Source organism: Esox lucius, chromosome 4 (assembly GCF_011004845.1).
Source record: "Esox lucius isolate fEsoLuc1 chromosome 4, fEsoLuc1.pri, whole genome shotgun sequence".
NCBI lineage: Eukaryota > Metazoa > Chordata > Actinopteri > Esociformes > Esocidae > Esox > Esox lucius.
The window spans coordinates 30,436,358-30,546,983 of record NC_047572.1 but is presented as its reverse complement, the minus strand read 5'-3'; the positions used below and the strand labels follow the sequence as shown (position 1 = coordinate 30,546,983).

The window sequence follows — 110,626 nt, the reverse complement described above, 5'->3', positions numbered from 1 at the left end:
CGTGTAGAAATTAAAAATGCTTTTAAATGGATGCGGGTGTGTGTGTACGTGTGTGTGAATAGGAAGTTTCCTTCAATGTAAAAAATGGCTTGGGTTGGGAGGGGTCAGAGGCCGCGAAAGCCCTTGTCTAGTTAGCTGTCATTGATATGAGAAAGTACATGATTCACGTTAGTCAGGGTGTGAGGACACACACACACACACACACACACACACGTCTTCCCCCTGGGACAGCCTGTGCGGCTGCTGTTCCGTGTCTCTGAAAGTGGGAAAGCAAGAGGGAGGTGAAACGTGTAACGAAATGATGCTATAAGTGTTAAAAAACAAAAGAATAATATGCTGAAGATTTCCTCTGTCTCCCGGCCTCTTAATCTTAATCTTTCCTCCCACCATTTATTTCTCCATCTCTCTCTTACACTTTCAGGTGGTCTTCAACAATAAAAATCAGGTTCAGCTGACCCCCCCCACCCCACAACCAAAAATAAACAGCTCAATATCCAAAACAGTATGTAAGTTCAGCAATTTAACAAATGTTATCCCAGATATTTTGAGCAAATAAAGAATATATTCCTGTAAACACCCTTTATTGCCTTTAACCTCCCACTCTCTCTCTCCTTCGCTCTTTGACACACATACACACATACACACATACACACATATACACACACACATACATTGCATGTTAGGGCTGTGAGGACTGAATTAGTGTCGGTGTGTTTTAGATAACTGTCTTTGTGTTTGTGTGGACACCAGAGCATCTACTCTGGTCAAGGGGTTTAAACCCACGCTCGGATCTTGAGCATAGAGATGGAGAAAAACAAATGAAAGGCAGAAGGAAATAGGATGAAAAAGGGATGGAAAGAGGGATGGAGGAAAGAGGGAAAGAAAGATGATAGAGATAAGGAAATAGGGAAGTAATGCGGAGAGAAGGAAAGAGGAATGAAAAAGAGGAGGAAGAAAAAATGAAGATGGGCGATTAAAGGAAGGAGTGTAGAATGGAAGGAGAGAGAGAGAGAGAAAATAAAGGGATTGATAGTGAAAGAAAGAATGATGGAAAGATGGATGGAAAGAGATGGAATTTGGAACGGAAGGAAGAGAGAATGAAAAAGGGAAGGAGGAGAGCGATTGACCCCTCAGATTCTTTGCTCAGCCCCATCGCTGACTCTACGGGTGAGACCGACAGACAGACAGATAACTGATGAGCAATAGAAAGAGAGAGAGAGAGAGAGAAAGTGGTGGCGTAGGGTTAATGCAGTACAGATTCCCTATTGACAGGAGTTAGAAGCACCCAGAGAGGGAGGGAGAGGGGGAGGGAGGGAGGGAGGGAGGGAGGGAGGGGGGGAGGGAGGGGGGGAATGATATAAAATGAGTTGGTCACGCTTTGAACAGTTACACATGCTGTTTACATTTTTCCCAAATTAACATGGCCCCTCTCTTCACCAAACTCTCCCTCTCTCTCTCTCTCTCTCTCTCCTTCAAGTCCCTTTGCTCCCTCTCTTCCTCTCTGCGTTTCTCTCTATCTCTCTCTCTTAATGTCTGTCTCCCCCTCTCTCCTTCAGGAGCCCCCATCCCCCTTTTGCTCCCTCCCTCTGTCCTTCCCTGATTTTCTAAAGCAGAGACAGACCGGAGAAATGTAATGGAAGTCTCTTGTATGTTTTTTTTGTATTTATTTTTTAGGGGTAAGCCAGGGGTGGGGAGCTGGGCAAATGCGAGGGGAGGTCAATTAGAAACTAAAGTCTGATAGAAGTGAGGGAAGAATGAAAGGAGTTAGATGGAGGGGAAGAGGAGCACTAATTAGAGAAAGGAAGAGAGGAAGCCAATTAGGTAAAGAAGGAAGGAGAACCACCATTGAAAGTGATACGTTGGGGTTCAAGGAGGGAAAGAAAGAGACAAGGAGAAAGCTAATATTGGTAGTTAACAAAGAATGATGGGTAGAATAAAGAAAGTAGGAAAGAATTAAAGACAGATTTTTCTAGGAAGGAGCAAGACCACGATTGAAAGAGAGAAATACAATCAAAAAAGTTTTGTTTTGTCGTAAACATCAAATTATTAACTTTTATGTTTTCTGCCTCTTTTTGTTTCCCCTTTGTTGATCTGTCATTGATGTTCTTTGGCAACCAGGGTTCCATTCCAATCCAATTAATTCATATTACAACAAGACTTCCGAGGAGGTTTAATAGATGACGAGTGTGTGTTGGTGTGTGTGTGTTGGTGTGTGTGTGTTGGCGTGTATGTTGATGTGTGTGTGTTGGTGTGTGTGTGTGTTGGTGTGTGTGTGTGTGTGTTTGTGTTGGTGTGTTGGTGTGTGTGTGTGTGTGTGTATTGGTGTGTGTGGTGTATGAGGGTATGGGTTGACTGTGTTTACATCGATAGGTGCATTGGTGCTTGTAGATCTTGCATGGATGCATGCATGTGTGTTTGTGTGTCTGATTGTGTGTGTGTGTTGAGTTAGTAAAGGAATGCGCGTTTGATTGAGTACAGACTGCACATAAATCTGTGTTCTAACTGTACACAGACACACAACATTGCCCCTGACCCTAGCTCTCCCCCCGCCCCACCGCCTCCCCCTCCCCCCGCCTCCCCTCACTGCAGCCTATACACATGTAACTGTCCAGCCAGCCAGAGTACCAGTGTGTGTGTGTGTGTGTGTGTGTGTGTGTGTGTGTGTGTGTGTGTGTGAAGGTCTGCGTGAGTCCATTTGCATGCTTGCACAAAACTCAGTAATTCTATGGTGAAACAAAACTTTCCTCAGGTATTACCTCTGGATTTCAGGAAGGATCAACTATAGTAGAATGTAATAAAAAAAGAATACAACAGAACACAGATTGTGCAAGTTCGAATTGTAATACAACAGACCAGAATGTAATAGAATAGAATAAAACACTCCTCTTGTAAGAGATTGGAATAGAATGTAGAATAAAAAAGTTTGTGTTGTAACGTAACAGAACAGAATGTGGAATATTGAAAGTTCTGTTGTAACATAACAGAACAGAATGTGGAATATTGAAGGTTCTGTTGTAACATAACAGAACAAAATGTGGAATATAGAAGGTTGTGTTGTAACGTAGCAGAACAGAATGTATGTAATATTGAAGGTTCTGTTGTAACGTAACAGAACAGAATGTGGAATATTGAAGGTTGTGTTGTAATGTAACAAAACAAAATGTGGAATACAGAAGGTTGTGTTGTAATGTAACAGAACAGAATGTGGAATATTGAAGGTTCTGTTCTAACGTAACAGAACAGAAGGTGGAATACTGAAGCTGGCGTTGAAACGTAACAGAACAGAATGTGGACTATAGAAGGTTCTGTTGAATACGTCTCTGGTATCTATAATCAGCCTTAACAGGGAGCCCTGCTTGGCCATGCCTTTGTCCCTGCTGGCTACGTCTGGTATAGATTAGCCATAACAAATACCCTAACCAGCAAGAAGTGGATGGCCTTCCAACCAATCCATCTGATGTCATCATGCATATGCCGATGGCAAGACCCCTGTAGTCAGTCAGAATATGTATCTCAACCCCAAGACTACGGAACCCTGTGCCCTGGCGTTAAACTTTGAACCCTAACCTTGAGCTCGACCGACCACAGACTTCAAACATAAGCAAAGCCTCAAACCATAAACTTCATATCAAGCCCCATAAACTCTGTCTTACAGCTGCTAACAATAAGATTGTGCAAAGGTTTGAGTTTGAATCTGAGATCAGCCGATACATCGAGATAGATAAATCAAACATGAGTCAGAGGATGAAGAACTCTGCAAACACACACACACACACCCATACGCACACAGGTCACGGGGAAGCCCCAATGTTGCTGTAATATGATGGTCCTTGTGAGAATGTTTTGGCGTCACTTTGGCCTTGTCCAGAGTGGGTCTAGATATTTCTATTGTCAGGTCAACTATGACTCAGCTCCCAGCACAGACTGGGACTGAGGGCTTTGGTTTGTAGCCTAACCATTATTATCTAAAGTAAAGGTTTCTCTCCCTATAGAAGACGGGTGTGCACCAAAACGCCACTCTTCCAGCCGGCATAATGTTTTGCATTAAAAACATTCAACGCTGAGTGTTCCAGCTGTGCATTTGGAGCTTAGTGGGGGAAAGTAGCTAGATGAGGTATTTTCTATAAAAAAAAAGACTTTCGTCAGAGTTGGTCTTGCTCTCCGGAGTTGAAGTCAAGAGGAGTGCAAACACAGGGTTTAAGGTGTTCACCGAAATCTGGTTTTACCTGTGATGTAATATCCCTATGTTGTAAGGTGTTCAGCGGTTGAGTTTAGTGTTGAGTTCTGTTCCTATGTTCCGTCAGATGTTGGGGTTTTGTGATTGAAATGAGAGGACATGTTTCACTGTGACTGTAAACCTGATTTAAATGAAATGCGCCGAGGTGCGTCAGTGCCAGTGAAATTCATAGTGATGACTTTATGGAGTTTGTTCCACGGTGGAAAAAAGGTGTTGACTCTTTTAGGTCCTGACATGTTTGGTTAGTTCTGAGAGGACAGAGATGTCCACATAAACGCTTGTGAGTTTTTCAAGAGCTCCACTTAAGTCTCCTGCTCCCTGGGGGCAGAAATGATTGTGGGAGGAAAGACGAAGAGATAGAGTAAGACCACTAATCAAGGTAATAAGCTGCTGTTATTTTTCCCCCGGGGCGAAAGACCAATGACAAGACTTCTGAAGACAAGTTGAAAGAGAGAAGCGAAAAAGGGAAAACCAAGAAGACGTTCTACAAATAGACGGACAGAGGGACAGATACTGTAGAAAGAGCGGAAATGAGAAATGTTGAGGGATAATGCCGGATTGAGAAAGTCAGTGGAAGGGGGAGATGAGAAAGTGGGAGAAGGAGAGAGATTGAGGGATTAATTGGATGGACAGAGAGAGGAGAGGGTGGAAGAATGGACTGGGGCATCAGAGAGGGGGTCATGACCTGCTCATAACTTCTTGCCAAACTGTTGAACAGCGGCATGTTTAAGAGCCATAATTACAGAGGACCATACCGTGCTGTCTGTCTGCCTTGGAAGACAGAGAGAGAGAGAGAGAGAGAGAGACAGACGGAGAGGAAGACAGACAAAAAGAGGCTGAAAGAGAGAAACAGAGAGAGAAAGGAGAGAAGAGAACAGGAGACAGAGTAAGGAAGACAAAGAAAACAGGGAATGTGAATTCGGGAGAGGAAATAGAAGTGAAAAAGAAAGAGAGATATATGAGGAAAAAGACTGACTGACAGACAGACAGGAAGATAGATAGTGAAAGTGAGTTCTCCGTGTTCTCCCTGTCTCTGGGTGAGTGAGAGGTGGGGATGCGGAATCAGAGATCTCTACCACTGTCACAATCATTTGGCCACCATTTTCCCAGTGTGAAACTGGAAAAGAGGGTCTCCAAAGAGTCTGCATATTAACCCCCCCCCCGGACACCTTCAAGACACACACATATGACACACACTTTCTAACATACGCACAGCTAACCTTAAAAATACGCACACACACCAGTGTATACACACTGATGTATAACATTTCAAATAGAAACAACACATAATCACATACATATGGCTGTGGATGCAAATTCAACAGCACTCACTAACATAAACACTGTTACAACAACAATCCAAACACAAGCAAATGAAGGCAAAGAAGAGACAAAGGCATTCATTCACTATGAACTGACACTCTCACAAATACACATAGGCACTATAAACACAATGTTGATGATAATGAAATAAGCCACATGCTTACATAACTCTGCATTGATTTGAGTTCCTGTGTGTGTGCGCGTGTGTGTGTGTGTTTGTGTATGTGTGTGTTGACGAACAGTGGGACCATTCGTCTGACTGTTTGAAGATTTGAGTCAAGTTTTATTTGAGCCCAGAGAAAACATTAGAGGGCCAGCACCTCTAAAATTAGACTGAAAGGGAAAAGCTTTATTGGCAGTTAAATAACTTAGATTCGCCAATATATAAACAGACAAGAGTATCACCATAGAGACCGAGATATAAACAGGATTATTGTTAAAATTCTCCTAAATATTGTGACGGTGCTCTTATCGAAGTTGGGTTTGGACGTCATGGCAACAAGGTAATGTTGAGGGTGCTGATAAAGATCATGCTCCTAAAAGATGTTCTGTGAATGGACGTTCCACTGTGTCATCCTTCTATCAGGGTTAATAGTGAATTACAACATTCTGTTAATTTAGAATTAATACAATCAATTACTGTTGTTTGTGGATAAGCACATTTTATTACTGTTGATTGTGGATAACAACATTCTATTACTTTTAATAGTGAACTAAATACTTCTATTACAGTTAATAGTGGAATACAGCATTTTGATACTGTTGATAGTGAATGAAACAATAAATTACTGTTGATAGCGAACTAAAACAACTCCTTGTGCGGTACTGAAATTCTCCTCTGTTTTCTCCTCCAGTCCATCAAATGCTGCTCACATTGCTATTGGTCGTAGCTGTGGCAACAGGGCAGGGCCCGGACCCCTCCCTGAGTCTGGCCAATGAGAGGACTTCGATTGAGAGGACCTACGAGTTGACCATTTACCTGGAGCACCAGTTAAGGGAGATAAAGCGCACCTATGTAAGGAGCATGCCCTACCATACTGTGTTCAAGCACTTTGATATTTGAGCACGTCAGTGCTTGCTTTCACAAATGCTTGAATTCATCTCATCACTGAGAAGCCTGGTGCCATGGGCTTCTTCTGCTCCGGTCAGCCTCCTGGTGTTTTGCCACCGGGAGTTTGCTGAAGCAGAAACAGTCTGGCCACCATGCTCGTGTTTGAGCACAACCAAGCTGTGTCTGATTGCACATGTAGGATTAACAATTCCTTCTCTCCCTCCCACTCCTCCCACTCCTCCCACACCTCCCACTCCTCCCACACCTCCCACTCCTCCCACTCCTCCCACACCTCCCACTCCTCCCACTCCTCCCACTCCCTCTTTCCCAACACACTGCTGACGGCCTCCCCCGCTGTCCCACCCCCACCTCCCAACTCCAGCTCTCCTACCTGGGCCCCCCGTTCAGCGACCCGGATTTCTCTCCCCCGCGGCCCAACAGCACGGCCCTGACTCTGCCCAGCGCGGCCACCCGTCTGGAGCTGTGGCGGGGCCTGGAGAACCGCGCTAGGCTGGCCCAGAACCAGAGGGCCTACTTTGTCCTGCTGGGGGCGGTCAGGGAGCTGGCCCGCTCCACCCTCTGCCCCTACCTCCAGACCTCCCTGCTCCACTTCTCCACTGGGCTGGACGGTCTGCTGGGGTCCATATCAGGCCTCATGAGCACGCTGGGGTACGCCCAGTCCCCAGCAGGGGTGGAGGCGCAGTACCTGCCGAGGGACATCGGAGGAGCCAGAGGAGCAGCAGGACGCAGGCCAGTGTCCATGATCAGTCACGGCCCCCATGAAGCCGAGACAGGAGCGGGGCCAAGGAGCCATGAAGATCAGAGGGGTGCCCCGATAGCCAGGGGGGGAAAAGAGGAGAACCCCAGGAGAGAGATGACAGAGAGAAAGAGGGACAGAGAGAAGGACAGAGAGAGGGGGAGGGACGGACGGAGAGCGGAGGCAGCTGGGGTTGCGGTTAGGAGTGTGGGGTTCAGACAGGAGGAGAGGGGGGAGCGTGGGAGGAAAGGGCGGAAGAGAGGTGTGGAGGATTGGGAGGAGGTCAGCGATGACAGAGAGGAGGAGGAGTTGGAGAGAGAGGAAGGCAGGGAGAGATGGGGACGGAGGAGAAGGCTGCTAAGCGTTTCAGAGGAAGGGGAGATGCCAGACCAGCAGTCCTCCCACCCACAACAAAACCTCCTCGACGACAACAACAAACTGTTCAGCTACACCTTCCACTACCACCCCCAACCACCGGGTGGGGCCGGAGAAGGCGTGACCGAGGAGGAGCAATACTTCATCAGAGAGTCCTCCTCCATCCTCTCCTCCTCTGCGTCTCTCCATCCCCCGCGGCGCTCCTCCCGCTCCTTATTTGCCCCCACCCTCCACCCACCCCTCTCCCTCTTCTACCCATTCGAGGCAGGGGAGGGGCACACTCTGTTGTCGGAACCTGTGCCCCTGTCCCTGAGGAGGGGCCCCCCCCTGCTGCCCCCCCCTCCCCTGCCCCCCTTCCTGCCACCCCTGTCCTCCTCCCCTCTGCTGGCCGTGCGGCCGGCTCTCAACGACTTCTCCAGGAAGGTGGAGGGTTTCTGGGTACTGAGGGAACTGCAGAGCTGGCTGTGGCGCTCCGCCAAGGACTTCACCCGCCTCAAGAAGAGACTCAGAGTCTGACAGGCGGAGAGAGGAGACGCACACACACACACTCACACACACACACTCACACACACTCACACACACTCAGCCAATGACTTCACCCGACAAAAGAAGACTGTGAGTCTGAACGACTGAGAGAAGACACACACTCACACACACTCACACACACTCTGCCAAGGACTTCAGCCGCCTTCAGAAGAGACTCAGAGTCTGACAGACTGTGACACACACACACACACACACACTCACACACTCACACACACACAGCCTAAACATGCACAAACTGAGACACACTGACGCCCAGAGAGCAAGCACACACACACACACACACACATTGAACAAGTGTCTCTTGGAAAATAGATTTTATCTCAATGAGACAACCTGTATAAATAAAGGTTACATACAATTTTAAAACACACACACATCTTGACAGTTTTGGAATACCTACCTTGTACTGAACCGTGTAAGAGGGGCTTTCTGGGAGGACATCAGCCAGGGCCAAGTGGCTCACTCGGGATAGAAAAGGACCAATTGTCTTCTTCTCTCAGCCTGGACAATATCTGCACTGTCACCAGTGACATGACATCATAATGCACATGCCATTGATCTGCCATTGGTACTGATTTACTGGACAGAACGGCTCACATCCTGGACATTAAGGTGGTGGTCAAGCAGATGGACAGCCACATCATTGACGAGAGCTGATTCAGCATTAGAGACTCAGTGAATCACCATTCATCTGAACCCTGGGAGGAAAACCTTTATGAATGGAGAGAAACAGAGACAAAGAGAAGAAGAGGAAGAAGAGGACATGGCAGGACGAAGAGGGGTTGAAAGAGCGGGGGGTCTGAGTCAAGGTCTGCTGACCACTAGCGACATGGCGGGGGAGCGGGGGGAGGTTGCTGAGAAATTAGAAATGTGCCAACACCCACTGTATCCCCGAATGGACACCCAACACACACAAACACTCACGCATTTCCAGGCGTGGAAGTCATTTGTGTGGCCGCCTATTTCTGAGTTCCTCACATTTACAGACCTCACAAAGCACCCCCCCCCCAATCCCAGAATGGTGTGTTTCAAAATGCCCCTTCGATCTGGGACATCACAGCTCAGCGTCCTGGTTCAAGTGTTTATGTATGTGTGAAGTCTGCGATGAGACTTCTTGATCTGTAGTATTTATTGAGTGTTACGTTTTATTTATTTTCTGAATAATACTTTTCTGTCGTGTCGCAGGGGGATGGAAAATAAAACTTTTTACCGAGACAAGTGTTAATGTGGTCATTTGGGAGAAGGGCTTTGGAAGTCCTCGGAGCGTGTCGTTGCGGAGGACGTTCCACGGGTCCCCTTTCCCAACACAAAGAGCCTCCTACGTCCGTTAAAAACAAAAGGAGGCGAACGAAGGCGTCTCGTTTGTCGGTCTTGAGAAAATTTACGATCTCCCTTTTTCTTTCATCCCTTCCCCTCATCATAACTCCCTCCTCCCTCTCTTTTTTCCATCCCATTATCTCACGCATCTCGTCTTCCCAGAAGCCTCTGTCCAACCTGCCCAGCACCAGACCAGTATTAGCAGCGTACACACAGGTACTAACATACACACTCACACACTCACACACTCACACACACACTTCCTCCCCCACTCTCTCCCTCTCTCTCATGCTCTAATTCTCACTCTCTCTCCTCCCTCTTTCTTTCTATCCATTTCTCTGCCGCTCTCTCAACCTCCTTCTCTTTTTTTGTCTCTCACTTCCTCTTTTTCCCTCAGGCTAGAAATTAAGGGATCAATGGAGATTGGCCTCTTTTCACCTCGGAGCTGCACACCTGCACTGAGCATAACTACCTCAACTATACACACACACACACACACCTGCACTGAGCATAACTACCTCAACTATACACACACACACACACACCTGCACTGTGCATAACTTCTTCCCAACCCCCAACACACACAGCCATACACATACAGACACACATACACTAATGTTTGTTTTTTCTATCCTTGTGGAGACTAGACAATTGATTCCCGGCTCTTCTTTTACCCTGATCCTAACCTTAACCTAACACTAACCTAACCTTTGTCTAAATCTAACTAGACCCCACAGTAACCAAAATGTAACCTAACCATAACATCTAAGCCTAACCACTAATCCCTAAAACTAAAACTAACTGTGTGTGTGATCATATGTCAATATGTTGACAAATGGTCTCAAACACACACACACACACACACACACACACACACACACACACACACCCACACCCACACCCACACCCACACCCACACACACACACTGACACAGCAACTGTATGAGTGGGTCTGGGTAAAAGGGTTAACTCTAAGGCAGCACTCAAACACACACATACACACACCCACAAACATACACACTCAAATATACACACACACACCCACACAAATATACACACTCAAATATACACACACACACCCACACACACACACACAAATATACACACTCAAATATACACACACACACACCCACACACACACACACATATACACACACACCCACACACACACACAAATATACACACACACACACGTGGCACTGTGTGTTTTTGACATTTGTTAAGAGACATTAGTGGGGCCAGTGGTCAACAAAGACTGCTTTGTGCCAGCGTCTGTGTGTGTGTGTATCTGCCAGTAAGCGTGTGTGTGCTTGACCCTTTGTGGGCTGTGTGTGCAGGATGTGTGTGAATCATTTCATGGTGTCATGATAGGATATGAACGTTCACAGTCATGCCAGTTCCAACCCCCCCCCACCCCCCCCGCCCCCAACACACTCACACAGTCTCAATGTTTATTTCCACCGGCGTTTCTATGTCGACCAGTGATGAAACCGGTGACAGTGTGGTCAGCCCTGCTAACCCCCCCGTCCAGACGAAGGACCGGTCCTATGGAGAAGCTGATGGACGGGTCCACTAGTTGGGAACTTTTATTTGCTCTGTGAGAGGCAACACTCGCTGTCTCTCTGTTTTTCTTTCTCTTCTTCGGTCTGTAGAGGCACAGATGCTCCTCAGCTCTCTCAGATCTCTGTCTCTCTCAGTCTCCCGGTCTCTCTCTTTCCCTGTCACTGTCTCACAAACTCTTTTCCATATGTCTCCCCGAATTCTTCACTTCTTCAGCCTAGCCATTTGTCTGTCTGTCTGTCTGACTACCTAGTGATCTGTCTGTCTGCCTACTTAGTGATCTGGCTGTCTGACTACTTGGGTATTTGTCGGTCTGTCTGACTGACAACAAGTTGATCTGGTAGTCTGTCTGTCTGATTATATAGTGATCTTGATCTGGTTGTCTGTCTTTCTAACTGACTGACAACAAGGTGATCTGGCAGTCTGTCTGATTACATCGTGATCTGGTTGTCTGTTGGTCTGACTGACAACATCGTGATCTGGTAGTCTGTCGGTCTGACTGACAACATGGTGATCTGGTAGTCTGTCGGTCTGACTGACATCATGGTGATCTGGTAGTCTGTTGGTCTGACTGACAACATGGAGATCTTGTTGTATGTCTGATTACATAGTGATCAGGTTGTCTGTCGGTCTGACTACCTGAGGATCTGTCTGTCTGACTACCTGTCTGTCTGATTACATGGTCATCTGTCTGTTTTCCTGTTATGTTGAAATCAGATGCTGAAACTCTCTCACCCCCGCATCCTCTCGCTCTTCCTCTGTTGATCTTTAGCTCCCTCTCTCTCCCTTTTCTCTCCTCTCTGTTCTGCTCACCTGCAGCACATAAAAATTCCTCTTTTCTTTCTCCAGAGAATGCTTGAGTTGCCCAGGGATTTACTACATTCCTACTAGCTTTCGTTCTCCCTCTCTCTCACTTTTGCTCTCTGTCTCTCAGTCTCTCTCACTTGCTCGGTCGTCCTCTCTCTCTGTTTTGGCACAGCTACATAGCATTGCTTTGGCTTCTCCTCCCTTCTTTCTTTTTAACACTTTTATCTCCTGTTAAACTCTGTCTCTCTCCATCCTCTATTCTCTCACACACTCCTCCTACCCCACCCCTCCTTACTGTTGGTCTACCCCACCTCTTTCGGGCCTAACCCTTCCTGTAACTTCATGACACCTACCAGCTCCGCCCTCCCCCAATGCCATGCGATGGAACGTTCCGCCTCTGCTGATTAGCTGGAGGGCGTAGGGTTGGGCTGAACCTCGTAACCGCTAGTCGGGGGGGGGAGTGCCCAGAGGGGTTGGGATGAGCCTGATTTATGAGTTAATCAATTCATCCACCGTGTGACCGTGTAACCACAGACCTGAGCTGTCTTTCATTCCGTCCGTTCACAGCGAAAACAGGCTGCCGTCGTCGTACGTGTTGCAGGCCTTCTGAGCGTTGCCTGCACAGAAAGAGATTAGCAGGGTGCTTTTGGGAAGTCTTGAAGGTGTTTTGAAAAAGGTGTTTGAAAGGTGTGTGTGTTTGTGCGTCGGTGAAAGAGAGAGAACAGAACCCAATTACAGAGGGGATGTTTGATGGCACCTCAAACAATGTCTGACTTGTACGTTGGCAGCCAATTGGATGAAGCAATAAAAAACAAGAGAGGGAGAGAGAGAGAGAGGGAGACAAAAAGAGGGAAATCAAGAGCAATATATATAAATGCATACAAGATATCTGAATAGCTTTGCTTTCTGTGCCCACGTGTCGTTGGGTAAATCCAACATTAGTGATTCCGACTCCGAATCACTCTGAACTCAGACTGATTTTGTCCCGTTTAAGAGTCCTTCTTCTCAACAGCGCCCTCTAATAAAGTGATATGATTGATGTTTTCCATCGGAGTGTGAGTTCTGCGGCCTTATAAGGAGTTCTGGTGTGGCGGAGGGTCAACGAAGCGTTTTACATGTTGGCGTGTCATCGTCTGTGTTTCGTGTTGACGTGTCATGGTTTGTTAAGAGTCTGTATGGCTGGTTAGAAGCAGCTGCCCACCCGCCGCTCAGAGCCTCTGCCGGTACAGGGCACACTCTGCTCTCATCGTCCCCCTCCCTCTATCCTTGACAGTGGGAAAGGTAAATAGAAAAGCTTTTAGTGTTGAAGAAAGGCACAAAAGACCAGAGATTACAGAAGAGTCACAGAAGTTCCTCACCTCCCACTCTGACGGACCCGTGCAAACACACACACGTAACACGCACACACATGTACAGATGTACATATGTGTTACCATGGCACGCACGCACACGCACGCATGCACATGCATGCACACACACGCATGCAATCACACGCACACACAAACAGATTTAGACATTAGCTCTGCTTACACCTGGTTTTAACATGAATCCTTTGTCCTCGACTTTTCTGATTATGCTGATTTTTCACATGATCCGGACAAAGGACGCAAGGCAATGGATGGTATGAATGTATCAAGCCACACTTGACAAGACCATACAGAGAGATGGGTGAGCTTAAATATTATATCTCATACAGTTCAAGTAACCATGAAAAAACTCTCTAACTGGCCAGTGATCCGTCACTACTTCTACTACTGACGATACGTTTCCATGGTAACACATTACTACTACTACTGACATACGTTTCCATGGTAACACATTAATACTACTATTGAGGATACGTTTCCATGGTAACACATTACTACTACTACTACTGACGATACATTTCCATGGTGACACATTACTACTACTATTACTACTACTACTACTACTGACGATACGTTTCCATGGTGACAAATTACTACTACTTTTACTACTACTACTACTACTACTACTACTGATGGTACGTTTTCACGGCAATACAATGCTGTTTTGATCTTCAAATTTTATTTATCCTTCTCTTTAGGTTTAGAACCACTTCCACTCATTTAGACACAAATAGACGGAGAAATAAATTATTCAGTGTGTGACTGTGGTTAGTTGGCGTTCAAAGGAAGTGATGTCCCGCGACAGTGTTCATTCCTCAACAGAGGCCTTAGGAGGTTGTTATAATGAGGAGCTTTAGAGCTTTGGTTTGCGCAAATCAAAAAAACATCATTGCCACTTTTTACAATCACATCAAAGTGGTGACAGCTGTGACTGGTTTCCTTCTACGTTTGGGGACCATACTAGCAGTTTGAAAAATAAGATACACCATTTTTTCATTGACGTCAGCAAAGTTTATTAGGGAAGGCACAATCGCTTTATTTTCTCACCACTTTTGTTTCACATTCAATAGGACCAAACTGTCTGACAGCTGAAAGATTCAACTGTTTTACCATGATGCAGTAAACGTGGACGAAGCACCACATTCATTCTTCTTTTATCTTTGTATATTAACCATCATCTAAATAATGACAGAGAAATAATGGTGATTTTCACTGAGAGGGTTCTCTGATCAGTCATTAGTCCATTCTCTCTCTGACTTGCCTATGATTCACAGAGCTCAAAGGCCAGGACTCAACCAATCTGTCTTCTGACCCAGAAACATTAAGTCAAACAGACGAGTTGAGTAAAGAAGGAGGACAGAGAGAAACATAACAAGGAAACGACAAGAGGAAAAATTAAGTAGATGAGAGTAGAAAAGGATGAGAAGGCTAATGTTGAAGAAGGGACAAGGCCACACCTCTCTTTTCTACAGTGCTCTAAACTAAACAGAGGCTTTTCATTATCTTCAACTTAATGCTAGATGTTCCATCATCCTGAAATAAGTATTTTTAATCAGCCATTACAAACCTCAACTAACTCTAGCCACTGCTACCTAAAAGTCTCTGGAAGTAATCAAATCATAAAATCACTGATGTTACTCAAAAGTGATTTGACCATGAGAAATGAAAGCTGCTGCTGATTAAAAAGACTTCTTTCAGACTTTATTTATAAGATCCAGAAAGTTCTGTCTTCATCAGGTTTCACGGAGAAGTCAAGTTGGCAAGGACACACGCAACGTGTCAGACTGACAGTGGTCTTGTTTGTTCTGCATCGCCTGGTACGCTGAACGCTCCGAGTTAAGGAACACTGTCTGTCCTGCCAGTCTCCTTGCACCACGTATGAGTAGGTTTGCCTTTGGAATGTCTGTTCAAATATCCGCAGGGTTTTTACTGCGGCTGTTTAATATCAGATGATAGGAACAGAAAGGTGACGCAAAAAAAAAAACATTTCAGGTCAATCAAATCCAATCTCTGGATGCCCCGGAGGGGTGCAGCGGTCTAAGTCACCAAGTCTTGCAGTATGTAACCGCGTGATTGTAGACAGGTGTTCGAATCCCGGGTCACGGCATGTTGACAAAGCCCGGGGGTCTGAAAAAGGGTGGAGGAAGACGGCTCAGTTTGGTTTCTTCAGGCATGCGTGTACCAGTGAGAACATCCTGTTTGAGTTAGCTAACACACCCCGATTAGTTACGTTGATTCTTAGCTACAGGTGGCTGAGGTTTATAATGGCGGTTCAAAGAACACCGAAGCATTGCGGCGGGAAGTAGAAGTTCTGGGAATGCCGCCCCTGACCAAGTCTCGGCACCCCCGGATGACACTGCGAAACAAAATAAATGTCTCTCCGCCAGCGAGTCCACCGGTTGGTGAGCGTGACGCTGTCACTTTCGGCTGACCCGGACGCGTCGCCGGCGCGTTCGATATCCGTTCCGTTCCGCCACCAGATCAAAATGTCTTCTCAAGGCCATGCGCGGTCTGAATTACAGTTTCTGGTGGCCCAGACTACATTGTGAAGAAGCGTCTGAACACCAAGAAGGAAAAACATTTAAATTCTCCTTTAACCTGTCTTGGATGTTTAATGAAGCCGTCCTTATAAAGGCACTGCATCACGTTATCATGCATCTCTTCCTCTCTAAGCACTGTTTAAGCCTCTTCACCCTCTCGCCTTCCTCTGGTTGTCTCTTCTAATCTCCCTCTTCTTCTGTACATCTCCCAAACTCGCTCACTCCCTTCAACTCTCCCCACAATACCCCTCTCCCTTCATCTGTGCCCCACAGGCCTCATTACCCTCTTCTCATTGGTCCTCATTATCCTCTTCTCATTAGTCTACATTACCCTCTTCTCATTAGTCCACATTACCCTCTTATCATTGGTTCATCTCTGCCACAAAAGGCAGAAACAGAATATGGGCAGTAAAGAGAACAGCACTTCAGATCAGACTCAACCCCCTCCTCCACCCCTCAACTTCTCCACCTCCTCCACCCCTCAACTTCTACACCTCCTCCACCCCTCTACTTCTACACCTCCTCCACCCCTCAACTTCTACACCTCCTCCACCCCTCTACTTCTACACCTCCTCCACCCCTCAACTTCTACCACCTCCTCCACGCCTCAACTTCTACACCTCCTCCACCCCTCAACTTCTACACCTCCTCCACCCCTCAACTTCTACACCTCCTCCACCCCTCAACTTCTACACCTCCTCCACCCCTCTACTTCTACCACCTCCTCCACGCCTCTACATCTACACCACCTCCACCCCTCTACATCTACACCTCCTCCACCCCTCAACTTCTACACCTCCTCCACCCCTCAACTTCTACACCTCCTCCACCTCCTCCACCCCTCAACTTCTACACCTCCTCCACCCCTCAACTTCTACACCTCCTCCACCTCCTCCACCCCTCAACTGCTACACCTCCTCCACGCCTCTACATCTACACCTCCTCCACCCCTCTACTTCTACCACCTCCTCCACCCCTCTACTTCTACCACCTCCTCCACCCCTCTACTTTTATAACACCTCCACTCCCCTACTTTTAGGCCACCTCCATCCCTCTACATCTACACTCACTCCATCCCCCACTTTTTCTCCCTCCTCCACCCCCTTCTCCACCCCCTCCTCCACCCCCTCCTCCAACTCTTCACTTTAACACCCCCTCCCCGCCACTTTTATATCCACTAGCCCTCAACAGACCTTTGTTTTGATCTTTCCGTCACAACTCTCCATCCACAGTTACTGTTACATTAAGCCTTCCATCATTCCAATCTCACTTTTTTTCCCCTTTACTTCCCTTCTCTCTTGCCTTCCGTCTTTCTCCCCTCTCTCCCCCCATTCTCTCTCTCTCCCCCCATTCCCCCAATTCTCTCTCTCTCTCTCTCTCTCATTGCACTCTCTTTCCTTTTATCCCAGGCCCATTCATCATCTGCTGCCACCGGCTGTAACGGGGCTGTTGTGTAATTATTTAATATTTATGTGAATATTCCCATCCCACATTGGCTCTTGGACTCCAAGACGCGTAGGGTGCCTGTCGTCAGGAGTTGATGTTATAACTCAACCCAGAGTTAGGCTATAAATGGACCATTCCAGTGTTAGAATGGCCCATAGGGCACACCGGTAGTGTTTGTTATGAATGGCCCGTAGGGCACAGTGGTCTGATTTTTTATGAATGGCACGTAGGGCACACCAGTAGTATTTGTTATGAATGGCACGTAGGGCACAGTGGCGGTACTTCTTATGAATGGCCCGTAGGGCACATTGGGAGTATTTTAAGTTGTCACTATTGAGAGTAGTAATGGTTCCATGAAGGGACCGTGTTGAATGCGCTAACTGGGTATTTTTGGCAAGCTAACAACCAGCAGGACAGTAACATCTGTTAAGTTTCCCTAAACTGTATATTGGACAGGTTAACTGGAATCCCCCCCCCCCCAAAAAAAAACCAACTCCTGGTGATCCTCTGCTGCCCCTCAGTGGTGACAGTGTGTCACTGCAGGCTGTTTCTCTCCGTTGGCAGTGTTGTAACCTGTGTCTAACCTGTAATGTTTGCCCGGCTAATTTCACAACCTGTGTATGGTTTATAGTTAATAGGAAACGTGACCTATGGCCCCTTTTAAAATTGGTATTAAGGGATGATGTGAGTAGAACAAGGTATCGTGTGACTCTCACAAGCCTTTCCGCTAACTCAGAGCCTCTGCACAGGGGAAAATGAAGACCACATTGACTATGTGTGTGTGTTGATTGCTGTCGGGACTCTATTAAGTAGAAACAGATTTAAGAATGATAATTAGGTCTAATAGGAAGGAATTTCCCCGACTTTGTCTAAAAGCAGCCGCATCACAGAACTGGTTTTGAACAGGGTCGGGGTCAATTAGAAACACACACGCGTGTGCGTGTGCACACACACACATTCACGCACACACACACACACACACACAAACAAACACAAAGAGTATGACTGTTTTTTACAAAGGAAAGTGGCTGGCGAGGCTGGCAGCTCAGTGATCCGATGGACCGCAAGCCGAGACGAGACCCCGACCTCCCGCCGGAGAATGCTCGAGTTACATCTGCTTTTAAACACCGAATCTGGGATCAGGTTACTGTGGCGGGCTGGCAGGTGACGCTCTCATTGGATCCCTGACGCCTTACTCAATGTTGCGAAGGACTACGGTTCAGATTGGATGTTCGGTGCCACAAACGGACGATAGCATGAGTAACAGCCATTATTCTGAATAGACACATGCGGGTGCAGTCAGTCAGCTTAAACCCTGGTCTTCTTCCCTCCTTGTGCTTCGAGCGCACGGTGCCTCAGCCGTACCCAACACGCAATTTCACCAGTTAAACGGGAAACAAACGAATATCAGGAGCCGCATTCAGACATACATTCAGGAGGCCTGTTTCTTTCATTATTTCTACCTGAGGATTCCTCCTCATTTGCACCAACCCGTGAGACGAACGTAAAAAAGAAAGAAATATCTCACATACCTGGCAACATCGGAGGACATGGTCAACCGACCGAGGCCCCAAATACATTTTCTGGGTCATGGAAGGCCTTCATGAAGAAGCTGGTCACGGGGCAGCCTGATGTCCGGGGTACCAGCCCAGCGGGCAAGGGCGGAGGACCAACCAGGAGCCGGGCAGTCGGATAAACGAGGGGTCCCCCGCCCACGTATTTCCGGTCCCTCCTGGACTCCGGACATGGTGGGTGTTGACTCCGGTACAGGCAGACTGGGATGGGTACAGCCTAGAGGAGTGCTGTCGGGTTTACTGTCATTCCTGCTTCCAATTAACCACAGGTCCTGGCAACCCCACACACCTGGCAACCCTACACACCTGGCAACCCCACACACCTGGCTCTCATCACTCCCTAATCACCTCCATTCATATGTTTCTCGGTTTGCTCGGCAGGCAGTATTGTTTGAATGTGTGTAGTGCTGACTTTTGCCAGCCCCACACTGAGCCTTTCGCCCGTATTCGTGTGTCTCGCCTTTCTTTGTCATTAAACAAACGTCTCTGCACCTGCGTCACGCCTCCAGCCTTATTCCAATGATCGTTGCGACTCACGCCAGCAGCCGGTCTGCCAATCACGTTAGTGTTGTTATGCTGCGCCATGTGGTTTCTTAGTAAAACTTGGGGTTTCCTTATCTTCATAGGGCTACGATGTTTCAGCAATGGGCGACTGGGCAACTTCTAAAATGTTTTTGCCTAAACCTATTCCTAACCCAAAACCAAATTGTAACTTTTATCCAACAACTCTTGAGCTATTACATTTATCCTGTTTAACCACAGTTTGAGTGCTCTTTCATTCAGTAAAACCTGTCATTACAGGAGAAATATGCACACACACACACACTCACCATTATTTTCAAAGATCTTTTAAGCGAGTAATCAAACATGACAACTGGATTCTTATTGTTGTTTAATTCTGTTTCATTAAGCAAAATATGTTCAAGTAGGCAAGAATACCTGCAGGCAGAAATAATAAATCATCTTGTCACCCTGCCCTTCATATTTGGTTGATTTGGCAGTATTGTAACACGTTCAGTTCTCACTAAGAGATAGAGGACTCACCACTACAATTTTTTTCACATAGATTTATGGGCAATTTCAAGTCCACCTTTTGAAAATAATACAACTGGATCCACTTCAAAAGTAATTTCAAACTCATCCACAACTAAAAATGGCAAACAGACAACATTGTGCTTGAATCTGAAGGATTAAGCCTTCATTTGAATTTCTGCAATACATTTTTACAAAATAGTTTTCTTGAATTGTTTTCATACTCCCCAGTGGGGACAAAAACCATGTTAAGCTTGGCCTTCCAATAATAAAATGTTGGTGTAGCTCAGGAGCATTTACTGACTGGAGGAAGTTAGAAAAATGTAGGTTATTCATTATCATCCACAAGATCACTGAATCAGTGAGTTTACATGAGGAAAAAAAGATATCAAAATGAATTATTAAAAAAAAGGAATTATATATATTTTTTAAACCGCAACACAGCTCTCCACTAAAAATGATTTGTGCTTAGTCTGCCTCTACCAACCTAATCACCTCGCTTTCCAAGTGCTTATGACTGTCACGCCCCCCCCCTCCTGGCGGGTTCGGTCCGCCCCTGCCGCTACGAGACTGAACTGGACCCCTGCAAGTTCAGTTTTGAAGAAAAGGTTGAAGACATCTGCACCACGGGTCCATGGTCAGATAATGTAGTGCCTTGTTAAAATACATCATCAACTTCATGATGCTTTTTACAGTTCATAAAGCGTTATCTATGTATACTTTAAGGGAAGTGTTGGGAAGAAAATGTTTTATCAATGCAATATTCCATGTAAGGTAATCTGATTCCGGATCTGTGTTTAACGGCAGCGATAACTCAAGTTCTGTCTCACCTCAACAGGTGAGAGGCCACGTCTCTGCACGCGGTCCACCCGGTCAGCAAGCTGCTTCGCCAACACATTCTTACCATTCAGCGCGTAAGCCGCTGATTGGCAAACTGGGAACGCACACACCACACCAATGCAACACTCCTCCCCCTGCAGTTGTCGGCCAGGCAACGGCCAGGTTTCTCCGCAGGGTAGCCAAACGACTTCTGTGCAATTAAAGAAGTTTCTTTCTCCTCTGTTGCTCTAAATGATGGCCATGATTATTGTAATTTAGATGGAAGTTGGAATGTAAAAACACGGTGCATAGAGAAAGGGTCTGGGTGTTATGGAACGTATTGAAATGTAGCCTACAGTTAATAGGGCGAGACGCGTGTGGGGAATGAAATCCAGGCCTCGGTGATGGGAGAGGAACATGTCTTGCCTAACGTTAGGGTTTAATTTGTGACTGATCATGTATGCATTTTACTCGGTGTTTTTACCCAGACATAATACCATTACTGGTGTGATTGCTGCAGATATAGCGCATGTGTTAGATGTAGGCTACTCCCTAGCATTACGTGTCCAAGTTAAAACATCTCACTTTCACAAGCGTCTGCACTTGTGAGAGCGCCATACTAGCTAAATATTGTTTGTCATTGAGCTTATACTCCTTCCAGGGCTGTGATTTGGCCATTGCGCTGCGCACCTTGCAGTGCCACCTCAGATTCGTTGCTAGTGTGAATCTGAAAATGAATTTACGAAGGCCTTTTATTGAAATGGTATTTACGTTTTTTTTTTAAACTTAACAATTATTGTAGTCAAAAATGGCTCTTTGTGTGTGTATTAAAGCCTCCACTACCTTGAACCTCTACTTTCTATTTGATTCATTCGGCTTGATCTACCACACACATTTCAATTATCAACACCAAACAAACACGGTCAAACCGAGTGTTAGTGATCTGTACGCATAAACACTTCTCTGTAACACTTTGTAAATGCGTCACATTGTTTGGAATTAGATCGTAAACACCAGACTTTTTAGTAGCTCTTTTTTAACACCTGAACACATTTAAATGGAGCAAGATGTTTAGGGTCTGAATACCGCAGGGCCATACATGTACTTGTGAACTTTGGAAAAGGTTAAGAGTTCATCTGCTAATTAACATGCTTGACAAATATAAAACAGTGAAATAGAAAACTACATTGTAGCTCTCACCAGATAACCTAACACACATTTGCCCTATGCTAAAATCACCCTCTGTGATTATTTCCTGTAACAAATTTGTCATTAAAGAGCTAAACGTTTTCCAGGGAAACCAAACCACTTGACCCCAGGACAGTGGGGTACATTACGTCTCATTTGAATATTTCCGTGCATGGCTTTCCAGTCATGTGGGAGATGCAAAAACAAAAAGTCATGGTTCTGCATTTGGTCATTAGGGGTTTAATTACAGCCTAGTTGTCCTCCTTGGATCTAACTGGGGACAACTGTGTCAGTAACAGGTGCATTTACTGACTGGAGGAAGTTAAAAAGAATGTAGGTTATTCATTATCATCCACAAGATCACTGAATCAGTGAGTTTACATGAGGAAAAAAATATATCAAAATAAATTATAAAAAAAAAAAGGAATTATATATATTTTTAAAACCGCAACACAGCTCTCCCCTTAAATCCTTTCTGCTTAGTCTGCCTCTGCCAACCTAATCACCTCGCTTTCCAAGTGCTTATGACTCTCACGGCCCCTCCTCCTGGCGGGTTCGGTCCGCCCCTGCCGCTCCAAGACTGAACGGACCCCTGCAAGTTCACAGAAGTGGGCTTCAGGCAGCTGAGATGGAAAAAAAGACTGACCTTCTGAATGAGCTTGCGTCCTTCTCATCGCTCCCCACTGACTGTTGCTGGAACCACGTTCAATTACTCAAAATCCAACCCCGGGGAAGTATTTTCCACCTGCTCCTCGCCCCTTTTTTCCCTCCACTTCTCCCCTTGACATCTTTCTGCTCGGCCGACGACTTTGTCAACCGGTTTCAAAATAGCCCACATCCACAGCCGTACCTCATTCACTCAGCCTGGCGGGCCCACTGGCCACTCGCACGCTGAACTTGGCTGCTACCCCCTCTTACCAGATGATATCCTGCAGCTAGCGATGGCAAGCTGCCCAGCGTTATGCCCTCTTGACCCTATCCCCTTCTCCTGCATAGGCGCTCTGCATTTCAGCTTCTAGCTGCACGGGATGCAATTAAAATAAACCTAAATTAGACACTAATATAGTAATGGCCTGCATACTTGTCAGTGAAGTGTTTCAAATGTTTTGCAATGCAAAACGACGACAATCGAGGAATGACAGGGAGTGAGAGTGTTACATTTATTGATTAATTTTTTTACACAGTGGAAAAACACACATAAGTGAAATCTACTAAATAAATGGGGACAGAGCCACCTTAAAAAAATACACACCTCCTTTCTGTAGCATGTCTGTTGCTACAGCAACAGACACCGTTTTGAACATGCAGGTATGTCGGCCTCAGGGGCAGATCTTCCTTCAGGACATGATGAACAGGTCAAATGTCCAATAAAGCTTCATCATATCCCCTTACTCACACTTACAGGATACATATCCGCTAAAAGAAACATTTGGGGAAAAAACGGGTGTTCGTTACAAATATAATTTTTTTAATGTCATATACCACAGAACCAAGTGCAACTTTATTAGCGAGGACTAGCATCCGTGCTGGTCATACCAGAGGTCGGCACGGGAGTGTATTTGAGCCAGTGTAGCCTAATTTACTTGCAGCAGATGTTAGGTGTGATGTGAGCGATCAATGGAAATGGAAAGAAAGCATCCAAGAGAGCAACCAACGTATTGTTATTTGTCATCTCTAGCTGTCTTTACTGCATCCAACTGACATGAGATTAAGCTAGCTGGCTAGCTAATGCTGAGCCAATTGGGAATTGAAAGAGGCAGCTGCTTAGATTGCTCGACCACCCCGTGCCACAAATACCCTATGCCACAAAAAACATCTGGCAACAGAATACACAAAATCTTTGCAAACTTCACATGCAATTATATATAACGGCTGGTGAGCATGTAAGTTAATGGGATATGGGAACAGTTTACAGTTGGAGTTATACAAGGCTTGATGTGGTGTGCGTAGTCTTGTTAGACTCTGTGAGACAGATGTCTGGTTGTTGAGGGGCCACAGCATGGGATGGAAACTGTTCATGTTGCAGGATTTCCTTGGTCATGATGGAAACTTGTTTTCATTTTTTTAGAGAGTGGGTTAGAGAGGGTCCCTGGTTATATTTTTTTTATCTTTTGGTTATTTTCAAAACATTTTCTTTGTGGTGTCAGTACTATAACGAAATATTGGAAAGTTCCTCTCTAGTGTCAACAAGGAGAATATCAAAAACAATGTTTATGAACTCCAGATTGCGTTAGCAACTAACAATACAACAATTAAATTGCTAAAAATATTGTTTTGGAATTATTGTTTTTACAGCCTATCCTGCTTCTAGTAAGCTAGAACAATAACCAAGGAAACACGCGTTTATGTACGTTTCCTATTGCATTGTCGCAGGACAGGCCGACCTTCTACTGTATGTTTAGCCTAAAGGAGAGAATACGGCTAAATAGCTTGGTCATTTAACTAGTTATACAATGTGTTAATCGGAATCCCCAATTTTATAACATATCATATGGAATCACTATAAGCAGAACCCTATAACCTTTTTTGGTTTTCTAACCTTAACTACGTTAAATAGGCCTATGTATAATATGTTACGTCCTCCCCCAAGATTACATTGCTGTAGCGCAGTAATGTGGAGTTTGCGATCTGTTCTTTCCGTTTTTGAGCCCTTGTTCGTTTTCCCGAGTGACTGCTTCATTTCAGTCGTTCGTTTGACCTACTAGTGGTAATTACTTCATAATTAGTTCATTAATTAGAAAGAAATCGTCTGTTGAAATACTATTTTAACCAGCAGGTGTCACCCATGTCACAGGACAGAGGTGTGGAGAGTCGTCTTTGAAGATATAGTAGTTCTTGTCATTGGTAGCCAGAGAAGGTGGGGGTACAGTTAAAGAGGTGTAGATCAAGACGATACCTGACGACTTCAGCTGCTACTGTGCTGACACCACCTCCGTGTTGTCTCTGTCCTTGTCCATCTGGTCATGCTTCCTACCCGGACTAAGTTTAAATAGACCCCTGGACTCAGCCCACATGCTTTTATTAATTATTACAATTTGTACTCTTAATATGTTCACCCGGCACAGCCAGAAGAAGACTGGTCACCCCTCTGAGCCTGGGTCCTCTCTAGGTTTCTTCCAAAATGTCAGCCTTCTTAGGAAGTTTTTCCTAGCCACTGAAATTCAACACTACTGTTATTTGCTCCTTGGGGTTTAAGGCCGGGTGTTTTGCAAAAGCACTCTGTGACAACTGCTGATGTATAAAGGGCTTTATGAATACAATGATTGATTGAGTGTAGGCTTTTAGTGCTGTTATGTGAAAGGTCATTAAACTCATTCTAAAAGGTATATTGGACATGGGGTTCATATTTTCATTCATGGGGCATTCATGTAGAAGCGTATTCATCGCTGTCATCCAACTTTCTTGTAATTTTACAGTAGCTGCAGGTAACCAAGACCCAGTAGTCGAAACGGGCAGATAAAGCAAAGTCGGTGAAGCTAAACTATGACCAAGCGACAAAGGAAGTTCAAGGCGCAATGAAGTCTACGCACAGTTGGAGTGCGTTGATGTTTAGGAAGTCGGAGAGAGAGGAAGCGGGACTAAGTTGCGGAGTCACTTAATTCAGAGAGGGAGGGGAGTAGGCTATAAGGGGAGACAAAAAATGTTTTCAGTAAATACTCATGACCAACCCAGTACTCTGGAGTGTTTTGCTTTTAGAAGGGTATAGGGCTCGTGAATAAGTCATAGAAACGAGTTTTCTACAACACGATAAACTTTTTCCAAACATCCTGCGTTTTTTGAAGAAAAACAACTGAAGTAAGTGTATTTTATTGGAAACATTAACATATTTTTGTTGACTTTTATATACGAAGGACGCGAAAAGTTTAGAAAATGTTGGCCAGAAATACAGACAAAGCACTAACCGGCCTCATTTCACAAACACACGTGGCACGGAAATTGTAATTCATTACATTTTGGTGTAGCTGAAGAATGAATGGCCTTTTAGTTCACTTTCAAGCGTATATAGAACAGTATGTGATTGTTAATGTGTTATTACAATGTTAACAACCAAGGTATGCTATGATATTTCCTTGTTGTTTCTGTGTTTGAAATAGGATTAACAATTGTTCAATTAGCAAACTAAGCTAGAATCCTGTTAGCTAAGCGAGCTAATGTTAACAAGGTTAGCTATCAATTTACCGTACTTATTTTGAAAGTGACCGCGACTGACTTAATTCGCATGCCGGCTAATATTCTGACGTTGAAACATGCTAGCATACTAGCTTGTGTTGAATACCTTGGTTATTGAGTCACAAATGTCGTACAATTTAAACGAATACAATGTATATATGCTACACATTGCTGTTCCCCTTAAATTGTTCTAAATGCAATACATACATTTAGCAAGAATTTACTTTATTTGCCCCCTAAATACTCAAAAACGCCCCACCAGAATCAGAAACACGAGGAAAGTATGAGCTCATGTCCACAGAGACAGCTGTTTGAGCGAGCGGCCACTTACTGGCCCCGGGTTTGCGTTTTTGGACACTGACGGAGGGGCATTAGACGTCTCGTGATGTGAGTCGTTGATTGAATGGTAATTTAATAGTGGACAAAATACTTTCCCCGATGTGTAGTCCTTTTGCCCAAACCGTGGAGGTTAGTGAACACATCAGACAAGGTCATATTCCGAATAATCCCTCCAGGCGTAGCGTAACCAACAGCCAAGTTCACTCAGGTAACAAGTTACAGTAAAGAAAGTCATGGCTTCACTTGCCTACAGTTTCAGCTCATTAACTTCACAAAAGGGACACCTCGGTAGGTGGTTCAAGTAGGACATGACCCCACAAGAACGGGGGGCCCCAAGTCATGTGGCTTTTCTTTCATGGGGTGGGGGCTGGCGGACACCAGACTAAGTCCTTGAATGCCCTGTTACTTTAAGTTTCCAGTTGAATACCCCTCGTCTGCGTCTGATTGAGTCAACTTTCTAACGTCTCCTGGAGCATTTAAAAAAAACGGTATCATTAAAACCGTGCCACGGTGCTCTGTAATGGGACACGGCAGGGCATTCTCACATTCCCAAAACGACCTACACGGCTTCGCCCATAGAACACGCGCTGCGTGATCCGTCTGTACCTACCTGCTGTGGCTAGGCTAGAGCTCTACGCAACACAGGTACAGTTGCTGCTTCATTTGGGTTTATTCCCTTTTTTTTCTCCTGCACACACACATTACACACTTCACTGGGTAGTGGCAGGGACTGTTAGGTGTGTGCTAACCGTAATGGACGTCGTTTCGTCACGCCCCAGCTTGTTCACAAGCCCATGTTGTGTGAATCCTTCTCGCGGCTTCGTGCTAATTCTCTTGTCGTTGTCCAAGGAAGCCCAAAACAAGCAACTTGGCGATGCAAACGAAGCCCCCAAAAGCAATGCCATTTTTGCACACACACTTAAGTGTACTATTCAAGTGTGAGAGCCGGCTGCACAATACGTTAAAGATAGAATTACATTTCAAACAAGCATTTCTTTCACCAGATTAACACATTAACACATATATTCATAATGTTTGTGAACACAATGGAAATGTATGTTTGCAAACAAGTTAATTAATTGCCACTCAACTAATTTGGGGATGGGATGCTAGATAGACAGCACATAGGGACGTTACAGCTTTTATTAAAAAAAATTAAAAAACAACCCTCGACAGACAATATTTCCGAGAGACTTTCTGAAAAAAAAGCCCCACATCGCTTATAATAAGCGGACTGCATGACCCACTCAAGACCGAGGAGATTGATTACATCACGTGGGGGGAGAAAAGACGCGGGAGTTTCTTTTGTTAATGTGGGCGATTGACGTAGTTGGGGAATGGACCCGGATGAACGACACGGACTTGACTCAGTTTGCACTCCGTGTTACGTTTCCAGAAGTCCTATCACACACACTACCGCTGTGGTACACACTGTTCACACACACACCCACACGCGCCTCGTATAATCTGAAATAGCACAGAGATTAGCTTTGCCAGACCCCTTTCTCTTCAGTCCACTAATTATGTGTGTAGAGGGGATTCTTTGGGAGTGGAATTCCTCTAGATCCCAGAATTCGGAAACTTGGATGATGTATAGGATCGTTGTTGTGGAGGTGGTGTGATGGTCCCGGACAATCCAACTGATTCACAGACTCTTACCAACTCCAAATATCAGAATGTGGTTTAGGACTGGAAAAAGTGTCCAATGAGTGTAAAAATAAAAAATAAATCCAGTGTTATATACTGGTTTTCTTTTATCTTAGTTTGACACAAAAAGGGGGGGGGAAATCCTCAGCAGCATAAATATGACTGTTATTTGGATTGAAATTATTTGACATTTTAGTAGGGGTTTGTAAGTTTTTCATTTAAAATGACACGCCTCAGAATTCTTCTAAAAGTTTACATTTCTTGCTGTGCAGGTCAATTCTTGCATCAAAAGGACGACCAAATTAAGATGCCGCATCTGTAGGTTGTTGAACATCTGTAGAGGAGAAACTCATCTTTAGAGGAGTAACTCATCTTTAGAGGAGTAACTCATAGCTATAGAGGAGTAACTCTCAGCTCTAGAGGAGTAACTCACAGCTCTAGAGGAGTAACTCAGCTCTAGAGGAGTAACCCACAGCTCTAGAGGAGTAACCCACAGCTCTAGAGGAGTAACCCACAGCTCTAGAGGAGTAACTCATAGCTTTAGAGGACACAGAGAGTCATTTGGATAATTGTACTTCCCACATGGGGTGTCGGTTACGAGGCAAATCCCCCTCTTCAGATCCTTTTCTGGCACAAAAGAGTGTGCTGGACTGTGCCTAATCGCATTACACACAAAGTCCCAAACACCCGCGCACACTTTTTCCTTCTGGCTCGCAGCATGCTCTCAGTAAAACACATGCCCTCTCTTTCCTTCTGGCATAAAGACCCCCCCCCCCCCACACACACACACACAGACAGAACCTTATAAAGTACATTGAATGGGAGTCCTGTTATGTCTGGCCTCTCCAGTCTTCTGACCCAGATGTCCCTCTCTCTTTCCGGTTTCCAGCACCTTCTTAATTCTCTTCCTTTATTGTACTTTAACCGCTGGCTTGTTTTTGTTTGTTTTTATTACAAATATGAACATGACCGCAAATTGTGTTGGCTGTGTTGGTCGTTTCAAAGGCTGAGGTCGCCTGTTTACTTTGTCCTTATCCTGTGTGTGTTTGGGAGAGTTTGACAGTTGTTTTGTACTGATTTGAATGATCTGTGCTGTTTATTCTGGACGCAGGACAGGAGATTCGGTGGTTGACAGTGTTTGACCTTCTTTGGTCCGAGCTAGTGTCACAACATTTTGTCTTTGGATTTGTTGTTTAGATGATATGCAGTTGGATATTTTAATTTCACGTTGCGGTGTTCCTCAGGACTAATCATTTCTGTGTTTGAGGAAAAACAGTGTGCCGCATTCTGAAAAACACGTGTAGACCATGCCTTTTACCATTTCACGTTCTGCATTTTTTGTATTTAAATAGAAATTGTAAAATCGCCCCAGACTTCTCATCCATCCTTCAAAACACACACTCTCTGTCTGTAGCAGTACCACGAGGGAAAGTGCAGCGTGGGTTGGCTGAAAAGCTGTCACATGTGCCAGTCAGAGACGGCCCCAATCTGATCCGTTCTGCTATTGGAACTCTTTCTGGTTCCACAGACACAACTCACAGGTGTCTGTGTCCTTGTGTTAGTGAGTTACTGGCCTATATAGTTGAAAACACATCCACAGGCCGTTAACCACGCTAATTATACAGAATTTAAATTAACACGGGTGGGAATGCTGGTCCGTTACCGTGTTTCTGTAATCTGAATGAAGTGCCGGGACACGCTCCTCTCTTACTATCTCTGCATTCTTCTGCTCTTGCTTCCTCCTTTTTCTCCCTCCCGATCCCCTTGTCCATTTCTCTCTCCCTCCCTCCCTCCCTCTATCCCTCCTTCTCCCACAGAGCAGCCATGGCGCCCTCTCTCCTCCAGGCCTACAGGAGGCGCTGGTGGATGGCAGTGACGGCGGTGTTGGAAAACCTGCTGTGTTCTGCCGTGTTGCTGGGATGGGGCTCCCTGCTCATCATGCTGAAGGGGGAGGGATTCTACTCGCACATCTGCTCAGGTAGGATGCACACACACACACACACACACACACACACACACACTCAGAGACTAGAGGAGGAAGACACTCTTTGCCAGCATGTGCCGTAATGTGGTCCGACCTCTCCATCTCGCCCCTGCAGAGAACGACACCACTGCCCACATGCATTCGCTGGGCAACCTGTCTTCCTGGGAGAGTGGTGAGTGGGTCAGCTGTGTAGAGCAGGAGGAGATGCTCAACCTGGGCTTCACCATTGGCTCGTTCCTCCTCAGCGCCGCCACCCTGCCCCTGGGCATCCTCATGGACAAGTATGGCCCACGCCCCCTACGCCTCCTGGGCAGGTAATGATGTTTCCGTTAACCGCTGTCAGCCGGAGGCCACTCGGGGCCGGTCCCATCTGGAAGTAGAGCTGTTAGAATGTCTAGCAAAGTGGGCGTCAGTCAGGCTGAGGTGTCTCTGTCGGACTGCTCACATGAAGAGGAGCATCAGGAACGGGTTAAACCAGATCACATGCCCGGGAATGTCAGAGAGGTGATGGCCCTTTCGTTTTTTGGCCATTGTCAGTGCGGGCGTGGCCACGTGTGTCTGAGTCACAGGGTTCGGGTGGAGGTGGTTTGGGGTGTGGTGTAGGTAGGCGTAGTAAGGGGTCTTGGGGAAAAAGACAATGAGACAGTGAAACCGGCGATCAGAGACGCGTGGGTACAGGGATACCAGACATTCTGGGGGAAAGAGAGCAACATGGCCAACAGAGAGAGATGTTTGACTAGTGTCTCGCTGACAGACTGCTCAAACGCCGGCAGGCTGACCATGTAGTGAAATGCATGCCGCCTTCTTTCTAAGTCTGAAAGGTACGTGAAGGGAAACGCGGCAACCGAGCGACGGACACGGTTGTTGGTAACTGATTTTTTTTCGCCTGAGAAAGTCTGGGTGGAGCAGGAATGGGGTGGCTTTAACTGGTCTGTCATCCACAACTCCGGGGCAATAACTGAATATTCATTGTTTTCTTTCAAAAAGCATAGATGGCTACAAAAGTTAATACAAAAAAGTATAATAATATGTTTTATTCATGTCCTGAATATATTATAGTTATTAAGCCACAAACAATACTGGAACAATTTACGGATTTCTGTCATTCTCTTTTCCACTCACCTCCTCTCTGGTCTTCTTTCTTCCTTTCTTATCCTCTCTTTTCACCTGTCAACATCGTCCTTGCTGTGTCTTGCTATTGACACAGCTTTTATTTGCTAAAACATGTATTCAGCTGTTCTGAAAGTCCAACTAAAAATGACAATTTATTTTCCTGCAGCTTTTGTTTTGGTTTTTCCTGTGCCATGATGTCAGTGTCAGCATATCATCCTCATCGTGAGTAACAAACATTATCCCCAGTTATCACACACACACACACAAACACACACATGCCCGCGCGCAAACACATGCGCGCTCACACAAACGCACGCACACACACACGCAAACACACTTTAAAAACACGAACACACGCAAAAACACAAACATACAAACACACACAGGTATTGAAGTTAACGGACGTGCTAACTGTGTGTAGAAGAACACTTTCAACCGTTTCTACAGTTTTCAACATATTTTTTCATATTTTAGCGGAAAAAACCTTCTTGGCGACCCCCACTTGGTGACCCCCATAGGCAAACAGGACGTTCCTAAACTCTTTTTTCATAAACGAAATCCACAAAATAAAATCCCGTAAGCGCCATAATGTAAGGCTCAAAAGGTCCGTTCTGAACAGATGATCGCAATCCTCTGTTTGAGCGGGAGTTATTTGGAGGTAGAAGCTCAGTGAAATGCAAAGTTTGTAGGGAACCAACTTGTTTATTATTATTCCGTGTGTTCTCCTTCCCCCGGCATGCTGTCTCTCCTGTGTGTTCTCCTTCCCCCAGCATGCTGTCTCTCCCATGTGTTCTCCTTCCCCCAGCATGCTGTCTCTCCCGTGTGTTCTCCTTCCCCTGGCATGCTGTCTCTCCTGTGTGTTCTCCTTCCCCCAGCATGCTGTCTCTCCCGTGTGTTCTCCTTCCCCTGGCATGCTGTCTCTCCCATGTGTTCTCCTTCCCCCAGCATGCTGTCTCTCCCGTGTGTTCTCCTTCCCCTGGCATGCTGTCTCTCCTGTGTGTTCTCCTTCCCCCAGCATGCTGTCTCTCCCATGTGTTCTCCTTCCCCCAGCATGCTGTCTCTCCCGTGTGTTCTCCTTCCCCTGGCATGCTGTCTCTCCCGTGTGTTCTCCTTCCCCTGGCATGTTGTCTCTCCCATGTGTTCTCCTTCCCCCAGCATGCTGTCTCTCCCGTGTGTTCTCCTTCCCCCAGCATGCTGTCTCTCCCATGTGTTCTCCTTCCCCCAGCATGCTGTCTCTCCCGTGTGTTCTCCTTCCCCTGGCATGTTGTCTCTCCCGTGTGTTCTCCTTCCCCCAGCATGCTGTCTCTCCTGTGTGTTCTCCTTCCCCCGGCATGCTGTCTCTCCCGTGTGTTCTCCTTCCCCCAGCATGCTGTCTCTCCCGTGTGTTCTCCTGGCCCCGGCATGCCTGGCCCCAATTTAAACTGGATTTGAACTTCTTAAGGGTTCTTCTGCACATCCAGTTCTGGTCCAGCTTTATGGGCTGAGACAACAGCATAATTAACAACAACAGGTGCAGTCAATTGTGTTCTGCCATACTCACCGACCACACAAACACACACATATACACACACGCACATATACACACGCATATATACACACACCCACATACACACACGCACATATACACACACACACACAGACTCATGCAAAGGACACCAATCGTGTCTTTTCTATAGCATTTTAAAAGTGTTTAATCCTTGCCATCCTCTTTGCTCCCCAGAACTCTCAGCTCTTATTTTCCTGGCCCTCTCCTTCAACGGCTTTGGGGGAATTTGCTTGACCTTCACTTCCCTCACGGTGAGACACACACAGTCTTCTGTATTCTATCGCTGTGGAAAAAGAAAAAAAGCCATGTTACATAACCTTGACCTCTGTGACCTGATATTTATGCCTAAACTTAATCTACCCTAATGCCTAATCCTAAACCTAACCGGTAATGCCGAAATTTTAAAAGTAACACCAATTCTGATACTAACCCCAATTGTAAGTTTGACCTTAGCCCCTAAACTGGAAATTGTCCTGGCGAGGATGGTGAAAAGACTAATAAGAGAATATCCTTTATGTTTTACTGTCCTTGTGAGGACTTCTGGACCTGAAACGAGAACACAGACAGGCGGTCGTGACACCTCTATTTTGTCTCTTCGGGTTGATCTGTTAGCGATGGACAGTGTTTACCGAACCCCTGATCCAAAGCAGCGGAAAACACACTGTTGCCCTTCTAGACCAAACCCTTATTAGGAGATGTCAGCTCTGCGTATCACTGAAAAAACAACATCACGATGCCATTCCATATGGGTCTGTTTGTGTGATGTGTTTTCGCTGTGGAGATGAATGACAGTTTGACATCGTGGTTGAGTAACGTGGGGACAGTCAAGGCCAAAGCTTCCTGGAAGGTATTTGTCCTCGTGTCAGTCTGTTGTGGTCATCTGATATGGGACACCTTGTTTGTGTTTAACAGAGGCAACTCGTGTGTGTGTGTGTGTGTGTGTGTGACTGAGTTGCACATGCTTTTTTCCGGATGGAAACGTAGCCACTTGTGCCTCCACCAATGACAAGCCTTGACTCGTCACACACCCTCCTTTCAGCACCACCCATCCACCTTTACCCAAAACACACAAAGGGCACAGTAGAACCTCCTCTACACCCCTAGCCCAGCTCTGCCCTCCCCTTCCCTGGGTCCTGGTTCAGCTTGATTCATGTCAGCTGAGAATATTCAACAACAAACACAGAACCACCTCATGTGTGTGGTTTCTCATGTGGGTTTTCACACATTGAGGGGATTATGTGGGAGATTCTGGAGCTGTGTCTGAGACAGTTTTCAGCCGCCATCGACAAAACACCAAGTGATGGAATTTCTTGTGGAAGTATAGTGAAGAGTAGTGTTTCATCCCTCCACCAGAGTCCAGACCCTTGGAGAATCTATGATGAGGAGCTGCTCTGTCTGTTAGCTCTGGGTAGTGCATTAACTTGTGTGGGTCTTTGGTTTGTCTATATGTTCGGTATCCTCTAGATCAGTGGTTCCCAACCAGGGGTACTAGGACCCCTGGGGGTACTTGGCCTCTCCACAGGGGGTACTTAAACACTCATGACACCATAGACTTACTAGTGAAATTAACATGAGGGGGTACTTCAGGGGTACTGAAAGCAGTGCAAAAACATTTTGGGGGTACAGTAACTGAAAAAGGTTGGGAGACACTGCTCTAGATAACCTTAATTAGACCCACAGAGGTCTAGTCAGCCTCTGTGGACCTCAGCTGTGTCCTGTTACCCCTTGACCTTATACCTATGTGATGCAGTCCCTACCATTACACTCTCATAGTAACAGTCTCATAGTAACACTCTCATAGTAACACTCTCCTAGTAACAGTCTCATAGTAACAGTCTCATAGTAACACTCCCATAGTAACAGTCTCATAGTAACACTCTCATAGTAACACTCTCATAGTAACACTCCCATAGTAACAGTCTCATAGTAACACTCTCATAGTAACAGTCTCATAGTATTCACACACTGTTCCAGTCACGCTCACAAATACATGCTTCATGTCTCACGGTGACACTCATCTAACCCCAGTTTGACCTTCTCTCTCAAATGATCAACCTGGAAAGTTAGTCTCAAACCCTGATGAATCCTGGGGTGTTCACACAAACAAACACACCTGCACACAAACACACAAACAAACAAACACACACATACACACAAACACACACACACACACACACAAACACACACACACCCCCCAGAAAGGACCAGAAAACTAAAAACATCCATGTTTCCCAACCGTAACCTAATATTTCTGCGTTATCAGGGCGTTTTCTTTCTTCATGTTTTACTATCCTTGTGAGGAATTCTGATCCTAAATCGATATCTCAAACCACACAGCCACAGCCACTGTGAACGGCAGTCATTGGTCTCCGTGTAGCCCAGGGTCTCTGTTGCCTGAGCAGCCTGGGCTGTACCAGCATGGACTGGGTTTGACAGTGTTGTTGTTGTTCCGTTTGACGTCATCAGCGGGGGGGGGCACAAAGCCCTTCTCCGGGAGCGATTATAGGACCGACAACGGCCACCTGCTCTTGTGGTTTTAATGTCCCCCATGACAGAGGTCACTGCAGTTGTTTTGGTTGTAGAAACCCCCCATTCTGTCCTGACGACCTTTTGTTTTACCAGTAGAGCCCGGGGATATAGCCATTCTGTCCTCTTATCCAATCAGTTTAAACTTTACAGCGGGACCCGCAGTTGGTTTGTCGCCACACATTCTCAGCAGAGCCGCTACGTTGAAGGTCACGACACAGAGCTTGAGGATTTAAGGATTGGATTTATTCACTGACATTTTTTCTCCGCGGTTCGGTGATGTCCAGTACCTGATTTAGGCTACAGACGATGTCGAGATATGAGTCTCGGCGAGGACATTTGTTCTGGCTCTTATCACGCTGGTCGCTCAGCCATGACTTCTACATAGATTGTGCTCACAGGGGGCCAAAGACGCCAACAAGGTGTCGCTAACAACCTAATTAACTCCCAGAAACCCAACTAATCCCAGAAACCCAGCTAACCCCCGAACCCCAAAAAATCCCCTGAGAACCATTATTTTGAAGGGAATCCTGGGCTAACCAACAAAAAGAAGGGACATTGTTTTTAAGGGCTTCAAGGGCACACACTGCTTGCTGTCGTGTCAAACTTCACATCATTATTTCAAATGCTTTCAACTTGGTCCGCCAGTCTTGCTCAAAGCTTTTGTTGCCCGATCATTGGGGTTGTAACTGTGTGGCTGTGGAACCTGGTGAAGACAGCAACCCTCCGCTCAATTTAGACCCACCCCTCCCCACACACCCAACCACATTCCAGTCACACACTGTTACCAGGCTCCGTGTGCCAGCATTTTCAACCTCTGATTAGGTTTTCTTTTCTTTTTTTGAATAATCCCATCAGACAGTCCCATCAGACTTTGTCACATTGCAGATCTGATTGGTCAGGTGGGCAGTTAATTACTGAAAGATCACAATTGGTCTGCCTGTATGAACGCAGCAACCAGAGTAGCCTGGCCAGGATCAGAGAGCACAGAAACTAATGATAATGATAATTAGTAAACCTCAGTTGGGTGTCTTTCTCTACTTCCTCTGCTATAACTAGATGTTTTTGGTCAGGAAACTCTTGAGGCGTAATTTCAGAGGTCAGGGGCTCTGAAGTGGCCGAGCTAGCAAGTGATTATTGCTCAGCTGTTGCGATTTACGGTCCCCCATGGCGAACGCCATAGAACTCTTCTTCCTCTGACTTGAGACAGACAGACAGACAGACAGGTTGTAGACAGATGACAGAACCTCCTGGTCCTATTGAAGGGTGTCAGGGAGAGGGGGGGAGCTAGAGGGAGAGCTAGGGGGAGAGGGGAAGGGATTGCCAGTCTTCCGTGGTTTAGTGCTTCCTCCTGTGAGCCCTGGAGAGAGAGGAGAGGCCTACAGCTGTGGAGTTTCTTTCTTCTGGAAGCTTAATGAACGCCTTGTCTCACTCTCTCCTTCTGCCTGTTTTCTCAGCGTTTCAGTCAGACACATCTGTTTTCTCACTCCTGTTTCAGTCTTCACACACGTTTTGTTTGAATATTTAATTTTCAGCAGAGATGGATGAGGGAGTATTGTATTGTAATAATATTTTTTCTACGTAGCCACTGATAGCTAATTCCTGCCTCAGTATTTGTTTTTAGTAGCAGGTAACTGTGTGCGCAATTATTAGGCAAATCTTATTCCTCAAGATTTATTATATTGTTGAAGAAACACAGTGTTCTCAGTCAATCCAAAATATAACTGAACCTCAAACCTGAATGTTTAACAAAGGATTTTTTTTTGTTGATCTTTCTCATACATATGTGTGCACAATTATTAGGCAACAGTTAGTGTGCAGAATTATTAGGCAACTAAATTACAAAAATAATTTCTCCAATTAACTTTTTAGAGTAAGTGCTACAAATAAGTAACACAAAATGAAAATTAAGTAACATTTTAGGCCTTTCAAAAATATTCAGTGACCGATATAGCCACCCTTCTTTTCAATAACTGCCATGAGCCTTCCATCCATGGAGTCTGTCAATTTCTTGATCTTATTTGCCACACAACCTTTGAGTGTCTGGTGGTCACGCCTCAATAGTTTAACTATTTCAAGAGTGTTGCAGCCGCCTGAGAGGCATTTTACAATTTATGACTTTTCAGTGTCAGTTAAATCTCTTTTTTGGCCCATTTTACCTGAGGTCATGAAGCTTCCTAATAATTATGCACACCTTGATATAAGGTGTTATTCACTGTTGCCACACCCTCCCTCATTACGCAAATACATTTTACCTGAAAATGATTCAATCCAATGAGCATTCAGGTTAATATGGTTTGGAGTTGGAAAATGTGCATAGAAATAATGGTACAATCTGGAATACTCACTTGCTTAATAATTGTGCACGCAGTGTAGTGAGCAATATGGTTGGCGCACGGAATCAATACCGGACTGCTAAACACAGAGAATCACAATAATATGGAATCGCAACACGTATCATATCCCACTGAGGTATTGGGATAATATCCCATCGTCAGGTTCTTGGCAGTTCCCAGCCCAAATTCCCAGTTATTCCCGTGTACCTAATGGCATGATGTCTGTCAGTGAAACCAGCTGGGTCGTCCTTCTGTTTACTCATGGTTCCCCTAACCCTGGGGGCCAATCAGGGAAGAGACAGACACACGTGCTTGAAGGGCCTGACTTCAACGTGTTCTATGGGTTCCTGTCACAGAACCGGTGGGAATATTGCCTCCTCCATGCACACGCACACACACACACACACACACACAAGTTCTCCTTATTCTCATTGCTGTGCTACTAATGGTCCAAACAGTGGATGAAACCAGAGTAAAATAACTACTTTGATAATTCTAAGAGACTCTTTCCTCGGTGTGAATTTCTCCACTCTCGCATTCCAAGAATCTGTCAAATATCATCCGGGTGTTAGATGTTGTCTGTGCCAGGATGTGAAATATGTACCTTCAAAGAAGCCAACAACGAGGACTGGTGTTTCAAATATGTTTTACCCAGCGCAGTGTCAAGTCAGAGCACGTTTCGGATTTTACTTTGTGCTCGTCGGCCTCCTGTTATCTCTTATAACCGTAGAGCAGCATTGACCCAGCCGGCAGTTTTAGGACGAGAGCAGATTTTATTTATTATGTTCCCCCCTGATATCTGTTTGAGTCATTTCAGTTTTTTTGTAGTTGTGAAAACCATTTGGAAGTGTGTGGAAGCCTTTGAGAACCGTTTTGGCGCCTTGTGGTGTTTGCGCCGGGAGAACATCCCAAATCAGTAAGGCCCCAGAGGGTGGGTACCGTCCTCAGAGAACCACCATTGTGATGTCTAAGACGTAAATGTTCTGGCCGGGTTTGGTTGGGCGCCGTGGGGAATTGTGGGAATGTTTGTTGTTAGCTGGATGGTTTAAGAACCAGCCAACCGCATCACGTTTGGCTTTCAGTCCATGTGAATACTGACACTCTAGAAAGGAAACCTTTGTCAACAGCACGGCTGCCTTCATCCCACTGCTGTCTAGCCTCAGAAGCAGTGTTGGAGGACCAGTAGGGGGCACTCTTCCCTCTGGCCTAAAGAGATAATCCCAGGACAATGAAGGGGACATTGCCCTAGGGTGGTGTCTTTCTGATGGGATCTTAAGTGGCTGTCACGACTGTGTTCCCAAAAAAAAAAAGAGTTTAAATGACTGATATATTATATTTTTTGAAGTCGCCTTTTCATTAAAAAAGGGGCATCTCAGTGACACTTCCTCAGTCAAAGGTGGCTCTGGAGGCACTGCGGAGTTTGTATTTTATTCAACACTCTGGTGCCCCCTGCTGGTGAGCTTGTGCTACTAATACCTTCACATCGTCAGTCTCCCCAATGGTTCATGAATGTCTTGACCATCTCGATCCTCAGCTTCCCAACATGTTCGGCAGTCTGAGCTCCACCGTCATGTCCCTGATGATCGGCTCCTACGCCTCCTCCGCCGTCACTTTCCCGGGAGTCAAGGTAACCACAGCGATCGCAACAGAGATGGATGCGCTTGTATAACCACTGACCCGTTTGTATAAACACTTGACTGCGTTTGTTATGTGAAGAAATCCATTACAAAACTGTCTGTCCCCCCCCCCCCCAGTTGATTTATGACGCGGGCGTGTCGTTCCGGGTGATCATGTGGGTATGGGCGGGTGTGGCCAGCCTCGTCTTCCTCAACTGCTTTGTCAACTGGCCAGCGGAGACTTTCCCCTCAGTGGACCAGGTGGACTACAGGTTGGTACGACACGAGAACAATGTTTCCACGACGTCGGACTGCACCGCCGCTCTGCCTGTGTCGTCACCACACTTCTGCACAGTTCCAGGAGGACACAGCCGGATCAGACTGATGGGCGACAGTTAACGGTTACCATGGTAACATTTAGCGTAGGGACAGCCAACGATAACAGCAGTCCTCTTTTCTCCCTGCTCTGTCTGTTCAACAGCAAGAAGTTAGCGCTGACGGCTGTGTCCGGGGAGCAGAAGGGTGTGGGAGAGAGGCTGAGTCAGAAGAATGGAGACCTGGAAGACGACCTGAAACACTCCATTGAGAAACTCCCAGCAGACCCTAAGAGTAAGAGCACACACCTACATGACATCACGCCTGAAATGACAACCTCAGTTCTCACATACATGACATCACACCTGAAATGACAACCTCCGTTCTCACATACATGACATCACACCTGAAATGACAACCTCCGTTCTCACATACATGACATCACACCTGAAATGACAACCTCAGTTTTCACATACATGACATCACACCTGAAATGACAACCTCAGTTTTCACATACATGACATCACACCTGAAAAGACAACCTCGGTTTTCACATACATGACATCACACCTGAAATGACAACCTCAGTTTTCACATACATGACATCACACCTGAAATGACAACCTCAGTTCTCACATACATGACATCACACCTGAAATGACAACCTCAGTTTTCACATACATGACATCACACCTGAAATGACAACCTCAGTTCTCACATACATGACGTCACACCTGAAATGACAACCTCAGTTTTCACATACATGAAATCACACCTGAAATTACAACCTCAGTTCTCACATACATGACGTCACACCTGAAATGACAACCTCAGTTTTCACATACATGACAACACACCTGAAAACAGAACCATACAACCAATATATTCTCTCACCTACTTTCTATTCCACTTTATTCCTTTCTCCCTCTATTTCTCCCTGATTCTCAGATTCCGTCCCGTTCCGTAAATCTGTGTTTTCGCCTATCTTCCTGTGGAGTCTGATCACCATGGGGATAACTCAGCTTAGGATTATTTTCTTTATGGGGGCCATGAACAAGATGCTGGAGTACCTCGTCACTCATGGCAACCCTCAGTGTGAGTAACTGACCACCCAGACCAGCTTGCTGTGGACTGACTGACACATCATTTTGGTTTGCCCCCTTTGGGTCCTAACACAGTTGTCCTCTTCTGTCCTCAGCTACTGAAGAGGCAAAAGATAAAGGTGAGTAATATCCCCTGGTGTGTGTGTGTGTGTGTATATGTGTGTGTGTGTGTGTGTGTGTGTGTGTGTATGTGAGATCCAGGCAAATACACGTGGGTCCCAGGCAAACAGGTCCCAGCAAGTTTTCTTTTTGCCTGTCCATACTGGGAAAAAGGCTGTTTCCATATCAGTGGTTAGGTTTAATTAAGTTTTAGGATTGGGGTTGCTTTTACATTTGGGCAATAGATGTTAGGTTAGGTGTTACAGTTAGGTTAAGTATAGGCATTAAGGTTGGTTAAGATTCAGGTTATGTTAAGATTAGGGTTAGGAGATAAGGACCATGGATTTCTGGACCCTACAAGGATAGGAAAATCTGTGTCTAAATCTGTGTTCTTGTGTCCTCTCCAGTGAGTGTCTACTCGTCCATCTTCGGCACCCTGCAGCTGCTTTGTCTGGTGACCTGCCCTCTGATTGGCTACATTATGGACTGGAGAATGAAGGAGTGTGTGGACGACACCAGCAAAGATGCAGAGATGGAGAAGAGGTGCGTGTGGGATTAACCTGAGAGGGTTCAAGCAGAAGGAAAAACCGAGTGAGAGTGAGGTCGTTGTCTTTCTCTGACTGTCCCGGTCCAATCCCACACAGACCTGCAGCCGGGCCGAGCCGGAACAAGAAGATCCAGAAAATCACCAATGCCATGAGGGCGTTCACATTCACCAACCTGCTACTGGTGGTCTTTGGAATCTGCTGTTTGATAGATAGCCTGCCCCTCCAGGTAGACAGACACACACACACTAACACACACACACACTAACACACACACAAACACAAACACACACACACACACACACTAACACACACACACTAACACAAACACACACACTAACACAAACACACACAGACACACACTAACACACACACTAACACAAACACACACTAACACACACAGACACACACTAATACACCCTCACACACACACACACTAGCACGCCCATCATCCGTGTCTGTATTCATCAGATCCTGACCTTCATCCTCCACACCATGGTCAGAGGGTTCATCCACTCCTGCTGTGGGGGCCTTTATGCTGCCGTGTAAGTTCATCATCATCATCATCATCATCATCATTATAATCATCTTGTGACGCAGACATTGAGTTGAGAAATAATTGCCCTGTCCTCTCTGTCTCTCTCTCTCTCTCTGTCTCTCTCTCTGTCTCTCTCTCAGGTACCCCTCTAACCACTTCGGTACTCTGACTGGTCTGCAGTCGATGATCAGTGCAGTGATCGCCCTGCTCCAGCAGCCCCTCTTCATCGCCATGTTGGGACCCCTGAAAGGAAATCCCTACTTGGTGAGTTTCACACGTGCGCACACACGTACGCATGCGCGGGCACACACACACACACACAAGTTTGTATGGCTATCTTCATGGGGACCAGAAAATAGGGTTGGGGTTAACCCTAACCCTGCTCTAATCTTAACCCTAAACCTAAACCTAATCTAACCCTAACCATAACCTCAATAAACTTTTGGCTCATGGGGACCGGCAGAAGGTCCCCATTAGTCATATTCTTTCCGGTTCTACTATACTCATGTGGACATTTGGTCTCCATGAGTATAGTTAGACCTAAAAAAACACACACTCACACACACACAATTGTACAGTGCAGTTGCCCATGCACGATGTCATAACCCCTCACTAGTCTCTGCCTCCCCTCAGATCAACTTGGCTCTGATCATTGTCTCATTGGCTGGCTTCCTGTTGCCTGGATACCTGTTCCACCATTGCAGACACCTAATCCAGGAGATAAAGACTCAGGAGAAGAATACCACTGGCCAAGAGACAGAGGCCCTCAACCACTCAGAGCCCAACGGAATCAAACCCCAAAGCAATGGTCACAGCATCCAGGAAGCATAGGAAGTGGTTCTGGAGTAGAGCTAAGGATCATGGGAACTGTAGGAAGTCCCTGGTATCTCCCAAAGAACAACCACCAGAATATCGTCAAGTTTTTTTTTTAGAGCATTGTTAGAATTTGCTGTTTTCGTTTACTTTATTTTCCAAAGCTACAGAATTTCACACCCTTAACCACACATTTGTCATAACTTGAAGTAAGACATTAGGTAATAGAGTAGCTTTAACTGTAATGTCTTTATAAGAATTAGTCTGCATTATTCTATGCAATTATTTCAAAGTGTATTTATTTGGGTTCAGTTCAAAATATCAAAATGACTTGTTAAAAAGCCCCAATCAGACCCCTCCCTCATGTTGCAAGGGGTGTTAGACCATAACATTTATGGAATGAATGACATTTCAGTCTTATTATTGTCAATGACAGAAAAGAACATACACAATTCCAAAGAATGACATTCAAGTCATTTTGATTGTGAAGCTTCTTTTAAACCTAAAGATAACAAGTCATGATGTGTGTCTTTTGACATAACTCTAGGTATCAGTCTGAAAAATAATGAAAATGAAAGTGTGAAAAACATAGTTATTAGGTTTTAGGTCAGGGTCATGCCAATCACCCGATTGAGGAGAGTTTGCTGGCATGTGTATTGCTGTCATATTTTTCAGAGAATATTTCTCTTGTTGCATACATACAGACAGACGGAAAGACAGATATAGACATGCAGACAGACTGACAGACAGACACACATGTTGTTTTGATCTTGCATGTTCACACACAAGACTGTAGAGAAACTAACTTCCTCTTTGATTTCCTGAATATCTCTACAATCAAGGACCATTTGTGTGGTTGTGATTTTTGTGTGAGCAGGGCTGTCTTTCCATTGGTCAGTTTGTCATCCACTATACGCCAAATATTGAGATATTCTACACCTGGATTGTTTAATAATAATTTAGCCATTCAGTCGTCCTCCATCGAACTCTCACCTTTATGGATACGGTAATTTTTTTATAAGAAAAACATGAAATTGTGTGAAACTTGACTTGAGACAGATTTTCAGTTGTTAACACATAAAGGGGGCCTGGTGTGTCAGATTTTTGTGAAGCCTTGTGCAAAGGAATTAACTTTGTGTGTTTGTAAAACATTCATATTTAAGTTTTTTTACTTTTTTCCTGTGTGTTTGTCCAAAAGAAGCTGTGTTATTAGTGTTAGCTGATGTATTCCTTGTAGTGTCATGATTGACATTTTAATTGTGAATTTCCAATTTAAGATTTTGCTGTGCTTTCCTCTAGCGGGTTAGAACTAATCCTATTCAAGGGATCAGGAGTTTTTACCTCAAGACGACCCGACCAGGGGGAGCTCAGCACACTACCAATGCAAAAGGTCCTGGCCTAGTAGACAGTTTTTGTATATATAACCCTGTAGTTTTTTTCTCATATGCAAATGCTTCTGGTGTAATTATCTGTACATACCTTCAACGTCCCAAAGAGATGTGTACTGTGTTAAACATTTGATAATCTGAACATAAGAAATTGTCTGCTCCGTTTCTACCATGCAGCTGTTAACGATGTGAATCAATTCTGTACACTTAAGATGTTGTTTTGCATAATGTAAGTGCCTTACCAGACCTCATCGCCGTAGAATTGAATGTAGAGCTACAGCGACAGACAGTATCAAACCTAACTTGGGAAACCAAAGCCATGTTGAGAATGTGGGAGCCTGTTTTAGTCGTTCTGTTTGTGTATGGCAAAGCTGCATTAAGCACACAGGTCATTTGTGGAGTGCCTTACCTTAGCAGCATTTGATGAAATGCATTGAACACCCTCCCCACCGCGCTGCTGTTACATAGCTTTGATGTGTTTGAGTGTTATTATTTTTTCACTTGGGGAATATAGTTCGCTTCAATTCAGCAAAAATAAATACATGGTAAACTACTGTGACTGTGTTGATTGATGTAAGGCCTATTGACACTCAGCCAACTCGTACTTCACATTCTTGTAGCCGTGTCATGAATTGAAAGGGCTTCCAAATCCTGCCTGTTCATTAGCCAAGGGGGTCCCGTGGAAGGCGTTGCAATTGGCCAGCGCCATCCAGCTTTTTGGGATTAGTTTTCCGATATGGTTGCCTGGCCTTGTGGGACGCTTGGGTGCCTGTGTGAAGAATGTGGTTTTTACTGTGTTGCAGTCTTGACTTCCTGGTTTGAGTGAGCAGCATGATAAAAACCAGAACGGGGATGGTTTGGAAGAAGCCTTTGAATATAACAGGGTAAAACTATTGAGAAAAAATTTATATTTTACACTGCATTATTTTCATTTTCTGTTTTATAGTTGATCTCCTATATCCATATTTTCATTTTATTGATGTAAACTTCAGCTTTGACATGGGTCACACCAAAAAGTCTGCACAGAGACATTCAGAACTATTCTGATGTAATGCATTGGACACGATGCGTTGTATTCATTAATCACCAGTTGCCAAAGACACTGCAGTGTTCTCTGTAGCAAAACCAATGATGAAAAAATGGGAAGTACTTCCCTTTCAAATGTTGAGCAGGTGTCCTTTTCGCTAGTCCCACGTCTCCAGGACGAGTGACAGGATGTAGGCCTTGTGCATAAGACGTAAAAGCACAAACAGGCAATCTCTTGTCCAGGTAACGTACAACTAGCGTAGCCGTGGACCAGCGTATAAATCCGAAAATAGGTTAAACAGAAACGAGAAAGAAAAGGAGCATGGACAATGATAACCAAAGTTTATTGGATCCTAATGTGTTCAGAAAATATTGACACCAAATGAAAAGGGAGCTTTCATAATATACAATCACTCAGAACATCACAGTAGCCTTCTGTCTCGCTGGACAAACAATTCACCTCCACCTTTCACACCACACACCCACATTTGTCTGGCACTTTCGCTCACACATGCGTAATCTGCAAACACACTCACGAAAATGTTCTGACTGAAAACACACACACACACACACACACACACACACACACACACGTCCCCGTCTGGTTCATCTGAGACTGTTGCTGTTGGGCTGAGAACCAGGCAGTCCAGGATGGTCCGGGCTGTGACGGTTCTGCAAACAGAGACAGAAACAGCGTAAAAAGCCCTGACCCGCAGCCATCAGCTTCACATGGGACTGACCTGTCCTACTCCGGAAGCACATCAGCTGACATTCTAGTTGCAAAGTGCCCGTTTAAGGCAACCTGGAGATGCACGTATTTTCTAATTTCGGCCCGACAACACGCAGCGATGCAATTCGCTATGATCAGATGACGATTAACATATTTTTCATATTTTTGGCCCAGAAACATGCATAGTTGGTCCAGGGAGAGTTCCAGGCAGGGACGGTGCTGGAGGATTGTCTGAAAAGCTGCTGCCCAGGGCGGGCTTCATACACCTTTGGTTACAGGCCTACTCGGGTGGCGGAAGGGTCAGGACAGTAACTCACCTTCTTCTTTTTCTTATCTTTCTTCTTCTTCTTGCGGTCAGGGTCGTCATCCCTCTTTTTCTTCTTTTTCTTGGGGTCAGAGTCTGACGGGGTCTCTGTGGACAGAGGAAGCGTTTCAAGCGGCCGTAGGAGGGCGGGGTGTGTGTCGGCCTGGAAGAACGTGTGTTACCTTGGGGAATGGGGTCCTGGGGGCGGTGATGTTTATGCTTGTGTTTGCTTTTCTTCTTCGGAGGCTGTATGTGCATAAGTCGGTACTGCTCCGGTAACTGGGAAACAAAAACAGAGTATATTTACATCTTCACAACATCAACAGCACAGAAACACACGAGGCCTTAACGTTGACCATTAAAGGACCCTAGAAACTTGGGTTCCGTTTTAAAGTAACGTGTTTACCGGTCCAGTGTGCAGTCTGAAGCCGGTGAGGCTGGCTCCAGTTAGAGGGCTAAAGGAGTTACCACACACGGGAGGCTTCTCTATCAGCGAGCGTAAGGAACTGCCGTCTTGGGCCCCGGGACAGTCGATCATGCCTGCAGACCCAGGAGGGACGGGGGACACAGACACAAGGATGTAAGTGGAGACGAGTCCACAGAATGCACACAGCACACGCGCCAACTCTAAACACCTCATCATCAACCACCACACACACGCATGCACAGCAATGTTAAACTCACCTGGTAACTCTGGCAGAAAATTGCTGAGCTTTTCCTTAACCTTCTTGCCGCAGAACTTGTTGTAGGCATGTTCCAAGTTGTAGTGTGTGATGAGGTTGGTGTTGCCCGTCAGCTCATTGCCCACTGTGGTGAAAATACAGGACCCAGTTAACACCCACTGTGGTGAAAATACAGGACCCAGGTAACACCCACTGTGGTGAATATACAGGACCCAGGTAACACCCACTGTGGTGAATATACAGGACCCAGGTAACACCCACTGTGGTGAATATACAGGACCCAGGTAACACCCACTGTGGTGAATATACAGGACCCAGGTAACACCCACTGTGGTGAATATACAGGACCCAGGTAACACCCACTGTGGTGAATATACAGGACCCAGGTAACACCCACTGTGGTGAATATACAGGACCCAGGTAATACCCACTGTGGTGAAAATACAGGACCCAGGTAATACCCACTGTGGTGAAAATACAGGACCCAGGTAATACCCACTGTGGTGAATATACAGGACCCAGGTAATACCCACTGTGGTGAATATACAGGACCCAGGTAATACCCACTGTGGTGAAAATACAGGACCCAGGTAATACCCACTGTGGTGAATATACAGGACCCAGGTAATACCCACTGTGGTGAATATACAGGACCCAGGTAACACCCACTGTGGTGAATATACAGGACCCAGGTAATACCCACTGTGGTGAATATACAGGACCCAGGTAATACCCACTGTGGTGAAAATACAGGACCCAGGTAATACCCACTGTGGTGAAAATACAGGACCCAGGTAATACCCACTGTGGTGAATATACAGGACCCAGGTAATACCCACTGTGGTGAATATACAGGACCCAGGTAATACCCACTGTGGTGAAAATACAGGACCCAGGTAATACCCACTGTGGTGAATATACAGGACCCAGGTAATACCCACTGTGGTGAATATACAGGACCCAGGTAATACCCACTGTGGTGAATATACAGGACCCAGGTAATACCCACTGTGGTGAAAATACAGGACCCAGTTAATTCCCACTCTCATGAAAAAAGTCCCAGCAAGTATAAACAAACTCAATACAACCGCCCTGCTAATCAATAGTGGAAATGTGCGTCTGTCCGTTCAGTGCCTTTGGAAAGTTTTCAGACTATACTTTCACTACATTTTGCTTGATTTTTAGACCTAGTTTATAATTGAACAATCTATACACAAACCCCATGATGGCAAAGTAATTTTAGTTATATGTGACAGGTATCATTTTAAATTGAAGTGACCAGCGTTCAGCGTACACGCATAAGCAAAAGTAACGCTTTTTAATGAGTCAATTTATTTCTACGACTTCAACAGTTCACTCATTATCCATACCCTGCTCTATACCGCACCACAACAACATCTGGTTAAAACTAAACAAAATCACCAATATAGTGCAGTTCGAGTTGCGGGTTTGAATGTAAAAAGGTTGTCAGTCACACATAATTGTACAACTCGTGTGCGTAACAGGACAAACACTTCCAATCGCCAGTTCCCACGCATTGGACCTTTGGTACAACATCTAGAGAAACCGCAAACGCCTACAGGGGGCTCGAGATTTACTAGCTGAAGTAATGTTGTGCTAACAAGCGTACGTTACCATAGCATAAGGCGGTTAGCTTAGCTAACAGGCTACGACTAACTGTATCGACAGAATAAACCTACAGGGCAGGCAGGAAATAACGTACAAATCTCCAGACAGTAGTAAAATATATACGTTATGCACACAACTAATGTGTAACTTTACCTGGTAGTTCTCGCAATAAATAAAAAGGTTCATTCATGGCTCCGGGCTTGCGTAGAGCAGGCCCCTCATCCCCGTGCTGAGGTGGCATCTGAGCCGCCATCGGGACTTGGTTTGGAGGCAGAGGCGGCTTTCCCGGTCCAAATCCCAGAGACGATGATCCGGGAGGTCCCTGAGCTTCATTTTGCCCATACAGAGTTGAAAACATTTCCGTCATATCTACTGCGAGTGATACATTTAAATAACAAGTATATCAATGTACTTTATTGGTGTGTACACATGTAGCTAAACACCTAGCCAACCAACGAAGATCATCTGACCACAACAAGTCTGTCGACAGTTTTTGTGGCTTATTTTCCATAAGTAAAGTACCGTAACACTAGGAGTAAATTGGAAAGTAAAATTATACAACAAATCGGTCAAATGCCACTACGAAACAAACGTTAATGTGCATAGATCATTCTCAATGAAAGAAATACTGTTGTTTTATTTATTTAAACACAAAAACAGAGCACAAGGCCGACAGTTTACATATTTCTGGCTAAGGCTATTGCTCAAACGTCAAATGTTGCAGGAGGGCAGAGGGAGGAAGAGAGAATCTGGAACTCGTTGAAAGATGCCTGTGCAGAAACCTGGAGGTTAAGGAACAGATACATAAACAGTAAAGAAATAAAAATCATAACAGCTAAAATATGGCCTTAACTAGTTAGTTAGTAAGTATAAAGATGTCTTGCTTTCAAAGTCATTAATTACATTTAAGTAATTTAGCAGACTCTTCTCCATATTGACTTTAAGTTGCTGGGCCATCATGCAATGGGCCTCTTCTGGCCAGAAACCAGGCCTTCATTTACCAGTGAGTCAGAGCATAATGTCAAAACACAGCGCCTTGGGAAATTATTCAACTTTTCAAAATTAAAATTGATTTAATATACATTTTTACATCTACTCAAACATACTCTGTAAAGTCAAGAGGGAAAAATGTGTTATGTATTATAAACTGTAAAACAGTATATAATCTGACAAACACATCGGGCAGCTATTACTGCTGTGAATCTTGGTCAAGTCTTTAGGTAGCTTGCATACCTGAATAGCAAAATATTTGACCATCATAAAAACAGTCCCCCAAAAAAACTCCTTAGTCAAACTCCTTGTTGAAGACAAACATACCCCTAACCAGATGCAGCCAATACTTCCAAATATTAAACGGCAATCAGTGATGTGTTGTTTTGGATTTGGCCCAAGCATAATGCTTTGCATTCAGGACAAAAAGTTAATTTAGGTGCAGTATTACTTCAGTTCCTTCTTTAGATGTCCCATATATCGGTCTTGAATAAATCTGAAGCTAATGTGCATTCTAGACAATCAGCAACAAGTGTTCCACAATACGCTGGTATAATTGTGTGTAACTAAGTATTGTTTGTCTTTGTCAATTAGAATTGGTTCTCATTTAGCTTATCTGGTTAAATAAAGGAGACTTACAATTTTTAAGATGTTAGATGTTTGATCAATTCATCCTTCAGTTTGTTAAGATTCTTTGTGGTATTCATTATTGACAAGAGGGTAGGAGTGTCTAGCTAGACATGTATGTACAGTAAAGGGCAACAGAGAGGTAGGGGGCACACATTCCACCATGGCATGTGGGCATGAGTGGTTCAGTTTGAAACTGGTCAAGTAAATTGTATTTTCAGTAGCACAACTGGTGTACATGTTGTCAATGATGTGTTTTCTGAGGTAGAGAAGGAGAACCCAACTACAGCCAAGCCTGAGGCCATATAGGAGTAGGGCTCATCCTAGGGGTGTAACGATCCATCTACTACATCGATGTATCGATTTATATTCCTATGATCCAACTACATCGATCTGTGCTCAGCAAGTTGGCCTTCCGGACGACATATATCGATCTAACATCGTTTTAAAATGTAATCAATCGATTGTATCGATACTAGGAAATAACCCATTGGATTTAAGCACGTCAGATTTTATATGAATGTTTTTTCTTAGCACTTTTAATGATAAAGGGCGATAAACGTTACTCGATTCAGTCTGCCTATCCGTGACATCATCGCCCCGGGCCAGCAGCAGCGCAAAGACAACAAAACATAGCATGGCAGATGAGAAGCCGACGAGCGAGAAATTATCAAGCCACCATTGCGGTCCAGTGTGTGGAAACATTTTGGCTTTTGCAAAGACGGGGATGTTCTAAATAAGTCGCTCGCTGTTTGTAGGATATGTAAAGGTCAAGTAAAGTAAAAATCACGACAAATCTCTCTAACCACCTACTAAGGCGCCATGGGATTTCACACAACACCGGTTGCACTTTATTCAAATAAAATGTGAATGCATTTGCCATTAATTGTTGTTTACTTGTTTGTTTATATCCATAATTAATTGATACCTGATTCCCTTACAAGAAACCACCGGAATCTAGGAAACTTCACCTGCACTGTCCAGTATCCAGGTATTTATTTCAGTCACACTGGTTGAATTTTTGGCTAAAAAGTTACTGAATCGATTTCAAGTCACTGAATCGTTTCGGAACGTATCGTTCTAAATGAACCAATATCGGCCTTGAATCGTATCGACAACCACGAATCGAATCGTTACACCCCTAGATCATCCGTACACCTTCTCCAATTATTTTGTAAAGAAAATTTCATTTCACAGATAATATTACCATATATCCCATTCAATCTTGAAATGCTCACATAAATACTGAGTTATGTAAGTTAAACTGTCTGAGTATGAGCAATCTGGTTTGTTTGCATGCTAATTCTGCTTACAGGTTAGCAACATATGGTCCATGGTGTTTACCATTGTGAAATAGCCTACTGAGAATGCCAGCTGTGGGGTTGCTGCTCTTACTAATTTATAATAACAACAACAAGTACATCACTGATTTTGCCTGTATGTGATAAACAGTGGACAAAACATTGCCTGTTATGAAATGAGCACTACAGAGAGAAGCATTCCGGATGATCTCATCATGGCTTACCATAAACGCCTGCATTTAGCTTTCAACGGGTGGCTTCGACAACGGTATTCTATAAAAATGAAAGCCATCTTTTTTGCATTCCTGTTCTGACATCCAAAGGCATAACATTACCCTTTTTCCCCCTTTAGTCCGAGGATCTAAGGGAGGGACCAAAGCCGCTAATCTAGAAGGTGATAGGAGTCGCACTCACCTTCCACTCGTCCACAGTCGTGGCGATGTGCTGTTCTGTCCGACGGATTCCCTCTCTACCCGCCTGCACCCTCTCAGCCAGCGCAGTATTTTCTTCTCGAATTTTCCTTAGCTCCCTTTTCAGGTACGCCTCCTGCTTCATGTAGTACGACATCACAAAACTACACAGATCCTGCTCAGGAACCCCGCTTGGACGCCTGGGGGTACATCAGGAAGATTAGGATAAACGGAAGTGCCCATAGACACTTGGCTGAAGTTTGATTTTACCCGGTGAACACAGGTTAAATGGATTGAATGGGATACGGGACAATCAGAAAAAAGCAAAATAAAACAGACTAACCAAGCAGCGTCCTGGCTGTTACTGGCAGCTTCTAACTGATCCAGCTTATCCAATTTGCACTGAAGGTCTCCCTCTTCGATCAGTTTGGTGATGTCGTCCTGTATAGGTGCGGCACACACGTTAACAGACTAACACCTCCTTTAAAGTGTAACTAAAGCATAGAAGAGAGGGGCCAACCTGGATACTCCTCTGTAGGTGTTCTATGAACTGCTTGTGTATTTTCTCTGTCTCCTGTGGGTTCTTCTTATACAAGGGATGAAAAATTTGGGAAGCTCTATGAAAGCTAAAGAACGAATAAGGAAAGGTTGGTTTTCCAAAAATTCAACAGCTCAACTTGATATGGCCAAATGTGGGGGTAATTAAGTACTTACCGGGCGTCGGACATAAACTTCAGTAAACTCTTCTCAATTACTGTGTTGAACAGCAGTAACCTGTTCCCCCTGGGTTCGGATTCGCCAGACAAATTTGAGTGTTTTTCACGACCCGACGACTGAGACGAAACATCTGTTGCATTGTTAATCTGATCCTGTACGTTATCTCCTCTAGTTATATCAACATTGCTGCGCATTTGCTTGTCTTGGGTTTCAACGGTTTCCGCCATGTTTTACTTTGTATATGTTTTACATTACCCGCCAAAGTGCCTCTGCTTCTACGGAACGCGAACAGACACATACGTTTTTGTGCTTCGACCAGTATACGCATGCGCAGGCAAGTGTCGTGTGTCACGCTCATTCACGTTGAGCAATCTTTGGCTAAGCGTTCGTTTTGAGCCAGAGAAATCCAGACCTTGGGTTGGGTGTCGCTGCTTCAGCTGTCACAGCGTATCCCCTTCTCCGGGAGGATGTCAATTTCATTCCTCGCGTCTTCTCTCCTCGACCTCCTTTCTCAAAGCCAATTGGATTAGAAGGTTAGAAGTCCCGCCTCTCAGACAATCTCATCCAATGGATTTTCAGAAGGACGCGAGGAATCAAAATACGAGGAATAAAGTCAAATACATTGACACTCTCCCCCACTCTTTTCACTGTTGCGTGCAGTTGGAACATGGGGTTGATCACCGGAGTAATTGCTTTCTTTTACCACTTGCCTCAAATATACAAATGGATCTTCAAGCCTTATTACATTATTTCTATATTGATGTCCACGGCTTTCCTCATAATTCGGAAGTGTCCGGGACTTTGCGAAAACTTGAACACAGAGCGTGAGGACGGGAACCCATGCGACTTTGACTGGGTCAGTATTGGTGTGGAGTTGCAGCGCTTGTTGCGCTGTCTTTGTGGAGATTGTTGCCGTGTAAACGTCAACAACAATTTGTATCTAATGTTGCGTGGCCAATGTCTTACAGAGAGAAGTGGAGATTCTAATGTTTCTCAGTGCGATTGTCATGATGAAGAACAGACGAGCCAGTGAGTGCCGAATGAAACACACACATTTGTTTATCCACACTAACCCCAATGTTAGTTTCACTCTTGAACTGACCTCAAAGCAGGAAATAGTATATTTCTTCATGGCTAAAAAAATACCTTGTCAGGTTCTACAATCTATGTGGTGACATCTGGTCCCCTCATTAACCATTACACACGCGCAGGTTTGGCCTGGATTGTTCTCACTGAACATTTATCCTTTATTGACAGTGTAAGCAGTACACACCTCAGAACACGCAAGCTGCAATTTAATTTGAGCCAAATTCTGGTTAATGGTTGGCTCTTTGCAAAAGAGTTTGTTTTGTACACACCAGAAAACAGTTGTAGGGGGGTCGAATGTGTCTGCTTAGGCTCAGCTGCCGTTGGCCACTCCTCTAAACTGCCTTACTATAGCTCTCTCTACTCCCAGTCACCCTGGAACAGCATGCGGGGAACCTGTTCATGTTCAGTAAAGTGGCCAACGTCATCCTCTTCTTCAGGCTGGACATCCGGCTCGGGATCCTCTACTTCGCTCTAATAACCGGTGAGCTGCCAATGCCGTCATTCTGCCCTCAACGTCATTGACGTCCATCACTACAGTCAGCATCACTAGAGTCAGCAAACTAGATTTCTCTGCGTCTCCTTCTCAAATCCCGTTTGAGGAGAAGGTCGCGGAGGCTGTGATTTTTCTCATCCAATGGGTTTTAAGGAGCTGATCGAGAGCGAAGCTAGGTGTCAAGGAGTGTACAATTTAGATTTTCCATTGGCTTTGCTGATGGAAACCATGCCACCTTTCGGGGCTCTGTGAACTTGGCAGCATGGGGTTAAGCATTAGGGCAAGTTAGTATTAAGTCTCTGTCCCACCACAATCATACAACTTCTTTAGATTTTTCTAAGCATCGTGTTGTTAATTTTCTTTGACTTTGCTGTATTCCTTTCACACGTGGAACGTATTAAAACATTTAACTGACGTTGTGAAAAATGACAGCAAGAATGCCTAACGATTCCTTTCTCTTGTCCCAGCATTTGTCATGACCTGCAAGCAGCCTCTTTACATGGGCCCAGAGTATATCAAGTACTTCAGTGACAAAACCATAGACGTAAGTCTGTCAGTTGGACATGTGTGATGTCACCTACCTGTCAATGAAGATTATTCAGCTTATAAACTGTTAATGTACTGACTGTAACTGAATATTAAGTGGTATTTGTAGTTTTCAGATTTTCCTAAAACTCTCCGTTTTGTAGTTTTCCAGAGTTTCCCAAACCTCTCCTCAGGCCTCCCCGTACATTTCAATTTTTTTACCATAAACTCACCTGATTCAGTTTGTCAAAGGCTTGATGATTAGTAGACAAATTTAATCAGGTTTGCCAGTTTATGAGTCGAAACTAAAATGTGGAACATCTGTGGAGACCCCAAAAAAGCTTGAGACCCTTTTATGTTCTCTTGCCTATCGGGATAATGATGTTAATCTAAGAAGCTAGACTCCTGGCTGGATCTCCTCTAGTACGGTAATCTGATACGGTCTAATCCCATTGGACAGGCGGAGTTGAACCAGGATTCTCGTGTGACCTGGATTGTTGAGTTCTACGCTAATTGGTCTTCCGAGTGCCAGTCCTTTGCCTCCGTCTTTGCCAACCTCTCCCTCAAGTGAGTGTTCCTCCTGTCTCACCTGCTTACTGTGCCATAGGTCCTGAGCCTGTGTATGCTGTTGCCCTGTCTACTTTCTTCCAGTGAAATACTACATTATTTCAGTTGTCAGCTAAACACCGGAATTTGGATTTGACGTTAAACCTTAACAAACCCCCATTTAACCTATGTAATATTCTGATCTAGGTCTTTCATTTTGATTTGAATTCAGGTACAATTGTACTGGCCTGCGGTTTGGGAAGATAGATGCTGGCCGATACGATGAGGTGGCCAAGAGGTAAGACTCACCCTTTTCAAATTGGTAGTCTGTGACAAGAATGTTAACTAGGACACCACAACCGTGTCACTAATCGAAGGGACTGCCTCTTTCTGTGTCCTTGAAACTTCATCCTTCTCTACAGGTACCAGGTTAGCACCTCCCCTCTGGCCCGACAACTTCCCTCATTGGTGCTTTTCCAGTCAGGGCGGGAGGTCATGAGACGCCCAATGGTGGACTCTAAGAGGAGAGCTGTGTCCTGGACCTTTAGTGAGGTGTGTGTGTTGTGGAGGAATCACAAATCTGTGTGTGTGTCGGTGTCAGAGAATCTCGAGGACTCGGGAAGTCAATCACACCGGGCTCAGTATCTCACTCTCTCTTTTAGGAGAACGTGATCCGTGAGTTCAACCTAAACGAGCTCTACCAAGCTTCTAAGCAGATGAAGAAAGGCCGCGCTGAGAAAGGAGAGGAACAAAAGCCCTCCCAACCAGGAGGAGGCAGCGAAGACCCTCAATCAGAACTTGACATCACAGAAGAGAGCAAGAAAGACAAGTAGAGATGGTGGAAAATGGCAAGAGACAATTGTTGTACTGCAATCATAGTTTCACTGCCTTATATCATTGGTCAGATGTTCAGACTACCAGCATTGAAGTCCATTCAAGAGCTTTTAGCCTGTGAGGAAAAGTTCTGCTGCCTTTTTGGGGTATTTCTTTTAACACTGAAGTATGGAGTCATCCAATTGTATATTTTCTGCCGAACGTAAAAATTAAATAATTCATTACACCAAGACATTTTGCCATCAGGTCGACCTTTTATTCAGAGAAGACACTTTTTAATATTCTTCATAAGGCCATTTTGGTCTTTTACATAGTCATAATAACAGACACCGGTGACACTTGTCCTAGTCATTCAGCACAGCTCACAGGTCTAGCGTTACTCTCTCATACTCATGTGTGATCTGTTGTTCAATGCCCCCTTCAGCACCAGGAGAATGTCTGGTGGCCCGTCCATGTATAGCGGTGTATGTCTGACCGCTGGTGCCATTGCGAAGCCTCAACTATAATCCACACGACACATCAACCGGGTGTGCATTTCAACGCAACAAACAGAATGACATGCACACGTATGAAAGGCCTTGGAGTGGGGGGGGGGGGGTGGCGGGGCGTGTACTGATAGCTGCCACACTGCTGTAGAAATTGATTTGCTGTTAGTTCATGTGCTTTATGAATCCCAGGACAAGAAATGTGCTACATTCAGATAGTGTTGACATTCCAACTCACTACGGAGCTTGAATTGAACATCCCACCTCCTCCCCCACCACCTCCTCCTCCTCCACCACCTCCTCCTCCACCACCACAACACACACACACACACACACACACACACACATTCTGTGGACACAAACCCGTTCATGCATTTGACCAGGCCATTTATTTGGGCAGATTGTTAACTAAACTATAAAAACTACAAAGAAAATAAAAAGGGGGCAGAATGTACGACATTCTCATCTGGCTGTAGAGTTACCAGAGAAAATCTCAGTTAGTGTCATTTCCATTCCTGCCTGTCTGGAGGTGTTTGCCTGGAAGTTACCAGAGAAAATCTATATTCATACTACACCCGTCCTTTCTAACAGAACCACAACCACCCCCAAGACTTTGATTTGCTGAAATTGTCCCTAGTACAGCAGCATAGAAGCTGTGGATTCTGAGTAAGAACGTGTCACCACCCCCCGTCCTGTCTATCCTTAACCATTAGGGGCAAAATGCATCATCCATTAGCAGGATGTAGAGGTCGGTTGGAATTGTGTTCTGAAATGTTTTCCTGTCCGATAAAAGAAATAAGCCCCTCCCTCCCTGTTTGGCCGGCCATCCTTGAAGTTTTCCTAGCATTTGATTGACAGACAGAACATTGCACAGCGTCAAAAGCACAAATCATTTAAAGCTAAAAAAAACATAACATTTGCATAATGTATCAGCAATAAACATTTTTTGTGTACATTCCACAAAAAGTTTTGGGTTGCATTGAAGAGTCAGAGTACACATTTTATATGCGGCTTCAAAACATCCTCAGTGATAGGCCACTTCAGATGTCTGTCAGCTAGGATTATCATTCTCTTTGGGGGAGGATTCCGGAAAGATTTAACTGGCTGATGCAGCCGTCAATCAAAACAAGCGACCAGTCTCACTCACTCTGGCCACTTATTAAAAACGCATGCATCATGGGTATATTTTGAAACTGAGTGAATGATCTACAAACAGTTATTTGTGTTGCAAAGGGATTTGTAGATCGGGCAGCCATAGTTTTAATAAGCTTGAAAATGGCCATAAGGCCAGTCACAAGCACCCTTTAAAAAAGTACAAGTTCTCTTTATCATCTGACCAATACACAATTATTCTTAAAGTTTCTTTAGACTTAAAGCAAAATAGAAAAAACAAAGCTTCGTAAAACCAAAATTAAACTTTGAATCGAGGCATCTTCTCTGTGCATTTTTTTCTTAAATAATCGTTGTAGACTTTCATTACTGAATAATGCAGATTGGTAAGCTATTGTGATTGGTCCATCCATTTTAATGGACCACGAAGTCTTGAACCACTGAGCGCCACAATTGGTCACCAGTGCATAGGCTCGCTGATGGTTGGTTAAAAAGCCTTCCCTCCAGCATTATATAAATTATCTGTGACTAATGTACCAAAACAACTCAATGAATACACAGGCTATAGAGAGTTCAGTACCCTGCTGTGTTAAATCCTTCTACAGTCTATGGCTCCATCGCTTATTCACTTTCAATGTACCATCCGATATGAAAGATTGGCAGAAAATGACGACCAGTGGCATTAGAAAGACATGAAGGTCATTGAAGTGCTTGGGATCCATACACTTCTCTTAACCAATTCCCAACTGACCAAGAGCGCCAAGTCCAGTCATCAGGGTGTGTGCGCATTTCAGTGAAAATCCAGCTTAAAGCCTCCTCAGAGTAAGAAATTTGGAAAATTTCCAGTGGAAGAATCTTCTTTCAGTAATTGGCCATGGCGGATGTCAATCGCTCAAACCGATATCTCATAGGTGGTCCCTCCAACACCAGTAACTTTTTTCACCCCGCCCCCTGGTTTGGCTGTTCTGTGATTGGCCAATCCTGGGTGAGAGGTTGATCTGATTGGACATCCGATGTAAAAAGGGGTGTGGTTAAGGATGAAGATAGGCGTGGCAGAGGGAGGAGTGAGAGAGAACATGAGTAAATTGGATTGAAAAATAAACTGTTCTAACCACACTTCTGATAGAACTGAGCAATACAGGCCAGTGTATACAAAATGTGGATAAATTGCTGCAAATTAACAATTTAATAAGAAAAATAACCACTGTGAGTCTGTATATTTAATGACCCTTTAAGATACTACTGCTTTTCTATTAACAAGAACCCATATTAGCAAATGTATTTAAACCTTTATTATAGTCTCCTTATGTTAATGGGCAATATCAGCTAAATGCCTGTTGATCGTTCTCTGTGTTTATCGTTCTGGCCCTAACTTAGGACAAAGGATACAGTGGTGGTAGGACCAAGGGAAGAGGACAAAGAGCACAGAACACAGAATGAAAAAACGTGGCATGCTAAACTGCGCATGCTGACAAACACAGCCACAGCTTCATTCATCTTAACACATACACTGCACACCTCCATATCAAATTTCACCAACACAAATAAACATTCCCACTACACGGTTAAAGTATGACCAAAATAAAATGAAAAAAGAACTATCACATTTTTATGGCATCTAGCGTGTAGTTTTGGGTGAATGTCATTGAGGCACCTCCTAGGTTTTGAAGAGGGGCAGACTGAGACGTGTACTCTGAACATGGTCCACCAAGCCACGTCTCATCACTCCGCTGTTGGGAGGAAACACTGTTCCACTGTCCACCTCAGCCAGCTAACAGGTGCCACAAGGAGTTACTATGGAGTCACAGAATGCCCTGATGGCCCCGCCCTCCTCATAACCCACACAGCACCGCCCAGTGGAACTCCCGGTCGCAGCCAGGTGCGACACGACCTTGGCTCGGCACATTACCCTACCCGTAGCCTAGCTTCACACACATTAAAACACACACTGTCTTGTCACATGCATGCACACGCCTTCAAACCAGCAGAAACACTCACTGAAATAAAGGAGGAAGACTCACACAGAGACGGGAAGAGGAGGGCTCACACAGATCAATCAGGGAGGAAGAAGAGGAGGAAGAGTGGCAGGCTTGTGGGTCTCTACTCACTGTGGAGCCTGGGTCCCTCCGACGCCGCCCCCTCCCGACGAATCACCTCCCATCGGCCAAGCCTTGTGCTGGAGCCCTGCCTCCGCAAGGTAATAGGACCTCCCCTGGGAGAGGCCTCTGGGGGGCGGGGACACAGGAGACACAGGGGATTCCAGGGAGCGGGGGGAGGAGGGGGTGGGCTGTTCAGAGACGGGAGGAAGGGGGCGGGAGGAGGTGGATGAGGCACGGAGGTGCGGGTGTCTGGAGTCCTGGTGGAGGTGCAGAGTCTCAGCGTGGCTGGGGGCAGTCTTTGGGGGCGGACTGACAGCACGGAGGTACGCCTTGTGAGGGGAGGAGAAAGAGGCGGAGCCCTGGAGCAACTGGCCTTCCCTCTGCTGCACTGAGAGGAAAGGAGAGGTGTACCCCTGTAGGGGCATGTCCACGACCCCGGGAGGTGGCGAGTTGGAGGCTGTCGCCGGGGGAAACACTCCGGGGGCCTGGGGCCGCGGGGGAGACAGCTCGTGAGCAGCCGACTCAAACTCCGGGCTGTCGGACGGCGTCAGCATGCTGTCGTATGACAGGCTGCCATTCCGAGGCGTCTGATTGGCCAGGCTCTTGTAGCTGGTGTCGGTGGTGCACTCCGACGGGAGCGTGCCCAGGGTGTTGTGGTGTGTGTGGGCGGAGCGCATGCTGGACGAATGGGAGCCGCCGGTGGACAGGACCAGGGAGGACGGGTAGGAGGTGTATGAGCGGCCCCCTAACGAGTACCCGGAGACGCCCCCCGAGGCGCCCCGAGCCATTCCACCGGAGCCCCCGGGGCCCGCGCCCCTCTCCCCTCCCCCCCTGCGTGCCCCCGCCCCCATTGCGGAGCCCCCATCCAAGCTGCTGGGCTCAGAGCGATAGCTGGGCTGGCGACTTGACTGGAGGATCGAGGGGGAATCCAAACTGTCTCCACGAATCATCTGGGAGCAGGAAAAGGGAGAGAGACCGAGAGGGACAGACAGAGATTTTGAGACGGGCAGAAAAAGATGATAGGATGATGACAGGAAAGGAACAAAAACAGGCAGTGACGGAACGGAAAGGGAGGATCAAAACACCCGTTTACGAGGTCACTTAAAGGAGGCATTTTTCGAAAGAACAAAACACTGCGTTCATTCTGACAAACAGAACAAATCAGACGAGGACCTACACAAATTATTAATACCAGCTGAGACGAGACATTTTGCACCTGTATTGTATTGTTTATCGGAATGAATGCCTCCCTGGACGTCTCAAAGAGGAAACGGTGTCTACAGACGGGTTGGATAGGGAGTGAGGAAGGACGGGTCTACTGGTGTCACATGACCAAGATCACCCACCTGACCAAGATCACCAACATGACCAAGGGATAACACCATCACCACATGTACACAAACCTATACATCTATCTAAACACAGGCAATATGGTAAGGCAGAATCAGGGAGGGGACGAAGTCACAGGCAAACACCTCCAGACAGGCAGGAACGGAAATGACACTAACCGAGACTTACTGATCAACCGATGGCCACTGAGAGATCAGGTCAGTCAAAGATGAGGGGAAAGTAAAGAGAAGGGACAGCACCTGAGAGAGGGCTCTGTCATTTATAAAAAAAAATTATAATCCTAGACCAGAGGTATTCAACCCTCTCCAGATGTTGAACATACGGTCTGGGACAAATAACACTTCTGGATATGTAATATGTTGTTTATAGTTGCATAATCTATAAGTAGAATCACGATCAACCCTCAGTCAGCCATGAAATTCCAAGTATAAAAGCGAATTGGTCTGATGACATGTCGTGTATCTGCACTCAAATGAAATAGCACGCAATTTTCTGCGAGCCGTTTTGGCTCGATGGCGACACTTCACAACCAGTAGCCAAAAAGCCCAGAATGCACTTTGAAGTCCAATCAGTTGTGCTAGCTCTGGAATCGATCAAGTGCATGGAATGGCTGGGGGTCCCTAAGGAGAGGTTGAGCCAAACTAGCCTGCCATCAACTAATCTGACCCTGTATTTAGATAAACATGACAGACTACTGAACCGGAAGAGACACCCCCAACTGCCATCAGCTGTTGACAAAATTCTCCCTACAGCTGATTGTTGGGCTGCCAAAATATAGTTATACATAATTGCTGCACCAGAAACAGACTACAAAAATAAAAACATTTGTTAAAAGAAACATTTCAAAAACTGTGATTATGTTGGGATATGGTCACTCATGCCTCAGTTTTTGTGTTAGAGAACACTTAATCGAGCATTCATGTCGTTGCTAGTATCGTTTCCACGAAAACACATTCCAAGAGCGGAATTAAGAACATAATGCAGAAAAATACACCATAAAACATGGAGGTGGCTGTTTTATGTCATGGGGCTGTTTTGCCCTTGTGAAGGTCAATGGCATCAACCCACGAACCAAACTTGCTAACTACCAGGTTAAGTAAATCTTATCCTGACCAAGTGAAGAAACATTATTTTGTCAATCCTATAAACTTAATCATGATCGTTCTAGGCGGGTCTTGTTCCAAAATATTAAAACATTATGCTGTCTTTTGACTCTATGATGTCCATCACGCTTTCTATCATTGTTGTGAGGACCTTTTCGTGCACCTTGGAAGCCATTCCAGAACCAAAAAAAATTTGGACTCCCTTATCTGGTTAAGAGAAGCTAGAGGTCTTCAGAGAACGCTGAATTTATTAAGCCAACACTCTGGAATACCACTCAGGACTGAAGAGGAGCTGGGAAACTGTGTGTGTGCGCGTTTGTGTATACCTTGTGTGTGTACCTTGTTCTGGTGTGTCAGGGCCTTGTGGTTCTTCGGTGAGCTGCTATTGGCCAGCTGGTACTTGTACATAGAGGGAGTGGGCGGACCTTCAGACAGCAAGCTGCTCTCTGATTGGAGGGGTGGGACAAGAGTGTTAAAGCTTGACAATACTACGTGTAGGATATATAGTTGTGTGTGTCAGTCAGGACACATATAGTCCTACAATAGTGAGAACCAAAAGTCCTCACGAATATGATAACACTGGGAAAATGAGTACCTTCTCAGGCTGATATTTCAGGCTACAGTTATAAATAGAGTTGGGTTTATTTTGGGATTAGTGTTACACGGTGAAGGCAAAGTACAACTTGAAATGGAGGAAAATTAGGTGTCCTCAAAAGGTCCAAACTTCACAGTAAAGTGTGTGTGTGTGTTCAACCACTCACCCTCTGTGTCAGCATGAGGCAGACCCGGGTAGTGGAGCTCAGGTTTGGGCGGAGGTGGAGGTTCTGCATCCTCTGACTGACACCCCATCACGTCCCCACTGCTCTTGGACTGACCGGAACCAAACAGACCGTTAATAAACAGCCCCACACACACATACACACACGCACGCACGCACGCGTGTGTCAATGAGATCGGACGACACAGGTCACGCTAACTAGACAAAGAAAAAAAAGATTCCACGTCCGCAATCTAAACTGATGTTTACAAAACAAATGGCCAGATCAACGTTTCCCCCAGGAGCTCTGGAATGCCAGCATATTTTCTACTGTGTGTGTGTGTTTGTAGGGCAAACTGGAATGACATGTGTGTTCTGATGTGTACTGCTTACAGTGTCAATATAGGGGAGATGTTCAGTGGCAACAACACAGGGATACACCTGCGTGTGTGTGTGTGCGCGCTCGTGTGTGTGTGTATACCCGGGTGCTGTGGCTGTCATTCTGGACACCGTTATCCAGGACTTTAGCCTCCAGCTGGGCCTCGGAGAGAGGAGGCCGAAGGAACGGGGGCTGAACCTCTACTGTCGGCATGCCCCGTAACCGACCCACGTACCTAGCAGAGACAAACACACACCAACGGCTTCCATAAAACGCTCCGCTGAATCGTACACTAACCTGAGGCTACATCACACACAGGAAGTTAAGCGACGTTGCTACAACACCGTGACGGCATCAACCTTCAGCAGAAAACAAGGACCAAACCACACTGACCTGGGAGCCTGAGAGCTACAGAGCACGTGAGAGACGTTCCTCAAGCAGCCATTGGTGAAAGGGTTAACTCCGCCTCTGAACTTCCCCGTGACCTACAGTGGAAGAAAGGCGGAGACAAACAGACCACTCCCTCAGAGGAGCATGGGAATTTAAGATGGACTCAGCAATGGACCCAGGAAGTAACCAGACTCATGCCCAGTCCCTGAGGTGCGTTTGGCAGCAACATCGTTTCACTGACTCCACCTTTAAGGCAGCATTTTACAAAAACTCAAATCTCTGACTCTGACCGTCACATCACATCCTCCCGGGAACTGTGTCGCCTCGAATACACAGACATACCTGCTCATTGGTGGTCCTCCCCCGGGCTACCAGGACCATGTGGAAACCAGTCAGGCCTGCCACCGGTATGAAGAACAGACCAGCGACGCACATCGAAGCCATTCTGGGACACGGAGTCAAGGACACAATCTAAACCAGCAGGACCCCACATCCACTACAGCTGCCCCATTACCATCGCCATGCCAACATGTCATCCAGTCTGCCACATCAGGACCTCTACAGATGAGTAAACGGCGATGCCGTGACTTCAACAATGAGCGGCTCAAATCAGCCCCAGAAAACCGCACCCCCGGTCTAAGTGCGGGAAAACACAGACCGTGTAATCGCTTTCATTGGTTTCAACAGAGGTCACGGAGTATGTAATCATCCTGTGGACGTGACTACGGCGCCGTCGGCCGCCTGGGTGAGGCCTCGAGGATACGTGACAGCGGCGTGAACCGTGTCCAGACGGTGCCGGTGATGGAGGACGAAGAGCAGGCCAAACCCAAACACCCCCACGATGTGGACGGTCAGGGACAGCAGGAACAGGAAGAAGTGGCGGTAGTTCCGGCGGCCGATGCAGTTGTTCACCCACGGGCAGTGGTGGTCGAAGTCCTGGCACAGGAAACTCGGGTCAAAAGGGCCACAGACGGATCAGGGGCAAACACAGCAACAACAACACAAAAAAAACAACAACACAGTTTCGGTCATCTTTCCTGTCTCTGCCGCGGATGACTTTAAACGCTGCGGTCCCCGGTCGGGCAACTGCGTGTGTGTGTGTGTTTGTACCTCCACACAGTTGTCACAGACGGAGCAGTGGGAGCAGCGCGGCGGCCGGTAGAACCGACAGGTGGAGCACCACTTCATCCGGACCTGGATGCCGCGGATCTCAACAGTCTTGTAGAGCGGAGCGCGGAAATCATCCTCCTTATCCTCATCCTCTTCCGCTGTCACACACACACACACGTTTAACTGTCACGGTAAGGACCAGCAATTTAGTACGATTTCAAATAACTTTCCCCAAACCTAACCTCATTTCTAACCCTAAACTTGACCCCAAGTCAGGACCGGCCAAATGTTCTCCCTTAACGCGATTATCCTTGTTTCACTACCCCAGACTCACTCAGATTGTGAAACAGGATCACCAGACACTCTTTATCCCTTACAACTTACGCACGCACACACACACGCATGCGCGCGCACACACACACGCATGCGCGCGCGCACACACACACACACGCATGCGCGCGTGCACACACGCATGCGCGCGCACACACACACGCATGCGCGCGCGCACACACACACGCATGCGCGCGCGCACACACACACGCATGCGCGCGCGCACACACACACGCATGCGCGCGCACACACACACACGCATGCGCGCGCACACACACACACGCATGCGCGCGCACACACACACGCATGCGCGCGCACACACACACACGCATGCGCGCGCACACACACACCCTACCTCTGGGAAAGACCCCTGGGTCCATGAAGGTGGCCATGCAGAAGTTGGCGAGGGTGAAGAGGAAGACTGCAGCGTTATAGACAGGGATGACAGAAGAGACATGTTCCGACAGCCACGGACACCTGGAGGGAGAGAAGCACAGTTACAAGGAATCCACAGTATAAACTGTGTGTGTGTGTGTGTGTGTGTGTGCGTGTGTGTGCGTGCATTACTCACGTGAAGCAGAAGAAGAGTGTGGTGGAACCGACCAGAAAGGTGGTTGCTGCGGAAACGGGAATGTAGCGGCTGGGTCGGAATGGGCGCGGGGGGGAGGAGGCGGGGCCACCTACCCCGCCCCCTAGCCCCCCACTACTGAACCCTGGCATCAGAGGGGGAGGAGTCTAACTAAAGGATCAGAGTGAAGACCCCAGGTTCCTTATGGGGGACCAGGGCATGACTGACCGGAGGGTTGTCTTGGTAACCGTAATATCACATAAAGCAGGAATTTGGAAAAAAACTGAAAGCTAGCAAGTTATTTGTACCATAGCTACTTAAAACCAGCAACAACAACAACAACAAAAAAGAAACTTGACAGTAGTCTACACCTTTTTTTGCATATGGGTAGATATTTGCATGTATACAGGATATATATTTTGATTATATAACTTTTATATAAACCTCTTAAACAAGACTATACAATGATACAAAAATAATTGTGACTTCTATAAATATTTCAGTAATGGCTTTCATGTCAGATTTGGTGCGAAAATATATAAACAAAATCAATAGAACCTCTCCTGTCTAGTGCAACAAAGACCCTCAAGGGCAAAAACACAACTAACCCTTTCAGAATCCCTTACTGAACTGGTCTGACAAATCAACCTTTTACATATTTCAAAAGCTAAATCCACGTTTGACTTTTACCACACGCCTGAGGGAGAAATTAAGAGGAGCTGCAGGACTGTCTATAGATGAACAGAACAGGGGTGTCTATAGATGAACAGAACAGGGGTGTCTAGCAGAGCAGGCACTGATTTTAAGAGGGTCTGAGCAACAGAAAAGCGTAGAGGTATTCTTGCAAAAGACAGTTGCAGGGTCTATATCCTTGAAACTGCAAAAGCAGCAGTTCAGACAAAATAAAAAAATGCCAGACAGACAGTGTTAAAGGAGTTCTGTAAAAAACTCAAATGAAGTGCAACTTCGAAAAAATTTAAGCTTTGATATAAAAAGCTGTCTCAAATGTTGTATCCACTTTGCTGTCATAAGCGAGTGGTCCTTTCTACAGGTCTCGTTCAGTCTTGTTGGGTCAACTGGATCAATATGCTGTTTAGTTGGCTGTTTGTTTCGGCCTTTTTGACGGAACGGTTAACTCAAACTCATATCAAACAGAGCCTACATCTTCACCGCTGTGGTTTTGCCACTGTGAGATAGCCCAGTGCTGAGAGACCCTTCTCCAGAACCACCGACGACACGCATTCTTTCCCATGACGCCTTTGAAGCGAAGCCACTCAGAAAACGTCAGGTCCTCTCGTCACTCCCCGTCCCATTTGGCCCTCTCACTCACTCCGGCGTTCCGTCAGACGCTTGAGGCCTGAGAGTGAGCTCCTTAAACAGAGAGAAACAGCAAACATGTACACACAACTACAGCAAAGGCGCCCGCCAACACGGCAACTTAAAGCAGACGGTTGGTACGGTCGGTGACACAACCACGGACAGCATGGAAGCGTTGCGAGGTGATACCAAGAACACGTCCCCTTACATATCTTCCCACACCGGTATGAACGCCCTGTATACCGAAGGAGTGGCCGGATGTGCGTTGAAACCTTGAGACGGGGGCTGGGTCTAAACATGCATCTCCCTCCCTCTCTTTCCCTCGATCACTCTCTCACAAAAACAACATTTGTCCCGCCTTCTGTCCTCATCTTGCACACAGACAGACACCTGCAGAAGGTATTTTGTACATCTATAAACAAGGCCTTCAATCCCTACTGATCTCATATAACACCTGAGGGGAGGTGTTGTTCCATTGGAACACGGAAAACTGATCTTAGGTAGGCTAATAAACAAACCTGAACATTCAATCACATCGGGGGGGGGGGGGTACTAAGAACACAGGGCCCTAACCTGGAGAGGGGCCCTGAAAAAAATATATATCTTGAATAAAGTGGGGGGGGGGGGGGGCCTCAGAGACCGCCTATGCACATGGCCCAGAATTTTGTGCTACATCTCTGCCACATCCTTCAGCAACCACAATTAAGCCAGCGACATCCCCTACACCAAGAGCGCAAATAGATACGAGTAACAGAACTTAACCCTTTTCCTGATTCTGGAAAAGAGACAGACACAGGAAGACGGCAGACAACACAACAGTGTTTTTGAACATCACCCAGAGTTTTATCCATAGTTAATCACATTCTACAAAAACATCAGGACCAACTGATTATTTTGCCAGCCGGGCTGTGACCCAATGACCTGCAAGTTACTGGCTCAGGCCTCTAACCACTGGATCATGTGCCGGCCCTGGGAACGACATAGGGGGAACAGCACATGGCTATTGAAATGGGCCTTGCTGGTGCCACTGGGCTGTTACCAAGGTAGCATTAAACTATTTGAATGCTACCCCAAACACCCGCTAGTGTAGTGTGGTAGCATGGAACTGTTGGATTGCATGCATTGTCAGCGATGTACATGCAAACCGTTCCACAACGTGACACTCTGGTGAACACGAACACACCCCGAAAGCCACACCCTCCAAAATGAGCAAACATAATTTAAAACTTTTAAGTACGCATGTAGATTAGTGCAAAGCATTCCTCAACTTAGAGGTGCATCTAAAAAAAATGTGAATATCGTGGTAACGTTTTTTTCTTCTTCCTGTAATTCAAATTAAAGTGACACCTTCATATATATTCTAGATTCATAACACAACGTGAAAAATGTCAAGACTTTTTTGTTTTAATCTTGATGATTACAGCTTACAGCTCATGGAAATCAAAAATCCAGTATCCCAAAATATTAGAAGTATATATTAGAAGACAATACAGAAAAGGAAATTAGAATTACGGGAAAAAAAGAACTTTTCCACGATATTCTAACTATCAGAGATGCACCTGTATAACACCGCGGGTAACGTTCATCTAACTACCTGAGGGTTTTTATGACATGTTCTTTGACACACAGTATCCTCGAATTGAACGGTACAAATAAGTGTTACCAAAATATTTGTGCAGAGCTTCTATCGTTATTGCTGCCATTAGGCAAGATGTGTACCTCCACAAAAATCTTCAAATGTGCATGCGCCAAATGCACCTTTGGCACCATTATAATTAATTAAATACCGTATTATTGCCGATCGGCTGATACAGTACCTTGAAGTATCGTTATTATTACCATAGCATTTAGTTTTTTTAGATCATTTTTGGAAGTGCAGTGTGTAACGGCGGCAATAACGCTAGTTTCTCAGCAAAACTAAATATTTGTTGAGAAACATACAGTATAAAGGTTTTTAGTACAGTTGGCAAATAGGAATTACAGTTGCACGATGTTGAGCGTCAGGAAATCCTGTCATCGAAATCCTGTTCTCTATGCTCAGGTACTGAGGCACGTCGTAATTAAATAATTAACAAAAATTACTTTTCATTTGGCTACATCGATTCGTCTTCACGTACTGTAGTACAATACAGTGATAATATATGATTTTAACAGGCAGTTAATTCTAAAATCATCCTGATGTGTCGCGTTAGCAAAGCATATTTTTCTACATTGCCATACACCTGAACATAATCCAATTGCAAAACATAATGACAGCTAAGTACCCCGCCACTGACATGTTCCATCACCGATGCTAAACACACGTTGTCGTTGGATAATAATCTGTCCATGCTAACACATAGGACTCATAGGACATAGTAAATCCTATATATACACACACACACACACACACACTTCTCCGCAAGCATAGCGTAGCTACATGTGACAAAATGACAAAACATCTAATTACAAGGTATTGTTAGAAGTGTTTGTAACTTGGAAGATCAAATGTGAAGTTGTTCCCCGGATTAATACAGCCGATAATGTAAAACTGACGATAGTTATCTTATCTGCTAGCTAGCCAATCTTGGGCAAGTTTGTCCAGACGACCTGTGAGTAACATCACCGCTTATTGTGACAGTACAACGGATAAACTATTATTCGCATATTTTGAAAAGCATTTCACCAGAACCAAGGCATACCTCACGTCCAGGGTATAGATTTTCCAGATGTTAATGTACGGTCGCTTTTCGTTTCTGTCTTGAAGCTAGTTAGCAACTAGCTAGCTATTTTTGCTAGGCCAATGTTGGAATCCCGGAACTGTCCTTGCTCCCTTAGGTGGGACGTTTGTCCAATCAGGGATTCTCTGGGTCTTTGCTCGTGGTGGCCTGGGGCGGGGATTAGGCGCATCATTTGAAAGCTTTCATAACGCCATACGTGTCTGCATATTCACAAGACTCCTTATACAAATATTTGCTAGAGGTCCTGTTATCTAAAGCAGGTTTAAAACACATTTTCAACCATAAAGCAGTGGAGTGAATGTGAAAATCATATAAGGAAAAGAGGTTAGACTCAAATTTTATTAAAAATATTTTTTCTTTTTTAACAATAAAACCATTTCATACCCAAGAGACAGAGAAACAACTCAAAATAACTGATTTAAAACTCAGACCAGTGTCTATAAGTGATCAGAATTGAACAAATAACCTTCAGTTGTATTGCTGCCCTTTGCTCAGTTCTAACCCCCTGTGCTCACCGCACAACATCTGTACTTCTCCCTTGTCAGCTCAGTGTGAAAATGACAAAACAGAACTACAGCTAGCAGTCCGTTTAGCTATGCTTCCACTCCTTACACCTTGTGACATGAAATCTTCAAATAGAATCTCTACTCTCATCACACTGGGTTGGGAATTCTCCATCATTTAATAACCCAAATCCTGAAACAAGTCAGTTCCATGTCCAACATGTAACCAGCCTTTTCTGTGAGCAATACGCTAAAGATACACAATGTAGAACAAGGCCTGGAATGTTAGCCGAAGAGATTGGCCACAAGGCTACTGCTCTGCTCCCCAAGCTCAATGCCACAAAAATTTAACTATTTGACAGCCCCCTGGGTATTAGCCCCGCTCTCTCTTCCTATTGTGGTTTCTCTCTCTCTCTACTTGAGGTCAATGAAGCGAATGTCCATGATGAGGAGTGTGTGTCTGGGGAGCGGCCGCGGGGCCGGCGAGAGAACAGTCATCACCTGTGCCTGTGTGTCTACGTTAGTCACCACAATGAACCCGCACACCGGACTCTCCAGCACGCCCCTCCGCACCCCCCCCCGCACCTTCCTCCCCCTCATCAGCACAGCTTACGCTCAGCACATGGTGCGTGAGGTCACGGCCCGGGGTCACGGGGACTAACTTCAGCTGGGTGTCGTCCTGCGACATCCCCAGAGGTAGGCACGAGTCCGGGATGGACGGCGCCCCGATCTTGTAGATGCGCACGTCAGAGAAGCGCACGTCAAAGGCATGAGGGAAGAACGAGGCACTGCGGAAACCGTAGAAGTACTCCCGGATCTTCTCGTCCCGAGCCTCACGCCGGCAGTCCTTCGAGCGCTCCACCACCCCTCCAGATTTGGGAAGGAGCACGACCCGGACGAAGTGCGGCAAGTCCCGCTTCAGTTCATTGTAGAGCCTCTCCTGGTCCAACACCAGTACCACATCCACCTCGAAGGCAGAAGCACAGTGGACCAGGGCCTGGTAGCCGGAACCCTTCACCCAGCCACAGGTGTTGATGATACAGCCGCCCACGCTGGCCTTGCGGTTCACCTCACAGCGCTGGGAGAAAACATCGGCCAGACACGACGTCAACTGGCACCCCGGGGAGCAGAAGAGAGTTGCAAATTAGGGAAGGGGTCACGTGAGTTCGCCAAAAGTGCAGCGAAAGAATGACTTCATAACAGTACATCAGCAGTGTGGTCTCCTTCACCTTATTGTAGAGTTTGATGTTGGTCCCCGGAGAGGTGGAGCCGAAGTGGTAGACTAGTGGAGCCTGTACAGAGTAACCCTCCTCCACGTCAGCTGGACGTTCGATACACAGCGCTGACATGGTGCCCGGGACTGACACCTGAACGAACACACATGACCACAAGTGTCAGTACATCTGCAATCTACCAACCACTAAAAGAGCCAGACAGCAGCCTCTAATGAGATCCAACAAAATGTGTGATTACACTTTTGCACAGAGGTAGAGATGGTAGTGGAGGTAGAGATGGTAGTGGAGGTAGAGATGGTAGTGGAGGTAGAGATGGTAGTGGAGGTAGAGATGGTAAGGGGGACAATTAGCAAAGAGGTGATGTAGCAACAGATGTTCCTTTCTGTATGTAGTAGCATCCTGGCTGTGCCTCACCCCACTCTGGCCCACGTCCAACTCCACCAGGGTGGGCCTCCTTCCCAGCCTGACGGCATAACTCAGCAGCAGCCGGCACACCGTCGATTTGCCCACGTCTGTCGGCCCCGCCACCATCACCTGGGGGAGGATGTTTAAGGCCGCTTAGGCACAACGAACGCTCGCACACTCCGGCGAAATGGGCGTGCAGACAACTGACACCGGCCATGAATCTGTTCAACTAATCGGAAAACTGACAAACTGACCCGCGGTCCCCTCTCGTTGTCTCGCTCTGCCTGTCGTCTCATTTGTTCCAGTGCAGCGTGTGTATTCAGGTAGAGCAGCATGGGGGTGTCCTTAGAAACATACGCCACCTAGGAGAGAGAGAGAGAGAGACACTTGTTTTTGCACAGGGCCCAACAGTAACAATGTTCAGTCAAACACATTCCCGCCATTAAATTATCGACTTAACAGCCCCTCACTTCAGTCTTCCCCGAGAGAGAAACGCTGCAGCCCTGCCAGGTGAACACAGCAACCTTTGACCCCGGCCCAAAGGTGTACTTCTTGTTGCGGTTGAGCTCGGAGCCAAAGATCTCAGCCAATCCCGTGAGGAGCTCCAGCTGCACCTTCTCCCCAGCATCCACCTCGAAGCGCAGCTCTGTCTCCTTCTCCAGGTCGTACCGTGTCCCCCCGTTGCCGGCACCCGCCCCAGCCCCCTCCTCGGCAGTCTTCTCTGGGCCCTCCGCCGCCATCGCTGTAGAGAAATGGGTCAGTCAGCTTGAATGTTTTAATACCTCTCAGCCATGTGATAAATTCACGTTGGATTTCTAATGTGACTAGATGCTGCAATGTCAGATTTCAGTGTTCTTATTATTAGTGACGAAACGGTTGTGCAGATCCCTTAAATAACCCATGAGTCCATGCATGGGAATGTGTCATTTATTTACAAACAGACTCCGTTATAGACCATCGCTAAAGGCGCGTCGCGGTCATACATGTTGAGAGACTACAAATTCATTTTTCAAGGCGTTTTGATCTACCCTTATAACTACAAGTACAACGTGGTCGTTAATATAAACCTGAGAAGTCAATACCCGCGTGTTCAGACAGTTAACTGATTAAACTCAGGCCTACAAATTCCGTTTGAGTAGAAAGGCGGTTAATGCTGGCAGACAGATTTCGAAGTAAAATAGAACTACAGGTTTTATTATGAATGTTCATCGAAAACTATTTTCTTTGGCATACAGAACCGACCGCATTTGCATACGTCCTGAGCTTTAGTCGACTAACACGAATTTATCGTAATTCAACTCTAGCTAGTTACCTAGTAAATAGTTAGCATGCAGGCTAGTACACTGTTTAACAGACTAGAAAGTACAAGTGCTATGAATGTAAATACATTTGTTTAAAAAGGAACCAACGGAAACCCCTGTACTTGCATAGGACAAACTCGGATGGTCTGGTTTGATTTAAATGCGTTTCTAAGCTGCATTCACCCAACCTCACCGGAGAAACGAGACGATTGACCCTAGTCCCACAAATATGACGCCACGTCTCCGAACCAATCAGCGCTTGTGATTTCGTATACAACAAGCTCCAAATAACTGGCTACATCATTTGTCTTTTTGTGTTTGTACATCTGTACGTTTGCGTAACGCATTAAAGCAATTGAAGATAAAATGTTGAAAACGGAAGTGTAGAAAAATCTTTATTTTCCATAATCAAGAAAATGCAAAAAAAAAAAAGCACAAAGGTATCAAGAAAATATTTTGAGTAAAAATGTTGTACACTACCGTTCAAAAGTTTGGCGTCACTTAGAAATGTCCTTGTTTTGAAAAGAAAAGCAATTGTTGCAGTCATTGTCAATGACTACTGTAACTGGAAGCAGCTGATTTTTAATGGAATATCTACAGATAATGTGCCTCTGCACATTATCAGCAACCATCAGTCCTGTGTTCTAATGGCACGTTGTTTGCTAATGAAAATGTATCACTTTCAAAGGCAAATTGATGACCCTTTTGTAATTGTTAGCACAAATAAAAAAAGTGTGCTGATTAAAGAAACAATAAAACTGGCCTTAAGACTAGCTGAGCATCTGGAGAATCAGCAAGTATAGGTTTGATTACAGGTTAAAAATGACCAGAAACAAAGTACCTTCTGAAACGGGTCAATCGGTTCTTGTTCGGCAAAATTGTTATTCCATCTGAGAAACAGTCACGAAACTGAAGATCTCGTAAAACGCTGTGTACTACTTCCTTTACAGAACATTGCAAAATGGCTCTAACCAAAAAGTGGGAGGCCCCGCTTCTGAGCAAAAGGACACAGTGTCTTGTTTAAGAAACATACTTTGGTGGTGAAGTGGGAGATGTCAATTTCCTCCTACAATATATATTTTTTTAAAACAACATTTCTAGCCTTGTCAATTACTATATTCCCTCTCATTTCACACATGTTTTCATGGAAAACAAAGACATTTCTAAGTGACCCCAAACTTTTGAACAGTAGTGCATACAGAGGAGGTTGATAATCCCCAAAAACCTATTGGCAATATCGGAGTGTTTTTTTCATTATAGCATTCATTCATCTCATAAGAGATTTTAGATAAAATAAGGTCGATTTTCATTCAGACTAACCGTCTAAATCTAGTCATGACAAGGAAACGTTAATCAACAGGTCTGCATGAATTCTACTCAAATAATTATTGTCCTGGATATTTACAGTCCAAACACTGAGCTTGTGTAATCCATCACAAAACACAAGTAGGTCCAAAAATACCCAATAGGAAGAAAATAATTGTTTATTAAAAAAAATGTTTTTCCACTAGGATTTATGGAGAAAATGACTTATACCATTACAGTCAATAGCCAGAGAAAATGTGCTCCACTTCACAGACAGGCCACTAGATGTCACTATGTTTCCGGGCTAGAGGAGCTTGACACGGGTCATCAGAGGAAAGACTGGGTGGCAACCCCATTGGTCCTTCCTCATCATTCTGTGTACAGCTTCTTAAACCTACAGGACCAGCTGGAAAGAAGAGGGAGACCTTACTATAAAATTGGTAGAAAGTTATTTTGGGGAATGACAGTTAAACTGTACATTATTTGACAATAGTGCATTGCACTCATTTTTACACAAAATCCTCTAGTCTTTCTATGGCTTCTGTTATATCACAGGGAGTCAAAATAATCAAATTTACTGATTACTTTCTGGTGACAATTTTCATTCTCCTTTTGTATCATTTTCTGTATAAAAGATGTGATGAACCTCTGTATTTAAGACAACAGAATCACTAACTGATTTAAAAAGAAACACTGCAGAACATTCCAGAAAAATCTATGCTTGTGATATATGACTTTGTTGATTTGCTTGGAGAAACATTGAGCGCTGCCATACATGTATACTTAATTTAACTTGTATCATACAAGAATATGAAATGGCACCATAGCTACAGGACATCTATATATAGTGTCTCACCTGTCAATTACATTTAGTTAGCGGAATAAGACAGGAGGGCAACTTATGATTCTGCCAATACAGACCTTCATTAGTGGTGTCTATTCAGTCTTCAGTGCCTCCTCCAGGGCAGAAACCACTACATCTGGCGCAGGGAACTTCAGCTTGCGAGGTGGGCCTTTCTTTATACCCGACCAGAGACATACCTCTGTCAGAAGATGCGAGACAGACTTAGACACAAAGTACAGAAAAACAATGACTCCACACAGGTGCACCCTGGGAAGTACTCACCTTTCTCCCCTTTAACCAGTATTACTTCAAAACTTTTACCCCGAGGCTTTTGTGGGTTCAAAACCACAGTGAGCTCAGGGTGGGCGGCCACAAGGGCACTCCTGACCCCTTCGGCATTACGGCCGTACACTCGTCAGCTTTTACTGTAGAGCCAAAAGAAACGGGAGCGTTTAGAAGTTGCGCTTTCCTGCAGCAGCGGTGTAAACGTAGGCTTGGTGCGTTGCCTTTTCGCCCATGATATATGGGTAAAAGTAGGATGACAGTATTGCTATGTGCAGTAGCTACACATGCCACATTATTCATGACCGACACAAATATACTTCATTCATGTTTTTGTAAACCGAATGTATTTGCATGTACTGTATGTCAAATTTTGTCGCGTTCAGTTACAGTTCCCACCAGTGTTCAATGACCACTCTTTGTCCCTCTGTAACAGTCTCCGTGTCGTCCTCCTCTACTTTACCCATCTTCCCCTTCACGGCGACGGCCTCCATTTCCACCTCGGCGCTCGCTTTGCGTTTCGTGCCGCGACCTATCCAACACAGGGGGTGGACGTTATTAAAAGCTAAAACTAGCTGCTGTAAAGGTGAACGTGCTAGTTATCTAACCTTTTCCTACATAATGGTCATGATATAGGCTACTAGTAGTGAGTTATAAGCCGTCCTGTCATTCAGTAACTCCTCTCACGATTGCAACTTCATGAATATTCTTGTTTTGAAATCTCGACGATGTCGTATTTACCTGCTTTTGAACGAGACGCCATTCTTGTTTCTGATTTTGCGTAATGACTGGCCTTTCGCGCGTTTTGTGGGATTGGCTCCACCCTCTTGGCGAGTTCCTGGTTTGGTAAAGCACCCCCCCCACCTTTCGATAATGCGGTTAGTGTCCCCAATGTTCTATACGTGCACCAACCAAAATCCATTATTGTAAAATGTTTATTATTAAAAAAAACGTTGTAAAATATATGGAGAAAATGTTCACAATTGTTTGGTAACCTTACAGTGTGTCCATGTTTCGATTTTTGGAAACAGTTAATAATAATATGAATCAATTTGGTTTACTACAAGACCCTAACCCAAACCCAAAGTCTGGAAGCAAATTACTTATATTTTTACCAGCAATTATTAGCAGCAATTTCTTCTTAACGTGCCACTTCAATATACCAACCATATATAGCCTAAATAGTTCAGAGCGTCTGAACTATAATCCATAGCAGGGGCACCTGAGTGATAAGAAATAATGAAAATATATTGATGTAGGTACAAAAATTAAGATTAGAATGTTTTCCATTTTATTCACCATATATACAGCTTGTTCCAATACTCAAGTAATGTACTTACTGTCTTATTACTTACCATGAATGTTTCCTGTAGCAAATGTAGCTTGTTGATAGGTCTCTCCAGCTCACTGGTCTTTACCCATACCTACCTACCAGAGCTCTGGAGGCACTCATTGCACGATGACTTAACCAACCCATCGGTCTTGAGTTGCATGGAGCTGTAGTATTCCTGGTGGTAACCAAGCCTAACAATATGCTTGTTTCCATCTTCTTTAAGCATGTACTTTGTCCTTCTTTAACAAAGATGACATGATTGTTTTTTCATTTAGTGAAATTAGATTATGTGGCTCCAAGTCACTAGGGGGGCCGATCATTCAAAAAAGATGTTCACAGGGACTCATCATTGAGGGATTGTTGCCTCATGGCAGATTGAAGAACACTACACCTCTTTGTCACAGGACCTTTGAAATGTGTCCTGGTTGAGCTTCTAAAAGGTGCATTCTGGGATCTTTGACCACATGTTGTGAAAGTGGCATCGTCGAGTCAAAATGGGTTCCCAAACATGCTGTACTGTGTCAGGTACACTTTGTTGCAGTATGTGGTCCATGTCATGAAAAACACTCGCTTTCAGTCTTAGAATTTCGTGTGTAATGAGGGATTATAGTGATTATGGTTATAGATTGTGCACATGTAAATAACATATTACATATCCAGCCTCCTCTTCTACAAATTATCCTCCATTTTAAGACGGGTAACTTGCCAGGTCAAACATGAATATCACTCAATACCTCTTCCTACTTGATTAATCCTATCTGACCTCAATAGGTCCAAAGTAATTAATGCCCACATGGCTGAAAAGTGGAAGATCTGGAGATTCTACCTAGGAAGATCAGACATTTTCTCTTTCAATGCTTGTGTCAATAGGACAGACTTTTTCAGATGATGGCAAACTGCAGAGTTGGCACACAGAACTTAGCATCTGTGTCCCAGCCTGGACAGCATGTGCTCTCTCCCCCTGTGGCCTACCAGCTTACGAACATGACAAAAGATCAGCTAAGAGCTGTGTTACTCTTTGGGGAGGATTGTGGGATGTTTTGCCCTGCTGTAGCCTTCCACCTACCCAGAGAATCACATCCACTAAGACTTCATCCAGCCTGTAAAGGGCTCATTTGATTAAATGTGCCTTTGTTCAGTGCAGTGATTTCCTTGCCAGGACTCTAATCAAAAGGCCGCTGCAGAGCTATTCAAAAGGCTGCTTCTTTTACCTTAGCCATCTGTCCAAGTTTGTGATTCTGAAACTGAATTTGTGTGACACAAGACTGGAACAATAGAAATCGTGGATTTGTATTTATGAAGCAATGTGACTGCAACGACTGACAGCACTTGTGACAGAATCAGCAGGTCTGGCAGAGGCGAGGGAATGAGGAGGAAAAATAGACGCTTAACATGCTAATCTCAAGTGGAGGGAGCATCCAAAACCAACAGAAGTCAGAATCAGTGGCATGGAGGGCACCAGACGGGTTTGTTTGTGTGCTTCTCGTTGCTCTAATATGACAGTAAATATGCTCGAAATAGCAGCCCGCAAGCCGGAACGAAGCACATTTTCACTCTAGGACAAAGGACGTCTCAGAATGTCACTGCTTGGGCTAAAAAGGACGGGACTATCTGTGAACACAAGGCGAGGACTGTCAAACAGTACCATCAACGACACACACTCTCTGTTTCACCCTCACACCTCCGTGCAGTGCTTAACGTGTGTGATCCAGGACTTGGCAACTCTTAGAAACAGTGTGGTTGTGATAATGACTGATCCGATCTGATGTTGATGTTTATGGTGCAGTTATCTATGGACTGGGTGCAATGCTTGGATTATAATAAGACATGAGTTTGGTTGTCAGTGTAAGTCCCGTTAGTTAATACAGTGGGCCCAGACCGGTTTTGGCAGTGATGACAGTGAATGTTTTTCTCAGTTATTTCAGCCCCTGTTATTACTCGTCCGATCTGGCACACCATTCCTTCCAAAGATTTACAGGATCTGCATTCACTTTGTAATCCGGGGCCTCTAAATTTACAAATTAAGTACTGCCTATAAGCTACTGTCTCCCTCTTGGTTTATTCCTCTCTGATCCCAGCCTGTCTGATCCCAGCCCGGATTTACCCGTTTCCCATCATTCCATACAAGCCCTGGTTGGCATCCTGAATGCTGGTTGGCTGAAAGCTGTGGTATATAATACGATATAACATTCATTTTAATTTATACTTTTGTAAATTGTTTAGCAATCGTTTCAGAATAACTAAGGTACCTCACATTTGGAACAGATTGAAGGAACCCCCCAACTTTGGATGTTCATCCACCTCATAGTGTTGACTTATGACCTGGCTATGACCCAGAAACTAAACCGTGCCGTTAATAGAAACAAAGTTGTAGCGGGTGCAGTGGGTCTTTAATACTAGAGACAACGTGAGTGTTTCGAATTCGTTTGCTTACTTATTTGGGTGCGAAGGATCTGTCAATGCTAACATTTGATGATGAGTGTGAATCCAGAAATACACTGGAAATATTTACACTTCCCTCTCAAATCCGCTAACATCCCTCTCACACTTCATGTTGTCATCAATTCCGTATTTACTTAGTGCGGCGTACCAAAGACAAGCACTAAAAGCAGATGGGTGGTTTATAGTGAAGGTTCACTAGTGTTTAGTTATATGGAATTTTAAATTACAAAATGTTCCCTTGTACACAAGGAGGACGACCTGAGCATGAAATTTGGAGTTAGGCTTAACGTGACAATTCCTCTTTCTCTGTGTTTGTTCCTTGGCATGATGAGGTCTTCCTTTGTCTTCCCCTTCGAGTCAATAATGGATGCCAGTCACATTCTTTTTGGTAGTAGGTGCACTGATGCTGCACTTATGTTAATCGAATTTAATAGAATAGGAGATAGAAATGGCAAAGATGTGTCTCTGGTACACAGAAGCAGAAACAGTGAATCATCCAACTTTCCAACAAAAACACCCAGTCAGATTTTAATTAATCTATTTCAGTCTGTGACCCCCTGTAACCACCCTGTAAGCTTTCTGTAGCTTTCTCTCTGGTCCCATTCACGTCACTGGGGGTGGCTGGGTTTGAGCTGCGTGAATAAGACATCCGTGCGAAGACACACGTCACCAAACACGCCAACGACACGCCAACTCACGCAAACACACACTCTGGGCAGCCAAGACAAATGCTGCCATCTGGGAGAGATAGATAGAGAGAGAGAGAGAGAGAGAGAGAGAGAGAGGGAGAGAGGGAGGGGGATGTAGTCAATATTTCAACAAAGGCAAAGTGACTGACAGGGTTAGAATTAGTTTCAGAAATATAAAAAGACTGACAACTGAACAAAAGAAAAGATAAGAAGGCAGACAGAATAAGAGTAAGAGCTTGGTGACGCATACACATCAACATCTACAGCCCGCTAATGGTGTCTCTGTCTGTTCCTGTCTGTTCCTGTCTGTTCCTGTCTGTTCCTGTCTGTTCCTAGAACCAGCTAGTGCTAATGAGCTCGGTAAATGGCCAATAAGACCGACGTATTCTAAAAACATACAGAATTATGATCACCACAGTTTTCAGAACATGACCAAACATATTGCAAACTGTACTTTGCTTTGTCCTTGGAGTACGGTTAAGAAAGAGGAACAGAAAGAAAGATAAAGAAAGGTAGGAAGAACAATTCAGAAAGAGACAAAAAGGATGAATGAAAAGGATGAAAAGACAGAATGAAACACAAATGGTAGGGAGTAAGATGTCATTAGAGGGGGGAAGGAGAGAACAAAAGAGGGAGAGAGAGGGTAAGGAAAGGGGGAGAGGGTAAGGAAAGAAGGAGAGAGAGGGTAAGGAAAGGGGGAGGGGGTAAGTAAAAGGGGGAGGGGGTAAGGAAAGAAGGTGAGAATTTGTGATGGCTTAGCAGAAACTGGGTGGTGATGAAATGTACCTGTGTGTCTTCTCACAGAGAAGATGACTTGGACAGAAACCCAGAAGGGAAAGCCAGGCAACAAATCACAAGTTATTTTAAAGTTATGTGCGCACATGTGCACGTATATGTGTGCATGTGTGTATGTGCATGTGTGTTTGTGCGTGTGTGTTTGTGCATGTGTGTTTGTGCGTGTGTGTTTGTGCGTGTGTGTTTGTGCGTGTGTGTTTGTGCGTGTGTGTTTGTGCATGTGTGTTTGTGCGTGTGTGTTTGTGCGTGTGTTTGTGCGGGTGTGTATGTGCATGTGTGTTTGTGTGTGCTGATCCGTCTGTATGTGCGTGTGTTTGTGCGTGTCTGTATGTGCATGTGTGTTTGTGTGTGTTGATCCGTCTGTATGTGTGTTGCTCCAGAGGGAATCTGTTGAGGGGGAGGTTGTTTTCCGGTGCTAAATGTCTGTCTTTTGCCACCTCTGCCACTGTCTCGTCCCTGACTCAAGCCCTCTGCCCCGAGACCAACGCGATGTTCCATCCCTGAGCTCTACAAACAGCAGTTCAGGGGACCAAATAAAATGGAGAGGATCTAGAAGCGAGAATGTAGTTGAAATCGTGCACACGCACACCCTCGCGCACACAAAGCACACCACTTCAACCAAAATAATATATCGTTTTAGGGGTTGAAAAGCAAATGTACACATTAAATGGGGCCAAAGTTAAGGATTTCTTAACAAAAACCATCAATCATGGTGTAAGCAAGGAAATACACAGAACACATGAGACGTTTTCATAACTTAGAGTGAACTTTTTGAAGGGGATTTGGATAGCGACACTTTTCTGGGCTCTGCATTAGAGTGCAATGACCCCAGTGTTTCAGATTTAATTCCAGGTTCACGATTAAGGAATTACACGTATTTTGTACACAGTCCCCCAGTCTGAGAGCCAAAAGTATTTTGGACAAACTGTGTCCAGCTTAGTAGCCCTGTTTAGAACTTGGTTACATATCCTTTGCATCACCTCAAGTCATCGACCGTTAGAAGTCAAACGCTGAGTATCTCCTCTGGTGATGCTCTGTCAGGCCTTCTTCCATTCCTTTTGGTTTCTGGGCCTTTTTACATTCAGTCGTGTGTTCGCCATGTGAAAGGCAGGCTCAGTTGGATTCAGATGGCCAGTCGAGAACTCTCTCCCCTAAAACGGGGCACCTATGTCCAAAATGTGCCTTAACTTCAAAACGTTTCACCCGATATTGTTGAAAACACCTTTACATTTAAGCTGACTCTCTGCACTTTAACCTCTTAATCATTTCAAATCCCAAGTGCTAGAATACAGAGTAACTGTCCAAATATGTCTTGAGCTCCCTGCATGTTACGTTAAAATTTATTTTAGTTGTCAGTTTATTACAATACAGATTTTTCCAATACATTTTGTTTTTATCAAATTAGATTTTTATTAATAACGTGCAGTTTTTTCCTCTGTATTCTCATGTCCATTCCTCTAGATCAGAGTAGTTCAATCCCTGTCCTGAAGCACTGAAAGGCAGTTTAAGGTGCAATGCAACACCTGGATGCAGCACATAGAGCCGTGGTCCACAGAAAAAAGACAAGAAAACCCAGAGGAACCTAATTGATATTAACTTAAAAACGCTGTCTGTGTGTCATTCATTATGCTCTCATATTCCTGAGTTGATTCATATTGTAGTTTTCCTTTGTTCTACTGTATTATGTAATAGTGTTCTTGTGTTATACTGTGTTATTTAATAGTGTTTTTGGGTTCTACTCTTTTATATAATAGTGTTGTGTTCTACTGTTTTTTAACATTGTTCCTGTGTTCTACTGTTCTATTATATGGTGTGGTGTTTGTGTTCTATAATAGTGTTTTTGTGTTTTACTCTTTTTTTAACATTGTTCCTGTGTTCTACTGTTCTATTATATAGTGTGGTGTTTGTGTTCTATGATAGTGTTTTTGTGTTCTACTGTTTTATATAATAGTCTTGTGTTCTACTGTTTTTTAACATTGTTCCTGTGTTCTACTGTTCTATTATATAGTGTGGTGTTTGTGTTCTATAATAGTGTTCCTGTGTTCTACTGTTCTATTATATAGTGTGGTGTTTGTGTTCTATAATAGTGTTTTTGTGTTCTACTGTTTTTTAACATTGTTCCTGTGTTCTACTGTTCTATTATATAGTGTGGTGTTTGCGTTCTATAATATTGTTCCTGTGTTCTATTATACAGTGGTCTAACATTTTGTAATATAGTCAGAGAACAGAGAAACTCCCACACAGTTCTGTTTTAGTAAAACCAATAGAAGTTTTTAATAAGTTTCATGAAACAGACAAAGCGGTATGACAGCTTCCTTCTTATTCCATTGGAACACAGCAGCAAGTGGAAGGAGTGGACTGGAACAAATGGCCGACCGTGTGTCTGTATGTGTGGTGTGTGTATGTATCTGCGCTGTATGTATGTGTGTGTGTGTGTGTGTGTGTGTCCGTGCGTGCGTGTGGGTGTGTGTGTTTGCGCGTGTAGCAGAGTTTGTGGTGTCTGATCAAACAACAGCATCTTCTGCTCTCAGTGAATCATGATGCTATGAGAAGTGATCATTAAATGCCTTTTAACACGGGCCAGAAACATGCGCACATTCAAGAGACGACTGGGGCACTCCTCGTCTGGTGCTGACCCATAGGTTGCAATCACTTATTTGGACTGGACGTAACCTGGGCTTCAGACACGTTCCCACAGGCTCCCCCCTGCACGGCTGTCCCTCTGCGAAGCTCACATGACTATCAATGCGTAGGGGACACAGAATGGCCAGGAGGCCTTCAAAACACCAGGACTACAAGGACCTTTGAGGGGTACAGGGAACAAATCTGAATCTTTGCTCACGGCACATCAAAAAAAACAGAATGGCGTCAATCCGGTTCATAGCGACAATCACCGGAGGCCACCTTGGAAATCAGACGAAGGCCGAGACGAAGGCTGAGACGAAGGCTTCATACACTGGACTACACAGCAGTGTCATGTATGTCGCTCCCTATGTGACTATTATGTCACTGCATATGTACAGCGTTAAAGTGTCACATATTCACAAAACACGTGTCGCCTTTTACCGGCGGTGTGCGCAGAAACAAATGTTGCAAATGACGAGAGGGACGACATTCTCATTCTCACCTTCAGTCACTCACTGGTACTGTAACCTGGCACCTGACCTAGTGTGTGGTATATATTTCTTGCTGTCCTCTTACTCTCACAATCTCCGCTTCTCTCTCTTCTATCCTGTCTTGGCAGCGTCCTGTCTTCATCTTGTCATCCCTATTCTCTTCTTCCCATGTAGATTCTCACCCTCGTTTACACACTCCGCGGTACCCATTCTGCATCACTGATGCATTGCCCTCCCCTCCTCGATGACCAGTGTTTTGCTGATCTGGTGGGTGGAGCCCTGCGGCAGCCGCGGTAACCTGGTGTCTCTGCCCTCTCGGATTCAAAGGTCAGGAGTGAAAGGTCAGTGAACGAGATAGAAATGACATCAAATCAGAAACCAAAAAGAGTTGCATTTGAAAATGTACTTTCATAGTGGTGGTTGACAATAGAGAGCGCTTGGCGCCTTACACATTAGCCAAAGTCCTACAACGCCTGCGTTGTCGACCACAAGTACAAATCAGTTGTTGTGCGGCTAGAATACTTTAAGCTCACCCCCGTCTTACCGAGCAGGTATGAATTTAATACGGTGGTGTGTTGTGGTACCATACATGTATGTACGGCTGTGTGCTGTGGAATTGCTTGCCGTGCCGTTGTGCTGTCACGGCAACAGAACCTGGTGCTATGAGGTCACCCGAGTAGTGAGCCTAGGCCCATGTGCAGCAGTGGGGCCTTCCAGTCTTATCACGCGTTCCTCAATGGTGCTCCAGACACTACCTCCCTACTGCCTGCCTGCTCCTGTGTCAGTGTACTGCCCCCTGGAGGCCAGGGGGGAAACTGAACGGAATCAAGATCCAGGTGTGTAGAGAAGATATGGCAGGGAGAGAACAACTGGAGGAAAGGAGAGGCTGAGGAAAGGAGAGGTCGCTGTTCAGCCAAAGAGAAGGTGGATGGAGAGAGTCAGCACAGAAAGAGAGAGCAGAGCGAGGGAGGAGGGAGTGAGGGAGGAGGAGGCGGAGAAGGGGGGGAGGACCGGAGTGTCATAGCCGGGCGGGCACTCGAGCTCAAAGCAGCGCACCGAGGAGTCTTCGTTCCCATAGTTGGCCCAGTACTCCTCCTGGTCCACCTTGGGCAAATTCAACTCCTCCTCGGCAAGCTCGTACTTAGAGGAGGAGGGGGAGGAGAGCTGGTGTGGTAACGCCTTGACCGTCTCTGAGCTCTTCTGGAAAACTGACTTGGACGAGGCGGCAGACTTGTGCTTGGAGAACCACCACCGGGTCTTGGTGCTGAAGGTGGTGGTGGTGGTGCCTGCCAGGGACCCGGGGTCAGGGAGGGGGCAAAGGGCAAAGTCCATCTCCCGGAGGAAACGCAGGTCCTGTCCGCGGCGGGTCGACGGGGAGGTGCACATAAGCTCGGAGGAGGAGACACGCGCCTCACGGAACCACGCCCAGAGGGGGCGCGCCTCACAGCCGCAGGACCACGGGTTCCCGTTGAGACGGAGGAACTGGACCGAGGACGCGTCCTTCATGACCTGACCCGGGAGCTCCGCCATGGAGTTGTTGAACAGGTAGAGCATGGTCAGACGACCCAGGTCGCGGAAGGCGCGGCGGTTCACCTGGCGGATGCGATTGTCGTGGAGCAGGAGACGGTCCAGGTTGACCAGGCCGCGGAACACGTTCTCAGACAGCGCGCGAATGCGGTTGCCGTGCAAGAACAGGTGGGTTAGGTTCACCAGGTCGGAGAAGAGGTCATCCTGGAGGAAGTGAAGCTGGTTCTCCTGCAGGAAAGTAGGATATTGTCAGTGTACGTGTGTGTGTGTGTGTGTATGTGTGTGTGTTTGTTTGTTGTTGTTGTCGTAGATCTCCAATTGTAAAACAATTATATTATTCTTAACTGAGCTGCTCGGAAAAACAAAGAATGAATAAAAAACTATTTATAGAGTGTGAGTATTTGTGCGTGTGTTTTTGTGTGTATTTGTGTGTTTGTGTCCCGGTGTTTGTCTGTGAGTGTGTACAGTGCGTGTCCCTACCTGCAGGTAGAGGAACTGCAGGCTGTAGAGCTTGAGGAAGAGGTCGTGGGGGAGGGCCGCCAGCTTGCAGCGGTGCATGTGCAGGCTCTGCAGCTTCTCCAGTCCCCGGAACGCTCCGCCCTCCAGTCGGCGTAGAGAAGGGTTGTCACCCAGGTCCAGCTCTTCTAGAACCCTCAGGTTGCTGAAGGCTCCGGCCTCAATGAACGTGATGTTGTTGGCGTAGAGCCACAGTACCTGGAGGGGTTGAGGGGAGGGAAGTAATGCAGAGGTTACACCACCACCCAGCTCCTAGGCTGAGGGTAATGTATGAGGAGGCAATGTCTGGATGGATACTGTCACTTACTGACCTAATGATTCACTCACCGGACCGAGCATCTCTCAGTTTTAATGCGGACCACAATTCTACACATTCAGCTGCATATTTTCAGACAAGCTAACAACCCCTTTTGCAGAAACACACTCGCACACAACAAGAGAAACCTTCTCACCTGTGTCTCGAAGCCGAAGGTGTCCGATCTGAGTTCAGTGATGCGGTTGTTCTGCAGAAAGACGCGCTGGGAGTCGTAGGGGACTCCGGACGGCACGGTGGTGAAGTTCTGAGACTGGCAGCTGACCGTCATGGGGGACGGGTAACACACACACAGTCTTGGACACGCCCCGGCCCCGCTCGGCTTCACCGCCACCAACCATACCACCAACCACAGAACGAGCCCACCTAAAACGGGAGGGGGGGGGGTAAGATCAGGCCAAACTCTGTGACCATGTGGTTTCGCTCTAATAGTTAATTGTCTCTGTTGTTGTGTCATCTAAGCCCTGGGTCAGCGCAGTGGAAAAATAACAACGACAGATACAGGAAACTGTGAGGCCTGTCAGCAAAAGGAAGTGAGAAAAAGAGCAATTGAGATGCTGAGCTGTTTTCAGCACTTGGAGCTGTCCAGTCGACTGGTGCTGATATGACTAGCGAAGTGCAGAGTTACCCCACTGTCATTACCATACGGACTGTAACTGGTTTGAACTGGCGCTCATCCATAATAAATGAGATTTCAGAAGTGTTCCATCTATCCATCTCCAGCTGCTCATGTTTCACAGTCTCATTATGACGGGTTTATAATTCTGAGAACATGAGTATCCTAGAATAAACAGCTAATGAATCTTCTTCTCTTATGGTTCAAACTGCTATCAGGTTCTATAACATGAGCCGAGCTTGTCAAACAAGATTTATCCTAGTAGCCTTAATACACGAGTCAAATTCACAAAAAGTTTAGATCACCAAGAGGTTAAGGAGTGCAGACACATACAATTAGGTAATCCGGGCCGGCTCTGTATCGCTCTGCATGGTTTATTTATTAGCGGTTTGGCAAGCTCAGATAACATTACAAAAAGCGTCCGCGGAAAAAGAAAATTAGGCTACATTAAAAAATTATCGCCTGTCCATTCAGCTTCCCTCGTAAGATTTTCCAAGCACCTCACCTTCTAACCACGTGACCACAGAGCGAGTTAATTCAGAACGCACCGGACGTGGAAAGGACATGCGCTCGCGTAAGAGACATAAAATACCCTGTTTGGTTCTTGCTTATTAAAAACGACCATTTTACATTGCTTCATTGCTTTGTTTTTATACTTATAACATACAGCATTTTGCAAAAGTTATAGGCATTTGAAAGTTTAATCAAATGTATTTATTTGGGTAGTGTTTATTTGTGTGTATATACATATATATGACTATATACATGCCTACATATATTATGTATATATTTATTATTAAAAAAAGTTCGACTATCAGGTGCGTAAGAGTTTTGCACAGTTCTGTATACGAAGTGGTCTTAACAAACGTAAACACCACGGTGCGTATCAGTCGCATTGGAAACCGGACGAATCTGTGGTGTCTGGAGGTTTGAAATGATAGAGGTTCCTTTAAGTGTATGTTTTTCTTTTTGCAAGAATCAGATATTTACTTCAATAACTATTGAAACAAGTGAATACCTGGCCGGTGAGGGCATGGTCAACTCCGTGTTCTAGCTGCAGGCGCATGCACTGAGAAGGACATCTACCGTGGGAAACTTCATGCTCTCCCTCATTACCACCAACAGCTAATTTCCAGAAAAACAAATATGTAACTTGCAATTAAAAAACTGAAGTGAACTTACTCTTGAAGTTGTGGATGATGGAGCTCCGAGATCTCCGTGCAGTCGAACGAGACTCCATCTCGAACCAAAGCCGAAAGCGAGTTAGCCTTAGCGCTGAAAAAGTGCCTGCTATCTCTGCTGAAATCCAGCTCTGGTGACCGATTCGGTGGGATTGAGTGAGTGACTGTCAGAAGCCCAGGACTGGATTTATACTAGATGAGCTCGCGCCCACTAATGTGGGCAGCGGCGGAATCTCTCATACGTCACACTGTATGGCTCAGACTCGCGCGGGCGAGGAGGAGTGGTTGGGGTGAATGAATTGTTCAGAGGAGGAAGCTACTGGAAAGGAGAAGACGGTCACGGTGATGTGTGTATGTGTTGTGTATGTATGTTTGCGTGCGTGCGTCCGCGTGCATGCATGTGGTCGGGCGGCACGATTCCAGCGAATTGAGTTTGGCCCACAAATGGGGTTTGGAGACGTAGGTGGGAAAGGCACATTTGGAATACATTTGTATTACTATTATTTGTGATCTTTCTTGCACAACTTGTCTTGGAGATAGATTAGTCGGACAATTAGTCTGAGGAATAGCAAGAGAGTTAGAATAGGCTATGTTTAATTATTTTGTACTTTATGAAAAAGATGCACTAGGCTGTAAAACTAGACTCATTAGACATCATGAACCATGTTTACAAAGATCTGTCTGTAAGGATCTAAATTGAGACAATTGTTTATATAAGTAACATATTTCTCAAGGCTCTCTAAAGAACCGTTCAATATATATTGTGGCAAAAAAGTGTTCAGATGGGTTTACAATTATTTACAGAGAACCGTTATTAGTGTTCTTTGTACAGTTGTGTCGTTTGCCAGAAGACAACTCGCTAGGGTGCGCGTTTTCACATGACTGTAGAACAAATCCTCCCTTAACAGTAGTCCCAAACCTGTCAAATAAAATGCATTAGCAATTCAAAGGTTTTATTTAAACATTTCAGAAATAGACGGACATGTGTGATGATTTGAATACAGCCTACGTCCTTGCAGCTATAGTATTCACGTCATTTAGGACATGTTGGGTGTTGTATGGACAACTGACTTCTAACGCACTGGAGCGCTTTGTATGAAAAGACAAGTTGAAGCAAATGTTCCATGTTATGGTTATAATAAATATATATATGTTTTAAAAACACATGTTATTTCCCCGGTTTACTGAAATTAAGGAAATACTGCTCAATGTGTGGGTTGTCTATGCATGTGTTTTATGTGTGTGTGTTTGTGTCTTGTTTTCATCACTTGTGGGGTCAACCTGAACAATGTCACTTGTGGGGAAATTTTTCTGGTCCCCACAAATCAAAAGTCAATTTCCGGCTTAGGTTTGGGGTCAAACCTGCAATGAACTTAGTTAGAATTGTGGTTTCTTTAAGGTCCAGGCATTGTTGGTTAAGTTTAGTGTTAAGGTAAGGCATTACATTTAGGTAAATGTTACTTTATTGAGGTTAAGGTTAGGGTGAGGTTTCGATTAGGGTTAAGTTAAGGTTAGGGTAAGGGTTATGTTTAGGGTTAAGATTAGGGAAAGGGAACATTGAATATTGTTTTTCTGGTCCCCACAAGTTACAAAAACGAGGATGTGTGTGTGTGTATGTGTGTTACCTTTGTGTGTGTTATTTAAGATTGTGTGTGTGTGAATGCACATGCCTGCCCGTGTGTATGTTGAGACATGTTTCGGGGGCGGGTTGAGTCAGAACGATCCCGTTCATCCATGACTCGGGTCAAGGCTGTTCCATTTTCAGCCTCATGATGCATGCAGTCTGTCCCCAACACAGAAGGACAACAATGGCCACTCAGGAGAAGGTCAGGTCTGCAATCTGTCTTAAAGTGTGTGACGTCCTTCATCAGCAGAGAACCTCGTTCTTTGTGCTCCTTTGGGACCCCCTGCTTCGAAGCCTGGGCATTCTAACCAGTCTTTTTCCCTCTACCAAAATCATGGTCGTAGCTTTAATTCTGGGGTTTAGAAATTCCCAAAATAAGTTTTACTGAAATACCAGTTAGAGGGGTGGGGGTAATATAGGTGGGGGATAGGGGATGGGGCTGACAGCTGACTGAGGGGGGCCCCCCTCCCTTTATCACACACTCATGAGTGGGCAGTGTGTGTGTTTGTGTTAGTAATCTGCCGATGACCTATTACAGCAGTCAGATATCACACGCCTTCACCGAACCTCCGTCGTTCTGTCTCTCTCACTCTCTGGTCTCCCTCCACTCACACACTCTTCACCGATCTGGTGTACTAACATTTGAGCTGGTGTCAACACAACATGTCGAAAAAGACATGTCCTCCTGTCTTGACACATGCTGACCCCAACTCTTCTGCAACACAGCCGTGCACCGACCCGAGGCCGCCTTCACCCACCAAGGGACAGATACTGTCCACAGTGCAGTCAGAGCCGCCAGGGCACGTTTCTACCGTCTCAGTACGGCACACATGTACGGGCAGGCAGACTCATCAACACCTACAGCGCCACAGGGGAGGGTGGGTGTGGACTCCCATGGTGGGTCTCCGCTGTGCGATTGGCTGATGAGGCAGACCCATGGCCTGAGTGGACCGCCCACTCCCACGTTTTAACATTTAAGTCAATTAGCAGAAGTGCTAAGCCAGAGTGAGTTACGGTACTGAGGGCATTCATTTTCATACTCTTATTATTCTTCGCCTCCCCCCCCATGGGAATGGAACCCACAACCTCTACCAACTGAGCTTCAGGGTCTCTGACACACACACAAACACCCAGTGTAGATATCCAATCAGCGCTTTAAGTAGAACTATTTCTGCCATGCAGTGGCTAATAGTGAACTGTGAGAACTGCAAGGTTCTTTTGCTTTGCCGAAACATATTGGTGAAGTAGGCCACAATAAATGTTTTCAGTACCAGACCTGGCTTAACTGTTGTGACACAATTTCATTTAAATAACATGAACATAAAATGTGAATACAGTTTTCAATTCACTAGCAATGGGTTTCTCTCGTTGTGGCATTAGGTGAAACAGACGCGCAGTGGCCCAAACACTGACCTGGGAGGCTATAAACCCAAAACAATGTTGTTTACTGAGAAACAGACACGACGTTCTTGGTGGAGAAAGTCCTAACTACGATTTGGACTTCTCTAATTGTGTTTATGGAGCAGTGAGGACCTACAGAACAAGACTGCCTACATCACGACTCATTTCACTCCAGTACACACAGACGGAGACATCGTCCATAGATCTAAGTAGCTGTGGGGATTATCAGTCAGAAAAATGTCCCACGCTGCCTTGAAAAGGGGGTGTGTGACATTTGCCATTTTGATCCTTTTACACTATAAGAAAATGTATCTCCGGCACAAATCTGGCATCAACACTGTCGTTCATCTACAACCTAAACTATCGTAAAAGCAACATCATTTTCACTAGATTTTTTTTTTGTGTTTGATAGGCTAAATTACACATTTTATTGGCATGTCACTCCAAAGTGATTTATTCTTGCAATTTATAGTCTAGGACATTTCAGATTTAGTCATGATAATTAGCAAAAAGTAGTTGAAAATGAAGTGAACAAAATGTTGAAAGCAAATTTTTCTTTCTACGAGTAGCTTCAGTGTAGTTCTTCCAGTGTAAAGTAATTGTTAGCTTGGTGAATTGATAATGGAAAGAGATTGGGGAGAGAGAGGGGCAGAAAAAGAAATGGGTGAGAGAGGGGGAAGGAAGGACAGAGGTGTGTGGTGACGGAGACAGAGATTGGGGAGAGATGGGGGAGTGAGAGACAGGTCAGGCAGAAATGGGGAAGTGAGAGACAGGTGAGGCAGAGATGGGGAAGTGAGATACAGGTGAGGCAGAGATGGGGAAGTGAGAGACAGGTGAGGCAGAGATGGGGGAGTGAGAGACAGGTGAGGCAGAGATGGGAGAGTGAGAGACAGGTGAGGCAGAGATGGGGAAGTGAGAGACAGGTGAGGCAGAGATTGGGAAGTGAGAGACAGGTGAGGCAGAAATGGGGGGAGGGGAATTGGAAAGAGAGGTGTGGGAAGAGGTGGAAAAGGGAAGGCAAGAATCATAAAACCAAGGGTAGAACAAACAGTATAACATTGCTTGATGTTCTCCTGATTGTTCTCCGATGTTCTCCGGATTGTGTTGCTGATCAGGTTGCTGGCGGATGATTCCTGTAGCCACTGCCCAAAGCCCACCTGATTGTCCCAGTCCTGTCCAGATAATTCTGCAGACTTGGATTCTAGGTTAGGACTCTGATCGGAGCCCACTCGCATTTATCGATTCCTCTCATTTAGTGATTCCTCTCTAGGTTTCTTCCAAATGTTGGACCCTATAAGGGAGTTTTTCCTAGCCACTGTGCCTTAATGGTGGTTGCTCGCTCTTTTGGGTTTCAGGCTGGGTGTCTGTAAAAGCATATTGTGATAACTGTTAAGGCAAAAAGGGCTTTATAAAATTAATTAGATTTTTTGATTGATTGAGGGACACAAAATGGATGAAAAGAAATAAAAGGTGGTTGAGATATGAGGAATGAACTGTTCTCTTGTTGGTTTCTGGACCTTTTAGAAAGCAGAAAACATGAGAGTGCATCAGTGTGATGATGCATTGAATGACGTGTCACCTTGTTCTATCTAGAGTATAATGACTGACAGGAGAAACCCATTCAGAATGACATATCTGAGAACTTAGAAATCTGTTTAAATCTGTCTGTTTGTGTGTGTCTGTGTGTCATGAAGAACTTTCCACTCTGCCTTCGTAGACTTGATAAAAATAGACTGAAATTAATCACCTCTTTATCACTGACTAGTTCATTTATATCTCATTCATCAGTCTCTGTTTGGATTATATTGCAGCATATGTTAATTCTTGTATTTTTAAGTTGTGACGTGGGACTGAGAAATGGATGACACAGATGGATAATTATAATGAAAACAATAAGGCTTCTGCAAAAAAAACAGCTATCATTCTGGGGACAAAGAATAATTTGGGACAAAGTATGTCATTTAAAGTTAATTCAACAACTTAGTTTTTCACCCCAAATTCTCATGTGCACCGATTAAAATTCAAACAAAAATCCATCCAATTTGTGACACACAAAATATGTAGCGGCAATTTGTCCATTCATCAACATGGTGGCATGCTAGTTCAACTTCTTTCAGTGTAAAGTGATTGGGGGCATATCGTACATACACAGTAAATCGGCCCAGTCCAGTATCGATCAGACAGGTACGAAACGTCAGCACAGCACTGTCCTCATACACCCTTTACTCACTCGCAGTACCACTATAACCCCCACCCACTCACACTTAACCATTCTGGACTAGCTCATAATGTTCTGGTCTCGTTCGCTGGGGGAACAGGAGGAGACAAGGCGTGTCAGTGTTTAAAATTCAGTCTTCCAAACGTTGGAGGCAGGATTATATGCAGACGAGTTCCCCACTCCACAACAGTGGATATTTCAGTCTTGTAAACTATATTTGCTACAGACTACAGCCTATCTGGCAGGGTACACCCTGAGGTAGCTTACCTCCACGTACCCCCAGCTGTCCCCGGACCACAGTTTGTGAACTCCTCTATATTGGTCTACTTTGTATTGGGTTAGCTGGATTGTTCATGTAAGTGCTATAGGGCTGCATCGAAATTCATACTTTTACCACATACTAAAATGTACTGCGCTGGTGACGGAAAAGTATCTACTGTTAAGTATTTAGTAAGCCAGTATTGGGACTACCTCAATGGATCCCAGGATTTTCACTCTGTTCCAGGAGTGTCACATTTACCTGTCTGTAATACTCCCCCGCACTTTGGTTTTGGATCCCAGGATTTTCACTCTGTTCCAGGAGTGTCACATTTACCTGTCTGTAATACTCCCCCGCACTTTGGTTTTGGATCCCAGGATTTTCACTCTGTTCCAGGAGTGTCACATTTACCTGTCTGTAATACTCCCCCGCACTGTGGTTTGGGAAAAACTATCTAAATAGCCTACTATACAGAATGAGTAGTATACGAATTGAGACAGGACTGTAGTAAGTAGAGAAAAAGTACTAGTATCAGCTTTTACTAGTCAAAGTATTCATGGAATATTGACTATAGTAACTAAAGAATAATTGTATCTTTTATATAGTAGCCCTTACATTTTGATGAAACGTCAAAACACAAGGCGGAGATGAATAGCTCAATCGCTTTTTATTCATTCACATATTTTTTCAGCTTTCAGTTACGGACTGAATCTCAAATCACATACTTGCATACTATGTAGTAGGCCAGATTAGCATGCGAGAAAATGAGTATGTCTCAAACCATAGTATGCTTAAAATATCATGCCAAAATCTCCCGGATGGTATACTATATTTCTGGTTGATTTTCAAAGTACACATCCGAGCATGCTTTTGGGGGTAATAACCCACAACCCCTTAAGCAATAAAGAGTTTCCCTGATCTTTTCATTTGTAGTCAGTTATCGTCACCTATGCTGACAGCTACTGTATCAAGGTATGAATGAAAAACGAACGTTGTTGTGCCATGAAATGAAATTGCTTTGGCAGTGTAAAGTTAATCTCGCTAGCAGTGGCTCAATTCTACTATACAAAGTAGTAAGTTACTAGTACTACTGGCTTATAAGCTATTAAAACGGTCAGTGGCAAAAGCCATAAAGTTCATAGATGATATTTGTGGTGGAAGAAAACTTAATAAGAAACGTTAGTCAGTTTTACCCAATTCTAAACGGTGTCTACCTATATTTTCAAACTTGGGGTGATGTAAATACACGACAAAATCTCACGTTGAGACGCAAATTTATGACGAGATAGTTCGTCCTAATCGGCCCCAATGATGGTATACTAGCTTACTATATACTAAACAGTACGTACTTTACTATCATCCGCGAAGTACGTACTTGTAGTAGGTAGTATGCGATTTGAGATTCAAACACGGACACGGACAAACTGGTGAACCCCATCTCTTCTGCTAGCTAGCCAACCAGTCTGCTTCCTGGTTGAGAACAATGTCCGACAGGGCGAAAGTTGAGGGGACGTTCATGAAACTGTACCTTAATGATATTCGGAAACCACTTTCGCATAGGTCTGGTACACGGTGTTCGACAAAAAGTAGGTGTCATGCTGATTTAACCACTCGGTAAAACGCTAACGTTACGAGCTAGCTTTTGGCTGCTTTATGTTTTAGGAAAGTGCGATAGTGGCATGGGCAAGTAAGAACCATCCATTCATGCACGTTGACAAAAAAGCTTTTACAAGGATCTGTAGGGGTCCAAGCAGCATGGAACCTATTTGCGAAGCAATCTTGCTGTAATGGCGGTAGACCCATTTTAATAATCCAAAATCTATCAGGCAGATTGCAACCATTTTATTACTGGCACAGACATCAGGTCAGTTTCATTGCTCCTAAGGAACATATAATAAATGCAGGGTTCGAATTACGGGGGAGATTGGGTGGAGGTTTAGCCCCCTAATTATGACTTGCCCTAAGAGGTAAAAACAGTAGGTCGGGGGGAGAGTCGAAACATGCCCGTAGAAAAAGGTGACCCACCCCTCCCGCTTGTCATTGTTTAATTCGGTTTTTGGATAAACGAATTGGAAATTCTTGTCAGCCTAGCTAACACATAATACATTAGGAATGATAAAAATGTGTTATTTTCAACACTCCAAAATGACTGTATACTGCTTTCTCCATATCATGTATGGTTTTGTCATGTTAACAATGCAGTAAAAGCATTGATGGAGATGTTTAAGAAATTATATTAGAATTACTTTGTGTAACAACTTAAGAATATTGTTAAGGAAATATAACCCCACCTTTCCTGTTTCCAAAGAAAAGGCTTCCTGTGATGACAAAACACTGCCAAAGGGGGCTCCCACTCAAAGGAGGTGTGAGGGGCAGCTGAGAGCTCCCCAGAGAATCTCTGAAAGGCAAAGCCCCAAAGAACCAAGGGGCATTTCTCCCTTGTCCAGGTCAGGAGACGAGACCCACAAGGAAGCCTCAGCACCAAAAAAAAAGACCAAAATAAACAGCTCCGAAAAGCAGACCAGGTCTCATTTAAAGGGTTATGAAGCCGGTTCTGCGTCTGAGCATGACAAGCAGTCAGAGGAGAGCACAGAAAGAGAAAAGGGGCATGGCAAATCTGGGAAAAAATTGGCCAATATAGAGGAGCCAAATGACATTTTGTCTGACGAACAAACTGGTTTGACTTCCCGGAGCAAAAGAAGGCAGCGTAGTGACCTCAATGTATTCAAAGCAGATGCTGAGCAGTATGATACTGCTATACCTGAGCCTGAGATTGCAGCAGCGGTGGAAGGGAACTATAAAATGGCCTCTGCTTTTAAGAGGGGCAAACAAGACAACCTTACAAAAAGGACTACGCTGTGTGCAGAGGATCAGTGTAAAAGTGCTAATCATGAGTTGGTAGAACAACCTGAGGAAATGTCAATTAGAAACAATCATAGCAAATCTAAAAAGGAAAGAACCAGGAGTCGCTCTGTGGAGGGAATTGAAAGTGACCACTTTGTGACCGACCATCACACCGCTACCGAAGAGACATCCCTCAGAAAAAGAAAGGGGGGGTCTCCGAAATCTAAAAGAAAGAGTGACCAGGGCTCTCAAAACAATCCTAAAGACAGCGAAAAGGAGGGGCACCAATCTAAACATTCAGAGTCCAAAGAGCAGGAGGCACCTGCAAAAGAATACCAGAGAGAGAAAAAAGTATTTTCCGTCTCTGATTTGGAAAATGGCATAGTCGGAAACAAAGGCAAAAAGCAAGGCTCCACAGATTTGAAGGTGCCCAAAAGAAGACTCAGAACGTCGGTGCAAAAAAACCAACAAATGTGCACTTTCTGTGACAAGGCCCTACCCAACAAGGTGGCGCTGAACAGGCACCTCCAGCACCACACGGGTGAGAAGCCGTTTCACTGCCAAGAGTGTGGCAAGGACTATGGAAGCAAGTCGACCCTGAAGATCCACAACCTGCAGGTCCACCACAAGGGGACGAAGAACTTCATGTGCAACGAGTGCGGCCGACTGTTCACCCACCTCACGTACCTGAAACGCCACCTGTACTCTCACACGGCCCCGGAGAAGAGGCCTCACCGATGCGCCGTCTGCGGCAAGCACTTCATCCAGAAGTCCCACCTGGACCGCCACCGGATGATCCACACCGGGGAAAAGCCGTATGGCTGCGAGCGCTGCGCGCTGGCCTTCAATCGCCCGGAGTACCTGCGCGAGCACCTGAAGCTGCACAAGCCGGGCCTGGCTCTGGTGGAGCGGGAGAAGACCATGTGCTCGGAGTGCGACCGCGGCTTCGTCAACCCGAAGTACCTGACGATTCACATGAGGATGCACACCGGCGAGAGGCCGTACAAGTGCGAGGACTGTGACAAGAGCTTCACCCAGATCGGCGTTCTAAACGTGCACCGGCGCACGCACACCGGCGAGAGGCCGTTCAAGTGCGAGGTGTGTGGCGGCTGCTTCACCCGTCGCAAATACATGGAGAACCATGTGAGCAGGAAGCACGGTTCTTCTGGGAAGGTCCACAAACCGGAGGATGAGCAGTGAGTTTCTTGGCGTTGTGTGAGGTTCTGGGCAGGTCAGACGGTTGCCTACAGGTCGCTCTTGTGTTGTCGCGAGAGGTTTTTATTTCCTGTTGTGCCATGATGTTTTTTTGGGGTTTTTTTTTTGCGGATCTGTCATTTATGTCAACCAAGTCAATGATGAATTCTGTCGTTATAAGCATCCTTTCTGCACCTGCTCTTTTTTCACTTTTTGTGTACACGATCAGTAGAGAATTTGGTGTGCAAATGTTGAGTCCTGTTAGTCTCTGTGGGACAGATGGCCTGTTGCTAAGAGCCACACCCCCCTGGGAATGAAACTGATCAGGTGGGAGGAGGCTTTTCTCATGATGTACTGACCTTCTGACCTTTGCCTGCCTGAGGATATTTTTTGTATATGTTTTCCATGAATTAAGGGATGTCGTGTGGCATGTCACAAGAATTTCATTGATCAGAATGACGCTGTGTTATTCTGTGCATTTGACTATATAAAAAAATTACACTTGTACAAAATATTTTTGTACTGGAGTGAATATTGTTTTCCATGTTGAGTCCTTTTTATACTAATGATAATTATAGATTATGTGTTTGGTTGATTGGTTTGTTTTGGCATTTGTACTGAAAAAGGAAATGAATCCATCTTCAAGTGAAAAGTGTTTGAAACAATGTCTATCTCATATTCTCTCATGGCCATTACTGACAACATTCAAATGAATCCGTGATAAGATCTTTATACTTTTTTCAACAGTAACTTCGGGATGTAAAACTTTGGAAAGTTGCATTGGAATCAATAACTATTGTTCCTGCATGTAAATGTTACCACTCCAGTTGCAATGTATTCTGGGAAATATTCCTTTTCCATATCAATTACGTGGCGAGACAGAGAAGGGACACAGTGCCTGTGTTCTGGGCACTAAAGGGAATTTATAAAGTTTTCAAAACGAAAGCCCCCGGGACATCCCGTGGTATCCTCTGTCCGCTTTTGTGGGGTGCTTAACTCCCCCCCAGGCAAGGCCGGATTGGGAGCAGCAGAGTAGCGTTCAAGGGACCATTGCTCAGCCGAGTAGCGTTCAAGGACCCCGTTGCCAAACACAGTGCCAGGTTGTTCTCTCTGCGGTGTTGGCCCAGTGCTGATAAGGGAGATGATGGGTTCGCCCCACAGTAGCTTTATGTTACTGAGTAGATTCCTAATGCCAAAGAGCCTCTCGTGATTTTCGTGTACTGTTGGAAAGTGTTCAGACCCCTTCACTTTCTCCACATGTTGTTATAGACTTAATTTATAATTGACTAAATGCATTTTTAAAATGCCATCAATCTACACACAGTAATGACAAAGTGAAAACATGTTTTTTGGAAATATGTGCCAATTTATTGAAAATTAAAACATAAAATATCTCTCATACAAAAGTATTTAGACCCTTCTAAAATGACACTCCAAAATGAGATCAGATGCTTCCTGTGTCCTTTGAACATCCGTGAGATGTCTCTAGAATTTGACTGGAGTCCAGCTTAGGCAAATTCTATTGACTGGAAATTATTTAGAAAAGGCACGCACCTGTCTATTTGAGGTGCCATACTTCACTGTGCATGAAAAAGCAAAAGCCATGAAGTCCACGGGACAACAATGACCCAATGAAACACAACTAAGACAACGCTAGAGTGGCTTCCAGACATATCAGTCCATGTTTTTGAGTGCCACAGCCAAAGTTTGGAATCGTTTTATTTAGCAAATAGATTATTTAGCAAAAAAAAAATGTTTATACCATTATATTGGCATTTAACCTTCTTTTCTGGAAGAAACTGGATTTTAGAAAAAACTACGTAGGACAGTCGTGTCAACAGTCGGTTCAGAGGATAGAAATACATTCAGTACTATAGCACCACCAGGGAGCCAGCTGTTTTCCCAGTTACAGTCAGTAGGTGGCAGAACTGTACCTCTTGTTAGAATTGTCTCACCCACCGAAGATTTTTTTTTATACAGGATTGTGAGACGCAAACGACTCTTCATATGTAGGACCAAAGTCAAAATTACATAAATATTTAATTAAACAATTAATTAAATAAATATATTATTTTAGATGGGCCCTAATTATTAAATATTTTTTACAATGCCACTATTCAAAATAATGGTATATTTGAAAATAATACATTGGATTTCTAATTGTCATTTTTCATCAAACTATGTATTTTATAATATAATGGCCTATTTTAGAATTTCATGTATTTTTTCATAATATCGTGTCGTTTTTCATGATCTCTCAAAGCAAGTGGGTGGTCTTTAGCAGTTGATTGGAAAAGCTACTTTTGAGGGTAATGGCTACAAGGGATTCAGACCGTGCAAGCCAATATTAGCAATAGGTAATCAGTATATTTTACTACTGCTTGCTTCAGCAATGAACGTTGGCATAGTAGCCTATAGCAAATATCAACTTAACTAAAGCATTGTCGACCTGGCTGCGGTAGCTACCCTGCCTGTTGCCTCAGCACCACGGATGCGATTCTGAAAGGCATTTTTGTTTTGTATTTTCCTCTACACTCCATACTAATTTGCTTCCTTCGCGAGTTACACTGCCAAAACAAGTGAGCCACGTTGCTAATAAGGGAAGTTACGAGACTGCGCAATTGAAACAAAACACGATGCTATTTGCGCTCATTTCTTAACCCTATTCCTGCTGTAGCGATGCCAGACCGCAAAACACGCGGACATATTCATCGTACAGTAATTTCTCGGAATTGGATCAAAGACCCGGGGCTTTTTCAAAAAGCAGCGGGGCTACAGCCCTTGGAAGTCCAGGCCTTTCTATTTCTATTAGTATTTCTATTGCCATTTACAAGAATGTGTTCGTAGTAAAAGTGGTTTTGCCAGAACGTTCTGCATACAAACTTGCTAAATTGCTCTCCTCAAGCACAACCATGATGCTGCAAAATCCTGTTAAAATTCCTACTACAAGAAATCAACTGTAGGTGAAGCAGTGTGGCTGGTTTAGCCAATCAGCTGCTACAGACAACCCACTACTATGGATTTACGTACGTGTTCGTGAAAAACTACATGATAGTTTGAAATCGGCCATGAAATTATGAAATACGTCAGGATATTGTAAAAAGGACCATGATATTATCAAAAATGCCTTGATATTACGAAATACATCTTGTGATAAAAAAAGCTATTTCATATTACTTTAAAAAGTGAAATTATGCTTGCCACCTAAAATTATATTTGTTTTTTATTAATTATTGAAATGATTATATGTTTAGTCCTCCTTTGGTCCTCCATAAATTAATTCAAATCCACATTGCAGTATTTACACAGCAGCTCTATGTTCCAACGATCAAATAACTCACAGACTGGCCTTAGGTCCTGTAAAAAACCTACAACTTCTAGGATATCGCTGTCTCGCAAAAAGCCTTACGTTTTTAGAATAACTAGCACCATTTTATAATCCTGCTACGTAGGATGCCTAATGTAAATTCTGTATCTGTACAATGAAATCGCGTTTCAGTCCGCCGCAGCATATGAGCTTTCCGCTTTAGCAAAAGTCCACCAATCAAGTGGTTGATAGAGGACTAAATAACAACAGTCTGTAACAGTTTTTGTTCCCACTCTGACAACGTCAGGAAATATGTAAACGTATATGACTAGCAAAGCTAGGTGTCTTTTCCAAAAAATATGCTACGGTGATCCTCGTGATCATTGCCTGGAAAAAGTATTCAACCACATGACGAATTTGATATCTCATATTACTGAATTACAAATGGTACACTGAAATTTCATTCAGATTCATATTTTCTTTTAAAGCACTGACACTCAAAATCAACTATTGACAATAACTGGTTTTGAGTGTCAATGTTGTAAAATAAAACATAGTAGCAATGTGGCGTTTGTAAGCCATTAAATTAAGAGTACTTTTAAAGGGTTTGAATACTTTTTGAAGATATAGATATATATACCAGAGCTTCCTTCAGGAAAATTTGTTGTTAGACAATGTGACCAGCAGCGTTTTATTTTAAGACAAACTTTGCCAATTTTGCCCAGTTTTAGAGTTCACTTAACAGTGTGCTCTAACTCCCAGAGATGGGATTCAACAAGGACTTCGCAAAAAGTTTGGAAGTTTTGACGACTGCAAAAACATTTCTTCTTTCTCTGAACAATTTGGACAGCAGGTTTCATGGAAGCTCTGATAGATACATACACACACATACACACATATGGTATTCACATACACAAACTGGAGAAGAAGAAAAGGTTTCAGGGTTCACATGGCAGCATTAAATTGTGTGCGTTCAATTCCCTTTTTGAAATGTTGGTCTAGGAGGTGGGTGATGGGAGGGTGTCCTTGGATTTGGTCCTGAGTGCTGCCATACGCCGACAGTGCAGATAGACACAGACAGGATGGATGAAGGCCAGCAGGGTGAGTAATGTCAGGAATATGTTTACCTGCCCGGGGAAAACACGTGGACACTTTTTAAACTCGAGAACCAAATTACAAAGTGGTCTGTCTTCCCTGTGACACAAGCTGTCATTCACTGACCCAAATAAAAAAACACAGCGTACGGTTATGAACGCAGTCTCATGACTCAGCAGCCCACCTCAAACACGAGGAGGGCAGGTGTTGTTGTTTCCTGCTCCTTTTCTGAGAAGACATTGTCTTTCCTCACTCTACCAAATAGGTGGAATGGCTAGTAATTTTACCGAGCAGGAAGAACAGGTTGCTAGATTTACCATTAAGAACAGGTTTGCTAGGCTTGGAACAACAAAGGCTATTGTCTCCTAGCGATAACCATTGGTATGTAGTTCCCTGTGTTACGAATCGGAGACTGGTACCTGGAGCTGTGGCCATCATGTTTAGTGTGAAAAGCTTGGTTCACGTGGTTTGAAGCACAGGCTTTAATGGAGTGGCCATGAGAACTATAAATGGATAGTAAACCATCAATTTTATAGATGTCATCGCAATATGCATAGTAACAATTTAATTCACACTAGGGGCCACCTTTTGAACCGACCCACCTTCTGACCCCGACCCATAGTTTAAGAAATTGTCTTTGTATACAAGACCGTATACCATAACATGACTTTTAACTGCTTGGAACTGTGTTGGTAACCCGTTAGTAGGAGCAATAAGGCACCAGGGCGTGTGTTATATAGCCAGAATGCCGCGGCCACAAAATGTTCTTAGGCACAACGCATCGCAGAGTGCCTGGGCACAGGTCTTATCTAGTGATATATTGGCCATATGCCACAGCCTCTCATGCCTCATTGATTAATTGTAGGAGAAACACTGTTATAACCCAACTGTTATTACACTACATATACACACAGAGGCTTTGGACTACAGGTGACACTCACGTATAGCGGGTCTCCTCCCAGTACCCCTTTGACCAGGGTGAAGCAGGGGTACTGCAGCAGGGATGCCACTGCAGACAGAGCCATGACTGTACCATACAGCTTCCCAAAGTGACAAGCAGGGAAACTACAGAGAAAGACAGGAGAGAAAAACAGGAGCAGAAAGAGTGAGGAGAGATTGAAAGAGAGGAGAGAGAGAGGGAGGAGATGTGGGAGGGTGAGGTAAACGGTGAGGAGAGAGAGAGAGAGAGAGAGAGAGAGAAGAGAGATGCATTCACTAAGACTGTTATGACACTAAGAGCTATCAGGGTTCCCCGTCCTGTTGCATAACGTCTGTTATTCTGAACAGTTGGTGTGTGTGTGTGTGTGTGAGTGTGTGTGTGTGTGTATGTGAGTGTGAGTGAGACTCACGCAATGCTGATGAAGGCTGCGTTGCCTCCGTAGAGGAAGGAGCGGTTGAGGACCTGCAGGGCAAAGGTCAGATACTGGATGGGCAAGAAGGGGGTGGAGGCGCAGATGGAGAAGAGGAGGCACTGCAGAGCCGTTAGTGACAAGGAGAGCACGGACGCCTGGAGGTCTGCCTCCCTCTCACTCTGTCCTGCTCACACACACACACACACACACACACAAGACTAATTTAACTATTTGCTAAAAAAAACACTTTAGCTTGGATAGTTATAGCTAGCTAGCTGGCTAACTTTTTTGTTAAAATAAAAAAAATAAAAAACATCTAGACTGGACACAAGCTCTTTGTTTTCACTTTTCACTGCCAGTTCCTGAACTTTGGAGAACATTATTTGAGGAGTTAGGGTTAGGGTTAAGAGAGAGAGGAATACAGCAGTGCTGAGGAAGAAGAATCGCAGTGTGGACAACTGGCTACTAATCTGAACTCTGCATGGTAAGAGGTCTGGCGCCCAGAGCTGCTGAGGCAACACCCAAGTGGTTCCACACAGAGGTCCAGCGGCTATAAGATCAGGCTTTGTCCCAGACGTCTAAACCCTTCTATTCTACGGGATGTCTTTAGGGGTGTCGGTAGAGGTGCTTGTAAATGTGTTGGTAGATGTGTCTGTAAGGGTGTCTGTGGGTGTGTCAGTTGTTTTGTCTTGAGGGGTGTATTGGGTGTCAGTAGAGGTCTCTGTAGAAGAGTGAGTAGGGCTGTCTGTTAGTACCTGGGGCCCTGGGTTTCCCTTTGAGTCGGTCCATGATGAGGCCATTCCAAGGGGCACACAGCACCCCACAGAGCTGAGTCACAGCAAACGCATTGGTGTATGTACTCACTGCAGGTACAGACAGAGAGGTCATGGACACACAAAGAAAGAGACTTGGAAATAGCTTTTATCTGAAAGATATTCACATATAAATGGTTACGAGTTGTATGCTAGCTGTGGGAATAGTGACCACCATCCCTGCATGCTAATAAAACACCTGTTGAATTGACTAAGACTCTCCGGTAATGTCTGATCAACAGGCTTGTGTGTGTTTGTGTTTTTATGTGAATGGACAATTGTGTGTGCGTGAGTGGATAGTTTTGTGTGTGTGTGTGTGTGTACCCAGAGAAGGGTCCCCTTGAGTTAGTCTCTGAAGCACTGGGTTTAGGGTCCCAATGAACAGGTAATGCCTGAGCTGCATGACAGACAACCACACCAGGTGCCATAGGAAGAACTTGGACAGGAAACACTCCCGGAAACCAGGCACTGCAGGGGGGGGGGGTAAAGAGAGACCAAATCTGTCCTGAGATTGGAACGGGAGGAGGCAAGGTCTGGATGGTCAACCAAACATGAATGTGGGGCCGATTTCAAGGTGGCCTGAATCTACACACCTTTTTCCACAGGCTCCTCATTTAAAGGCGTTTCATCTGTGACATCACCACTCTGCGCGTTGTCATTGGCTGCTTGTTGCTCTGGGCTGCAGGTCTTGGTCGTGCAGCAGGTCTTTACCCTGTCACAAGAAGCACTGGTTACATGCATAAAACTAGCTGACATAATGGTCTTGGACAGAGAATGAAACAGTCCAAACCAGAACAGACCGGACCCGATCGGTCCCACCTGGGGTTTGCTGTGGGCTCTGGATGTTTTTCCATCCAGCTCCTGTGCTGTTTTCATCTAGGAGTTCCTCCTTCAGGGAGTTGTATCTTTCAGGGGGAGGGTAGGGGATGAGTTCTCACCCGTAGGTATATCCTTCAGGGGGAGGGTAGGGGATGAGTGTTCGTGGCATGAGGAGGAAGGTCCTGACCAGGTGGATGACGCCACACGCAGCCAGGAAGAGGAAAGAGGCACGCAGTGAGACCCCAGCCTCAAACAACAGCTAGAGAAGCCAGAGGGATGACACTTTCATCATCATCATCATCAGTGTCATTCAGCCGTGGAGAGCTGTCATACAGTAACCTGCGTGCGTTTGTGAGTGTATATTACCTTGACGATGAGGAAGAGAGCGGAGGATGAGTCGAAGGCGCCGTTGTAAAGGGTGATGATGGTCGAGCGAGCGGAACCAAACAGGTTCCCCACCTGAGATCACAGAGAAGGAAACAATAACCACCCGGGGCTGTGGCTTTTGTTACAATAACAACCGATGACTGACAGACCAACTGAATACAATGTATGAAAAACACAGACTGAAAAACCAGCTGAGTCAAATGTATTAATGAAATCAACTCAATGAAATGTATAAAACCAACTGAACAGAATTTATGAATAAAATCAATTGAATGAAATGTATGCCTCAAGGCAATAGACCTGCATTTACTGGAATGGGGCAGCTAACTTCTTACTATGAACAATAGATCATTCTATTCCTTTAACTTCACTCAAATCCGTTTCAAAAGTGATCAGTATCTCTCCTTTTTCATAGAGGGATACTGATATGCTATTTGTGCTTCAGTCTGTATGTGTGTGTGTGTGTGTTGTGTTTGGGTGTGTGTGTATGTGTGTCTACGTGTGTTGTGTTGGGGTGTGTGTGTCCTGCTAATTTTGTAAATTTTAATGTACATTGGGCTTTAATCACTGCGAGAACTCCTCTGCTGTGGGCTGTGGCGGTGTACGTGACATTGAATACAACAGGACACACCTGCATGTTAGTGACCAGAAACAATATGCCTCCCACTGCTATGAAGGCCAGGGCTGGGTAGAGGATGGTGGACAGGGCTGAGAGAAACGGAGAGAGAGAGAGAGAGAGAGAAAGACTTGATAAGTTGTCGATAAAAAAACAAACATTGTCACTGTAGACAAAACTAACAAAGAAAGAGCATTTCATTGGAGTGACTGCCAGTAAAACACCATAGAAAAGTCAAGGGTCTTACTTGAACTCGAGAAGGCCACGAACAAGGCGCCCATGGTATAGAGGGATCTGGTGAACACAAATACGAGAGAACCACAGCCATGTGAAGATTCAGGTTTAACTTGTCTTATTCTTTCCTTCTGATCCTAGCCCGGTTTTGAGAGCCTTTGGCGCAGATTATCTGTGTTCTCCTGTTCCCACCAAGCACATCTAGTTCCACACCTTTCCCTCTGGCCTCTCTATTTTCATTCTTTCACTTTTAATTTCCTTTCCACTGGGGAAAACATGAATTTGCTCCTGACTGGCTTACGATCTAAAGAGCGGAGTTTGTTGGCGTGGATTTGGAGTCTGAGGCTGTGATTGGTTTGTTCAATAACTTGGTCCGAGTTGCGCTACTGTAGACCTGGTTGGCCCTGTTTGACATCAACAAATCCCAGGGGCTTAGCACCGTCCTGAACTCTCACAGTCAAGCTCCAGCCACCGCTGCCCTCACATATTTTTCTGTGAAACTCATTTATCAACACTGCATAGAAACTAGCATAAACTGATGCTTACGAACACAATTCAGAACGGTCAGTGCGCTTGGAAAATGTGGGATTTATCAAGTGATCCTGCGACTTTGATCCTGTTATGCTCACTGAGGAAATGAGGACTCTCAGTGCTTGGGCATGACCATGGCTTTTTACATGGCAACACCCCTAACTAACCACATAGGGTCAAAATCATTCCATTAAGCCTATGGGAAACACAGTGGCTGAGTAGGAAATACACAGATGCAACCCAAACATCTAAGAAAACACTTTTTCCCCCCTGGACATGTATAAGCATATAAGCTCCTGTGGCGTTATGTCAAATGCATGCCTTAACCATTTTCAGCTTGCTCTGCTGGTAATCACTCAACTAGGGATACAACTTAAAGAGAGGACAGTAAGGACAGTGTAGGTGTCTTTTACTTTGGGATAAATGGTGTGTTTTGAATCAGCATTCAGCGGTCCTCAACAGATCTCCCATCCTCAACAGGTCTCCCATCCTCAACAGGTCACCCATCCTCAACAGGTCTCCCATCATCAACAGGTCTCCCATCATCAACAGGTCTTCCATTCTCAACAGGTCTCCCATCATCAACAGGTCTCCCATCATCAACAGGTCTCCCATCCTCAACAGGTCTCCCATCCTCAACAGGTCACCCATCATCAACAGGTCCCCCATCCTCAACAGGTCTCCCATCCTCAACAGGTCTCCCATCCTCAACAGGTCTCCCATCATCAACAGGTCCCCCATCCTCAACAGGTCTCCCATCCTCAACAGGTCTCCCATCCTCAACAGGTCTCCCATCCTCAACAGGTCTCCCATCCTCAACAGGTCTCCCATCCTCAACAGGTCTCCCATCCTCTACATCTCCCTCATGTAACCTATGCAAATGCCCTCATTGAAATATTTTTGGAAATGTCTACATAAACAGTGTATGGAAAGTGTATGAAACTGTTCGTTGTTTTATCTGCGGCTCATCCTGGGTGAGATGCCAACTAAGGTCACCCCTAACCCATTGGGGTTGGCAGTTGGAGATTGCATTTATGATCTAATTTTGCCTCTGTTATTTTGCCACACATGGTTTATGTACAGATGTGTGCGTAGGCACGCTTGGATCAGTCCCCAGACTAAACCACTCTTCATAATAATGACAAATACTCGATTTAAGAATTAAGATAACAAAGACAAAATACAGGATTAGGGAGCACCTGAACAATTGATGTTAAATATTGAGATACATCCACCATATGAATGTCAGCTGCTTGCAAGAATATTCATCAAGTCATTACCTGGAGAGGTTCCCCCTTTACTGTTGATATCTGAGACACAAACTATGGAACACTACTGTTGAAGCTACCAGAAGAGGAATTACTTTCACCAGTGATTTCCAGTAAGTCAGAAAGCCAATGCTCTATCAGGCTGTCAAGTACACAAAGGACGCTTCCAGTCAACGTAAAACCCAACCCTTAAGTCACATTAACTATCAGTGTAAAACCCCCCTTCAGTTCCCTCAAGTAATTCCTCATTCCTCTCTCCAAATAGGCTACACACCATTCCCTCGCACGCTTTCCAGGTGTCTCAGTTTGGCATGGCCCTCGCTCTCTCCAACCTCTGACACTGCTCTCCATAAATACTGGCCCTGTCTCTCACTCGCTCCTCCAAGAGCTTACTCCAGATCTGATATGAGAACCCCTCCAAGGGAAATAAATAAGAATAAGAATTTGACAAAAAGACAGACAGCGACTTAGCACTGGACACACACACGTGCGCGCACTTCCCCCCTTTACATGAACACCTGAAACAGGGACAAAGATGAACAGGACCGACAGAGGATTCTCTATAATGGCCAAAGTAGAACGTTTCATACTAATGACAGCTGGATGGCTGCTCCATAACACTTCAAAGGTCACAGTCTCAGAGAGGTGAAATCAGTCACATTTGTGCCGTACGAACAAAGAGAAAAGGAAATATTGATTTCCGTGAGATAAGACAAAGACTAGAGTTTGAACAGGTTTGTCTTTTGTACCCAATCAGTTGTCAAATCTTTACCGCTTGTGAACACTGTCATTGTAAAACCCCACTCATTAGCTCGGTCTATTAATTTCAGTGGTTACATTCCTCAAGCCCGGTCCCACAGCATTTTTTTTTTACAGGAACAGAAGCAGGAAATATGCTTTTTTTTTGTTATTATTGCTGCTTCCCCTTCTAAGGTAAGACAAGGCTCCTGTGGCAGGTGGCTTGTTTCACTCATGAAACTACCTTTTAAATTATTGCTGCCAACTGTCTCTTGTCAGATTGTTGTAGTTAACATTCCTACAATTGACTGGTAAATGTTTGTCATAGTTGAATATAGGCTATCTACCATGTGCAGCTTCATGACATGTTTTAACGTGTTCACGACATGACTTACATTCCCAGCAGTCGGGCCACCATGGTGCCAAAATGGTCAAACAGGAAACCGTTTGGAAGCAGCAGGACGTTGTTCATGAAGGAGGCAATCGTGAAGATAAGGGAGAACTGTTCATCCTGACCACTGCAGTCTAACACACACACAGACACACACACAAACACACACACAGAGACAGCACTTTAAGTATGGGCAGAGATTTGTGTACCATCATCATAACCACTCGCTTTCCAACTTGGAATTTTATTGCTAACTGATAATACTGATGATAAAATATAAATGATACTGATTCTGCTTATAAATAGTGGGGGGGGGGGGTGTACACTGTGAATAGAAGTAGATTTCCCCACTTATATAGCTATGTTAGATGTGTGTGTCATTTGTGTGTGTAAGCATGAAATGTTTATTTTGTGTGCGCGTGTGTGTGTGTAAGCATGAGAGATTTATGTTGCACCGTAAACTCTACTAACTCTGTGAGCATGTGAGGCATCGCAGCCACCGACCTGTGAATTCCGTTCCATCGATCCTGGTGGCGTTGACACACAGGTTGCTGAAGTAGCCTTCTGTCTTCAGCACAAACACCAGGGAGGCCCAGCCGAACACGGCCCCCGCAAAACACAGGCACTCCAGCAGCCCTGTCACCAGGGTGAACCAGCGTCTCACCCCCGCCCCCCTCTCACAGCCCAGCATGCTCGGGTCCTGCCGGCACACCACTTGCACTTTCACTGGTCCTCTTGTCAGGCTTCCCTGGTGGAGTAAACAAATAAAGGAACTGACAGAACTTATAGAATAAAAATCACCCGATTTCACCTCTCTTAAGATTCTCTCGAAGACACACTTGAATCTTGAATGTTGCAAAAGACAGACAGAGATGGACAGATGCAATGAAAAGAGACATCTGTTCTTTAGCCAGATTAATTTGCGGAAAAATCACCCTCCCAAAATTACTCACAGTTCACAAGATTCTCCCCAGTGCACTCTAATGAACTGCTCTTCTACTCTCCTACCTCAGCTCAGTTTCTCTCCTTTAAATACAACAGGCTTTCCCTTCCTTCAGCCCCTCCCTTCAGTTCTGACCCTGCTCTCCTGAGGCCCTGGGTATAGTATATTCTGCCTTGCAGAGACAATAAACAGACGGAATCACACAGTTCTGTCATTGGAACAGAATTTAACAAAATAGTCAAATGTTAGGAAATTAGTAGTAGGGAATTAAGTAAATATATTGTCAGTGTACTTTGTTAACAGGCCCAGAAGACATGAACAGAAGGCTCCAGCAATTTGTATTCCATGCCACTTTCTGAAGTGGCAACTAGGATGGTCCTGTTGAAACACATGCTGTAAAGTGCACATGAAGCAGTCTGTGTCCTTGGCAGTTATGCCGAAGAAAATAGATTAAGGCTTTTCCCGAAACAGAGATAATTCGAAAACTGCCAATCTATCAACTGACTGTTATTTAGGCTTTACTGTTTGGCTTGTCTCAAAGGTTTATGTTT

At 45.0% G+C, this 110,626-nt stretch overlaps 11 protein-coding genes across 15 annotated transcripts; 4 read left to right on the top strand and 7 right to left on the bottom strand.

Annotated features, from left to right (window-relative positions):
- Window positions 1-480: 480 nt before the first annotated feature.
- Window positions 481-9,497, top strand: clcf1 (cardiotrophin-like cytokine factor 1). The gene is made up of 4 exons (XM_034291986.1): window positions 481-506; window positions 6,415-6,575; window positions 6,994-8,030; window positions 8,112-9,497. The coding sequence occupies exons 2-4, from the start codon at window positions 6,423-6,425 to the stop codon at window positions 8,257-8,259; spliced, it is 1,338 nt and encodes a 445-aa protein (XP_034147877.1). The 5' UTR covers window positions 481-506; window positions 6,415-6,422; the 3' UTR covers window positions 8,260-9,497.
- Window positions 9,498-25,476: 15,979 nt separating this feature from the next.
- Window positions 25,477-44,571, top strand: slc43a1a (solute carrier family 43 member 1a). Of its 2 annotated transcripts, none has more exons than XM_010901532.5 (15): window positions 25,477-25,734; window positions 29,918-30,073; window positions 30,195-30,393; window positions 31,359-31,414; window positions 32,913-32,989; window positions 39,135-39,227; window positions 39,355-39,488; window positions 39,698-39,825; window positions 40,480-40,626; window positions 40,730-40,753; window positions 41,141-41,276; window positions 41,378-41,507; window positions 41,750-41,823; window positions 41,957-42,080; window positions 42,450-44,571. In XM_010901532.5, the coding sequence occupies exons 2-15, from the start codon at window positions 29,920-29,922 to the stop codon at window positions 42,645-42,647; spliced, it is 1,674 nt and encodes a 557-aa protein (XP_010899834.2). In that variant the 5' UTR covers window positions 25,477-25,734; window positions 29,918-29,919; the 3' UTR covers window positions 42,648-44,571. The 2 variants fall into 2 exon arrangements, with proteins under 2 accessions (XP_010899834.2, XP_010899825.2); XM_010901523.5 differs by having other exon boundaries at window positions 29,913-30,073.
- A 797-nt stretch (window positions 44,572-45,368) lies between these two features.
- Window positions 45,369-48,898, bottom strand: med19a (mediator complex subunit 19a). The gene is made up of 6 exons (XM_010901551.4): window positions 48,543-48,898; window positions 46,762-46,884; window positions 46,484-46,617; window positions 46,260-46,356; window positions 46,091-46,185; window positions 45,369-45,715 (listed from the first exon to the last, which is right to left on the bottom strand). Exons 1-6 carry the CDS (start codon window positions 48,754-48,756, stop codon window positions 45,650-45,652), a joined length of 729 nt encoding a protein of 242 aa, XP_010899853.1. The 5' UTR covers window positions 48,757-48,898; the 3' UTR covers window positions 45,369-45,649.
- Window positions 48,899-49,005: 107 nt separating this feature from the next.
- On the bottom strand, window positions 49,006-52,726 carry si:dkey-6i22.5 (polyamine-modulated factor 1). The gene is given in 5 exon segments (NM_001303796.1): window positions 49,006-49,171; window positions 51,722-51,917; window positions 52,061-52,158; window positions 52,238-52,343; window positions 52,432-52,726. Coding segments are annotated over 5 exon segments (708 nt in total). The 5' UTR covers window positions 52,662-52,726; the 3' UTR covers window positions 49,006-49,093.
- A 338-nt stretch (window positions 52,727-53,064) lies between these two features.
- Window positions 53,065-56,149, top strand: tmx2a (thioredoxin-related transmembrane protein 2a). Its single transcript, NM_001303799.1, is given in 8 exon segments — window positions 53,065-53,290; window positions 53,403-53,463; window positions 53,891-54,004; window positions 54,484-54,560; window positions 55,002-55,108; window positions 55,320-55,385; window positions 55,510-55,639; window positions 55,750-56,149. Coding segments are annotated over 8 exon segments (915 nt in total). The 5' UTR covers window positions 53,065-53,101; the 3' UTR covers window positions 55,921-56,149.
- A 6-nt stretch (window positions 56,150-56,155) lies between these two features.
- zdhhc5b (zinc finger DHHC-type palmitoyltransferase 5b) lies at window positions 56,156-69,857 on the bottom strand. Of its 3 annotated transcripts, none has more exons than XM_013133633.4 (12): window positions 69,601-69,857; window positions 65,606-66,973; window positions 65,390-65,511; window positions 64,705-64,862; window positions 64,358-64,530; window positions 63,937-64,039; window positions 63,598-63,689; window positions 63,307-63,439; window positions 62,830-62,938; window positions 62,408-62,514; window positions 59,625-60,565; window positions 56,156-58,514 (listed from the first exon to the last, which is right to left on the bottom strand). In XM_013133633.4, exons 2-12 carry the CDS (start codon window positions 65,752-65,754, stop codon window positions 58,409-58,411), a joined length of 2,193 nt encoding a protein of 730 aa, XP_012989087.3. In that variant the 5' UTR covers window positions 65,755-66,973; window positions 69,601-69,857; the 3' UTR covers window positions 56,156-58,408. The 3 variants fall into 3 exon arrangements, with proteins under 3 accessions (XP_012989087.3, XP_034147842.1, XP_028975302.1); XM_034291951.1 differs by having other exon boundaries at window positions 58,427-58,884; XM_029119469.2 differs by lacking the exon at window positions 56,156-58,514 and adding an exon at window positions 58,832-58,888.
- Window positions 69,858-69,951: 94 nt separating this feature from the next.
- clp1 (cleavage factor polyribonucleotide kinase subunit 1) lies at window positions 69,952-73,361 on the bottom strand. Its single transcript, XM_013133634.3, is given in 7 exon segments — window positions 69,952-70,727; window positions 70,729-71,253; window positions 71,372-71,509; window positions 71,792-71,911; window positions 72,037-72,144; window positions 72,253-72,524; window positions 73,277-73,361. Coding segments are annotated over 6 exon segments (1,332 nt in total). The 5' UTR covers window positions 72,523-72,524; window positions 73,277-73,361; the 3' UTR covers window positions 69,952-70,556.
- A 455-nt stretch (window positions 73,362-73,816) lies between these two features.
- On the bottom strand, window positions 73,817-76,366 carry selenoh (selenoprotein H). 2 transcript variants are annotated; one of them, XM_013133637.3, is made up of 5 exons: window positions 76,256-76,366; window positions 75,914-76,046; window positions 75,515-75,657; window positions 75,310-75,431; window positions 73,817-74,794 (listed from the first exon to the last, which is right to left on the bottom strand). In XM_013133637.3, the coding sequence occupies exons 1-4, from the start codon at window positions 76,275-76,277 to the stop codon at window positions 75,325-75,327; spliced, it is 405 nt and encodes a 134-aa protein (XP_012989091.1). In that variant the 5' UTR covers window positions 76,278-76,366; the 3' UTR covers window positions 73,817-74,794; window positions 75,310-75,324. The 2 variants fall into 2 exon arrangements, with proteins under 2 accessions (XP_012989091.1, XP_012989092.1); XM_013133638.3 differs by lacking the exon at window positions 76,256-76,366 and adding an exon at window positions 76,123-76,249.
- A 6,644-nt stretch (window positions 76,367-83,010) lies between these two features.
- rtn4rl2b (reticulon 4 receptor-like 2b) lies at window positions 83,011-88,184 on the bottom strand. The gene is made up of 4 exons (XM_010901629.3): window positions 88,044-88,184; window positions 86,385-86,611; window positions 85,897-86,130; window positions 83,011-85,644 (listed from the first exon to the last, which is right to left on the bottom strand). The coding sequence occupies exons 1-4, from the start codon at window positions 88,099-88,101 to the stop codon at window positions 84,799-84,801; spliced, it is 1,365 nt and encodes a 454-aa protein (XP_010899931.1). The 5' UTR covers window positions 88,102-88,184; the 3' UTR covers window positions 83,011-84,798.
- A 6,783-nt stretch (window positions 88,185-94,967) lies between these two features.
- Window positions 94,968-98,074, top strand: LOC105028713 (zinc finger protein 154). Its single transcript, XM_010901641.4, has 2 exons — window positions 94,968-95,130; window positions 95,853-98,074. The coding sequence occupies exons 1-2, from the start codon at window positions 95,028-95,030 to the stop codon at window positions 97,586-97,588; spliced, it is 1,839 nt and encodes a 612-aa protein (XP_010899943.2). The 5' UTR covers window positions 94,968-95,027; the 3' UTR covers window positions 97,589-98,074.
- Window positions 98,075-99,914: 1,840 nt separating this feature from the next.
- On the bottom strand, window positions 99,915-110,130 carry slc43a3b (solute carrier family 43 member 3b). The gene is made up of 13 exons (XM_010901653.4): window positions 110,086-110,130; window positions 109,637-109,880; window positions 109,137-109,266; window positions 106,218-106,264; window positions 105,986-106,062; window positions 105,334-105,426; window positions 105,087-105,226; window positions 104,742-104,860; window positions 104,473-104,616; window positions 104,092-104,199; window positions 103,334-103,520; window positions 102,926-103,049; window positions 99,915-102,016 (listed from the first exon to the last, which is right to left on the bottom strand). Exons 2-13 carry the CDS (start codon window positions 109,821-109,823, stop codon window positions 101,888-101,890), a joined length of 1,485 nt encoding a protein of 494 aa, XP_010899955.2. The 5' UTR covers window positions 109,824-109,880; window positions 110,086-110,130; the 3' UTR covers window positions 99,915-101,887.
- Window positions 110,131-110,626: the final 496 nt, after the last annotated feature.

Bases quoted from the DNA above. Each gene is read 5' to 3' on its own strand.
- med19a (XM_010901551.4), bottom strand. From the start codon at position 48,756: ATGACGGAAATGTTTTCAACTCTGTATGGGCAAAATGAAGCTCAGGGA. The intron at 46,618-46,761 runs GTGAGTTTAACA...CTGGGTCTGCAG, and splicing joins TTTTCTGCCAGAGTTACCAG to GCATGATCGACTGTCCCGGG. The intron at 46,357-46,483 runs GTAAACACGTTA...TTTGTTTCCCAG, and splicing joins TCAGACTGCACACTGGACCG to TTACCGGAGCAGTACCGACT.
- zdhhc5b (XM_013133633.4), bottom strand. From the start codon at position 65,754: ATGCCAGGGTTCAGTAGTGGGGGGCTAGGGGGCGGGGTAGGTGGCCCC. The intron at 64,040-64,357 runs GTATCCTCGAGG...TCCGTGTCCCAG, and splicing joins ACGGTTCACGCCGCTGTCAC to AATGGCTTCGATGTGCGTCG. The intron at 62,939-63,306 runs GTATACACACAC...GGTTCCGGTCAG, and splicing joins ATGACAGCCACAGCACCCGG to TCCAAGAGCAGTGGGGACGT.
- slc43a3b (XM_010901653.4), bottom strand. From the start codon at position 109,823: ATGCTGGGCTGTGAGAGGGGGGCGGGGGTGAGACGCTGGTTCACCCTG. The intron at 105,427-105,985 runs GTGTGTCCTGTT...CTGTGATCTCAG, and splicing joins TTCTGGTCACTAACATGCAG to GTGGGGAACCTGTTTGGTTC. The intron at 103,521-104,091 runs GTACTAACAGAC...GTGTGTGAGCAG, and splicing joins AGGGAAACCCAGGGCCCCAG to GACAGAGTGAGAGGGAGGCA.
- slc43a1a (XM_010901532.5), top strand. From the start codon at position 29,920: ATGGCGCCCTCTCTCCTCCAGGCCTACAGGAGGCGCTGGTGGATGGCA. The intron at 30,394-31,358 runs GTAATGATGTTT...ATTTTCCTGCAG, and splicing joins CCCCTACGCCTCCTGGGCAG to CTTTTGTTTTGGTTTTTCCT. The intron at 40,627-40,729 runs GTGAGTAACTGA...TTCTGTCCTCAG, and splicing joins CACTCATGGCAACCCTCAGT to CTACTGAAGAGGCAAAAGAT.
- LOC105028713 (XM_010901641.4), top strand. From the start codon at position 95,028: ATGTCCGACAGGGCGAAAGTTGAGGGGACGTTCATGAAACTGTACCTT. The intron at 95,131-95,852 runs GTAGGTGTCATG...CTGTTTCCAAAG, and splicing joins TACACGGTGTTCGACAAAAA to AAAAGGCTTCCTGTGATGAC.
- rtn4rl2b (XM_010901629.3), bottom strand. From the start codon at position 88,101: ATGGAGTCTCGTTCGACTGCACGGAGATCTCGGAGCTCCATCATCCAC. The intron at 86,131-86,384 runs GTGAGAAGGTTT...CAACCCCTCCAG, and splicing joins CCTTCGGCTTCGAGACACAG to GTACTGTGGCTCTACGCCAA. The intron at 85,645-85,896 runs GTAGGGACACGC...ACTTTCCTGCAG, and splicing joins TGCAGTTCCTCTACCTGCAG to GAGAACCAGCTTCACTTCCT.
- clcf1 (XM_034291986.1), top strand. From the start codon at position 6,423: ATGCTGCTCACATTGCTATTGGTCGTAGCTGTGGCAACAGGGCAGGGC. The intron at 6,576-6,993 runs GTAAGGAGCATG...TCCCAACTCCAG, and splicing joins GGGAGATAAAGCGCACCTAT to CTCTCCTACCTGGGCCCCCC. The intron at 8,031-8,111 runs GTCGGAACCTGT...CCTGCCACCCCT, and splicing joins GGGGAGGGGCACACTCTGTT to GTCCTCCTCCCCTCTGCTGG.